Source organism: Megalobrama amblycephala, linkage group LG18 (genome assembly GCF_018812025.1).
Source record: "Megalobrama amblycephala isolate DHTTF-2021 linkage group LG18, ASM1881202v1, whole genome shotgun sequence".
Lineage (NCBI taxonomy): Eukaryota > Metazoa > Chordata > Actinopteri > Cypriniformes > Xenocyprididae > Megalobrama > Megalobrama amblycephala.
This window is the reverse complement of record NC_063061.1, coordinates 29020737-29164915: the sequence shown is the minus strand read 5'-3', so window position 1 is coordinate 29164915 and position 144179 is coordinate 29020737. Positions and strand designations below refer to the sequence as shown.

The window sequence follows — 144179 nt, the reverse complement described above, 5'->3', positions numbered from 1 at the left end:
CAAAAGCATCAAATAAACATTTGCTTTAGAATTCAATATTTTAAGCAATATTACATGAGCGAAAGTGCTGTAGTTATTCAAAACAAGCAATGGTAAATTTGACAACACTTTGCATTTTAGACATAACATCGCCAGTTTTTTTGCCTATATTGAAAACAGTTCCATGAATTTAGCAGAATTCGGTGTCATGCATCTCCAAGGAACACAGAATGAATCAGTTGAGGAAATGATTCAATGACTCATTCATAAAGACAGTTGCTGCATCTGAAATTGCATACTGTATACTAGGTACTACATTTGTGTCACTCTCGGATAACCAAAAATGGGCAAAGAGGAGGGATGTCGGTGGAGCTGATGTGCCTAGTTGCGTAAACAACGCCCGCCTAGCTCGACGTGATCAAGTTCGCTCAGGTTAAAGAACTAATGCTATATGCTACTGGTAGCATAGAGGTTGCTAGTCAGGGGCATTGGCGGTTGGGATGAAAGTTATCGTACAACAGTGTTCAAAAGGTCATAATAAATGTATTTTAGCTTAAAAAAAAGGTGACAGACATCACAATCATTGCACTGTCTATTCTTGAGTAATTACAGGCCTATTTCCTACACATATTTTTTAGGACGTCAACAGTTAAAACAAATACTTAGTTAGTAAATGTTACGCTATTTATGAAATGCAGACGTAACATTTTATGACAACATTTCAGACTGTTTTATACAGCCTACAGCTAATCACAGTCTGTTGGATTCTGGAGTTCAGTAAAGTTTGAAATAAAATTCAAAATAATAAATAAATTATTTTAAGTAAATTAATAAATACAATTATATTAGAATTTCACTCACTGGACATAATGGAACCCAGACTTCTTGGATGGTCTGTTAGTACAATTAACTGCACAGCAAGCCATATTGTTCGATAACTGTATGAAATAATCCCGAAAAAAGCACAAACATGGCAGAGATGCCAAGTTCTGCGGCTGGAATTAGCTGAGGTGACGTGACGGCTAACAGACTGCAGACAAATGGCTAATAGTGACAGCAGCGGCAATTCACCTGTCACTCAAGTGGCCACGCCCTTAATTATGCAGAACTTTAGGGCTTAATAGAATTGAAACGGATGACTTATAAAAAGAATTCACCCCCTCACAGTTGCCATGAAGGGCAAAATTAGCTATATAGACCAAAACCACTTTTTGTACCAGGCTGTAAACTTTTTTTTTTTTTTTTTTCTGCTGCAGAGTGGGGGCGTTTTAACATGGGGGGTCTATGGGATTGACTCCCTTATGGAGCCTGTCTCTAGTGGCCAGTCAATGAATTGCACTTTAAGTCACTTCCATGTTGGATTCAAGAGAGAGACCGGAAGGTTACTGCTTAGTACTACCCCATGTTGTCATTGTCATGTGACATATGGCAACAGTTGCATCATTCACTTCCATTCGGAAATCCAGTAAAGTGTCTGTCTATTCCACACTTCAGAATCTCACTGGAAGTAGGTCATCGGGTACTTTTCACCTACTGTTTTATGAATACTGTGAATTCAGACATACTATACTCGACTCACATAATGTTTTTTGCCTACTATATAGTATAAGTAGGTATATTTGCACACAGCGAGTCGCTTGTTAATTCCAGATTAAATCAGTGCTTTAAATGAATCATTTGAATGAATGAGTGAATCACTCACTCAGTCATAAAGATTTTCTTTTCTTTCTTTCATTTAATCTTATCTCATTTATGGCAAAAATGATCCAGGGCTGTCTCTGATGCCCTCTTCAAAAAAATACGTGGATAACATCCCTGAGCATGAGCGAGCGTGAGAGAGAATAGATATTATTTGATAAGGATGAACTAGTTGGTCAGAGGTTGATGACTAAGCACTTTTTATGAAAAAAGCAAAGTGCGTGTTGAAGACAGAGAAGCAGTGACAGAGACAAAATAAGCTTCAACATGGTAAAGGGTTGGAACTCAGCCCAGTCTACTTATTAATACTTACTCCTTGGGGTCGGAAGTGGATGGGAAGTCTGACATGGTGATGTCACCCAGTGAGAAATATGACCTACATGCACACAAACGCTTGTGCGCGCGCGATGCTCTCCCACATTACCAACCGTTGGATGGGATGTCATGTCACTTATCTTAAGCAGTGCAGAGATGTGTCAGGAGATGATAACACCGAGCCTGACTGAAAAACGCTGACTGCTTGGATTCATGAACGATCGTCAGGGACGAAACATCTCAAATCACAGCATGAATGCCTTTCAAGTTCTGTAAAAAAAAAAAAATGTTTGGGAAGTGAAAACCGAGCTTTGTGCCAAGTTCTTGATTAGCTGCATCAACACTTACAACTCTTCATTTGCGAATTGGAGCGCTTGACAAATTACACTGAAAGTATTGCGCTCACAGCCTCGACTAATTACATTTAATTATTTATTACTTCCCATTTTTAACTTTAGGTTCTTACTTAAATTTCTAACTTCAGAGTATTAATTTTCAATTTTCATAGTGAATGAACATGTACAAAGTGCACAGTTTTTTTTTAATGAAGTCTGGATTATAACGTGCACTCTCCTCCCCTCCGACGGGGTTTAGGGAGCGCGCGCAATCTCTTGGTAATGTTGATGAGAGCATTATAGGTAATGACTTCAACAATAGCAACAGTCATACTCATTTTCATTTTCGTGATTGCGTTCAGTCTAACGTAAAGCCCTCCTCTCCTCTGTTTGCACGACGATTCAACTGAGAGCTTCCCTTAAGGGAGCTGCTTCTGATCTCATCCATACTGCATCATTCTGTCAACATGGACGTCTTGTTGCTGCCATTCACGCTGCGACTACACACTTTCCTTATCCTCTAGCTCTAAAATATTCGTCTTTAAATGCATATGCGTTATTGTTTGAACCCACAACTGTTTGTCAGCCCCCATTTACGAAGAGGGAACATCTATTTTAAGCTCTGCGCCATAGACCAGCCACCCACACGCTGCTAGTGAAGGAGAGAGAGGGAGAAGAAGGAGATAAAAGAATCAGAGAGAGAGAGAGAGAGAGACTAGCACATGTTATCAGAGGAGCAGAAGCTCTGGGGGAGAGAAACAGAATGAGGAGGTTTGTGTATGTGTGTCAACAGTTCATCAAAAGCAACAATGCTGTTGGCACAGCAACAGTTTATTTAACACACATACACGCATATTACAGATAGATGATACATTAGATACGATATTTTCTCCAAACAGAAATCAAACAGGAAATGGAACTGTCCTGAGTTTCCAAACTCGTATGACTTTCTGTCTTCTGGGCAGCACAAAAGGAGACCATTTTCCATGCTCTTATCCATGCAATTACAATGAATGGGGACTGAAGCTTTCAAGCTTTAAAAAGGATGCAAAATCGCTGTGAAAGAAGCCATTTTGACTTAATATGAGTTTAGAAAAAATGTAAAATAAAAATAAGCTAATTTGTGACATTGAGTATGTGAACTTCTTTGTACAAAAGGTCAGATTTCCTTGCTTCCATAAAGCACGATGATTGGAGCACAAAAGAACAACATTTGAAGATTTTGTTTTTCATGCATTTATAGTGAACAATTGAAGCTAAAAAAAATACAAAATCTCCATAAAGTATCATCATAGGCAGTGCAACGTATTCAAAGTACTATGAAGTCATAGTGTGAGAAATAGATTAAAATTTATGCTATTTTTCACAGTCATTTGTTGAACTGAATCAATTTGATTCATGTATGAATCATTCTGACCAGCTTTGTGAACAGAATTACTGAGTCACCAAAAAGATCTGACTCAAAATAATGATGCACTCTCATGGACCTGCAAAGGAGAGCTAGGTTGAATTTGATTTTGTTTTTAATAATTATTTTGAGCTTTCTTATGACTTTTAAGTTGCTTTTGTGTCTTTTTTTAAAAGTGAAATCTCCATAATTGGGCCATTCTACAGAATAGGTTCAAAGTCAGAGTTGGAAACGTCTTGAAAAAAATGTGTATTTTCCAAAACTTATGTATGTATGCAAATGGTATAGTATCCAAGGTACACATTTCTAGTAATTGTTCAGTTAATTCTCATATTATATTTTCAGAAAGTTTTGGAATATTTTCCCTCTCCCCAAATTTGTCACTATCGAAACACAATAATAAATAATTTAATAAGAAGGGTTACATTGACCTATTAAGATTTTGTTTACGTCTTACTTGTAAATATATTTTTTGATATTTAAAAAAAAAATGTTTTTACAGGTAAATCGATAACAATTACAATTTTAACTATATTTAAAGTATAATTTATGAGATTTGTTCTATTTTGAATCCAGCCTTTCTTTGTAAAAGGTATAAAGTTTATCATACTGATTTCAAAGTTAAGGATTTATTAGTATGAATACATAAAAAAACACTATAATAACATCTTAGTTGATAATTCAATATACTTTATTTTTGGTAAAATATCCCATGTTTCGTTCGTGACACATTTTTGGTAGTGACAGTAATGTTTTGGTAGTGACCACATCACATTACAGAATTTTAACTCTCATACTAAAACACTATTAAAACATATTAAAATACTAATGATTTGCATGGCTATACTAAAACTTGGTTTATTTCCCCCAAATAAATGATTATGTGTTCCCTTTTGTCACTGCCAAAACAATGATGACATGTTTGTTTCGGTAGTGACACTTTTAGATATTTTTGAGCCTATCTCAAAGATGCTAATCAGCACATGGTTAGCTAGCACAGTTCTGAACAGTTGTATACAGAACCCCCCCCCCCCCCCTCTAAATTGTATCGAATAACACTCAAAAAAACAATGATGTCACACCCGAAACTTCACCACATTTCGGTAGTGGCAATTTTAGATTTTTTTGAGCCTAGCTCAAAGATGCTAATCAGCACATGGTTAGCTAGCACAGTTCTGAACAGTTGTACACACATAAAAACAAAATTTTATGGAATAACACCCAAAAAAGTTTGCTTAATTGCAGAAAAAAAAGGTGTTTGGTAGTGATGTTTCTAAAAGTTACACAGGTTTTCAGACTTTTGAACACATTTAACTCAAAATGATGGTACCTCTCTACTATGAGAGGCTATGGCTGAAACTCAAATGGCACACTTCTATGCACTTTCGGTCTTGTGGAATTACAATGGCTGCCGCGTACACGTGTCCGTTAAGTCCACAAGACCGTAGGGTCTCCCATTCATCATTTTAGGTTTCAGAAGGGTACTTCGCTAGCACCCCCTTTGCGTCCGCTATGCGCCCTCGATGCGCACTTCAGCTGAGCCCGCAAGACTGTAAGCCACGCAGAGGGCTTTACCCGGCAGTCAAAGCGGCATTACGTCACAAAATTGCGGACTCAGAGGAAGACCGTGAGGGTTTAGGCAAGCCTGCAACCTTTAGCCAAAAATGCGTAATGGCTAATGCTAACGCTTCAGCTCTGGCGGTACGCAGGGAAGGAGTTTTGAACGACGGGCACTGATGTCACTGCCATTACACAATAGGCTGAGAGGTGCCGCACGTGATTGAGTTAGTCGTTACGCTTTCTTCAACGCTAAGAGATACAGACCATCTCATCTCCATATAATATACAATCTCTGGTGTGAGGTGCCATTTGGGGATTCAGCCTATGAGAGTGGGGACACAGGGATATTTCCTGATCATAAATGTAGGGGTGTGGTTAAAATCAATCTCAGCCAATGGACCGAAAATATACACTGTTTCGGTAGTGACATGAAAATGCTGGACACATTTTTTTTTTTTTACATGATTTAAAGGTGCTAAAGAGGATCTTTTCGTCGACTGAGAAACCAAAGACTGTTAGTGAGTTTTTGAAATGAGCACATGCGTAAGAACAACCCCCCTCCTTCACAGCTCATTTTGAGGGAACGCCTCCCAAAACTCGTGCACGAGTGTTTGTTCACCACCGGCATTCGCTGTGTCGTGTTAGTGGATTCATTATGTCGGACTCACCGCAGGTAACTCATAATCTGCAGTTGTTACTCCTGTCTCCTGACAAAAACATTGCATGCGGCGCCTGTAGAGTGTGGAAAGTTACTGGAGCGCGCAGCCGCGCACGTCTTTCACAAAGAACCTAATGGCAGTGATTGACAAGCCAGAGGGCCAATCGTTTACGCGATGATCACGTAAACGATTGGCTGATGTTTTTAAGGCCCTACCTCGTGCACAGATGATGTATATTAATATTATTCCTTTCAATGCACCTAATAAATAGTCTTTTATCAGTTAGTAAAGACAGTTTCAAGTAATATTGCAAAAATGTATAAAACAAAATATCCTCTTTAGCACATTTAAGTTTCATGATTTAAAAATAAAATAAATATATATATTTTTAACTTTAACTTTTTTAAAGAATATTTTAAGAACAACAATGGATACAATTGCAAAAATTAATTCAATATCATTTTCACAAGTTGAAATTTAGGGGTTAGGGTTCAGGACAGCCACCTTCCAATTCAAAGTACCCAGTAAATGATGCTTTCATATATATTAAGCTTACTGATATTTTAAATACTATTGTGGTGTTCAATAGAGGATAGAAGGATCTTAGTAAACATCTTAATGTTTTTTTAAATGCGTTTTTTGTTTGTTTGTGGAACAGCAGTTTGCACCAATTCTGTAGAATGGCCCAATTATTTAAATTGTATGGGGAAAACTACTTACTAAGAGTGACAAAGGTTACATTTGTCAAAATGTCCTTTTGTTTTCCACATCAAGAGAGAAACTCATACAGGCTTGCAACAGCATGAGGGTGAGTAAATGAGGACAGATTTTATTTTTGGGTGAACTACCCCTTTAACAGTCCTCTTAAGCGCTATTTAAGGGGATTTCAGCACCAGAAGGTAGACTGTGACTGTGTGTATGAGTCTGTGCGCTTGTTCTTATCCTCACATCACACTATAACCACCAGGAAAATGACACATGCTGAACTCTGCAGTTGCGAAGAGGGCTTTTTTCCTCACTGTGCATTTCAGCACCATGGACAGCAGAGCACGCTCAGTACTGACCATGATTACAGCCCTTACTGAGACTCATTTTGTCCTCAAGTGCTTTCAGATTGCCTTCAACCACTGTCTGTCCATCTATCTGACTGCTCTCTCACTCTGTCCACTGCACAGCAGAAAAAGAAGGAAATATTATTTTCTTTCTCAACAAGTTTATGCATAAAAGTTTGATTGACTAGGTATACAAAGTGCTCAGCAGCAGGAAAGTTCTAGTATCAGGAGGTATTTGGGGCTCAGACATCTGTGGGTGCATATCGGGTCATCCTTTGAATTATTGGAATATGATACACTTTCTTTTTCATTTTTTATGAAGTAAATCTTTCAGTATTACAGGAGCAAAAAAGATTTGTCTAACCTTCTCAGCCTCAAACCCACCTGAAGGTCAAAATTTGTGCATTATTTTTATCACTGTGTGTATGGAAAATTGAAAATCTGGGTTGTTATATGCAGTTTACAGTATACGCAAATTTGATTTAGAAGATCCTTTTGGCCTTTTTTGACCAATACGCATTGGACAACGTTTTATAATATAATTGGTTTGTTAGGTTTTTGCAGTTCTATTTAAAAGTTAAGCTAGCTGTTACATCAATTTCTTCTTTGAGAAAAAAAAAAAAATAATAGTATGGATTTGCCAAACTTTTCAAGGCTTATGGCACCCTGCCTTAATAAAAGAGTTTAGCAAGAACTACAAATGGCCAGGCTTGTGTTTTACAGTTTGCCAAAAAATTCTTGAGTACAAGTGCAGATAGTAAAGGTGCAAAATTCCTAAATCTGTAAAATATTTAGTGCTTAAAACATACACACAGTTGACCAAAAATAAAAAAAATAAACATTTTTTTTTTTGTAGTTGTTTGCAAAACAGACCGCTTCCCCGTTATTTAAATGTGCTGCCAGCTTCGTCTTTTTTTTTTTTTCAGAATAAGCTATGTGCCATATTTTATGCCAACAGTCAAGAGTCTGTTTTGCGAGATTGGGTGTATAAAAAATGTAGCAGTATTGCAGCTCTGAATTATTTTATTAGTGGCCAAAAATGGCATAAGGTGTTACTGGGAAAGACAAGGTAATAATAATAATAAAAAAAAACATTCAGATGTGCTGCCCATCTTCTGCTGTCTGTCTCTGGATGGTGAGTGACTGAATGCAGCTCCATGATTGAATATGGAAAATTATTCAGTCCCATTGTTTTGATGTCTATTCATGTTATGCTGTCAATATTCTTTGCATGCTATGCATCATATGCACAGCATAGACTACTGAATACATCAGAGTATCAAATATTCATATCGGTGTTTGAATGTGTGTGAATGTGCATGCCACACGTTTTATATGTTTAGTTTGTGTTCTAACTTTGCATTTTCAGGGTTTGTGTGACCTAAGGTCCTGTGCATGTGAGCAATGTTGGGGAAGCTACTTGCCAACTAAGCTACCCTTGAATTAATACATGAATGAATGAATGAATGAATGAATGAATGTAGTTATTTGTTTGTTTGTTTGCTTGCTTGCTTGCATCTTGCTGTAATGGTCTGTATTGAATATACATGATGAAGGAATGGAACTCAGAATCATCTTTAATAGTCTTTAAACAGAACACTCACTTTAATTAAACAATACTGGACAAACTGAAGAAACAGGGATTTATAACTACTTAAATTCAAAGTCCCTTTAGACAAGTTGTTTCACTCTTCCTATTTCTTTGAATGGGGAGACATCAAATTCACATCAAATTTGCACATGGTTTGTCTTAAAGCATATTAAAAACACCACATAGACATATAAACAACATCAAAAATTTGGTTTTCACCACAGGGGGACTTTAATTATGCCAGTTTATTCCATGATATGTGGAATACATTCTTTCTCTGCTCATCAGACCTATTTCTCTAAACTAATCTCAGTTCTGTCAAAACAATTAACATAGACATCATATTTTAATTTTGACAAATACCATCACAAAATGTCCACCACGTTGTTTTCAGATAAATAAATATTGACATCAAAATTTGATTTATTTATCATTTAATATTTTCAATAAAGTATTATGATCTTTAAAATAAATAAAAAAGAAAAAACTACACTTACTGCAGTTCTGAATTTTTAAATGAGCTCTACATTCTGTTTACTACCTCAGCTTCTCCAATTGAAGAGCTGAACTCTAATACTTGACCTTAATCTAATTAATATTCATAAACCATTTCATGACATCAGCATGTCCCCAACCTCCACCTTTTAAAACTCTTTCTTGGCCACATGTTAATATAAATCAGTCTAAATCAGTCGAAGGCTGGGTTACAAAATTCCAACAGTGTTCTGCCACTCAGACCTTCATTTATCCTTCACGCATCCTCATTTCAGATGCATTTTCTTTCATTTTCCTTTCATTTTCCCTTGCGTTTTGCACACCTGTTCAGCAGAGGTGTGGCATGAAACTGAAGATTCACCCCGTCTCCTCAAGGCCACCTTTAACACGAGCCTCACCGTGAGGCGGAATCCTGTTTGTGGGCGGTCGGACCTGCGGAGATGGAATTCTCTATTGGAGATTGGTTTTGGAATTTGAATGGAAGTGTGGGACCCGCGGCTTGAATTGGCGAGATTGAAGTGAGATGGGTTTTAGAGGATGAGGTGGAGATGAGGTTGACCTTGACCTTTTTATCCCTCCCATCTCGACGGCACTTCCTTTTGTCCCGCCATCGCAAATGTACTTTTAACATTGAGCTTGAGAGTTAGTCTTTTTACATCTGTATCTCTTTTCATCCTCCGTCTCTCTCTCTCTGCTTTCTCTCTCTTTCTGACTCTGTATGAGTGCACATGTGTGTGTAGTCTTGGTAGACCTTACATTATGGGGACAAAATGTCTCCACAAAGATGGCAATATTCAAAATCCTTGTCCTTGTGGGGACATATTTTTGGTTCCCATGAGGCAAACAGCTTATAAATAAAACTGTATAAATAAAGGTAAAAATGCAGAATTCTTTTTTTGCAATGAGTAGGTGTTGGAGTAGGTTTAGGGCTAGTGGATAGAATATACAGTTTGTACAGTATAAAAATCATTATGTCTATGGAATGTCCCCATAAATCATGAAAACTCAACGTGTGTGTGTGTGTGTGTGTGTGTGTGTGTGTGTGTGTGTGTGTGTGTGTGTGTGTGTGTGTGTGTGTGTGTGTGTGTGTGTGTTAATGCATAAAGAGCCCTCTGTGCCCCTGGACTGACGTACATGAAGAAGTCGACCATTCAGAGTGAGTCAGATTTCCTGATTCATAGCCAAGACCATGTCGCCTTGAGACACTATTGCACATGAGAGAGTTTGTGGGGGTGTGCATGTATGATGTAATATAGTGCATGTGTTTTTTACAAAACCTTTCAAAAAAGGCAAAGGTCCTCACTAAACAGGCAATGACACTTTACTGCACACCATGGAAAAAGTCTCTCTCATAATGTTTTTACGTCATTTCACAGGTTCCTTGAACTCTCAGTTATCCTCATTCCATAAAGATGTGGTTCTCAGTTGGTTTTGCTTCACAGTCCCAGATAGTAATTGCTGACTGGATGACCCAGTAAGCTGTATATATAATTTTATTCCGTTATGTACATGTACAGTATTCTGTCAATGCATGTGTGCAACTATAATGAACTACTGTAACCAGCCAAAAATCAGCGTTATAAGACAAAATACGCTATCATTCAAAAGCTTGGGGTCAGCACGATTTTTAAAAAAGAAATTAACATTTTATTCAGCGAGAATGCATTATATTGATTAAAAGCAACAATAAAGCAGCACAACATTGATATTAAAGGTGGGGTATCCATTTTTTTCAGCTAAACTGTTTGGAAGTTAGTCGGGCTGATACCAACAACAAACATTAGCATTAGGAGGCGTATGACGGTCGAGGAGAGAAAACGAGCAAGAGGGAGATTTGAAAATAAGATAAAAACTGCAAAACGAGAGATGGGACACAATACAAAAGAGCTCAAAAGAATACCACTGGAATGAAGGTTTATGACTGGGCAAGTGCTTTAGGACCTGCATTTATATTAGAAAAGCTTTCCAGTGCTGGAGAGAGCTAAGCGGGAAGGCCTGAAAACAGATGTGGAGGCTGCTTTGATCCCGCTCATGCGAGTAACACTGGGTTTTGATTGTCTGGAGCTGCTGTGCTGTTGGCGACTAACAACAAACACTTGTTTGTATTTACTCTTGTGTACGGTACGTTGGTTTTTTGTGCTTCCTTGACGTTCGTTCATCATCTGCGCTTTATTTTTCGTGAAGCATTTTGTTGCGCATCAGCTGTGATAAACAGACATCCACTGGCATTGCATGTGTAACAGTGAGAGTTTTGCAGTTAAACTACTGCACACTGATGCTCGCTAGAGAATGCAGTGTTTAGTGTCATTGGTAGTGTATTCGCCTTGCATGACAGTAGCGATCGGGCCGGGGTTCAAGACCGACTCAGGGTGGCTAGGATTGGAGTGTGAGTTTTGGATGCGGAGCAATAAAGAGAGGGGTGGGTTTGTTTGGGTTGATTTCAAATATCAACAGTGTTCAATAACGAATTTGAGAAATCGCATACAGCATCTTTAATAAGAAATGTTTCTTGAGCACCAAATCAGCATATTAGAATTATTTCTGAAGGATCATGTGACACTAAAGACTGGAGTAATGATATTGAAATTCAGTTTATGCAAAAAAAAAAAAAAAAAATAGCAAGCAAGAAAGAAAGAAAGAAAGAAAATGGCTATATTTCACAATATTGCTGATTTTAATTTATTTTTGATCAAATAATGCAGCTTTAGTGAGCATAAAACACTATCAAAAACATTATAAATCTTACTGACCCCAAACTTTTGACTGATAATAGATGGATAAATCCCTAGTTCTGTCATGAAACTTTAGATGCTGCAGGCTGATGGTTCCTTAACGCAAACTGATGATATCTCAGCGTTAACTTCTGGCACAAGCTGATTGATTCATGTCGCATCTGCAGCCAATGAGCTTGCTGCTCACAACATTAAATGGCCAGTTAGCATTCACTAACAGTTTGCAGCGTGCTGTCAGAGTTCCTTGAAACCCTCCACCTTCCCCAGCTCCACCTGTATAAATTTGCTATGGGTAATTATATATACTGTATGCTATTTGTGCAGCAGCAGTATGTATTACATATGCACAGCAGTGTATCAGCATTTTTATTGGAAGTAGCAAGTTCTTGTAATCAACAGCAGCAGCATTGTAGCAGATCTATTCCACCGAGACCAAATACATATCTATTACCATGCTAAAAAAATCTTCAGAGAGTTGCCATGACAGAAATAAATGTAAGGAAATTTCTATTCACTCTTTGATATATGACAACATTACTGTCAGTTTTTAATTGCTGAACATTTAATTATCTTAGTCAAGAATCTAAGAATATCTAATGTTATATTTCATATTTAAGATTTATACAATTCAGCCATTTAAATCTAAATGACAGCGATGTTGTAATTTTTGCATATTAAATTGTGGTTGGTCTTTTCTTTCTTATATTTTTTTTACACAGTCAAGTCACCTTTATTTATAGCACTTTATACAGAAATAAAGCTTTATACACCTTTATGTACTTTATTCTGTTTCAAAGCAGGCCTAAACAGACAAATAATGATTCAGTGATGCAAACAGAGTTTAATTCTGCTATTCTGCTAGTGTTATTGTTCAGCTTATGTCTGTTCAGTGTTGATTCAGTTCCATTCAATAACAAAATCATTAAATATGAAATTAGTTCAATTCAGCTATAAAGCAGCTCTGTAGAAAACAGCGAAGTCATTGTCCAGCTCAGTTCAGTTCTCATCCAATAGCACACAGCACACATAAGAATGAAATTATCTACAAAACAACAGAGGTTCAAGGTGAATTCATTGAAGAAAACTGTGGGAGAAGAAAGAGAATAAGAAAGTAGGACAGATTTTAATACAGCACCGACTTGCGTACACTGTAATTTCACCTGAGGTGAAGTGGAACGCAAGTATTTGTTTTTCGCAAGACAGCAAAGAAAGCCACTACAAGCCGGTACAAACATTCTAAAGATTCCACGTTCTAAAAATAAATAAATAAAAAATCCACGGTTGATCGCCCAGAGAGCTCTTTCTGCTTTCTGCATGCATAAGGGGCCTACTCATCAAATTCTGGTGGAAGTGTTCAGTGAGATGGAGCCCAGTTCTGCCAAGGTACATCAGTATACTAGATCTGTCAGGAGGCTGCATGCAGCAGACTACTTGCATGACCTGCAGCTCACTCTATTGTCACATCCTGTATTGCCCTTCGGGTGAAGAACTCTGATTGGTCGAGGCCGGTATAGCTGGGCTGTCACATGCTCCTGTGTGGGGAGTGTGAATGGGCCTCGGGCTAGAAGAAGTGGTGCACGCAAACAGGTAGAACACAGACAACTCTGACCCGGGGGGAGGTCGCATATACACGCGTTCACACACACATACATATGCACAGTAACAGTACAGTGTAGAAAAAGACATGCAAGACAGAAAGTGAAACAGAGCATAGACTGTTTTTAAGGCATAGTTCAACCAAAAATAAAATTCTGTAATCATTTGCTTATCATGTATGGTGACAATTTATGTGGAAAAATAGAGTGATAAACTAAATGTGTTGGATACAATTTGAAATCAATTACAAGTGGTGTCTAACTTCAGTGGTGTCATAATGAGGTTTTTGTAGCTTATAGCAAGTGAAATTCATGCGTTTAACACCAAGGGAATGCATAAAATTATAAGTTGTCTACCAGAAATACAATGAAAGTCACTTGGAATAAAATCATAGGCTACATGCCAATGACATTTCACTTTGGACATAAATTTGGTCAGATCCTCGCACAAATCATAATGCATGTCTTTAGCCTACACTTTACCCTTCAAAAGTTTGAGGTTGGTAAGATTTTGAAATGATTTTGGAAAGTCTCTTATGCTCACCAAGGGTGCAGTTTGAATGTCAGAGTTATATGCCAAAATACGCTCTGTTAAAAAGTTTGGTGTCGGTACGATTTTTTTAAAAGAAATTTTAACATTTTATTCAGCGAGAATACATTACATTGATAAAAAGCAACAATAAAGACTTTTATTTTGTTACAAAAGATTTGTATTTCAAATAAAAGCTGTTCTTTTGAAAAATGTATCCCGTTTTTCACAAAAATAAAGCAGCACAGCTGTTTTCAATGTTGATATTAATGAAAAATGTTTCTTGAACAGCAAATCAGCATATTAGAATGATTTATGAAGGATCATGTGACACTGAAGACTGAAGTAATGATGCTGAAATTCAGTTTATTTAAAGGTCCCGTTTTTCGTGTTTTTTTGAAGCTTTGATTGTGTTTATAGTGTGCAATATAACATGTGTTCATGTTTCGCGTGTAAAAAAACATAGTATTTTTCACATAATTTACTTATCTGTATACCGCTGTTTCCACTGTCATAAAAACGGGCTGATGACTTCCTTGTTCTATGAAGTCCCTCCTTCAGAAATACGTAACGAGTTCTGATTGTGCCAGCGGTTCCTGTGTTGTGATTCGACAGCTCTGAGCGCACCGTGCCCGGAAAGGTCACGCCTCTTCCCATAACGTGGAGATGCACGCGCTCAGTGTTATTGTAAACATGTCTTTAATTTTACCCTATCAATTTGAGCCGGAATCAGACCCGGTGATTGGACTGCGGGATGAAAACAACAGCGTTTCGACGACATGGCGACAAACACACTCTACAAACGCAACTCTTGTGTATTCCTGTGGGCGGAGGTTAGTCTAAAAACTGTTTTAGTGACGTCATTAAAGAAGGAAGTAGAGGGATGTAGTCCAAACTGGCCGTTCGATGTAGGCGACTTCTGTTAAATAAAATATCTCGCTTGGCATTGAACTTTGAGCTTTAACATTTTACAGATTTTATTTATACTCTAACAACAACATTACACACTAACTAAAGTTTGAAACATGGGATCACGAAGAACGGGACCTTTAAAAAAAAAGGCTGATTTTACTGTATTTTTTGATCAAATAATGCAGCCTTAGTGAGCATAAAATACTATCAAAAAACGTCAAAAATCTTACTGACCCCAAACTTTTGACTGGTAGTAGATGGACAAATCCCTAGTTCTGTCATGAAACTCCTGATGCTGTAGGCTGATGGGTCCTTAATGCAAACTGATGATATCTCAGCGTTAACTACTGGCACAAGCTGATTGGTCCTCGCACAAATCATACTGCATGTCTTTAGCTTACATAATACCCTTCAAAAGTTTGAGGTTGGTAAGATTTTGTAATGATTTTGGAAAGTCTCTTATGCTCACCAAGGCTTTATACAGCAAAAACAGTAATATTGTAAAATATTTTGAACTGATTTCTGTGTGTGTGTATATATATATATATATATATATATATATAGTTTCGTCTGCTCACCAAGGCTACATTTATTTAATTAAAAATACAGTAAAAAACAGTAATATTGTGAAATATTATTACAATTTAAAATAACTGTTTTCTATTTGAATATATTTCACAAAGTAATTTATTCCTGTGATGGCAAAGCTGAATTTTCAGCATCATTACTCCAGTCTTCAGTGTCACATGATCCTTCAGAAATCATTCTAATATGCTGATCTGCTGCTCAAGAAACATTTAATGTGTACAATTGTACAAAATATTTGTGTACAATATTTTTTTTCAGGATTATTTGATGAATAGAAAGTTCAAAAGAACAGTGTTTATCTGAAATCTAATCTTTTGTAACATTATAAATGTCTTTACTGCCACTTTTGATTGATTTAATGCATCCTTGCTGAATAAAAGTATTCATTTCTTTAATTTCTTTTCAAAAAAATAAAAATAAAAATTCTTACTGACCCCAAACTTTTGAACGGTAGTGTATAATGCTACAGAAGCTTTGTATTTCAGATAAATGCTGTTCTTTTGAACTTTCTATTCATCAAGGAATCCTGAAAAAAAAAAGTACACAACTGTTTTCAACATTGAAAATAATCATAAATGTTTATTGAGCAGCAAATCAGCATATTAGAATGATTTCTGAAGGATCATGTGACACTGAAGACTGGAATAACGATGCTGAAAATTCAGCTTTGCATCACAGGAATAAATTACTTTGTCAAATATATTTAAATAGTACACAGTTATTTTAAATTGTAATAATATTTCACAATATTACTGTTTTTTACTGTATTTTTAATTAAATAAATGTAGCCTTGGTGAGCAGACGAAACTTCTTTTAAAAACATTAAAAATTTTAGTGGTTCCAATCTTTTGGACTGTACTGTATATACACAAACACACATATTAAAATGTCATTTATTAATGCATCCTTGCAGAATAAAAGTATTAATTTTTTCTTTTCTTTTTTTTCAAAAAACAAACAATCAAAAGAAAAAAGAAAAAAAAAACTACTGACCCCAAACTTTTGAATGGTGGCGTTTATGTATAATGCTTTTACTTCTATGACTTTTTTTTTTTTTTTTTACTTGACAGCCCCAGTCCTCACTCAGTTTTGATTTTACTGAAAAGTTTTCAGAATATTCTTTAAAAATTATATTAGTTTGACAATATTTAACAATATATAACATGACATTGAGTAAATGATTAAAACAATTTAAATTTTGGATGAACTCTCCCTTTAAATCCCACCATAATTATGAGACCATTTCCAGCCACCTTGATTGTGTAATAACCTCTCAATGCAAAGAGCACAAATGCGCACACAAAAACTGCAATTTCACATTTATAACGGCAACATAGAGTGCTGGATCACAATTACGACTCTCCGTTTCTTTATCACCATGGCCTTATTATCTCTCCCATTCTGCTAACATTTTATCAACCCTGAGGTTGCAAGAGAGAGAAAAAGATCTGGCCTTGGTTAGTAGGAAAGGCTTTTGTTTTCTTAATCACATATCTCTCTGCTCTCTCTCTCTCTTTCTCTCTCTCTTATCAGGATGACAAGTGCCATACCATCCTGTGAGATGTGCCAAGACAGAATGAGCATCTGTCAAAACACGTCGGTCCCAGCGGACGCTTCGCTGATGGACGCAGACATGCAGGAGAGAGAAAGATAGACAAAAAGGCAGACAAGGGATGGCTGAAAAGAGTGGTGGATGATTTGGATGGGTGGGGTCTCGTACTCACCTGCTGCGCCCACCAGCATCCTTGAACCCCGTTTCACCTCCATCGCTGCGAGGGGTGGACGCAAAGGTCCTCCACACTTTCTCTCTTTCTCTCTCCATTTTGATTGTGCATGCTTACAAGCATACTAATGAACTCAACAATAGAGAATAGAGCGAGAACAAGAAGAGAAATGGAAATGAAAGCTGTGGCTGAAAATACAATTAAGTAAAAACAACACATTTGGTTTCTCTTTGCAGTCCAATGCATCTACTCAAGAGTTGAGGCATTTGAATTGCAAAGGACTATTAAAAATTGCTTGTGCAAATGCAACAGTAGGGTGAATTAATTCAGTTCCACAGCATGTTTTGCCCCCTTCATGAATCCATTTCAACAGGTTCACTCGCTCTTATTTCCAGACAAACCAGTTTTAATTTGAAGTAATATTACTTATTTTTACTATATTTCCGATCAAATAAATGTCGCTTCGGTGCGCATAAGAGACTTTTCAAAACAAACTTTCAAAAACATTTCAAAATCTTACTGTTCACAACTTTTTACCAGTGGTGCATATATTTGCTGAAAACTGTTATGCTTTGGCAGTGATGAGTAAAGATGAGGATCGATTGCAACAGTTTTAATTACATAAACAAGATGATAGAAACAGTACAGGCAAATGCAACAGACAATAACCAAACAACTAATAAATACACAGGGATATACATAATTGATTGAACTAAATGAGAATTTGGAAACTAAAGAAAACAGGAAATAAACACAGGAAAACTAGAACAGGGACAGAAGAAGTCTCAGAAATAAAATCAACCAGACTAGACATGACAAAAACAAGATTCAATATATTATGCAGTTTTCCTTCTATATAGCGTAAATGTTTTGATGCAAAAAAAGACAAAATACTGATTAACATTGTATGATTTTTACATTCACGTTAAATTTACGGTTGCCAGAAATCGACAATAAAAAATACAGTAGCGACATTTTGAATTTTAGGAATTTAACTTAAATTTACAGTAAAATACTGTATTTCATTAACTGATATAATGCTAAATTACCATCCTATGGAAGAACTAATATCTGTTTTGTACCTTTGTAATACACTGGCAACCACCAAACACAATGGTAATGAGAATCACATGATGAATCAAGGTTTGTCATAAGTCTCTGACATCTTGAGTCTCGAGTCTGCATTTTTTTTACAGTCTACTATGGTCTGCACCATAGACTGCACATAATGAAATTGGAGCCTGAGTCTGAATTTGGGATTTTCCTTAGTTGTCAGACTGCAGCTGGAGTCAGTGCTTCAAGAACCACTATGCACAGATGTATGTAAGACATGGGTTTCAGTGTCAAGCCACTCTTGAACAACAGACAGTGTCAGAAGCGTCTCACCTGGGCTAAAGACAAAAAGGACTGGACTGCTGCTGAGTGATCCAAAGTTATGTTCTCTGATGAAAGTAAATTTTGCATTTCCTTTGGAAATCAGGGTCCCAGAGTCTGGAGGAAGAGAGGAGAGGCACACAATCCATGTTGCTTGAGGTCCAGTGTAAAGTTTCCACAGTCAGTGATGGTTTGGGGTGCGCTTCTGATTTGGTTGTGAAATTCGCCGATTTTGGGTGCGTAAGATCTGAGGGATTCTATGGTACAGTTAGTATTTTCACCCCATAATGGCGGCCGCGCTATAGGAGCGCCATCTAATGGCTGTTGCCCAAAAAGGTTAAGAGTTTTGCCTCTTGGGTTCTATAGAGTGCCTCAGGGATGACGTGTTTTTGTAAACCAACCCAGAAGTTAGCGGCGCACGGGTTCCCTCAGTTGAAAGCCTATGCATTTTTCCCATAGACTTTTGGAAAATCGCAGAAAATAAGCTCTGTGTTTAACAAAGGGTTATGACACTTACACGTTTTGTCTATCAAGATAGTCTTTACAAGTTAAAACAACATAAATACATTTTGAAGCCTAAATAAAGTCATCAGATATAAAAAGCTAACAGTAGGCTATAAACGGACTACAGCACACCATGGTCGCGGATCAACGTCGTCACCACAAAGCTTCCTCGAAGTGTATTTAAAAAACAACGTTATTTAAAAACATATTCGCTGATTATGATCTGTGCTGTGTATGAATACTTATCCACTTTTTCATTAGAAATGTTGTCCAAATGTCCTGTTTGTCATGATGACGTCTAAAGTCCCCGCCAAAGGAAGTAGTCCCTTTTAGCAATTTGTTAGCAACCGCCGATTTTAAGACACAGTAAAGGTTTAAAAAATCACAAGCGGGTTATAACTGGTGTGTTTTATGTCATAGATCAAAATGTGAAAATATTTAGAGGCTTTGTTAACCACAGACCTTATTTCAGGCAATTTAGCAAAAACCCATTCAAAAAACCCATTGACTTTACGGCGTTGGAACCGGAAGCCCTAAAATGCTAACTCACTTCCAGGTTTTGCCTACAAAAATGCGTCATCCCTGAGGCACTCTATACTCTTTGATTATAGGGAAATGAGAGGGTCTGTATCTCTTACCATTGGAGAAAGCGTAACAGCTAACTTAATCACATGCTCACCTCTCAGCCTATCGTGTCGCCGTTCAAAACTCCTCCATGCGTACTGCCAATGCGTACTGCCCATATTGCCAGTTAGTATTAGCCGTTATGCTTTTTTGGCTAAAGGTTGCAGGCTTGCCTTCCAGTGTTTTTTTTTTTTATTGTAAATTATACAAGTACTTGTTCTATTTAAATTCCAAAAACTGTAAATTTAATGGTATTTTACTGTAAAATTGCATTAAATGTATGGTTAGATCTATTACAGTTATTCCCCGTATATAGTACGGAAACTTTCTGTTAACGAATTAAAGGTTTTCACCGTAGCATTTTTACAGTCTTAAAATAACGATCATTTTTAGTGTTGTATAAAATCAATAGCCCAGATCATTTTCTTTTCTCTTTAAAACAGTCATGGACTACGTTATCCAACATGAACCTTCCAACAAGTTTGTGATCTCACTTTACTTCCTGCCTCTATCAATATGTGACAAAAAAAAACCTTTGTATTTTTTCCTCCAAAATTTTACCTCTTTGTATTTTTTCCTTTTTGCACTTTGAATGACACTTAAAGGGGCAGGTTGGCAACAACATCAGCAGTTTAGTAAAGGTAAAGCTGCATGCTAGGATTTTCACAGTGCTTCCGCTGCATGTGCTGACTCTGTTCCTGATGGCCACAGGCAAATCAGGGTAAATGCACAGTGGGAGATCTCCTAAAAAGACAAAGTTACATTACCAATGCAAACACAAAGTAAAGCACACCACGCTGGAAGCGTTAATTACACCCCCAGACACTCTGCAGCCTCGCTAACATTCACAGCATCACCCAGATTTATGAGAGAACATGTCGTTTATTTGTAAAATGACCCTTTCAATCATTCATCCATTCATTCATTTTTTGTTATTTACAGATTGAGGGATAAATGCGCCGCCATCTGGAAGCAACAGGCGTCCCCTGATGTCGTGCCCTTGACAAGATCATGGCAAGAAAGTCTATAATCTAAAGTTGAGCACGGCTTTTGCAACCCGCTGTTTACATTGGCGCTGATTGAGCCGATCGGAGCCGTCCCTGAGGCGGCGAGACTTATCATTCACTGCAGAGGACCCGAGAACTGACAGAAGTCGTTCCCTTTTTTTCCCCCCCAAGCAAATTACAGCCAGGTACACTAAATGTTCCCATCATCTCACACCTGCAATACAAAGACAAACAGGGGACTTTTTCTCTCTCTCTCTTGCTCTCTCTGCAGGTCTGCTAGATCCTGCTTCATTAGACGTGCAGCTGTTGAGTAGAAAGGCAGTAGAATGAGAGAGAGAACCCAGGAGAGGCTAGCAGACATGTGACAGATGAAGAGAGAGAGAGAGAGAAAGAGAGGGAGCGAGAGAAAAAGGGAGGGAGGAAAACTAACAATGGCCTGTCATTCTGAGCGGCTGCCAAGCGATGCCCATAATTGATTGCTCGTCCCATTTTCAAAAGCTTTCTAGACACGGACACACGCACACACACAGACTGTTTGAACATAGACTATGGTAATAGAGGATGAATCAGTGCAAATCACAGACTCACATACCGTGAATTTGTGAAATGGAATATTTAGGTTTATAAAGGACAGTTCTGACTCTACATTCTGATTGGATGAACCGTGTTTGAGGCCGTTATGATGCGGATAAATGCACACCTGTGACTCCATATTCTATATCAAAACACCAAGTTGCATAGTTCCTCAGCAATCGTAAACAGCCTACTGATGTGAATTGTTTAATTTAATGTTAAAATGAAAATTCGGTCGTTACAAACTTGTATGACTTTTTTTTTTTTCATTCTGTGGAACACAAAAAAAGCTGTTTTGAACAACAACAACAATGTAAGTCAATGGGTCCAAAACCAATTTTTTGGCCATTTTACACAAAACACACTAGTTGTTTTTTATATAAGGCATGTAGGAAGTGGCCCACACAGCAAAAGCTAAAACAATTTATATTTTTTTCAAAGATAAAATTATTTTAATTTTTTGCTTACGTAGCAGCCATGTCAGTCCAATCTTCATAACCAACATAAGAATATTTCACTGCTCTAAAAAGAAGGATTGGGAGTGCATGAGTTTAAAGGTAAATCATTGCCAGCGAGACGATTAACACTTTCAATGCCAGAAAGAAGCTAAAGACATATATAAAACAGTTCAAAACAAACACTTCTTTCATGAAGCTTCAAAGCTTTATGAATTTTTTGTTTCAAATCAGTGGTTCGGAGCGTGTATCAAACTGCCAAAGTGGTGAACCACTGAAATTTCGAAACACTTATGACGTAACGTAGCCTCGTTTACTGAAATGTTTTGTTCCGTGTTTTGAAAACCCTTTTGTTCCGAAGATGAACAAAATTTCAATGTCCAAAAATAAAAGAAAATAAAAAACATGCATGGATGATTTGTTCACGACAACATCAATAACATGCATTCAGGATACATGACAATGAAGTACTAAAAATGGAAAAGTTTTATTCATGTTTTCATTTTTGCATGTACAGACAGCAACATTGTCAAAACAATCCCCATTCACATGGATCTGCGAAAACGACTAAACGCTGTATTCTGCTGCCAGGCCACTAGTTGGCGATGTCACTTTGTAAAGAAACTCTGAACATGTAATATGCATGCGCATGACGTCACCATTTTTACAAATTCGCATTTTTGTTGTTTACATGGAGACAACCATAGTATTATTTTCAAAAACTTGCACTTTTAAACACGTTTTGAAAAAAATGCATTTTCAGGCCCCCAAAATTATTTATTCAATTTATTGTTAATAAATTGAAAATAAATGAAATAGGCTGAAGTTCCATTTCATGTTGCGATCATTAGAATTTATTGAACATTTAATCAAAATTTGTAATAAGTTTATTGAACACTGGTGTCTTTTTTGCTAATGCTACGCTAACAACAGGTCCATAAAATCCATAAAAAGTATGGATTTCTCAAACAGTACCTCAAACGCTCTCAGCCCCGTACGTCATAAACTGACAGCCGTGTTTAGTGAAAAGAGAAGACATGAAGATGTTTGGTTGTGAGGGGTCAGCAAGCAGCCCAGTGCCTGTTTGTTAGCGTATAGGCTAGTTTGTGCTCTGTTGGATGACTTAGCCTGCAGCTCTCTAAAGGGACGTCGAAATCTCCCAACCATATACCTGCTTTAATGCTGTCTGACATGCCTGGGCCTCAAAGAACGAGCCTGCAGCTCAGGTAAGTCTCTGTTAGCCATCCGTATGCACGCACACAAACACACACACACACCGGGGAGCGCATGCCAACATACACGCACACACGCTTGTTTCCTCCCTCTCTTTCTCGCTCCGTCTCTCTCCTCTGGCTTTCCCTGTAGCTCTCTGGCAGTTTTGCGTCAGTGCTGGAACCGCAGGGACGGTTGACATTTCAGTCTGGCTATGTTTCTAGTCCCTGTGATCAGAGCCATGCTGCCTCTACGAACTTAAAGGTCACAGTTGTTGTTTGTCAAAATTTCTAGAAAAAATAAAAAGGTAAATCATGAGCGTGTGTGCTGGCAAACAGTGCATCACATTCTCTTTACTGTTAGCTGATCTTAATGCACAATATGATTTGCTTCCAAAATAATTATACCCTAGTACATAAAAGCGGGCCAAACAGAGCTTCCCACATCGTAATGAGATTGAAACTGCAATGTTAAACACAGTTGTGTGAAAAAACATTGCCTTCAGCTTTTAATTTGAACATTTTCTCTCTATGAAATATTCTGTACACGTTGTTTAAAAGTATTTTACTGTGCCTAGGTTATGGTCTTTTAATCAGCTATGAAACTCTTTTAGTTACATAACAGTTTTATCGGTTCTCTCCTTTTCTTCTGGTGAAAAGTTTTAAAGTCTTTAAAAAAAACCTAAATAATAGATTATCTGTATTTCCAGGGATCATTAAGAATCTTATTACAGATGTAATGTTTTGCACTGCACAAATGAAGATATGGCAGCACATATGGCACATATGGCAGATATACTTGTAAAACTTGTTAATCGTTTACTGTGGTTCATCCAGAACTGTAGTTGATATACCTCAGATGATTTTATAGACAATTTTTTGATGTTCATCTGTTCTGAGTGTCACAAACTGAGTGTGGTTTATTCAAAGGGCCACTGATCCCCAGATGTTGCAATTTGCCACAAATATATGTATTGCAATTTGCTCCCAAATTTTCTAATGTTAATATAAGTTAAAGGGTTAGTCCACCCGAAAATGAAAATTCTGTCATTAATTACTCACCCTCATGTAGTTTCACACCCGTAAGACCTTCGTTCATCTTTGGAACACAAGTTAATTTATTTTTGATGAAATCCGAGAGGTATATGACTCTTCCGTACAGCACTTTCAAGGTCCAGAAAGGTAGTAAAGACATTGTTAAAACAGTCAACTTGACTGCAGTGGTTCAACCTTAATTTTATGAAGCGACGAGAATACTTTTTGTGTACAAAAACAAAACAAAAATAACAACTTTATTCAACAATCTCTTCTCTTCCCTGTCATTATCCTTATGTAGTTGTCTTTTTTAACAATGTCTTTAGTACCTTTCTGGACCTTGAAAGTGTTGCTTAAATTGCTGTCAATGGACAAGAATATACCTCTTGGATTTCATCAAAAATATCTTAATTTGTGTTCCGAAGATGAACGAACATCTTACAGGTGTGGAACGACATGAGGGTGAGTGATTAATGGCAGAATTTTCATTTTTGGGTGAACTAACCCTTTAAAGGCTAACCCTTTTTAGATTGAGGTCGCTTATTCAAAACAAAGGTATAGTTTGATGACGCCTTGATTTTGCGGAATCATGGGAGGTGTTGTTTTCATGTCTACAGCCGGTGGAAAAGAATCCGACAAACTCGGGCAGAAATCATATTCATGGATGAGCTAATGTATTAAAGATTTATTAACATTACTGTAGTACGAAGCAGGGTGTGGCTGAAAGCCACTGAAGTGGAACGAGGTCGTTTTAGCAATTGCTAAACAGAGACGAGCGTGAAACACGGCTCGAGAGCAGTGGAGCTTTTATTATGCCGCAGACGAGCTTCTTCCGGCCATGAGTATGTGGGGTAACGCAGCACTGTTTTATCATCTTAGATAGTGGCGGCTTGTCAGGGGAGGCAAGGGAGGCACAGCCTACCCAAAATTTTTATTAGAAAATGGAAGAAAGGATGATTGAATGTTAATAAAATTCCCAGTTATTCATTTCATTTCATGTCTCAGAGTGTGTATTTTTTGTTTGTAATTTTTCCGCTGTGTAACACCGTAACATGTTACTGAAATCGAAAGCACCGCTGTTCTTTCACGAACGTGCCGAATCTGCCGATGTCATTAGGGGATAGAGAAGGGGAGGGGGAGAATAATAGAAAATGGGAGGGGGAGGCACATGAGCCGAGCTCGTCTTGTGCCTCAGTTGGTAAAAATTTAGCCAATCACCATTGAGTGTTTTACATTCAGCACTTAGGAGAGTTGAGAAAATATACATAGCAGGGGAGGATAGCCTCACTTGGTATATCAGCCAATCACCGTAGAGACGTAATTGCATGTATAACATGATATAATGCCACGTTCCAGGCAACCCGTAACCCGTGTTTTTCCAACCTTCTACCCGTGAAAGTGCACTGGGACAACAGTCAAACCCGTGACTTCCCACCTGTGAACTCGTACTAGATCGATGTACTCCCAGTTACGAGTTCTGACGTCACATAGCCCGCGAAACAACAATGGCAGCCCCTACGGATGCGGTATGGTAAAATAAAAGGTATAACAGCTTCTCTTGTCTTATGCGCCGTTTTCCTCCTCTGTTTCCCTCAAATAAGCAAAGAGTAAGCACCTTTGGAGATAGAAATAATTGTTAATGAGCATAAGCCCCGTACGGTCCGCCATGTTGGTTTGTTTATACTTTTACGCAGTTTGGTGTGACTTTCCTGGAACGCTACAAAGTTGTGAGTCGTGATTTGAAGTCGTGACTTACGGGCTCAAAAACCTGCCTGGAACGCAGCATGAGTTTTGAACTGCTGCCGCTGCACTGATAATGTACCAAGTATCTTAATTTTGGAGAGTAATGATATTGAATATTTGATTGCCAACAAATTTACCAAGCTATCATTCAAACATTCTACAAATTAAAAAGACGCATAAGTTGCAAATATAGGCTACAGCAGCCAGCTTTACTAAATGGCCCAATGCGCTCTTCTAACACAGACATGTTTCCTTCAAGTGATAGGTGATTGAAAATATATTTGTGTTATCTTGCTGTATATGTCATTTTCTTTAAATTTTCTGCCTAAATGTGCAAAAAGCGGTTATGCTAATAATAATAATCGGCATGGGATCCCCAGACCACTAGAATTTAGTGTGCCTCCTCTATTTGAAAACCCACGAGCTGCCACTGATATTAGATACATTTGTGTGTCAAAAGTTGTTATAATGCTACTTTGTGTGTTCGCTTGGCGGCTACTATGAGCGGCTACTTGTTGCACGCTGCAGTAAGCTAGACTGATATTAGGCGTGGTAAAACATTTTACTCACTGTAAATCAAGAAAACGAGATTTAAACAATAAGACTTACTGTGTTCAGCTATAGAACAATGATTAGTTTTGAATGTATCCAAACAGTTGCTCTCCTGACTAATAAAACACATAATATATTAAAGCATTTTTGCCGTTTCCATGGTTTCTACAAAAATCTAGGGTAACGCGGGTATGATGTCATGGTTAAAATGGCTTATTTCTCTGGATTGAAACATTCTTGGAAACATTAGGATAAGTACACAAGTCAACAAAGTATATAACATTGTTCTAGTGGTTTTTGGGTATTTTAATCTAAAAATCTTACATATTGTGCCTTTAAAAGTCTTGGTAAGGACTTGATCTTGACACAATGATTTTTAAACTGTATATTCTATCCTCCCCTAACCCTACCCCTAAACACAACCCTTAAAGAAAACTTTCTGCATTTATACATTTTCAAGCTGTTTTTCTCAAGGAGACCAAAAGAAGTCCCCACAAGGTCAAACATTTCTGGTATTACTATCTTTTGTGTTTGGTCCCCATAACGTAGGGTATCACACACACACACACACACACACACACACACACACACACACACACACACACGCCTCTCTTCCTGTAACAGGCCTTATATATACAAAGGAAGCAAACTGACGGCAGAGTACTTTAGAGCATTGGGCTGAACCATACTAATGTATTGCTTTTGGGAACCATGTTCGAGATTCAGGCTGTCAAAAAGTGTTCCATGCAGCTCTCTTTCCCAAAGGACTGATTATGTATCAGTAACAGATTTCAAACCTGTGAGTCCTGGGTGTACGTAAGAGGGGTGGTATGTATTGGTGAAAGGTCCATGCTTGTATGCACAGATTATCCCATCCTGTTCAGGGCCACACCTAATGAATGGAAGTAGAGAAATCAAGGCGGATGATATACGACACGTCATATTTTTAGCAGAGGAGAAGGACAGAGTGAACCTCCAGGGAGTGCTTGATGATCTCGTCCTAAGACTGTGGCCCATTCGCTCGCATTTCCTTTTCTTTCACATCGTAGCTCCATGCATCTGCTCTCTGCAAGAATAATGAGTGAAGAGAGGAAAAGAATACCATGCTGGAAAGAGGACTGTGTGTGTGTTCCTCTGACAAACTGTTGTCCGTAAACAACCTCAAAGATAAACGTCTTCCATCTCATCTCCAAACACACACTTGCACACAAAGAATTTCCCTTCCTGCTTGTTTGAAGAGAGCACTGCTTTATCCCCAAGTCTTCCAGCGGGACCTACTGGGGTGAGTTGGAGGCAACAGAAGAGGCTTTGAAACCATTCCAGAAAAATCATCCCAGACCTGCAGCAGAGCTTAAGAGGACACACACATAAATGTCTCAAAGCTTTGTGGATGATGTGCAGTTTATATTCCTTTTTTGACCAGAAATCAATGTTTGAAGTGAGAGTTTGAAACTCGTCTGAATAATGCCACTGTAAATGTGCATAGTGGACTGATTAAATATGTTTAATTTTGCTCAAATATGTTAAAGGAAGTCGTGAACGTGCCTCAGAGGTTTTATGACTGACAATATCAAAAGAATATTGAACAAATAATGATGAATTATAAATGAAGTCACACTGCCTCCGACCTGTCCTACACCACTCGACCCAAGTCTCAGCCTCAGATAAAGGCAAAACAATGTCGTTATACAGTGACTTTACTTTTAATGTTGAAGGAAGCCATGTTATCAAAATAATCAAATGGCGCAAAGTCGTTAAAGGGTTAGATCACCCAAAAATCAAAATTCTGTCATTTATTACTTACCCTCATGCCGTTCCACACCCGTAAGAACTTCGTTAATCTTCAGAACACAAATTAAGATATTTTAGTTGAAATCCGATAGCTCCGTGAGGCTTCCATAGGGAGCAATGGACACTTCCTCTCTCAAGATCCTTAAAGGTACTAAAAACATATTTAAATCGGTTCATGTGAGTACAGTGGTTCAATATTAATATTATAAAGCGAGAGAATATTTTTGGAGCGCCAAAAAAACAAAATAACGACTTATTTAGTGATGGCCGATTTCAAAACACTGCTTCAAGAAGCATCGGAGCATAAATGTAGCTGAAATCACGTGACTTTGGCGCTCCGAACAGCAGATTCGACACGCTGATTCATAATGCTCCGATGCTTCCTGAAGCATTGTTTTGAAACGGAGCTATCAGATTTCAACTAAAATATCTTAATTTGTGTTCTGAAGATTAACGAAGGTCTTACGGGTGTGGAACGGCATGAGGGTAAGTAAGTAATCATTTTTGGGTGAACTAACCCTTTAATTTCCTCTGTGTAACCAATCATTGTCAGGGCTGACCATATAAGCCAATCAGCTTTCAGTATCACGGCGTCGTCAGACCTCAACCCCTCTTGTTGTTACAACGGAAAATTTTGAATTTAGCCAAAATTATCGAGGAAAAAAGTGAAACCGAACAACAGGGACATATATTATCCACAATGGATTATGAAGTTAATCTTCGAATAGGTGAGTAGATATTAGATAGAATGGAGCTTTCCATTCGTGTATAAATCCGTATTATGATCATCTGTATATGACGCGTTCCGTTGATTTGTGTCAATGTTTGAAGAGACATTAATAACATTATTCATCAGGACTAGGCCTATGTTGGAATCTCAGTAGGGATATTATATGTGTATGTTAGCGTAATTCAACAACAAAAAATTCCCTTGCGGGCCGCAGCTGTTGCTGTCAAGTTTTTTTTTATTTATTTTTTTTTATTGAATTTGAGTTTGAACTGAGCTAATCCAGTCTGTCAACGTCTGTCAAAAGTCTATTTCTGCATGACTAACAAGACCCCATATTAATATAAAATGATACATCAAATGTATTCTGCAAATGAGAGAAGCCCAACAAATAATGGTTAGGTCTGAGTCAAATGAAGAAAATTTCTTTCTCTTATGCTTTCCTCACTATACACCTTTTCCAATGCATACACATAGGCAAACACAAATGCTCAAATTGCTGTGCTAACCATTATTATTATGGCATAAAGAATGGCTGTCGTTTTTATGGGGGCCTGAGACTTACATTTGTTTGAACATTTATTAATGAATACGTTTTTGCAACATCATTCAATGAGTAATGCACCAACCACGGTCCCATATGGTACAGGAAAGTTAAATATTACATTTCACCCTCTGTGCAAAACATTCACAAATTCTAGAATGTACAGCCAAATTGCATTCCTTGTGTGGAGGAGAAATATTAAAGATTCATATTTGCATTTTTGGCTCAAAAGACTCAACTTTTGAACAAAAGTTTCACTCTCCCTGGGTATCTCTAATCTGTGTTACAATGCAGCCAGAAATCTCTGAGTTTACAATCTGTCCAGAAAAATAAAGAGCGATAAAGCCTGGGGCAGGCCATCCGTGTTTATAACTGCATGTATTTCCTCATTTTATTAGCAGAAATAATCAAATCCATATGACACAGAAATGCCCAGATAGGCCATTTGGGGTTTTTTTTTTTCTCTTTTTTTCCCCAATACATTTATATTCTTTATTTGGTCACCTAATTAAAATATTGACAAAAAAAAGTTTTCAGCTGTTCGTTCTGGTTCAGGTAAATTTTTCATTTGTAACTTTTTTGAATATATTGAAATTATTTAAAACATAACATTATGTAGAACATTTTATATTTTAATTTTAACAGCTCATTTTGTGAACACATGCACACATAACTCATATATTTGAGTCAGAACTTGTGACAGCTCGTGGTTACTTAATCTGTGTGTCTATGCATATACAAGTCACGCTCTTATCTCATTGGTTATTTTGAATCCAAATTTAGTTCATGCCGATACATGCATAAATCCAAGAACCTTACATTTTGCGACGAATATAAATCCTTTTTAATCCAATGCATTTAGGGGGATTGAGTGTGAATGTATTGTGCCTTGTTGGTGTTGGTGAATCAGCCAGGGTGAGGTGAGGTGTACCACTGCTCTGGGTTTATTGAGAGCTTGTTATCTATTGGCTTGGAGTGGTTTGTTTCCCAGCAGCATACTTTCACCGGGGTGTATGCTTCTGTTCATGTGCAGTATGATACCTGGCGACTGTGTGTGCGTGTGTACGTGTGTCTATATTTACTGTTCACCAGATGAGCTCTGATCAGGAGATGGACCATAGAATTGAGGTGGGAGGTTTGTGTGTGTGTGTGTGTGTGTGTGTGTGGCTTATTGGGAATTTGAAGTGTGATTGACAGGGGAGAAGTCTATTAGCTGAGATTGTTAACTCCAGGGCACAGTAGAGGCTGTTATCGGCTGCAGACAGCCGTGAAAGGGCCCGGCTGATTCACAGGAAAGCCATTGTGCATTTCAAAGGTGTTGTCTGAGTGATTCGGGTCTGGGCTGACACCACAGAGAGGCAGAGAGAGTGTGAAAACACAGGAGAGAATGTGCTGGAATCCACAATGATCAATGGACGTTTAGACATCCCCATACACCCCCTCTTCCCTCCCGCCCGCCGTCTCTCCAAGGAACTCGTGTGACAGTCGTGGATAGAAAGGCTAGGGTGAAAGGAGAGCTAAATGTTTAAAGTTAAACTGGAGTGATTGAGGCGGTTTGTCTGGCTGCCTGCTCGCATTGGTGTGTGGGCTGTGATTGGCATTACATTGGAGTCATCCTTCTCTAGGATGGCCGCTTGTGTCTGACTGCTGCTCGCGGCAGTTTGTCCATTAGGTGTAGAAAGAATGGAAGTGTACCGCACCTTAATGTAACTTGACTGTGGGATATATATTTGTTGTGAATTTGTGTGCATTAGGTGCATTGGTGGCAGACTTCAAAGTCTCCTCATTTCTTTGGTAATGATAGCATCATTCTTTTGAGCCTGAATCTAGTTTTCCAAAAATTGGTCTGAAAGATTTGTTCACAAATCAGACTGAATAAGTTTGAGTGCTTGTTAAAGGGATAGTTCACCCAAAAATGAAAATTCTATCATTTATTCACCGTCAAGTTGTTCCAAACCTGTATGAATTTCTTTCTTCTTTCTTTCTTCTGCAGTTTGGAAAGACTTGAGGGTAAAATGATGACAGAATTTTCATTTTTGTGTGAACTATTCCTTTAAGGCCTGTTCACACCTAGAATGATAACTATAACGATAACTAAAATGCTTCCCATAAGGTTTTGTGAGACTGCGGTAGGTGGAATATGGTCCCCCAAAATAATATTTTGTACATTTTAAAGTTAAATGCATCAATCTGGTGCACTTTGAGAGAAGAATTAAGAGCTCTAGCCCATAGAAACATAATTGAACAGAATTTAAAAAAAGCATTTTCCTGGAATTTTAAAGGACTCATTTGGGGATTATTTGCTTTAACACTGTAAAACTCATTTTTACATTCAGGAGCAATGCAATAGTGGCCTACCTATTTTCTTCTGATGCCATGTGGCTGTCCAGCTTCCATCTTTCACTGTCTCTGTCTTTTATATTTCACTATCTGTCTCCCATTCTCTGTCTTTAACTCTCTATCTGTGGAACTCTGGCAAGACAACCAATCCCGTGACATCACAGGTTGTAGTACTGCAAAATGAATGAATGAATGACGAATTAATATATAGCACTTTGGGGGCCGTTCACACAAAACGCGTTTTTCCATTCAGCTGCTCTTTTCTATTGTTTTTCAACGTAAACGTGTTAAACGGACGTCTTTAACTGTTGCGCGTGGGTCTCGCATCTTTTGCAGAGTCTCGTGTACGGCACAGCGCTCTAAAAACACTGCGCTCAAGCTAAAAGAAGTTTAACTTAACTTTTTTAAAATCTGAAACTCGCCTCTACGTGTGCGCACTTTGAGTGTGTGCAGATCTGCACCCAGACAACGGCACACGAGTACCAAATTGAGTTCTCTTTTGCCTCTTCTTTCACTAGAATGGTTTAAAATCATTTGAATGTGTAAATTGGCAAGACAAAACACGCAAATGATAATCTTTCACCCTACACTCTAAAAAATACTGGGTTAAATATGGACAAACCCAGGCATTGGGTTGTTTTCACCCAGCCATTTTTTTTCAACCAATTTTGGATTTATTTTTTTAGCCAGCAATATAGTAATATAGTAAAAGGCATGTTTTTACTCACCCCAAATAGGGGCAAATTTGTGGGGTATTTTAAGCTGAAACTTGACCAGACCAGAGACTTATATTACATCTTGTGAAAGAGGGCATAATAGGTGCCCTTTAACCCAAACTGCTGGGTTTGTCCATATTTAACCCAACTTGGGTTGTTTTTAGCCCAGTATTTTTTAGAGTGATGATGGTTAAATTTTGCAACTAAATCACAAATCACATTCGTGCCAAACCGTGAGGTCAACTATGATCCGTTTAATCCCTAATATTTATAAATATGCTACATTCATATTATAGAGTCAACACTGACAGGCACTCACACCTACTATCATTTAGGTTTTCATCTACTTTTTGCTGTCGAGGACAGAACTATCTGACAGTGTTACATTAAAATAATAAATGAGTGCTTTACACACTACTTGGTGTCAGATTTTGTCATATTTATTCTGTTTTATTTTTGTACTGTTGATTATTGTCTCATCCAAATGTTTCTGGCTCTCTTGCCTCCTCTGATAAATCAGCCCTGGATCATTCCTGAACTTCTTCTGACCCTGAGAAATGCAAACGCAGGGTTTTCTAGACGACAAAGAGGGAGAAAGGAAAATGTAGATAGATCTCCTGGACTGGTGATCAAGTGAGAAACAGCTGGGGGTTTTTGTCCTTAAGTTCTTACTTATGCTCATTGTTATGTTTCCTTTGCTACACTGTTTGAATCTACAGTGATATGGCAAAAGAAATAATAATTCATCCGAGTTGTGAGTTTGTAATCTAATTCGAATTTGATGGGATAAGAATCAAATCAGCAAATCATTGGTAAGAAAATATGTTTTCTCTTCATGTGTCTTCGAAGTCTGCACAGAAAACAAACAAAGATTCACAAACAAATTCCCTCTTATGAGCCAGATCTCTTGATGAATTGTTCAAAAAGACTCAGGGGAAAATGGTTTCCATCTCAGGGGCCATTTACACACTGTAAAAAAAATCCCAGTAAAATTTACGGTAAAAAACCGGCAGCTGTGGTTGCCAGAACTTTACCGTAAAAAATACAGTAGCAACGTAAAAAAAAATCTATTAAATTTACGGTAAAATAACGTATTTCATTAACTGATATAATGTTAATTTACCAACCTAATGAAGTACTAATATCTGTTTTGTACCTTTATAATACACTGACAGTCACCAAACACAGTGGTGATGAGAGTCACATGATTAATCAAAGTTCATCACAAGCAGCTTTTCCACAAGCTGAGGAGGACAATACTAATATATAGAAGGTGCACACAGTGTCATTCACACACACACTAAACACCATCATGGTAACATGCATGAAATTTAAAAAATGCAATAAACATTAATTTAACAACATTAGATGTAACATAAAACCCTAATGTACATAACTGATTAGAAAAAAATGAGAAAAACTAAGAAGAAACAGAGTTATTTCAACGAAAATATATCAAATGTGAAGTGTCACGCAGGGAATTGTGGGAAATGTCAATTTACGGTTTTCCACTGTAAATTTTACAATGAATTGTTATTTTTCACTTCCAAAAACTGTGAATTTAACGGTAATTTACCGTAAAATTACATTAAATGTACCGCTAGATCTATTACAGTTATTCACCGTATATAGTACGGACACTTTCTGTAAACCAATTGACAGTTTTTCACCGCAGCATTTTTACAGTATTTTACTGTTAAAATCACGGTCATTTTTTACGTTTGGGGGCCTGGAAATGCAAACTTTTGAAAACTGGTTTCAAAGTTTTTGAAAACGATACCGTCTAGACTACAGAAATGATAATTTGTGAAAACGGTGATGTGTATTGCAGTGATGTTACGTGATGTGTGTATTATATTTTCAGACCAGCACGCCCTTGGGCGCACAAATGGGCGCAAATGCATTTGCTATTTAAACAACGTGGCGCAGGACGTGAAAATGATAACTGCGCCGGGCTGAAACTAGCAAAAAACACTTGCGTCGCGCCTGGTGCCGCATCACGTCTGGTGCCGCATTGCGCCGGGTGTATGATAGGGCCCAAGGTTAGCTATCTGAACAAGCCACACCATGTTTCCTGAACACCATCACGTTCCTCTCTTTGCTATCCCGTTAGCAGCTGAAACATTTCTGCTGTCAACCTTAAGTTAGGGTGTAACTAGCTAATTAATCTTCATTATACTGACTCTAGGCTTGTCTGAATCTCGCGATAATTACTGTATCGGCTTGTCACGCGATATATGGACTTGACCTCAATAATTTTTGGTGACGTGATATTTGGCCTGTCATCCCTTATGGAAAGAAAATATATTTCCCTATATATGAATGATCAATATACTACATGATTTAACAGTATATTTGAAAATATACAGAAAAATATATTGCGTAAATATATCACAATATGTTGAATAATACATAAGGAATTGCCGCTTTTCATATATTGAAAAATATGTGATAATATGCTTACTAATATATCATAATTTATGTAATTTTACGTTCAGTAATATACTTCATAATATATAGATTTATATGTGAACAGATATGGTACTGCATGCATAATTTATTGCAGATATATTGACTCATGCAGTATAAACACATATATGGTAAAATAAATTATGTAACGCATTTCTTATATTTTATAATAATAATAATAATTTACATTTTAAATGTTTCATATTTTCAAGTTAGTTAACAAAAGCACACCGGCATGTATGAAGCAAAGCATGTCAGAAGCCAAGCATGCTGGGATCTAGAAGTCTGTTGTAATCACTGATTGTAACTCACTCCATGAATGTGTGTATATATGTGTGTACAATACATTCACATTTATATGGTAACATGTATGTGCAATATATGTACACAATAAAGGATAAAACTTTATGAATGTAATGCTATTTTGTCTTCATTTATAAATAGTTTATGTGTATCAATATATAGCCATACATGGTCAATGCATATATTGCAGAATATTGAAAAATATAAGCACTAGTTTCCCATGCATGGAAATGTATTATGTATTATATCACATTATATTTTGTAGTATGTTCCCATATATTTTTGTACCGTAAGGGATGTTTACATAAAAATGAGTGGGGCTCAGGCAGCTCCTCCACGCACAGAGCGGACACCATCAGGAGAAGAAAAGGCATTAGTTAAGGCGTTATAGTGTTTTCTTGACAACTACAGGAAGTCAAACTGGACCCGGTTTCAAAGTCGCAATCCACTGTTCCGGTCCAAATATAAATGTGACCGATCAGCATTAGGGCCATTCACAGAAAATGCGTTTTTGCACTCCACTGCGCTGTTTTCTATGGATAGCCATTCCTTAGTTTTTCCATTGTTTTTATGTAGCCTAAATGTGCTCTAGACAGACATGTTTGACCATCGTTGCACCTTTTGCAGTGTCTCGTACGCAAAGTAGTGTGTGTGCACATATGCGCAAAACAAATTTTTAAACATGCAAAGGTATGAATGAAAAACTGACATTGCAGATTTGTTGATTAATAGGGAGGATTCTAGTTGTGTCTTTGTTGTGTCATGTTTCATGCTTGTAGTCAAATTGTCACATCCTTTTGCATCACCTTTTTATAATTGGAGTGTTCTAGTTCGTTCTATTTTTTTGAGTGTGTTTTGTATATCTCTCATATTTCAAGTGTAGATGGCTTAATTTATTATAATGGAACCATTGTAGGTTGTTGTCACATTGTGTTGCTCACTCGCAGTGTACACCAATTGATCATAATGGGTATGTTCTAGTGCTTGCTTGCAGTGTAGACATGTCAAAGTTCAATCTAATTTCGTTGCATCATGTCTCATCGCTTGTAATGGGAACTAAAGTTCACTGAATATCTCTTGTTTTTGTTTGTTGTCATGTTCCTTGCTTGCTTGCACAGAATTCAGTCTAATTCAGTCCATATCATACCATTTATAATGGTTTGTGTTTGTCATGGCAAATTGCTTACTTGCAGTATAGAAGACTTTGTTGATTTATAATAAGAACATTTTTTAGTGTTGTCGTGTAATGTTGGTTGTAATGTGAGCATTCTACTTTGGCTGCAGATGTTGCATACACTCAAAAAAATAACTTGTTGGTCTAACTTAATTCAATTATGACACCTATTTCCACACAGTTGAACTGATTTATTTGAACTTAAGATAGGTTAATTGTACTGATGAGTAAAATTCATGCTAATTGAATGAGATCACACCAGTTTCATTTGACATATTCTGTGAATGTTTCCTGAACATAATTCATTCTTGTTGATCCAACCAGTGCTATTGCAATTCAGACTGGTGCCCTTGTGCAGTGTTGCTCAAGTTTTCTGCACTTTTAAGGAAATGGAAAGACCTGTTAGTGTTTAAGTGTTTAATGTTTAGTTATTTTGAACATTTAAAAGAGTTTGTAGCGTATATATATAAAAAATGTTTTTGTTACCATCATGGTGAAGATGTGCGCTTGTGCTTAGGTTGTGAATAGCTGTTGTACACAGACATACATGTTTCATGACCATTGAGAGGGATAAAGTTGATGACCATATGTAGACTTTTTCATATGCTAAGTAACATTTATAGCATGCAAGTAATGATCAGGTAAAGAACTTCTCATCACTGGCTTTAGCACAGTTAAAGCTTGTTGAGAACAACATAGATTTATTTCATGCAGCCACCCATAGCCTAACCACAAGGTCTACACTTCAGCATAATGGTAACCTCAAAAAAATCGACATAACAAACTCTTTTAAATGTCAAATATAACTGAACATCAAACTTTAAAAGGTATTTCCCTTTACTAAAAACACATTAAACAGCACTTAAGTTCAACATTTACTGTCCTGATCTTTTCCTACGCAAAGCATGCTGGGAACTAGAAATCCACTGCCCAGTTTCAATCAATGCAACATAAATTATTCATGTCATCCCAACACAAATGGTTTAGGTTAACCTAACATTTTGCAAATTTAATTTCATTTAACATAATACAATTGAGTGCAAATGCCAATTAAGTAAAAAACTAAAGATTTGTGTTGGTTCAGCTTATTTTATTTAAATAAACTGAACAAGCAGCTAGAATCATTTTTTTGAGTGTACTTGCAAAGCATATCTAGTACATTTGGTGTATTTTTGATCATACGGAGTGTCGCTTTAGAGCAAGAGAGAACATGCTTTACCATTTGAAATCTTTCCCTTTTTTTGTTCTCGTTTCAAAAAGCATTCAGCGACATGCACAGCGCTTCAAAAATCATTTCCGCGACACAGCAGAGGGATTGAGAGAGACATGCCACTATTTTTCCATGCTCTCCCTGCAGCACAGAGCATACTGTTCTCTAATCAGCTGCTCTCCCTGTGAGTTCGTCTCCACTGATGGCAGAATTGGCTCTCTGGAAGCGAACACTGCCTGCATTTTGTTGACTCTCAGCGGTGGAAAAAGCTTCATAAATTGAGATGCGTTCTCTCCCTCTCCCTCTCTTTGCCTCCTCCCCAAACACATAATCGCTGTAAACAAGCGCGCTGAGAGTGAGTGCATGTGTGATTTGGATGTTGTCATGGTTTATTTTCCCCGGTTAGAGACGCTGCCAGCATCATCGTCATCCTCCCTCGTTCTCTTCCTCTCCCCACACAACCGTCGTAGCAGCAATTTCTCCCGCTGTCACAGCGCAGAGGCGGCACCTCTCTCCCTCTCGCTGGCTGTCCGCCCGGTAATTTCTTTTCATGCAAGCTGCAAATGTTTCTGTTGCTCTGACAGTGGGTAGACAGTAGATTAAGAGAAAGGAATTGCAGAGTGTGGAGGATACAACAGCCCATCCACCTTCAACAGGAACAGACTGACTGCACGCACAAGCGCAGATAAGACATCGGGCTGACTGGAGCACCGGGCCACTGATCGCTGTGTGATTTCACCCTGCAAATGCGACGGATGCTATCCCACAATCATAAAGTGAACTGAAAAGCTGAATGCTTTTATTAGACTCTATAAACATTAGGCTTGAGTACATTAGGCTGAGTTTTTTACACAGCTGGTGTTATACATGTACTGCCCAACTCTCTCATACTCAACCAATATTGTCTTTCGTAAAAGGGTCCTTCACGCCATCTAAAGTGGCCCCAAAAGCTATTTTGACAACTATGGCAGTCTTAAAAATTTGTGAATGCCTTTGCATGAAATTATGAATTATCAAACAAAGTTGTGGTCGACCAATATATATATATTTTTTTTCTTGATGCTGTTGATGCAAATATCTTAACAGGGTGGCCTTTGGCAGATAAAAAGCTGCTCCATAATTAATCGTTAAAAGATGGCGATCTCGATTCAGACACCCATCCTAAATGACAATGATTCAGCTATGTCTATTAAACCTTTGACAAAATCACACCAGAAAATTCAAATCTGCACTTGAAGTTTCATTGAAAATTTCATTTCAAAAGGTATGTCCGCCTGTGGTCCTCAAGAAGAGAAGATGTGGTTTTCTGGATAAGGATGTGAAAAGTCAGTGGTTAAAATTACCACAGCAGTATAACCTGATGCACCGATATAAAAATGTTGTCCGATACCGATAACCGATAATTCTTTATATTCTTTATATTTTGAATAACCGATATATTGGCCGATATAAATCAAAGTTTTTTTTTAAATATTTTTTGAGAGTCTGATTACAAAAACAAAAGTTTCACAATTAAAAGCTATGTCCCAAGCACACAGTTGTAATGTTCTCATTATAATTTTATTTAGTTTGTATGACAGACTTGCGCTGCACATTGCACTTAACTGTATTTTCCTTTTTGAAGTGATTTCAACCATATTTTAAACAAGTAAGTATGATTAATAAATGATGTATATATTTTCTACCAGATGTTCAAAATATGTAGTTTTGTGTTTTATATTGTTTAGGTCTATGGCTAACATATTACTGTCTTACTGATATAGTTCTGCTAATCAGCTGTGGGCCCACTATTAACTAAAATTGTATCCATTAATTCAGATTGTCTGTTCTTATTACTTTGAGTAATGATAAAGAACAGAGCAAGTATTTTTTACAAACTTTAATGTTACATCAGTCATTCACATTGGTGCTCAGCTAATGTATGCGCTGTTATTGATACAGTTAATGATACAGTTTCCACATGTGCTCTGCAATAAATTAGAAATATACACATTGGTTTGTTGATGGACATACACTTGTTAATGCTGATGGTGAGGAATTACAGTTGCAACATCTCATAATGTACGTCAAACTGAGTAGCGTATCTCTGAGAAATGTCCTGCTCAAGTCATCCTTGTGATGGAGGTTCGTGTTGAATAACTAGTTCCAGTGTTATATCATCGGACTCGCACTCGCATTGATATGGTAAACTCAGCAGCATAGTTACTGTCTTTACTGACTCCGGGTCTGAAATTCAGTTATGGCATTTCGTTTCCAACACGCTCTGTAGCGGTAGACCAATCACAAATCAGCAGTAGACCTATCTGGCCAATCAGAGCAGAGTATGCTTTCAGAATGGAGGGATTTAGAATTCTCATTTGAGAATCGTTGAAAATGTGGTGATGTGCATTGTATATTATGAGAAAGTGAAAGCGTTTTTTGACCTTTGATGCATGTAAACCTGTTATAGGAGACCTCCAAAACAAATTAGGAGGAACCTTTAAAATAGCATAACATTGAATTGAATTTAATTGAATTGAATTGAATATACTTTATTGTCCCACTGCTGGGTAATTCATCTTGGACAACCATGACATAGCCAGTACAACATTAATACTCACATAAACAGTACAAACATAATAAATTATTAATAACCACAAGCCAGATAAAGCAACAATACCCTACCTGTTCATTCATTTAAGTAATTCCCTATTAAATAGTTTGACTGCAGCTGGCACTTTAAATGTGTGAATGTCTTTGCATGATATTATAAAATATCAAACCAAGTGGCAGATATTTTAAAGGAAGTATATGGACACTTTGTATGCAGAAGCCAATTGATTTTATATTTTGTTTCTATAATTCAGTTTAAAAGACATTTTAAGTGTGATGTGGCTAAAAGTGTCCCAATATACCTTTTTTGGGCCACTGTATGTTAAATATGAAAATGCTAGTTTTTGGTTGTGATGTTGTTACTTTCTATATTAATTAAACTTAATCTTATCAAAAGACATTTACATATACAGTAAGAAAGATAGATGGTTCATAGAGAGGGTGGAAAGGATATGTAAAACTAAATATAATTTTTAGTGCAATAAACTCTGACTAACCTAATAAGTGGTCCTTAGGGAGGGAATTATGTTATGACCCCTTTAAGATAGACACAGTAAATGTGTAATTCAAAACAGTTAATGATCATGAGTCAGATTCTTGAGTTTTCTCATTGTGTTCCTACTAAGTCGTTTCCAGCGCGCCCACTCCATCATAAAGATCTATGCGGATGTACAGCATCAGCCTCCGGCTCATGTCCCGTGGGTCATTTCATTCAGCAACCACAAATAAACTTAGCTCTCTTTCTGAATCTCCAATGAGGAATAAAAAGAGGATTCTGAGATATATTTAGTTTGATTATATAGCGAAGTGTGCCCGCAGTTTTTTTTTTTTTTTCTTCCTCTCTCTCTGAACAACTTTGGAAAGCTCAGCTCTGGTGTAATGCGTTCGCCATGTCCAATTCTCAAAAGGCAAAACGCTGTAATCTGAAGAATTTATAAGCGACAGTACAGCATTTGTGTGCTGGTATTTACACAGTCGTCTTCATAAAAACTCTGAAATATTCAATGACATTTCAAATCAAGCGTAGCCTTAAACATCCAATTTACTGTCACAATAACTCAGGGAGGTGCAAGGAAACGAATAGAGAGTGTAACTATGACAACATACGTATGTGTGGACGCATGGGGTGAGATTCAATATAGATGGCAGGATGCAAGGATTTGGCTGAAATGAACTTGTGGCGGGGAGGGAAATGAAAGTAGCGATGGGTGGAATGAGTAAACGTGTGGGTCCATTTCCTCACGCGGCAATGGGATGGATCCCTAGATTAAAGCTTTATGTGGGAAAGAGGGGATGTGGGCCATGGCCTGGCAGAGACGATAAGAGAAGGCCTACCCTCACATCTCGGCAGATGCATTATTGATCAAGACTACTGGTAGCTGAGGGGTTCTCCCATACGGGCTCGGCCCCTCTGGTTGTGGGGCTTTGCAGAAGGATGGAGACCTGCTGGAACTATCATAGGCTTTTGATGTTATTACCTGCACTCATCCGTTAAAGTGCACATGGAATTTGATCTGTGTCCAAGTTCTGAAGTTTTGTAAATGAAATTTGATGATGTTTTTAAAAAATGATTGTCATCCCAGAAGGAAATTTTGTTGTTCAGAGTTTCTTTCATAGTTCTTACTTGCACTACTAATTAAAAGTTGGGGTCAGTTAGAAGTAATTAATACATTTATTCAGCAAGGATGCATTAAATTGACCATAAGTGACGGTAAGGAAATTGATAATAGATTTCTAAAAGATTTCTGTTTAAAATAAATTCTGTTCTTTTGAACTTCCGGTAACATTGTCATTAATGAATAACTAGGAACAAAAGAGTAACGCATTATTAACACTCTAGTAACTACTATTAACTTAAAAGAAACTCTTATTAACAAATTATTAAGTAATAGTGCTTAATCAAATGTGGTAGTTCACTATTAGCTAATCAATAACTACTATTTTTTCATACCTCCCAGGGACTAAGAACTACTATATAAAGTTTCATAATTAACATGAATAATGCATAATGTATAATTAATTCTGGTCACACTTTAGGGTCCAATTCTTGGTCCAGTTCTCAGTTCATAACTATTAACTATGACTTTTACCTCAATAAACTCCTAATTATTGCTTATTAATAGCTAGTAAGGCTGTTATGTTTAGGAATAAGGTATGCAGAATATGGTCATGCAGAATAAGGCATTAGTATGTGCTTTATAAGTACTAATACACAGCCAATATCCTAGTAAAATGCATGTACTAGCACCTAGTTAATAGTGAGAATTGGACCTCAAACTAAAGTGTTACATTAATTCTAAAGTGAAGATCATGGTAACCCACTAGTAATGACTCAAGTATTACCAAATCCTTCAGAAGGAATTAGTAATTATTTGAATCAGTATTCTATAGTGGAAAAATGATAACTCTAGTATGACTTAAGTCATTGTAAGCTTTTGAGGTTTTTGTATGTTTTTGTGAGGTTTTGGATAGTAATGACTCAAGTATTACTACATCCTTCTAAAGGAACTAATTATTTGGAACAGTATTCTAAACTGAAAAGCATGATAGCTCCAATGACTGAAGTCAATGTAAGCTTTTGAGGTTTTTGTAAGGTTTTGCGTAGTAATTCCTTCCGATGGATTTTGTAACACTTGAGTCATTACTAGTAGGTTACCACGATCTTCACGTTAGAGTATTGATCCAAATAACTGGTAATTCCTTTAGAAGGATGTAGAAACACTTGAGTCATTACTATCCAAAACCTCACCAAAACCTCAAAAGCTTACAGTGATTTCAGTCATTCCTAGGGAATTATCATGCTTTTAACTTTAGAATACTGATCCAAGTAATTAGAAATTCCTTCTGAAGAAGTTGTTAATACTAGAGTCATTTCTAGTGGGTTACCATGGCCTTCACTTTAGAATTAATTATACATTATGAATTATTCACATCAATTATGAACCTGTATATAGTAGTTCTTAGTAGTCCTCTGGGAAGTAAGAAAAAAAATCCTAGTTACTGATAAGCTAATAGTGAACTACCACATTTGAGTAAGCACTATTACTTACTAATTCTTTAATCAGAGTTTCTTGTTAGTTAATAGTAAAATGTTAATGGTGCGTTACTCATTTGCTCCTTCCATTGTATGGCCAGCAGCAGCCATATCACCCTGTAGTCCAAGACTGGTTGCCCACTGAAGCCAAGCAGGGCTGAGCCTGGTTAGTACCTGGATGGGAGACCTCCTGGGAAAAACTAGGTTGCTGCTTGAAGAGGTGTTAGTGAGGCCAGCAGGGAGTGCTCACCCTGTGGTCTGTGTGGGTCCTAATGCCCCAGTATAGTGATGTGGACATTATACTGTCAAAAAGCACCATTCTTCGGATGAGACGTTAAACTGAGGTCCTGACTCTCTGTGGTCGTTAAAAATCCCAGGATGTCCTTCAAAAAGAGTAGGGGTGTACCCCGACATCCTGGCCAGATTTGCCCATTGGCCTCTGTCCATCATGGCCTCCTAATCATCCCCATATACTGATTGGCTTCATCACTCTGTCTCCTCTCCACCAATAAACTGGTGTGTGGTGGGCGTTCTGGCACAATATGGCTGCCGTCGCATCATCCAGGTGGATGCTGCACATTGGTGGTGGTTGAGGAGATTCCCTCAACTATATATGCAAAGCGCTTTGAGTACCCAGAAAAGCACTATATAAATGTAACTAATTATAATTATAATTATTATTATTCCAGTTTAGTTATTCATTAATGATGGAACAGTATTCTAAAGTGTTACCGAACTTTGTGTTACCGAACAGCATAATGGCTGATTCAGCTTTGTCATCACAAGAATAAATTACATTTTAAGTATATAAAAATCGAAAACATATTTTACAATATTACTGTTCTTACTGTATTTTTGAGCCTTGGTGAGCATTCTAACATTCTAACACAAAAAAAAAAAAAAATCTTACAGACTACAAACCTTTGAAAGGTAGTGTAAATCTTTGTCTTTGTGAACTCTGTCTCAGATGTTTCTGCTAAATACTTTAGTAGAAATAAAATGAGACATTTGTGAAAAAGAATTAAAAGTGTAGAGCTCTTGCACTCACACAGTTTGCACTCAACATTTGGTCTTCATTTTGTCCAGTTGCTGTTAAGGAGAAATTGAGATATCACATTTTTTCTTATTGGATGAAGTACAAGGTAAATCTAGATTTCAGATATGATTTTTCAATTCTGTTTAACCCTCTGGAGTCTGAGGCTGATTTGGGGCTTGGAGAAGTTTTGACATGCCCTGACATTTGTGCTTTTTTCAGTTGTTCATAAACATATAAATGACAAAAGTGTCATTACACTGTATTCAGCACAAACTAGGCTACAATAATATGTGAGGAACATGTATGTACATGTTTGTATTTTTGAAGGAATAATGTTTATGCGTGGTTATTGAAAAAACAAAAAACTTAAGTCACTGAAATAAGGCCAAAAAAAGTATATTAAATCTGTGTTCACAAGACTTCTGGGTATTGGAGGTTGTAGACTAGAGTTTTTGCTTCAGAATTATGTAAAACTCCTTCATATAAAACAATATATTGATTTAGTTTTTGTAAGACACTTTTTGTCAAGAAACACAGTATGCGTGGAGGCATGAATCTGCATGAATAATGGGCCATTTACACCTGAGAAGACAAAAGAATCACATAATAATGACCTGAAATGACTTGCATATTAATGAGGCCTTTCAGTCAGGTAGGCTGTGAAAAAAACCCTCTGTAATAATGTCTCAGCTCATCATAAACAGCAATACTGTGAAATATTATTACAATTTAAAATGATGGTATTCTATTATATTCTTTAAAATATAATGTATTTCTGTGATGCAAAGTGTCTGAACAATTATGTTACCTCTATGGCATTTCATATAGGCTTTTAGCTTAAAAGCATGCACATTTGGAGAAATATTGATGGATTCTTATATATTTATTTTCTATACTGAGAAGTAATATTTATTGTCATCACTATGAGTGCTGGATACTGTGTTTTCAATTCATACTTGCAGCCGGAGGGCGCTCTGTACACCTTTAGGCCACAAATTCATATAAAGAAGAAAAGGACATTTCAGGAATGGTGTTTTCAATTCATACTTGCAGCCGGAGGGCGCTCTCTGTACACCTTCAGGCCACAAATTCATATAAAGAAGAAAAGGAACTAGGATCTAACGGCATGTCTTCTAGAGATCGCTAACCATGGCTTTAACATCCAAATAAACACTTTTCAAGACAATAAATACACGATTGAGACGATGAATGCATGTATTGCCTCTGAATTTGCGTCTGAATAGCGCTGGCTCCGTGGGCGTGGCCGCATTAGCGGGTAATGAGCTGAATCTCGGACTTCTGACATGGCTCTCTTTTCATACAGATTACATAAACACAGAATGTTTGTTTTCGATTTGACTTGCACGATTTAAAACCTGACATTCCAATGTTTCTTTAGACATAAGTGTCATTTTTTTTGTCATTAGTATTCATAAGTTACAGTTCATTTTCTGAGAACTGTCAGATTGGACTTCGTTCAGAGGGAGAGGAGAGATCACGCATCATGTTAGTTTTCTTTATTTTACGAAAAGCACAACATTGTGTTTTTACTCTGAGTGTACACAAATAAAAGAAGACATTCTATAGTTTCAATTGATATATTACTTATGTCTCTATGACAAGAAATGACAGAGTATTTTAAGTCTGTTTTGCTGCAATGTGAAAAAAATCCTGCAAAACGCGCCGGCGCGTTTTCGGACCTCAGGGAGTTAAATAAATAAATAAATAAAAACTCTGTGCTCCAAGCAGAAGACAAAGAAAAAAAACAAAAAAAAAACAACAACTCCAAAATAGTTTAAAAGCTCCAGGTACTGTCGAGCAACCTTGGATTTTAACTAGTGTAGAAAGTTATGAGGAGCTCAAAACAATCTTTTAAAAGTTATCATTTCTGTCCCATAAAGTGTGTGCACGTAAAAAGAAAGTAAAAAGTTTTAAAGGAGATCTGTAACAGAGGTCTAATCAGACTCAAGGTGTCAGTTTCTCTGTCTTTTTACACTTCCTCCTTCTCTTTCTCTCCCTCTGTCTCCCTCTTTCTCTCTCTCACTTTCTGTCTGGGAGAGTGTGCTAAGATGCATTTTTCCTGTTCCGAGGCTCTTGGCTTTCCCTAGATTAATTGAACAGACCCAGCTGTGCTTTAATTAGTGTTAAAAGATCAATGATTTTCGATACAGAGATGTCTGCTCTTAACCCTTTCCTGCCTGCCATGTTTTTTTCATGTTTTTTTTAAATTTCCCATGATCCCTCTATCTTATCAGTTTGGTTCTCACTATCAGCAACCTATAATTCTGAGCATATTTAAATCTGTTGGCATGACTTTCGAATCCCATGGCCTGATGACATACAAACACATGCACGAATCACAAGATGTTGCTTTGCTTCTCGCCAGGACAATAAATGTTCTTTTGGCAACAAATCTAATGACAATTAAAAAGAGTTAATTATTTCTGCCACAATGATCAAGAGCATGTTAGGCATGAGGAAGAGGGAGCGTGTGCAAGGAGATTTCCTTTTAACCAGTGTAAAGCCTGAGGCATAGTTAACTCTCTGAAGGATTCTTTCAAAGCTCTACGATTAATATAAATATAGTAGGATGCTTACAACAATGAATGACACCCATCTATTCTAGGCCCTATCTATTTTCTAAATGCATGTTATTGATCTTATTGTGAATGATTATGCCTTTTGTATATGATTTTTTGATGTCGTAACGTTTAATCAAAATGTGATAACTCGATTTTCTGGTGAAAATGACAGACTTATCTATCTCTGGTGACGTATGGTGGACTTCTCCAATCATTTCGTCTGCTTGCATTCATTTTTGAGCACAACGGTTACATCTCGAAATCCAATTAACATCCAATAGATAGAACCAAGATCTGTAGCTTTTGTTTTGATCATGATATGGCAATTGTTCATGCAAAAATGAAAATGATCTTTATTTTCTCACCCTCATTCCAAATCCACAAGTTTCATTTTGTACACTATAAAAATGATTTCATAATTATATTGTGATTAAAACAGATAAAAGTATGTTTTGCAAGAAAATACTATTTCAGTCTTTCTACTTCAAAATTTCACATTTAATTCAGTTGTTTCCAAGTAAATCCTACACCTTTTTTTGTTTGTTTTTTTGTTCAGTGTAGAATAGATAAGGAGAGATTTAAGTAATTTACTGATAATCTTTCCCTCCAAGTTTAAATATTTAGATTCACTAATAAAATGGTCGCATTTATAGTTACATTTTGTTCTGTTTTTCACACAAGCTGTATGGTGTCAGAAGACTTGGAATATAGTAATATGGACTACTTTATGGTTCTTTAAATTATTCTTTTTTTGGACATTGACAGCACCTGATCACTGTATACTTTCATTATATGGAAAAACAGCATGAACATTATTCAGACTTTATCTTTTGAACAACTAGAGTTGTCAAAAGTACCGACTTCAGTACCAAGTCGGTACTGAAATTTTAAAAAATTTGACGATACCAGCATTTCCCCCTAGCATGTTGAGCGCATTCTTAAACATCTCTGATTGGCCATTGTATTCACGGACTCAACAGATATGTCTGTAATTGGCTACAATTATCAACGCTTCAAAAACATGTTGTAATTAGAAATCTTTGACGCTCTTCACCGAGTGCTTACACAGATACGTACACATGGGAGCGATTGAAAGCAGGCATCTGATAGAGGCCTGCTTTCAAACGCTCCCTGTGTATCTGTGTAAGCACTCAGCGAATTGTAATTGTGAATCATTGTAGCCAATCACAGACATATTTCTTGTGTGCATGAACACAATAAAGTGCCCCATGGATGACGCATTTTTGTATGCAAAACCCGGAAGCGAGTTAGCATTTTAGGACTTCCGGTTCCAATGCCGTAAAGTCAATGGGTTTTTTGAATGGCTTTTTGCGAAATCGCCTGAAATAAGGTCTGTGGTTAACAAAGCCTCTAAATACTTTCACGTTTTGATCTATGACATAAAACACACCAGTTATAACCCACTTGTGATTTTTTAAACTTTTACTGTGTCTTAAAATCGGCAGTTGCTAACAAGTTGCTAAAATTGACTACTTCCTTTGGCGGGGACTTTAGACGTCATCATTAAAAACGGGACATTTGGACAGCATTTCTCATGAAAAAGTGGATAAGTATTCATACACAGCACAGATCATAATCAGCGAGCATGTTTTTAAATAAAGTTGTTTTTTAAATACAGTTTGAGGAAGCTTGGTGGTGACGACGTTGATCCGCGACCATGGTGTGCTGTAGCCTTTTATATCTGACGACTTTATTTAGGCTTCAAAATCTATACATGTTGTGTTAACTTGTAAAGATTATCTTGATAGACAAAACGTGTAAGTGTCATAACCCTTCCGGGTTGGCCTACAAAAACGCGTCATCCCTGGGGCACTCTATGGCCAATCAGAAGTGTTTAAGAATCTGCTCAACAGCGCTCAAGATGCTAGAGGGAAATGCTGGTATCGTCACATTTTTAAAATTTCAGTACCGACTTGGTACCAAAGTCAGAATTTAATTAGCTCCTGTGTAAATTCCCGTCACACCCCCAAACCCATCCCCCCCCCACTATGTCTTCTGCTTGTTCACCTGACTTACACCAAGGCCTGTCCTGCTACAACATAATGCCATTCTATGTGTAAGTGAGTAAGTGTGTGTGAGAGACAGAAGGGAATGTGACCCACTGTATTTTGTGTGAGGGTCTGATGGATGTGTGGTGACACATTCACTTGAGTCCAGATCCATCATGGTAACTGGAGACGCTACAGACGCAGGGAAATTAAAAGTGGAGCACTGAGTGGCAGGGGCCAATGGCTGAGGCTAAATATGGACTCTGCCAAATAATTACTCTGGTGATTGGCCAAAACACCTTCAGATCATCTGCACCGAGAGTTTCTTAATGACTTGCATTGTTTGTGATTTCCAGAAAAGCTTAGGGATTATTCAGGTAGAATTCAGATCTTTTAACACCATTACAATTAACAGTTTAAGTTTGGAAGTAATGTGCTTTTGCGGAGCCATAAATTTTATGGTGAATGAGAATACGTGCCCTCATGAGATTTTAAACGCCATTATGACATATGTTACACAACAGAGGCTAGTTATTGATTGACCAGAACAGGCATAAGAAAGAGGGGTTAACAAACGTGCTTTTTGAAGTTGATTCAAAGTAATTCAGTGACTCAAGCATACCTTGGATAAAACTTTATCTGTTTTCACTCAATTCGCAACATTTGGTTCAGGTTACAGAGAGGCCACTTGCCATGTCAAAGGTTTATAAAGCTGATGGATCAGCAAAAAATATATATTAATCAAACATTGAATAAATAAAGTGATATAGGGGTCCAAACTAGTCTGTTGCAGCAGTTTTAGATTATTTACAGTATATATATTTGCTGACACAGCTGTCTCAGGTTCAATTCAACTTAAGTCTATGACTGCCAAAGCGCAATGTCACCAAAAATCATGTCATATTTCTGTATAAAAGGTGTGTGCGAATTGCGAATGCACTGTATGTGTATATTGGAATAAATATACTCTTGTTTTGAAGAAGAAAAGGAACATTACATTTTTTGCTTCTTTTGATTTAATAATTCATCCATAAAATAGTTCTATCCAAAGAATGCACAGAATAATAAATCAGCAAAGTGGTAGAGGGAAAAGCTGCCTGCATTATCGGTTCTTTAGATGTTCTTTAGTCCTCACTGTGGGTGTATGAGAACACGTCAAAGCAACAGGCATCAATCCCAGTATAATAGTTGAAACATGCTCTATGATATGCAAATACGTAAAATAATGCAAGCAAACTATGAAAGGAAAATTATTGCAGTGTATTATTAAGACCTTGTGGAGGGTCTTAGAGTGTTTCTTTGTGGTGTGGTCTAATTCATAATACTATATTTCATCATGTTTGTACATTGTTTTGAAGATATTCATGTAGATTAAAGCACATATCAAATGATATTTGACGTTGCTACAGTATGTAATATGTTTTACACAAGAACAAGTAACTCCAAGAATGACGTTGCTAATATATATAGTTGATTATATGTATGATTTATAGTGAGTCATAACCTTTTAGCAGCACTTCATATCCAGTCGTTTATACGAAGGAGGGGTGCTGAGATCTGTCAATACTTTCCACATGTTAAACAGAAACATTTTCATTGTCTCAGCTCTAATGTGCTTGAACCGAATTGCAAAACAGCTCAATAGCACAGAATTGGCTTTTTATGTAATGTTATGACCATAAATGATGGAGTCATAAACCCTGGGTGAATGCTTAAGTGTTTGAATTATTGTCATAATCATCATTACTTCGCTGTGTGTAATGTGTATTGCTAGAGATGGCAGAACAAAATTTGAATTTGTTATCAGTGAAGGAAGCTCTATTCTTGGAGCCGAGACCTTATTCATGAAGAGAGCGACGCTGCGTTTCTGATCCTGGATCAGAGCTCATCTCTCGCTTTCTCCTTTTTTTCTCTCTCTCTGTCGCTCTCTCTCCAATCTCCCCCATTTTGCTCTTCGCCCAACTCTACGGGAATCTTTCCTATCCAATTTTCTCCTTTCTGTCTCTTCTCTCTGAGTGCAGAGTTTAGATTTGGTGACAGAAAGCTTCATAAACTATTTCCTCCCCCTGCCGTCGAGCCATTTTGCCCCGGTAGTGTGTGAACGCCATTCCAATTTCCCGAATCCATACTTCACAGATATTTCTTCCTCCTTACTGCGCTTGTCTCGTAACCTTTCCTTCCCTCTCTCACTCTTTCTCCATTCTTGTTACAGTACCTGTCTGGAGATTGTTCTTGTCTCATTGCAGTGTAGTAACACTAGATAGTTATGTCCCCACCAAGGCTGGTAGTGTGTTGGCAATTTACTCCTGTGTACCAGGATCCTCCACTGCTGCATGTAGATGTCCTCTGATCATCTGATCTCAAACCTTGCTTGTTTATACTGTATATCCTGTCGTAAGGAAAATAATCTGCACTGAGAAAAAGGTCTAGTGAATAATATAGAAAAATAATTTAATTTTTTGGTTTACTTACTGTGTTCTAGCTACATTGAGGAACATGAATATTGCATCTGGATGCAGCTTTTCAATTTTGATTTTTTTACTGGCTCTGGGGCATGAATTAACTTGATTTTGTGGTCATGTTTAGTAATTTATTATCTTGTGATTTCAGGATGTGTTTATTCCTCTCAGTTAGTTGATTGTTACTCTTTTGCATTTTGTGTACCAACTGTTGAGGTCCCTGTGTGTCATTGTAAGGCATTACATTTTTTTTGTAGTGATGGACCAGTGTAGCAGACAACCAATTTTTTAGCTATTTTGAGATTATTTCTGTTGACTGATAACCGTTCACTTGTCATGATTATTAATAAAATCATATGGGCCAATCAATCAATTTTTTCTTTTATTTTATTTTTTGTCTTTTGTCTCTTGACAGAGTTTTCAACAATTAAAGACAACAACTCCGTGACATTAAAATTTCCCATAGATACCATATGAGTAGGCAACATGCTATATAGATTCTTTTTAAGATAATATGCCTTCTTAGGGCACGACCACCTTAGCGAAATTTCATTGAAATAGACAGAAAAAACATTGTCCATTGTCACTTGCACTGTAAAAAACAAAAAAACAAACAAACAAAAAATCATAAAAAATGGTCAAATGACTGGCAGAAACAAAAACCATCAAATTAAAGAAAAATATCTTAATTTAAACAAGGAAAAAAAGTAAAATAACATTATTTTTCACTAAAACTTTTAATGAAAGTTCCTGTAAAAATTGTTTTTGCGCTTTATTTGAATTACAATATTCTATTTTAATTTTACGGTTTTTGTTTGGCAGCCATAGCTGCCAGTCATTTACCATTTTTTATGAGTTTTTTTTTTTTTTTCTTTTTTTTTCTTCTTTCAAGTGTATATAGCAATGCATGAAGCACCACTTGTACAGAACTAATTTTTAAACCAAGCAGCTTTCTTTTGGGCAATGCTGCAAATTTGCTTGACCGACTTGAACACGAACAGAATCTGTGCGGGGAAGTTTTTTACCCTCGTGTCTAACTTGCAATCTTGAATGATGAATAATGAAGGCAGATTTTTTTATTTGCACATACATTTGCCAAACACTTGGCAAACTAAATCAGGTCATGCATTCCCTGGAAAATAGAAGCCAAGACACTGGTGTTGTTATCTCCAAGCTCTACTGTTCAGCTTGCAGAAATGTAACTTGGTGGCAACTTGACAGGGTGTTTTCACACCTGGCTTGTTTGGAGTGTTTGTTTCGGAACCTGGTGCGTTTTCTCCGTTAGTTTGGTTCGTTAAGACATACATGAACATGGCAATCAGGCTCAGATCCACACCAAAACTATCGCTCCGAGAGCACCTGAACAAGGTTGCCTTGTGAAAGCAAACTGAACCAAGAAGAAAATACAACATGAAGTTCCTGTTTTGGAACCAAGCAAACAATCTACAGGTCTGAAAACATTTACATATAGTAATAATTAAGCAAATGAATCTTCCAAATGTGTTGGAATGTTGGGGGGGGTTGGAAAAAGTTTTTTTTTTTTTTTTTTCCCAGTGTATGGATGCCCTGTGGACATCTGATCTCATAAACCTCACGTTTATACTGTATATCCTGTTGCAAAATAATAATCTGGTCTCCATCTCAATCATTGTGATTTTCCTCATGGGAAAAATCCAATGAGATGCAATAATAACAACTGTAGAAAGTATAGAGCCTGAGGCGACGGCTCTCTGTTTGGTAGTCACATTTGCTCTCGTTCCCTTGGTGGACGGGCCTGACTAAATCTCCCGTAACATTATGAGCCATGCATCATGGCAAGGTTGTGTTTATTAGATGCTGTGTATGACTGGATTGTTTCTGACCTCGACAGGAGACAAAAGGTGAGGGGAAAAACGGACAAGCTGCTATAAACGGGAATTAGAATAAGACAAAGGAGGCGCTGTCGCTGGTTCTTCTGGGGGTGAATAAAGATGAATGGCGTTTGTGAACCGTGAGTCCAGATTGCAGGATCTTCAGAGGCGTCTGCCTGTTGCAAATGTGTGTCCTGATGAGGGCAGCTGGTACTTGTTTTTGTTTGGGTATTATCATGTGTAGCAGGACCATGTGCATTCATTCTCCCCATAGTGAAAGGAGAGAAGAGAGGACAGCCTTGCCACAGTGCCATAAAGGTCAAGGCAGATTTTCTGTTAAAATACAGCAGACTTGTCTCAAATGAAGAGTGATGAACACATGCATATGTCTGTCTTCTAATTTTGGATTAGATTTTTAGGAATAGCTCTCTCAGAAAGAATACATTTTGACATTTCCTCCCCCTCATATTGTTCCAAACCTTTATGATAAAAGAAGTTGGGCAGCTCTTTAAGGCAAGACATCCAATTTTTAACTCCAATCGTTGTGGTCTGTCAGTCTTATAATGCGTCAAAAAAAAAAAAAAAAAAACGTGCACAGACAAATCCAAATTAAACCCTGCGGCTCGTGACGACACATCGATGTCCTAAGACACGAAACGATCGGTTTGTGCGAGAAGGTGAATAGGATAAAAAAATGTATTGCCATAGTTCCCTAGTTGATTGATTACATTAAGAATTACATTTTTTTATTGCAAGTTTTATGAATATGAATTTTAGTTTGAACAAATCTGAACATTTAAGTCAGATTCAAAATTCTTATTTCATTTTGTTGACATAGTCAAATGATTTTTTTTTTTCTGTCAACATCCAGAAAAAAAATCATGTTTTTAGGAATAAAATGTTATATAAAATCAGGCAAATACCAAATGAGCAAACACCTCTGTAAAAAAAACCTTCAGACTATAGATAAGAATAAAACTGTAAAAGTTTGAGTAAGTGCTACTGAAGTGGAGAATTCTGGCTCAGTGCATGAAAAAAATCTTATTTTGAGAAAACAGCCTTTAAAGATATGTATTTTAGATGAAATCTACAGACACTAATAGATAAGGTGCAATAAAATATATATAACATTTAAAAGTGTGTTCGGCATGTTTTCCAAAATCTCAAAATTGAAATGCTATAAACCTTGTCTCATACACAGTATTCTGAAGTCAAATGAAATTTGTGTGAAGAACAGACCAAATTTAAGCTGTTATTCATTGAAAACACCTCCACTGTTGTTTGGTGTGATTGAAATTATCCTGGTAGAATTGTGATGGAGGGGAATATTTTCAGCAAAAATTGATTTCAATTTCAGTCTGTTCCTCACAAAAAGCTGTCATATGACATCAGAAGACTGAATATAGTGTGTGAGTCTTATGAACTTATTTTATAATGCTTTTTTGAGCTTGACAGCATGTGTCCACTCTCACTTTCATTGAATGGAAAAGAGCTGCCTAACATCTCCTTTTGTGCTCCACGCAGAACCGTTTGGAGCATCATGAGGGTGAGTAAATGATGACAGAATTTTCATTCTGGATGAAATCTACTCCTTGAGTACAAAATTCGAAATTTTATAGTATTATACTGCAATTTAAGAGATTTCGAAGGTACTACTCTAGCTGAAACCTGAGGAATGAGGCCACGTTAAACACATCTACATTCAGAGCTATTTTTAAAAGCATACCGCAGAGGGAAAAAAAGTCACTTTTTTTTTACAGAATTTTATTCTGGTCTGGGCTCTTGTCTTTACCATCTCTGCATCAGAATGCATGTGTGTTAGCCAGAGGGCAGTAAATGAAGTTAATTCCTAATGACAGCTTGCAGGACCACAGACACAAACAATTTCTCTTTCTCTGTCTTTGGCCACATATAGATCAAACATCAGATTTACCCATTCTTACTGCATATGTTACATGGTTGCAAAAGAGGTAAAAGTACAGATTATTTATTTATATTAATTATAATAATATTAATATATTATTTTTTACTTTTATAATTAATTTGACACACAATTTTCTCGTTTCTTTTGGTCCGGACCATAAAAGAAAATGATACATTTAGTCCTGATTTACTTAGAGTTTGCGCTGTTGTTTTAAAGAATGAACCTAAGAAAAAAAAACAAAAAAAAAAAACAATTATATTCTGCAACGGAACTTACCAAACATCCAAAACAATGCTGTGTGCTAGGCTAAACACACTTGTTGTATTTGTACATACACTCTAAAAAATAATGTTGGCTCTACAAAAAAATAAAATAAAAAATTACGGAACAGTTTACATCAATTTTTTTATGACAATTTTGAGTGAATTTATGTTTAACCAACAAGCTACATTGAGATAGAGGAACTTAATTTGTAGCATAAATACATATTTTTAAGTAGATTACTCAAAAAAATAAGTCGCTTCAACTACCAGAGTTGTAGACCTGGAATAAATTAATCTTATCTATTTCACACTTTAAATCAACAGCTATCATAGCACATGCTAACTTATTTAACATGTATATTTAATGAACAAGTAAGATATTTCTTATCACTGGCATTAGCACACAGGGCCGTGCACAGACCTTTTGAGGGGCATGTGCTGAAACTGAAAAAGGGCACCCCCCCCCCCCCCCCCAATATATATATATATATATATATATATATATATATATATATATATATATGACAAAAATAATTACAACAGCAATCTTCTGTGAGCCATGTGTTTGAAGATGTTTGACTTCACTGTGATCCAGGGATGTCCCTCTCAACACATTATACACACATTACATTCTGCATGATAAAATATAAAGAAGCACAGTGACTTAACGATTCTGTAATGTTTTTTAGTTACTACAACATTACTGTAGTAAAACCATGTTTTACTATGTTACATGTGAAGACGAGTGGGGAGTATACAATACTAGATTAAAAAAATTATCTAGCGAGCAAATACATATTAACATCGTAAACATTAACCATACTGTGTGACCATATATAATATGATTAAATGTTAATGAATTAAGTGTATCAGCAGATAGCCATCATAAATCAAAGAAGAAATTCCTTAGAAATATATTTTACCTAGCTGACGAGGATCACTCAGTCGCTTTTTTGTCAAACTCAAATGCAGTTACGCCGGGTTTTTGACCAGCGAATATGTGCAAAATAAGAACGTTAAAACGATGGCATCACATTAGGCTACGTGCTACGTCATCATCAATAGGTTATGAACGCTCAGTTTTTGGCCAAAATCTCAATTTATAGATGTACTGTAATACTACTGTACTGTATGCACAGGCTATTTAAGGCTATTTGTAGGCTATTGGCTATGACTAACTTAGAAGGCAAATGCTAGCCCCCTCCCTCTCTCTCCGCCGCCGGTCTCAGGCCTCAAATGCATAAAATATGAAACTTTATAGACATACCAATGTTTCTTTCGTAAAGACAACGTTGTAGCCTACTTATTCAAACAACAAGATATTTATTTACCGTTGCAAGACGTTCAGCTGCTCTGCTGTGGAACTTCAGTTTGCTGTACTCAGGGGGCGGAGTTAAGAGGTTTGACTGACAGTTTGAGCGGATCCAAAAAGATTTTGTCACAAGCTCTTTTTAATACCTTTATTAGGCTAAATATATTTGCAAATCAGACAGACAGACGTAAAGGGTTACCAATACCATTGATTTATTCAAGAAAATAAATAAAATAAAACACCTCCCAAAAAAAAGGGCACTTCGGAGTGTAAGGACAAAAAGGGCATGTGCTCTGCACAGGTTGAGCCCTACCTGTGCACGTTCCTGTTAGCACAGTCATTGCTAATAGAGTCAATGTAGTGTTTACCTTCATGTATCTACTCTTCAGCACAACGGTAACCACAAAAACTTAAACATTACAGAAACTCTTTTAAATGTCAAACATAACAGCATTAAACACTAACATGTCTTTCCGTTCACTAAAAACAAATAAATTAACACTTAATTTCAACATTTATTATCCTTATCCAGTCCTATGCAAAGCATGCTGGGAACTAGAAACCCATTGCCTAATTTCCGAAGTTATCAAGACAATTTTAGTTACTACAACTTTTAGTTACTACAACTTAATAAAAAAAAAAGCCAATTAACACGAAAAATTTGAGTTTAAATTACAGACAATATTAAAGGTCCCGTTCTTCGTGATCCCATGTTTTAAACTTTAGTTAGTGTGTAATGTTGTTGTTAGAGTATAAATAAAATCTGTAAAATTTTAAAGCTCAAAGTTCAATGCCAAGCGAGATATTTTATTTAACAGAAGTCGCCTACATCGAACGGCCAGTTTGGACTACATCCCTCTACTTCCTTCTTTAATGACGTCACTAAAACAGTTTTTTGACTAACCTCCGCCCACAGGAATACACAAGAGTTGCGTTTGTAGAGTGTGTTTGTCGCCATGTCGTCGAAACGCTGTTATTTTCATCCCGCAGTCCAATCACCGGGTCTGATTCCGGCTCAAATTGATAGGGTAAAATTAAAGACATGTTTACAATAACACTGAGCGCATGCATCTCCACGTTATGGGAAGAGGCGTGACTTTTCCGGGCACGGTGCGCTCAGAGCTGTCGAATCACAACACAGGAACCGCTGGCACAATCAGAACTCGTTACGTATTTCTGAAGGAGGGACTGGGAAGTAGAACAAGGAAGTCATCAGCCCGTTTTTATGTCAGTGGAAACAGCGGTATACAGATAAGTAAATTATGTGAAAAATACTGTGTTTTTTTTACACGCGAAACATGAACACATGTTATATTGCACACTATAAACACAATCAAAGCTTCAAAAAACCACGAAAAACGGGACCTTTAAAGGGATAGTTCACCCAAAAATGAAAATTTGATGTTTATCTGCTTACCCCCAGGGCATCCAAGATGTAGGTGACTTTGTTTCTTCAGTAGAACACAAATGATGATTTTTAACTTAACTTAATTCAGTCTTATAATGCATGGCAATGGGAACTCCATCTATAAGAGTAAAAAAAAAACATGCACAGACAAATCCAAATTAAACCCTGCGACTCGTGATGACACATTGATGTCCTAAGACACAAAATGATTGGTTTGTGCAAGAAACCGAACAGTATTTATGCAATTTTTTTTACCTCTAATAAACCACTATGTCCAACTGCCTTGAGCATCCGGTGTGTGAGATCTGAAAACGCGCTCTGGTGCCGGAGGTGAACTCTCGCACGTATATGTCAATGAGTGCGAGAGATCACTTCCGGCGTCAGAGTGCATTCAGAATGAAGTCACCTACATCTTGGATGCCCTGGGGGTAAGCAGATAAACATAAAATTTTCATTTTTGGGTGAACTATCCCTTTAAGTTTATCAACATTATTATGTCAAAAGAACACAACAAAATAATGTTTGCAACTTAAATGCTTTATTTAAATAATAAATTACAAATTTTAACTTAAAACCATACATTTATTTAAGTTGTGATAACAGGTCTCCTGAATTATTTATTTATTTATTTTTTTGAACCACCTGAGAACTCGTGAAGAGCTTATAAAATGTGCAAAGGAGCCAAAACAGCTCAAGGAATTCCTCCATTACACACAAATGAAGATCTGCTGCAAGGAGACGGCATTTCCGATGCTCTGTACCAAACTCAAATAGGCAACACCGTGACTATCACGAGAAAAAACAGGTGTGCTTGAGCATTCTTTTCTTTTTTAGGGGTGCATTTTGTGTGACATCACATCCTGTTTTTTGGTTAGTTTAGATGTCTTTGGTCCATGTTGCATTCATATTTCAGTCAAACCGCACAGAGTTCGTCTGGCACTTGTTTGCTAAGTGTGAACACCCTGAGTAGTAATGAAGTACAGGTACAATTAATCTTCTTTATATGGTATCATATATTCTTATGGCAGCTCTCCATACACACGTAGTATTTTTAGGAATCTCCAGGCAACATTTAGACAATGTATTTGTGCTGTTTGCACCTTCACGGAGAGCTTGAGCTTCGCTTTTTAATACATGAAACTCTCAATGCAGCTAAAAGGGTGAAATTTTAGTCATCATAACAGTCGATATATTTGAAATAACACGGCCATGTTCAGTCATACGCACAATGATACAAGCGTCATTCGGTGATGCCATAAAACCTTATGAGCGGTAAAATTCAAAGTAACTGGTGTGTTAATCGCCCTAAATGAACATCGATAAAGCATATAGCTAATTGCCCTTAAAATGGCAGAGCAAGATCACAAATCCCAGTGTGCTTTTGTTTTTAGGCTGGCTAGCGCCCCTCATAATCACTGTATTAGAGCTCTGTTGAGAGATGTCTGTCTGCGCCAGGTTATAAGATAGAGTGGCCTTTCTGCACGCTTTTCCATCAGCAGTGCTGAGGCGAGAATGAGTATTTTCAGAGGCTAATTAACTGGGGGCCGTCTTCATCACATGGCCATTATAGTGAGAGGCAGGGCCTAGAGGGGCGCCCGTCTCTCTCTACGCACTTAGCCCTGCTACTGCTTTAATTGTGCAGAAAATGTAATTTGTGTCTCAGTTCAAGTTCCCTCAGAGAGCGCTGTTCACTGTGGGAGACTCCAGTCACATGAATAGCTCTGCCATTCAACCAACCATGGGTCAGGTGGTGGAAGTAGGCAGGTTTGGCGTGTGTGTGTGTGTGTGCGTGTGCAGTGTCCTTGTGTAAACCGGTGCAAGTTCACTGCATGTTGCCACGACAACTTGTCACTCATGATATCGCAGCAATAACATACCACATCGATTCAACCATCCAATCAATTCCCAAATCAGTCCTACATTTTTTTTCTTTCTCAAAGTTCTCAGAATAGATAATATTTTCGAGAATTGCCAGGAAACATTCAGACTATGTGTTTGTCCCGTTTGCTCTTGCTTTTTAATACATGAAGCTCCTCACCGTACATTGCCACACCGCCTCTAAAAATCACACCAAGTGAGATTCGCTGCTAGCCACACTAAAAAGCATAGCCATCATTAGTTGAATTGTTACTTCTTTCATAGTTAGTCATTACAGACACTGTGAGAAGATAATAGGCTGGATCCCATGTCATTTTTTTTTAATACACAGCACAATGGGTAACTGGATTTTTATAACAAATGCCATGTGTGCCGCAATCAGTCCCTCATTGGCAGGAAAATACGGTGGACAGAGGGGGAAAAAGGGCCGGGACAGGATGGAAGGGGAATTGCATTGTGTGGGACTGGTGTGAAACAATACGTGGCGTAGTTTTAAAAGAGATGCCATGATCTTAGCTGGTTATCATCTAATAGGCTGTGACAGCAAGGCATTATGGGAGTTCAGAGGAGAGCAGGGGTTTTGGCGCTCAGAGAAAGAGAGAAAATTGGGAGGGGGATTGGTTAAGGGGTAGAAAAAGAAAAAAGTGTAAAGAGAAAAAGAGGGAGGGTGAAGGACGAAAAGATGAAAGAAGCAGAGCGAGCGAGAGGAACGAGAGAGACCGTCGCTAGAGAAATCCTCTACACATGTCACTCTTTACATGGATCTACTATTCCTGTGGTGGAAAAGTGCTGATGGGTGGTGTTCCAGTGAGCTTTTCAGCTCAGAAAAAAGTGCTTACTGGCTCTCACTGGAATGAAGAAGGGCTTGAGGAACTCTTCCCTCGCTTCACGCTTTTGTCTGAAGACTTTGCAGCGGCTAGCATTTTCTATCTTCTCCTCCTATCTGCTCTCATTTTCTTATTTATTCCTTTCACTCTCCTGTCTCTCTGCTCACTTGCAATGGTGTGTCAGTAAAGATTGTTCTATTTTTTTCTTTTCTTTTTTTGTCCATCCTTTCGTTAAACCTTTAAATTTTTCTGGTCCATTTTATATTGGGCATATCATGGAAACATTATTTTCTTTTCTTCAAAAGAGTATGTGCTCTAACGTGCACAAAGCAATCCTCTCTCCTCAGTCTACCCATGCCTTTTGTTTAAACTAGGATGTACAAATGGCCAGGAGGACATTAACATATGACCGCCCACGTTTACATATCAACGCCTATTCAATATTCATTAATTTGGCCGGCAGTGATGGAAGATAATCATAACCCAGGTCATTTACATGTAGAAGTCTTAAAGGTATAGTAGCAAAACCTATTTAAAGGTCAGGCAAGAGCAGAAAGTGGTCATGCAAAAGTAGATTTAGGCTGTTTTTTGTGCAAGAATTCTTGACTAACATTACCCTTGAAGTACTACTCGAGTCATATGTTTCTGTATTAAAGGGTTAGTTCACCCAAAAATTAAAATTATGTCATTTATTACTCACCGTCATGTCGTTCTACACCCGTAAGACCTTCGTTCATCTTCAGAACACAAATTAAGATATTTTTGATTAAATCTGATGGCTCAGTGAGGCCTCCATTGCCAGCAAGTTAATTTACACTTTCAATGCCCAGAAAACTACTAAGTGTAAATTAACTTGCTGGCAATAGAGGCCTCACTGAGCCATCGGATTTAATCAAAAATATCTTAATTTGTGTTCCGGAGATGAACGAAGGTCTTACGGGTGTGGAACGAGGGTGATTTTTGGGTGAACTAAACCTTTCAGCATACAGTGGTACAGCCATAGTTATGCACAACCGTTCAAAACCATTTTTTTTTATTCAGCAAGGATAGATTAAATTGATCAAAAGTGACAGTAAAGACATTTATAATGTTACAAAAGATATCCATTTCAAATAAATGCTGTTCTTTTGAACGTTCATCAAAAAATCCTGGAAGAAAAAAATGGATCACAGAGTCCACAAAAAACATTAACTGTTTTCAACATTGATAATAACAATAAGACATGTTTCTTGAGGACCAAATGAGCATTTTAAAAATATTTCTGAAGGATCATGTGACACTAAAGACTAGAATAATGGCTGCTGAAAATTCAGCTTTGCCATTGCAGGAATAAATTACATTTTTTTATTGTAATAATATCTTGCAATACTACTGTTTTTACTGTATGTGTGTAGCCTTAGTCCCTAGTCTGCAAGAACTTGCTTTTTTGATTGAAGCTCTCAATTTTCACAAGTGCTTACTAGTTTATTGTGCAATATGCATCAGGCTGTCAGTGAAAGGACTGTAGGCGGTCCGTAGGTGTTCCGTCTGAGGCTGAGACTTTATCACTGATGTTGCAAGTTTATTTATAAAGACTGATCTGTTCTGTATTACAATTATGATGTGGCCTGCTACTTTTTTTGTACTTTCAAGTCCCTTTTTCAAGCAAACATCTTATTGGAATTCAAGGTTGGAAAAAACATGTGTTTCATGCCCACAATGTTCCTGAGATCGAAAATAATTTCCTTTCATTCATAGATTTTTGTATAAAACAGTGTTATCTTGCTTTCTTTCTCAGCCTCCTTTCCTCTCCTCTTTCTGCCTTTTTAGGTCTCATTCAGTCTCGACCCTGTTATAAGCCAAAGTCTCGATCTGGGTGTCCATTACTAATCGATTTAAAGTAGAGAGTGCAACGTGAAATAATAGCTCATCCATGAGGAGAAAGAACAAGGGAATTATCCCATCTCAAGGTTTGTCTTCCCATTCAGAAACCCCTATGGCTTTGTAATCAGTCTTTATAAACCACCTTAATCTTTTAATTCACTTGTATCACTCCACCGGCTGGCCTTCTTTTATTTCTGGCGGGCACTTTGTAGCCGTTAATCCTCTAAACTGCGGGAGATTTCCTCCCCGTTTCCGAACCACCACCCTGACACCTTACAAGACGGGACCCACATGAAAATTAAGCACAAAATTAATTGTGGTTTTAAATATCGGTGTGTCATTTAGAAGCAGACCTCTTAGAGCAGGGAACTTGGTTTGTTTTAGTGTTAGTGAATGTGGACAGCACCCTAAGAAAGGATTGCATGGTTCGAACTGTTCATTAATGATGCATGTTAAATGAGGGTTGAACATCACTTTGTATAATAATGGAGTCGATCAGTTGCTTCTTTGTGATTGCAATAAAAAAGGATTACAATAATTACATGGTTAAGGACACAAAGTGCGTAAACAGACACACAGCAGCCTTCTGTGAATGATTTGAAGTTGAGCTAAGACTCAGGATTCTAAAGCAGTAAATATCTTTTTTTTTAGATCCCATTTTCACCCTTTGCCACTAGCTTTCTTTTGCCTTTAAATAATAGAGAAAAGTTTGAACTTCTTCTGACGTCTGAAATAAATTGCATGTACAAGATCCAAATTACATTGTTTAACCTCAGAATTATTGGCCCTCACTTCTCTCCTGTGGCCCGCCGCTCAATGATGTATGGCTTCGGTTTACTCTCCGCAAATCCCAGGGTGCACTGCAGCCCCGGGGGTGGGCGGAGGGCGCGGCTGCTCAGATGGAGCGGCCTTTTATGTTTTATAAGCCCCCCTGCACTCCTCTTTAATTTAGAAATATGAGAGTATGTGTGGAAAAAGAGGATTATTAGCTACTACTAATCTCCATGTTTGCTCTTGTACCCTCCGTCCTCCAAATCTCCACTGGTGGGAGAACAGGGAGAGAGAAGGAAAAGAGAGGCAATAGTGAGGAATTAAGAAACAAACAAACAAACAAAAAGGGAGAAAGAAAAAGAGAGAAGGATGAGTGAACAGACAGACAGACCTGCATACAGACAGATAGATAGATCTGACCATATCTTCTCATAATTATCTATGAGTAGATATGGGTATGAAAAGATATACGCATACAGCCTTATTTTTATTGTAAATAAAGATATATAAAGGGATAGATACATTTTGTGTATATATGGATAGCTAGATATAGACTAACGTGTTGCAGAATTATAGATAGATGGCTAGATAGACGAAGGATGAATGGACGGACTGATAGACGGAATGATAGCCGGATCAATAGAATAGTCAGATGGATGCTTATTTTTATTGTAAATTAAGATATATATGATGGATAGTCCAATGGATAGATGGATGGATGGATGGATGGATGGATGGATGGATGGATGGATGGATGGATGGATGGTCCGATGGATGGATGGATGGATGGATGGATGATTGGGTGGATGGATAAATGGATGGATGGATGGATGGATGGATGGATGGATGGATGGATGGATGGATGGATGGATGGATGGATGGATGGATAGTCCAATGGATGGATGGATGGTCCAATGGATGGATGGATGGATGGATGGATGATTGGGTGGATGGATAAATGGATGGATGGATGGATGGATGGATGGATGGATAGATGGTCCAATGGATGGATGAGTGGGTGGATGGATGGATGAGTGGGTGGATGGATAAATGGATGGATAGTCCGATGGATGGATGGATGGATGGATGGTCCAATGGATGGATGGATGGATAGATGGATGCATGGATGGATGGATGGCCGGATGGATGGATAAATGGATGGATGGATGGATGGATGGATGGATGGATGGATAGTCCGATGGATGGATGGATGGATGGATAGTCCAATGGATGGATGGATGGATGGATGGATGGATGGTCCGATATATGGGTGGATGGATGGATAGATGGTCCGATGGATGGATGAGTGGGTGGATGGATGGATGGATGGATGGATGGATGGATGGATGGATGGATGGATGGATGAGTGGGTGGATGGATAAATGAACGGATAGTCCGATGGATGGATGGATAAATGGATGGATGGTCCGATGGATGGATGGATGGATGGATGGTCCGATATATGGATGGATGGATGGATGAATGTATGGATGGTCCGATATAGAGATGGATGGATGGATGGTCTGATATATGGATGGATGGATGAATGTATGGATGGTCCGATATAGAGATGGATGGATGGATGGATGGACCAATATATGGATGGAATTTCTGATAGATAGATAGATAGATAGATAGATAGATAGATAGATAGATAGATAGATAGATGGCCGGATGGATGGATAAATGGATGGATGGATGAGTGGGTGGATGGATAAATGGATGGATGGATGGATGGATGGATGGATAGTCCGATGGATGAGTGGGTGGATGGATAAATGGATGGATAGTCCGATGGATAGATGGATAGATGGATGGATGGATAGTCTGATGGTTAAATGGATGAATGGATAAATGGATGATCCGATATATGGGTGGGTGGATGGATGGATGGATGAATGAGTGGGTGGATGGATGGATGGATGAGTGGGTGGATGGTAAATTGATGGTAGTCCGATGGATGGATGGATGGATGGATGGATGGATAAATGAATGGATGGATAAATGGATGGATGGATGGATGGATGGATGGTCCGATATATGGATGAATGGATGGATGGTCCGATATATAGATGAATGGATGGATAAATGGATGAATGGATAGGTGCTCCGATATATGGATGTTCCGATATATAGATGGATGGATGGTTGGATGGATAGTCCGATATATGGATGGATGTTCTGATAGATAGATAGATAGATAGATAGATAGATAGATAGATAGATAGATAGATAGATAGATAGATAGATAGATAGACAGTTTTTGAGACAGATGGACAGAGAGAGAGACAGATAGATGAGCTCAGTTTGAGAGTGCTGGCGGGGGGAGATTCACTCTTTCATTGAGGCAGCTGTGCAGTCTGTATTTAAAGGGGAGGAGACGAGCTGACAGAAACACTGCCCTCTCTCCACTCACCCTTTTGTGAGGAGATTGCAGCGGCCGTCATAATCACACACGGACAAAAGACGAGAGCTGTGGTGACCGTGTGATGGAACACTCTCGGCCTGACAGGCTTTTCACCTTTTCATCCATCTATCAACACGCCACTGTCATTTGTTTCAGGTCCAAATCATAACAGTAATAACAGCACTGCAAGGCTTTTAGATATATATTTATATACATATTAGTCACACGCTCAGGGTTTTTTTTTTTTTTTTGCCATTTCTTGCAGAAACTTGTTAAAAAAGACACCCACACATGACAGAGACTAGCTTCGCACAAATCAATGGTGTGCGTAATGAACGCCGGCGATGAGCAAAAAATGGCCCCATTTAGAACACGACGCACCGGCGAACGTGCGCTTACCTGTGTCTGCGGATTCAGCACATCACCATGGCAATTACAGCCTCTGTTTCCTCTCCAAGGCTGGGTGACCAAAGAAAGAGGGCCGTTTATTAGCCCCAGCGGGTGGCCAACTTTGGAATGCACACTCTGTTTATTCCCGGTTTCTGTTCCCGCTGACAGCCCGCATCGCCAAACTCTTCCAGGGCAGGACCCAGCCTTAGCGCTTTTTATGCATTCAAATACCTAGAAAGAGCCATCTGGATGGGAAGATATTAATGACACACGCAGATCCCAGCATGCATCCCAGTTCTAATCAGGCGGCGCTTGCTCCGCAGCTCTGTTTTCCAGGGAATTGGGGAGCGTGCGGGTAAGTTTAGGGGGGCCGCCTGTACGCAAAGCACGATTGATGCTTTGTATGGCATGTGAATACAAATGAAGGATTTGTCAAACCGCAATATTTGGGTCCCCCTAGATTAGCATACGGCAGTTGGGTAATTATACTCACACTTGATTGAATGGAGTCAAAACAGGGGGACGAGTAAACTTCTGACAGCTTTTGATTTCAATGGAAATGGGGGCAACTAGATAGATGCATATCACACACGTACATTTTCAAACAAATGGCCTCCATTTTGTGTTTGCTATGACATGTGTCCCTTTTAGTAGATAGATTGATACTTAGATGGATGCATAGAAATGTGAAATGCTTTGTTCGTTTCAAGTGTAGACCTTCTGCCGAGTGAATGATTTTATCTAACAACAAAAAGACATTTACAGCTGATGGAATTACATTTACCTTTTATTGAGTCGTATGTTATTGTAATATTCAGAATGGTGGTACTTCAGGTTGTTTCTGGTTACACTTGTAAGCTGTCCTTCAGTGCCTGCTGTTTTAGTTAAGCCCAGAGGGGCATCATCTAAATAGACTGAATTAAATCACACACTGAGATTTGAGAAGCATGTAATTTGTATTTTTTAATAGGTTGACGCTGGACTTCTGCGTCTTCTGGTGAATAAGAACTCGAAGGTTAAGCAGGAATTTAAATAAGAACGTACAGTAATTTAGTTCTATTTGATTAACGTTGTATTCCCCTAAAAAGCCAATACATTTTTTTTTTCATCTTCTTATTTTAATTCATGTTTCTTTTGATTACTATTCCAACAGAATTAAACCCAGCATGATCTAAATCCCTAAGGAATTTAATATTTTATTATCAAACAGACGAGCACACACAAACTCTTTCACATCAGTGGATTTTATCATGTTTCCTTTGTTCAAATGGTTTCACTTTAATTTATTTCTGTAATCATCAGAGGCGCTTTCTTTTATTTTTCTTCATATTTTGTTTTTGGATTTCCAGTGTAGTATCATTCATTCTTTTCTTTCTTTTTTTTTCTTGTAAAAACAAATTTATTCCAAACATAAAAGGCGATTATTTAAAAAACCCAAAAACACTGCAGCTTTTAATCAAAAGAAAATTGCAATACGTTCTTCAATGTCAACACAAAATTAATTTGCAAGATTATTTCAAGTAATGAGGGGAAAGCCTGAAAGCATGTTCCTTCTGACTTACTGTCTCTCTCTCTGACCTGTAGAATGCTTTGGATGGAATTTCCTAGGACTTCTCCAACCATTGATTTATTTTTAATTTACCTCCAAAAGTTGGTGGGAAAATTTTATGTCAGTAGGACATTTTAAAGGGTTAGTTCACCCAAAAATTAAAATTCTGTCATTAATTACTCACCCTCATGTTGTTCCACACCACAAGACCTTCATTCATCTTCGGAACACAAATTAAGATATTTTTGATAAAAGCCGATGGCTCAGTGATAATTTACATTTTCAGATGCCTAGAAAGCTGCTAAAGACATATTGAAACAGTTCATGTGACTACAGTGGTTCAACCTTAGTGTTATGAAGCGACGAGAATACTTTTTTTGCGCCAAAAAACAAAAAAACGACTTTATTCAACAATATCTAGTGATGGGCGATTTCAAAACACTGCTTAATGAAGCTTTGCGAATTTTTTGTTTCAAATCAGTGATTCGGACCGTGTATCAAACTGCAAAAGTCACGTAATTTCATTAAACCAGGCTTCGTTACATCATGCGGGTTTCGAAATTTTAATGGTTCACCACTGGGGGGCGTGACTTTGGCAGTTTGATACACGCTCTGAAACCTCTGATTTCATGAAGCAGTGTTTTGAAATTGGCAGTCACTAGATATTGTTGAATAAAGTCGTTATTTTGTTTTTTTTGCACACAAAAAGTACTCTCATTGCTTCGTAACATTAAGGTTGAACCACCGTAGTCACATGAACTGTTTTAAATATGTAGCTTTCTGGACACTGAAAGTGTTAATTATCTTGCTGGCAATGGAGGCCTCACTGAGCCATCAGATTTTATTAAAAATATCTTAATTTGTGTTCCGAAGATGAGCGAAAGTCTTACGGGTGTGGAACAACACAAGGGTGAGTAATTAATGACAGAATTTTCATTTTTGGGTGAACTAACCCTTTAATGGTCGCTACGCCCCTGTATTGCTGTATTAGGATGTATTGCTAAATCTATCGGTACAATGTAATAGAAAAAGTAAAAGAGCCGCATTATGAAGCATTGAGTTTTTTAACAATGATTTGAGACCTGAATAGTGCCTAGGCATGAGCAGGAACTATTAGCCCAGGCTGACTCGAGCTGTACTCTATTGCATCAGCGATGCGTCTATGACAGACTGTTCTATTCCCCAGGATCCTCGGAGGCGGCTGGCTCTCTCATTCTGAACCCCGTCCGATGTTCTTTCTTTCTCTCTGTAGTTGGCAGGGCCATTTTGAGAAGCTACTGTGCATGGCGGCCTTTAGCAGAGAATGTAATTTCAGGCTCCAACGGGGGAATAAGAAAAAAAAGAGGGAGAGAAGAATGATAATACTGTGGAAGGTCAAATATTGATCATGCTATATAGAGCAGCTTTAGGCAGGCTCACCATGAGAACTTTCAACAGGCTTTCACTCTCTCTCTCTCCCACTCAGGGATCTGTCCTTCATCTCGGGGGAGAAAAAGAGAGTGAATGAGGGAGGAAAAAGTGTGATAGAGAAAGAAAGATATAGCAAGAGAACATTTGGGTCGAGTGAATGAATGCCGTGCGCCTCCTCTGCTGATTTGAGTGAGTGTAGGGAAAGAGAGTGCTCTTCAATTCCGCGCCTGTCCAATAGTGTTTACGCCAGGTGGGAATATCCAGACTGTGTCCTTGTAAGACAAGAGGCCCCAGCGGATTCAGATGAGGTGGTTCACTGCCGTTGCGTACATCGGCTCGCCGCATATTTCCCGGTGCTTTATCCTGGCCAGAGAGAGGCTTGAGAGCATAAGAAATGTCCCCGACAATCAGCAGAAACCCCCTCAACCTTGGGCTCTCTGGCGACCTGAGCCGTCGTCTCTGTGAGAGTAACTGAAAGAGACACACAGACAGGGGCTGTTAGCAAGTCTTATTTACGTACTTGGAAATCTCAGCCAGTGTTAAAATACTCCATTCCAGAAACATCTGGCCAACTGACACAGGCCTTTTGCAATTTCTTTCTTGAATGTTTTTTTTTGCCCACAGTTTTAGGAATTTTGTAGTTACCAAAACCCATTTGTTCCGAGTGGTGCTGTCTATTTGTTACTTTAGCATTTATAGCATCTACAGTATATGAACTGAAATACTGTATATGCATTGACACACTGGTGTCTTTTCAGCTATGGGCATTTTTGGTCCTTTAGATTTTTAGAAATGTATTAAATAGATAGTTCACCCAAAAATGAAAATTACCCCATGATTTACACACCCTCAAGCCATCCAAGGCGTATATGACTTTCTTCTTTCAGACGAACACAATCGGAGATATAAACACTTCTGCGTTTGTCATTACGTCATGCGTCGGGTCAGGAGATACTCTTCCGCCAATGCCTACAGCCGTCTGCTGGAAGCTAGTTATTATATTTTTAAAAATGGATTTTTTGTTTTTTTTTTGTTTTACAAAAACCCATCGCTTTGCTTTTTTGCCTTCGAAATTGGGCCACCCATTCACTGCCATTATAAAGCTTGGAAGAGCCAGGATATTTTTAAAAATATCTCCAATTGTGTTCGTCTGAAAGAATATACACCTCAGGGCTCAACGCTAAGGATTTTTCCTACTGGCCCGGTTGGGCCAGTGTTTCAATTTTTACTTGCCCCACCAAAATTTTCACTTGCCCCACAACAAAAAATTAAAAAAGTAACAGAAAAGAAAATGGTCCTATAAAATAAGCCAAGTTATTGTTATCGTTGTTTTTGATACATGTAACCTTAATAAATAAGGTTATGACACCAAAAGCTACTAGATTAACTCACTTAAATTTTAAATATTGTTAGATAAATAAACAGCAAGTAATAAAATAGTAATAAACAATCAAATTACGTGTACTAGCACAAATGAATACAACAGGACAAACATATAAATAAAATAAATGGTGCTTTTCAAGTTTTTTATGTAGGCTAGTTTTAAACAGGAGATTTTCAGGTACAGAAACTGTAATATCTATAATAACTATATAATTATAGATATATAATATAACTATAGATTAAACTTTATTAATCAGTCGAGAGCAGTTACAGATGCATAAATAATGTTTTAAAATGTTGAAAATATAAAAGGTTAAATACTGTTATTTGAAATTATTTTAAAAATGAAAAGACACTTTAAACCTGAAATTAAACCCGCCAGTAGGTGGCAGCTTGTCCCTGCTAATGAGCGAGTCATTGAGATTCAACCGGATTCAAACGATTCATTCAAATGGCTGATTCGTTCAGGAAGTGTTGCTCAGAGACGGAAAAAAATTCTGTGGACTTTGTTTGGAACTATTTTCGTTGGCGAAATAGAGTGAAACAGGCGATTTGGTGTCTAAAATGTAAGTCACTTAATATTAAGTTCTTGTTCATTAAACTTTACTCTGTATAAAATTAATATCACATTTGTAATTGTTGATATTTGGAGAAAAACGGCACTGTGTAATATTGGTTAACTATTAAATTATATAAATATAAAAGATATACTGGGGCTTTCTAAAGGCATTGTAATAGACAAAATCACACGCAGTGAAAGCGTACACTCTAAATATGCACAAGTCTAACCTAACTGTTAGTCAAGTTAAGTCAAGTCACCTTTATTTATATAGCGCTTTTTACAATTCAGATTGTGTCAAAGCAGCTTTACATTGATAACTGGTACATAATTTTGGCTGCACAGCAGCTCTTAAAGAATAGTGTCAATGCAGGCAGATCAGAAGCACTGTTGAATAAATGTCAAGAATACTGTTGAATATCAAATGTCAAGTGTCCCCAACTAAGCAAGCCAAAGGCGACAGCGGCAAGGAACCCAAACTCCAACAGGTGAAATCAGGGGGCAAACAAGTGGCAAATAGGTGTTAAAATGTAGAATTAAAAAAAAAGGCTACTAGACTACGTCACGTATTGCATGCGTGCATTCAATGGGTATGTTTTTGTTTGGTTTTGTAAATTGAGGGACAATTTCAGATCGTTAAATCAACAATTACGATATCATAGACATAGACGATATATATCGCACACCCTACAACATTGGCCCGATCGGACAAGTGACCGTTCCGTCTACTGTCCCGAGCGTCGTTCACACTGGCCCCGGGCCATCTGGCAGTTCTTATTGTCGAGCCCTGCACCTCATATACACCTTGGATGGCTTGAGGGTGAGTAAATCATGGGGTAATTTTCATTTTTACTTAACCCTATAAGTTTATATATATATATTTTTCCCTTGTCTTTCTAATTTCATAGTTAGCATTTTATTTATTCTAAATACACATAATTAAATAATAATGTTATCACTTTACAACTGTTTTTGTAAATATGTTTTGTTGACCAGTGATAATAATCTTGATTTATCAAGATTTCTTTCTTTATTTTCTTGATTTCATTGGTTTAGATTGCTCTTTTTATTTTTTGAGACATTTATTAGAGGAATACACTGCTCAGTAGTTACACAGATTTATGCCCATTTACAGTCTATTTACTTAAAGGATGGCTGGCACATGCTCATTATGCCCCCATATGAGATGACAGAAGTTTGAATGGCATTTATGTTAAGGTCACTCTATTTTGTTTACTCAACTGAGGCCTGTAAGAGCATTTGAGTCTGTTGATCTATTGTTCGCATTGGGAGAGTTAAGTAACTTAGCCTTTCTCCACAAGAATGCTCACAGTTGCCGCAAAGCAGATTTCCAGTCACTTAACATTCGGCTCACTGAGCAGCGAAGAGCAGTCATTTACTAAATGGTCAAAAGATGCTAAGAAGTAACCCTAGAAGACAGCAATTTAGCATAAATAGCTATATGGTTTGTTTTAAGTAAATTTGTTTATGGTGTTCACTCACTGAGACGTATGTGATGTGTAGAGCGTAAGAACGATTTAGCAAATATCCAAACAGTAGATAATTGCTGAAACTTAATAACTTCAGAGGAGGAATGTTCATAGGGAGTGAACGCAGTTGAGGGCAATAGTATTTAAAGAAACGTTCAGTAACATTTTATCTTATTATGATGGAATATGAAAGTTTATTTAATACTAGGGATGAACTTGTTAGTGAGCGCCTGTTTGGTGAATTTTGTGGGTTATGATGGGCCAGTGTTGGTCTTGAGCTGTTTTATTAAGTCCCCGTCCATCATTGCTAGTTTGTTTTCTTGCTACTCTATAAGAAAAAAAACCTTGCTGTGTCTGGTGGGATTATGATGAATCTGAACATTTCACTCCAAATTAATCTCTTACTTACCATGTAAATCAAAGGTCAAGAGATCCCTGTACTTTTTGTCTTCATCCTGTATATATTTAAACTCCAGTTCGGTCATTACCACAAACTAGACTCCAAGGACTGAGATCTATCACCTCTGATAGATTCAGAGCCGAGGCTGGAGGACACGGGGCCTGTAAAACACCACCGCAGTGATTCGCTTGTAAAATATGCCGTGATTTCATGAACTGAGGAGCATCAGCTATGCATGATATATGGTAGTGGCATAGCAGCTTAGTATAAGATCGTGGCTTTCATTTGAACATGACACCTGAAAGAAAAGTAAATGACTGAATGTATTAGAAAATCATTTTAGACCATATTATGCCATTTTAACCAAGCTTAAACACCAAAAGAACATGTGAAAAGGCAAATGTCATGGAGTGCTTAGAGTTTTTGCAACAAAATTGCTGGTTAGGATACTTAATAGAAATTCGAAAAATGGCTTCAAATTAGACTTAGTATGAAAATGGTTAAATGATTTATTTAAGTGGAATAGTAGAAAAAGAGTATTACCTTTCACGCAGTGTGTAATATTATATAGCTGAATAGATTCTGAACTGCCGAAACGAGTCTTCAGCAATTCCAGTCTCACTACCGGCTTCATATGTAACAAATTTACATAATGCCAGCCTATGGTCTTCTTTGGGTCTCCATGAACAACGACTACTTTGACTCACTCTCAAACGCTGTAGTTTTAGCTGAGGCCTGGAAGATTTTGGTTTGTGTTGTCGACATGTCAAGAAGATGTTTCGTTTTCAACATGCACTGTAAGTGGTAGACCAGTCACAAAGAACTGGGCCATCAGACCAATCAGAGCAGAGTAGTCTCTCAGAAAGGAGGGGTTTAGAGAGACTGAATCTTTGAACAAACTGTTTTCAGACTCTGAGAAATGAGGTGATGTGGAATGTATATTATGAGAATTTTTTTTTTTTTTTGACCTTTGATGCATGTAAATGTCTTTTTCTATTTAGCTTCATGTTATTTCAGTTTTAGTTTTAGCCATTTTAGTACTTCAATTTATTCTATTTTAGCTTCAACTTATTTTATTTCTAATTTTCAGTTTTTTCATATATGTTTTTTCAGCTTTTTTTTATTAACAAACATGAATAGTAATACTTTTATCAACAAGAACAACACTGGTTTGCAGCCCTTTTATGTATTTAAATTCATATTTCTACTATGAATCAACTGTTTGAATAAAAAGGCTTTGAACTATTTTCACATTAGAGTTTGCCTTGGACCCATTCCAGTCAAAACATTTCTGCTTCAAATAGTTAAGAAAATGCATGATAAAAAATGTTGATAAATGCAGAGATTTGAGTGACTGTACTAATTTCAGTCACACTTGTCCACAGTGGCTATGGGTGTTACTGTACAACACCCAAACACCGCAGTGCGGTGCAGTTAGCGGAAATAACGACAAATTGAAGTGTGCAAATAAAATGCTGTCTGCGAGCTCCCTCAGCGTGGGCTCTCGCCGACCAGTAAAGTGTAATTATGTACAACTCTTTAAGCAGTTCTCCTGGAAGATGGGTTTGCAAAAAAACAAGTCGCTGTATGAAGACAGAAAGCTTCTATTAGCGCACAAGTGTGTAAACGCACAATAGGCAAGTTTGAAAACTTAAATCTTACTTTTCCTGCCGACGGCGTAAACTGGAGGCTGACGAAAGTGTTTTATGCGGCATCGGCGGTTTATTCTGTCTGAATGAGTAATCGAACGTGCCCTGAGTGATTCAGTTTGTAACAGAATTCATTATTCATATGGTGAATAGCTCATTTACTGGTAATTTCTAATGGTTTTATTTGGATGTGACTTTTGAAATTCTACTAAATGTTCCACTGCCACTGCTTATTAGTGTAATGCATTTATGAGTCAGTCACTTTTGTTAACATTTGTGTGCTTTGAAAATGCGTGTGGCCATTCGAATGCTTATGCAAGTGGAGGGAAAAAGGTTCAGTAACGATTTGTTTACTAAAAGTCATTGTGGGCCATTCTCATCTTCTATACCCCCATCCCACCCAACATTCATTAGAGTGACTGGACTAATTAAAAGCACCACTTTTGAGTGTGTCTTTGTGTGTGTTTGTTCTTCGTTATCTTTGTGAGTTCCTCTGGCCGCAGCGGAGGGAGCTGGATAACCTTCTAACTGTGCTCGTTTAGAATCTGAGAGAAGCTTTACGTTTCCTCCTCCTGCGCGGTGTGGACAGGGAAAAGATATCGAACCTGTAGGGCAGTTTTTTTTATATATATTAGATGTCAAACTGCAGATAAAGATTCAAGCCACTGGCTAACCACTTTGACAGCTGCTATAGAGGATATTTTGTCTGTGAAATGCAGTCAGGAGCTCTTCAGGAGAAGGAGGGAGAGAGAGAAAGAAACATAGAAACTAGGGAAGCTTATGCATAGGCCCGAAACATTCTCTATGTAAATATGTGAACACAAATATGCAAATGATTCTAGCAACGCAATAAATTAATGTGTTGTTGAGTTGCGAAATGCGGCAGGCCGTGTACGGTGTGTATAAATACATTAACGGGAGAATTCTGTCTTTTTTTATTTTACGGTGTCATTTTCACCAAATTAAATTCTGTAATTGTTTGGTAGCATTTTGTGGTGGAAATTACTCTTTAAAATATTTTTGGAACAAAATAGCTAACTCCTTTGTGTTGCTAAGCCTAATTTTATAGCTACACAGTGAAAACTGTTTAATTTAGGGTAAAAAAATACACAGCTGTAGTTGCCAGAACATTTCATGTATTACAAATTGGCATATTGTGACCTTATATAACCTTTTTTTTTTTTTACCGTATATGGTGAGGTAACTAAGGTAACCAATTAACAGGTTTTTATTGTAACATTTTTATTGTAACAAGTTTTTATATATAAAATTACAATTTTTACAGGGTAGCAACTTTGAGCGCTGTCGTACACACCTCTGATTGGTCATTGTGTTTGTGCGCTCATCACATATGTCTGTGATTGGCTACAATGATCAACACTTTAGAAACATGTTGTAAATAGACATTAATGACGCTCTTCACCAAGCGCTTACACAGAAACACATGGGAGGATTTGAAAGCGGGCGTCTATCAGTGGATAGTAGGGATGTAACGATATCAAAATCTCACAATACAATAATATCTCAATATAAAGTCCACGATACAATATTTATTACGATATTTATAAAAAAAATAAAAAAAAAGATAAATAAAGACTTTGTCAGTTTGAAACAGGAACTGCCAGTGCAGTGTTTTTAGTTTTCATAATAAGGAAAAAATATTAAACAACCAATAAAAAATAGTAGTAAGGGAAAAAATGCAACTCTTTTTTGTGGTTATTATACTTGTAAAATGAGTTTAACAGACTGCTAATTTCAACAAATTCACTAACACTTCATAAATAAGGTTCATTAGTTAACAGTTAACTACATTAACTTATTGTAAAGTGTTACCACAAATTCAACACAAATTGGATTCATAAAGACGTCACTAGTTTCTGAAAGAATGATTCAGTGATACAGTTTTAACAGTAATTTGTTGCCACCTACTGGCGTAACAATGCAATTGATATATTAGTTAGCCTATTTGAAGCATTTTCAAACAGTGATTTATTCTGTTTTGATCAGTAACGTAGACATCAGCGTTTATCTGAATAATAAACTTTTGTATACTTCTGTGATAACTGGAATATTTGTAACAGAAATAATGATACTGTGTGTTTGAAAAGATTGTTTGTGAAGCTGTTTATATCTAGATCAATGGCAGCGCGAACGCAGATTTGAATGTCGTGATTTTATTTTTGTCAAAGGTTTAATATAGTCTACACGGGCGAATCGTTGTCATTTAGGAATTAGATCAATCAAATCGAGAACGCAATCTTTTAAAGACTAATCGTGCAGCTTTGTGCACCTCTCTCTTCTTGCATTGACTATACGAATAGCGGTCAGACGTCTCCATTAAAGGATACGCTCCTCGCACTTCATTCTGGATAAGAAAAGGTTCTCAGTTCCCAACCCTAGTGACCACTTCCCTCCATTCTGCTCCAATGGACTGAAACAAAATAACTACACTTTTTGCCCGGAAGACATATCGTTTCATACAGTCGTGTGACCACGATGATATCGAGACAATTTTGCTATCGCGATACCACGATATTGATAATACCATTACATCCCTATTGGATAGACAAATTCAAGCAATTCCGTGTGCTTTCAAATGCTCCCATGCATTGATCATTGTAGCCAATCACAGACAAATCTGTTGAGCGTCAAATCTGTCACAAAGGCAAATCAGAGGTGTTTGCAATTGACCCTTCGCCGAGGGTTTGATTGACAAGCGATCTAACCAATCAGAACGCTGCATCCGCAATTTTGTCCGACAAAGCAGCCAGTAGTTAGAAGATTAACCTCGGTGGAGTTAAACTTGAAAAATTGTGTATATTGACGTCTCTACGCGTTTGAAACAACATTCATTCTCATGTTCATTCATGTTTATTTGACGCTATAATAGTGTTGTCAAAAGTACCGACTTCGGTACCTATCGGTACTGAAATTTTATAAATGTGACGCTTTGAGCGCTGTTGAGCGGATTCGTAAACATCTTTGATTGGCCATTGTGTTGACGTGCTCATCGGATATGCCTGTGATTGGCTACAATGATCAATGCATGGGAGCATTTGAAAACACACGGAAGTGTTTGAATTTGAAAGCGATTGAAAGCAGGTGTCTAACAGTGGACTGATCCACGATAGACGCCTGCTTTCAAACGCTCCCGTGTGTATCTGTGTAAGCGCTTAGTGAAGAGATTAATTGATGACTATTTACAACGTTTTTACAGCGTTGATCATTGAAGCCTATCACAGACATATCCGATGAGCCGTGAAAACAACGGCCAATCAGAGATGTTTACGAATCCACTCAACAGCGCTCAAAGCGTCACATTTTTTAAATTTCAGTACCGACTAGGTACCGAAGACTTTTGACAACACTACGCTATAAATGGACTAGTAGGAAGAGATGATCTGTTAACGAGCCTCTTGAGCTGAGGCGCTACAGCAATCTGTCACGACCATGGTCACGACATATTAAAGAGCTACAAAACGGTTTTTATTGTTTGAATTTCTTAAAAAAACTACACAGTTTGAAAGCTGGGACTTCGTTTAATATCATAAGTAAACTACTCTGTCTTGTCTGTCGACATGTTGTCAGTGTCCTCTTCTCTCCACGATGTATTTTTCACTGCTTGTGGCGTGACAGCGCCACGGCTTGTCGGACAAAGCAACAGTAACTATGGGGGCGGGTCTTTGCGAAGGGTCAATTCCGCTCAACAGCGTTCAAAGCGGCATAATTTTTAAATTCCAGAACTGACTTGGTAATGCGGTTGGTACTTTTGACAATACTATTTTGTAATTGTTTGTAAAAGTTTGAAAAAAAACAAACAAACTATAAAATAAACTAAAATTCGAAAATTCGACTGATCAATATGAATATGAAATAAACACGTTTTAGGCCACCAGATATAAATACGTCTTAGATACACAATTTCAGCGGTTTTACCATGAATACAGACAAGTGACAGCACCCCCACCAAACATAATTAATTGTGTCTGATTAACTATAAAACATTGAAACCGCTTCAATAACGTAACAAACTCATTGCAACCCGTTTAACAGATGCATAATTTTACGGTAAGTTAGAACAGCCTGAACTGCAACTGGTGACAAACAATAACATGCATGCAGTTAAATAATTAACTAACTATGACCAATTATCTAGCCCTCTAAAAAAAAGCATTTCATCGTACGTGTAGCCTATTCATTAGAGCTGGGAAGTTGTCGAATGTGCCAATCAAGATGTGACTGTTCTTAATTAAAAATGTTGCTATAGTAGCCTAATATTAATGCTTAAAAGCCTATGCACTTGTCATTTGTGATTTATTTTTATTTTTTATAGTCTGTTGGGTCATTCTGTGTCAAATCAACCAAATTTCAGAAACTTCCCTTGCTCAAATTTTTGTTTTTGTCAATAGTTTTTCTTTAGAATGATAAATATAATAAATAGTAATGAAAGCCAAAAGAGAGGTATATTTACTGAGTAATCCACCTGAGATTTGGAGCCAATTTACAGGGGTGTAAAAATGACTTTAGAATTAGAATTTACCGGGGACCTCAGGTTGAGTTGACACAGAAAGACCCTATTCTGTTTCATCATTAAAATCTATTTTCACTTTCACCTTGACTGGGGGGGCAGGATAGTCCAACAACCTCCACCCCCACCCCGTGGCACCTACCATGTTGCTTTTGTGATATTCATTAATAACAAAATGTATTCAATTTTATGGTAGCACTTTTATTAGATGGTAGGTTGTGGCTTAACTCTGGCTTAACCTGGTAGCATTGTTTTGGATCATGCTTGCTGGTTTCCAGGTGGTCCTATAGCTTGCCATTAGCTTGAACTAGCTAGAAAGCAGCTAAGTTCCAAAACACAGCTACTGATTTAAACTGAATTTTCCAGCAGATCATACTGCCAGTTTTCTCTCCCAGGTCAACAGCTCTTGCTGAAGAATTTTGGCTAGCTACCTGAACAATAACATATCTGGTTTAATGGCACAGACATTTGAAGCTAAATCTGTCGATCCCTTCAGTACTGAGGTTTATCCCAGCCACAGCAATATGTTTAACGGACCTCGCTTGCGATGTGTTAGACAAACATTTACATACTTATGTAAAATATGTTTCTGGCCTTACCTCCTTATGACCCCAATCATTTAAAGAACTCAACTTTTTATATTAATAAATGTTCTACAGTCATTTGAAACATCCAACCAAGATTATCTGTCCTTTATGGGTTTTTGAAATGTGCAGTGCTGGAATTTTTACAGTGCTGACCATGGCTTAGCATAATCATAAAATATTTTATGAGTATGCTATTTTTTCATCTTTAATATTTAATATCGCAAGTCTTATAAAGGTAATATTTGTTGTAAAAATGTAACATTTTCAAATATATACTTTACAATGTATGTCATCAAATTTTGGCCCAGTCAGCGAAAAATAACATTTCTCTTTGAACCTGTTATTCCCAGCTGACTTGTTATGCGGCAACTGTCAGTAATATTATTTGTCCGTGACAGTTATTCAAGAGTTTGATTGATTATTTGAGGATTTGGGGCTATACTACAACTGCAGGGTCCAAAGAAAAACCCAATTTTAATGTAGAACGTAATGCAAAACTCATGTGTCTACACGATTTTTCTTCTGCATTGACGTTGCAAGTCTATCTTAATTTCTTTGTTCATCTGTGATGCTGCAACCTCCAGTTGCAAAAGTTAGCACAGCTTTGGTGTGGTCCATATAATGCAAATATTTATTCATAAATCTGCTCTCATATCCTATTCAATTTTTAGTCAGAAAATGTGTGTGCGCAGTCGAGTCGGTTCGTTGTTTGTGAGTACATGTGTGTGTGTGTGTGTGTGTGTGTGTGTGTGCGTGTCTGTAAAAAAAAAAAAAAAGACAGGAGAGATTTTTAGAGTGTGTGTGAACCCACAGAACGCCTAATTAAATTCCTATTCAAATCCAGCAGTATTTCATGACAGCTTGTGATAAAAACCCCATTGTGTGTAATGATATGCTTTGTGAATGTGTGTGAGGAGAGATGGAACAGAAAGCTTTGGGGGGAAGCGGGAGGAGGGAAGCTCAGAGCTTCCTACAGTCGAAAGAGAAAATGGTAATACAAACATGAAAGTAGCCCTTGAACTACTTTTTCACCTCTGTTACAGACCTAGAATTTCTGAATCAGCAACCGTCTTTTTCTCCAGGTGTCCATGATCCACTCACTGTATATTGATTAGAGAATATGAGCAGGGAGCTCATCTAATTTGCCCTGGAGTTTTATAGAGTATGCTATGCTATAACAGACCATTCAATGATTTATAATATAAAAGTCCCTTATCATTAAAACACCCTGTAAATTGACTTTAATAGCCAGTAAAAGCAGCATCTCCTTTATACTGTATTAGATATAATTATGGTTCCCTTCATTACTCTGTCACTCTCGGATTGGGTATGTTGAATTTTTGTGATATGAAATTAAGCGACATTGTAAGTAATATAATAATTGTAATGTTTTTTTTTTGTTTTATATATATATATATATATATATATATATATATATATATATATATATATATATATATATATTTTTTTTTTTTTTTTTTTTTTTTTTATTCGACCATAAGGTTTACAATAGGCCAATTAATTAAGTAGTTTAGCAGTCCTTTCTTGTCTCATGCCTAGTATGAGAGCATTTAGACATTTGTTTAACTGCACTAAATTGGCACTAAGCGGAATAATGATAAAAATAATGGTTGCTTTCAAACAGGTTTCCTGAAAATCAAGGACAAAATCTGTAACGAAAACTGTAATTAATAATCTAGGTTTCTAATTCTTTGAGAATAGGGAAGTCCATGCCACAACTATAACAAGAACAGCACAGAGGAATAATATCAGTAGAACTGCTTTCATAATGAGCTGATTAACGTTAAATTCATTGACAGCCAATCAAGCTTGAGCATTTATGACAATGACAAAACACCACCATGCGCTTATAATAAACAATGTTATTGTGTGCTGGTGTGGATGTTAAAGTTATCTTTATTGTTATTGTTCTTGGTGCGAATGGACCTAAACCCTAACACTCAAAATAATTAATTGGTTTGGTTAGGATAAACTTAAATTAAACAAATTAGTTCAGTCAAATTAACTTTTATGAGTATTTATCACTTTCTTTTCCTTTTAAGTTCACAGAACTGAAATATTTTAAGTAAACTGAACTGTTTCATTGTTTTGAGATTTATGAACTTATTTGTTTTAATTTAGACAAACTTAAGTTTAACTCCCTGAGGTCTGAAAACACGCCGGCGCGTTTTGCAGGTTTTTTTCACATTGCAGCAAAACAGACTTAAAATACTCCGTCATTTTTTGTCATAGAGACATAAGTAATATATCAATTGAAACTATAGAATATCTTCTTTTATTTGTATACACTCAGAGTAAAAACAAAATGTTGTGCTTTTTGCAAAATAAAGAAAATTAAAATGATGCATGATCTCTCGTCTCCCTCTGAACAAAGTCCAATCTGATAGTTCTCAGAAAATGAACTGTAACTTAGTGAATACTAATGACAAAAAAATTAGACTTATGTCAAAAGAAACGTTGAAATGTCAGGTTTTAAATCATGCCAGTCAAATCGAAAACAAAAATTCTGTGTTTATGTAATCTGTATGAAAAGAGACACATGTCAGAAGTCCGTGTTTCAGCTCATTATCCGCTAATGCGGCCACGCCCACGGACCCAGCGCTATTCAGACGCAAATTCAGAGGCAATGCATGCATTCATTGTCTCAATCGTGTATTTATTGTCCTGAAAAGTGTTTATCTGGATGGTAAAGCCATGGTTAACGACCTCTGGAAGACATGCCGTTAGTTCCTGATATGTCCTCTTCTTCTTTACAATAATTTGTGGGCTAAATGTGCACAGAGAGCGCCCTCCGGCTGCAAGTATGAATTAAAAACACCATTCCTGAAATGTCCTCTTCTTCTTTAGAATAATTTGTGGACTAAAAGTGTACAGAGCGCCCTCCAACTGCAAGAATGAATTGATAACACCAGCGCTCATAGTGATGACAATGAATATAGTATAAACTCTGTATAGAATAAAATCTGTATAGAAAATTGACATAAACATGTGAGAATCCATCAATATTTCTCCAAATGTGCATGCTTTTAAACTAAAAACCTATAGTCAGACTCTTTGCATCACAGAAATACATTATATTTTAAAGAATATAATAGAATACCATTCTTTTAAATTGAGCTGAGACATGATTACAGAGGTTTTTTTTCACAGCCTACCTGACTGAAAGGCCTCATTAATATGCAAGTAATTTCAGGTCATTATTATGTGATTCTTTTGTCTTCTCAGGTGTAAATCGCCCATTATTCATGAAGATTCACGCCTCCATGCATACTGTGTTTCTTGACAAAAAGTGTCTTACAAAAACTAAATCAATATATTGTTTTATATGAACAAGTAGGCATTATAATTTTTACATAATTTTGAATTAAAAACTCTAGCCTACAACCTCCAATACCCAGAAGTCTTGTAAACACAGATTTAACACTCTGAGGTCTAAAAACGCGCCGGCGCGTTTTGCAGGTTTTTTTTCACATTGCAGCAAAACAGACTTAAAATACTCTGTCATTTTTTGTCATAGAGCCATAAGCAATACATCAATTGAAACTATAGAATATCTCCTTTTATTTGTATACACTCAGAGTAAAAACAAAATGTTGTGCTTTTTGTAAAATAAAGAAAACTAACATGATGCGTGATCTCTCATCTCCCTCTGAACGAAGTCCAATCTGATAGTTCTCAGAAAATGAAGTGTAACTTAGTGAATACTAATCACAAAAAATTCATACTTATGTCTAACAAAACATTGAAATGTCAGGTTTTAAATCGTGCAAGTCAAATCGAAAACAAACATTCTGTGTTTATGTAATCTGTATGAAAAGAGAGCCATGTCAGAAGTCCGTGATTCAGCTCATTACCCACTAATGCGGCCACGCCCACGGAGCCAGCGCTATTCACAGGCAAATTCAGAGACAACACATGCATTCATCATCTCAATCGTGTATTTATTGCCTTGAAAATTGTTTATCTGGATGAAAAAGCCATGGTTAGCGATCTCTGGAAGACATTCAGTAAATTCCTGTTTGTTTTCTTCTATTGATAAGTTTTAAGTGAGTTTTTGTTTCTTTAGCGCCCTCCGGCTGTAGTATGAATTGGTAAACACCATTCATGGAATATCATCTTCTTCTTAGGTGAATTTGTGGACTAAAATGCACAGAGCGCCCTCCGGCTGCAGTATGAATTGCAAACACCAGCGCTCATAGAGATAACAATGAATATTAAATAAAAAATAACTCCTCTGTATAGAAAATTGACATAAACATATGAGAATCCTATATTTCTCCAAATGTGCATGCTTTTAAACTAAAAGCCTATATTCAGACTCTTTGCATCACAGAAATACATTATATTTTTAAAGTATAATATAAAACCATTATTTTATATTGTAATAAAATTTTTCTGTATGTTTCATATACCATGATGAGCTTGAGACATCACAGAAGTTTTTTTTCACAGCCTACCTGACTGAAATGCCTCATTAATATGCAAGTCTTTTCAGGTCATTACTATTCAATTCTTTTGTCTTCACAGGTGAGAATGAGCCATTATTCATGGAGATTCACGCCTCCTCGCATACCGTGTTTCTTGGCAAAAAGTGTCTTACAAAAACTAAATCAGTATATTGTTATAAATGAAAGAGTAGTCAGCATAATTTTTACATAATTTTGAAGCAAAAACTCTAGTCTACAACCTTCAATACCCAAAAGTCTTGTGAACACAGATTTAATATACTTTTATTGGCCTTATATCAGTGACTTAAGTTTTTTGTTTTTTCAGTAACCACGCATAAACGTTATTCCTTCAAAAACACAAACATGTACACACATGTTCCTCACATATTATGGTAGCCTAGTTTGTGCTGAATACAGTGTAATGACACTTGTGTCATTAATATGTTTATGAACAACTGAAAAAAGCACAAATGTCAGGGCATGTCAAAACTTCTCCAGGCCCCAAATCAGCCTCAGACTCCAGAGGGTTAATATATATTTTTGGCCTTATTTCAGTGACTTATTTTTTTTGTTTTTTCAATAACCACGCATAAACGTTATTCCTTCAAAAACACAAACATGTACATACATGTTCCTCACATATTATGGTAGCCTAGTTTGTGCTGAATACAGTGTAATGACACTTTTTCCTTTAATATGTTTATGAACAACTGAAAAAAGCACAAATGTCAGGGCATGTCAAAACTTCTCCAGGCCCCAAGTCAGCCTCAGACTCCAGAGGGTTAACTGAAACTGGACTGGGATTTCTATTTCCCAGCACGCTTTGCCTATGGCACTCAAAAGGGAGTGTAAATGCTAAAATTAAGTGTTACATAATGTTTTTTGTGCAAGATTAATGCTTAGTGGGAGATTTAGTAGTGATTAATGTATAACAGAAGAGTTTCTGTTAATGTTGGTTTTTAGAGATTTACCATCATGGTGACAAGTGGCGCATGCGGCTTTGTTTAAGAGAAAGTATGTTAAATGCTTTATATTGCTGCCCATTCAGCAACTGCTATACAATGCCATTGTTAACATATTAGCAAATTAGAAAGTTACACATTGAGGTTACATGAAAATTTTTAAGTTAAATGTATGATTTAGTGTACTCAAACATTTCAAGTTAAAAACTATTAAAATGTATGAGTATAAAATAAAAAGCTGCCAGTTCTGCTTAAACTGATTGCCTAATTTTTTTTTTAGTTTTGTCAACTTGGATTTACAGTGTGTATTCTACGGGTCAGTTGAAAACTCATTCATTAAATTAATTTAGTAAAAACTTCCAGATTCAAAAAAAAAAAAAAATTTACAGATTCGTTGCATTTATAAGTCCCTGTTTGGCATTTTTGAAGTATTAAATGTTTAGTAAAAATAGTCAAATATTGCTCTTTACTGATATGAAATGTTTTATTTGTGCATGTAAGTGAATATTATTCAATATTATTCTTTTTGCTTTATTTAAATCTAGATTTTATGGTTATATGACCTTCTGCATAACCATTTTGAATCAGTTTTCCTTCATTAGGCTATATAAATTGTATGGGTAACAATGGGTACAATAAGTTCTACAATAAATTCTACAGTATAGTTAATTCCAACACTTACTAATGCATTTTTTAAATCAAAAGTTGTATCTGTTAACATTAGTTAATGCACCGTGAACAAATAAAGTATTGTATTTTTATTAACATATATTAACAAAGATTAATTCTGTAAAAATATATAAATGGCTCATTGTTAGTTCATGTTAGCTAATGCATTAACCTAACTAATCCGAACAAATGAGACTTATTGTAAAGTTTTACGATTTTATGATCTAGCCTATATTTTTTTAACCATGCATAGTTTTGTTCATAGTTTTCAAGGATGTCTTGCAACGTCAATGTTTGCCAGGAGAATTTGGATAGAGGTTACAACAAACTATAGACTTTGACCATGATTAAATAGTTAGTTGCACTTTATTAATTGCATTTAGCATTGTTTCTTCTCTGCTGTCTGTAGCCCATCAATACACACCAGCAACTCTAGTTACCCTTCCTTCTCAAGCTCGCTTTAACTCGTTCTCTCTGTCTCTCCATCCCTTTCCTGTCTTTTTCGCTCGGACAGTCTCCTGTTTTCAGCTGGAGGCAGAGTTCTGTCTGTAAACCTCTGGAGACGCGCTCGCTCTATCTCTCTTACTCGTTTCTCTCGCTCTGTCTCTCTGACAACTGCTGCAGGGGTAAAGGCCCGTTGTGTTTCTTGGTGTTTGTTTTGGGAGGCTGCATGTTAAGTGACCTGTCCATCCAAAACACTCTCTCCATCTGATCTCTCTTTACATCTCAGTCAGACATTCAGCGGACAGCGGTATTCATTAATATAGTATCAACCTATACGGCAGACTCGCATAACCCCAAACCTAGCACACGTGCACGCACACACACGCTGACCAGCAGCAATAAAACAGCACACCTCCGGAAAGCAGTTTGTGTCACATTCTCTGTACACCCTAAGGGAGTTCATAGTATTACAGAGGAGAGATAGACACGTTTCCTACACTGTAAACAGCCAACTAGATGTGTGAAGAAAATGTGAATGGTGTTTGTGCAAAAGCTTGTTACCTTGAGGTGTGTTGCTAGGGTGTTCTAGTTGGTTGCTAGGGTGTTGCTGATGGTTTCTTGTGTGTTCTAGGTGGTTCACTGTAAAAAAAAAAAAAAAAAAAAAAAAAAAAAAAATTATATATATATATATATATATATATATACAGTACAGTCCAAAAGTTTGGAACCACTAAGATTTTTAATGTTTTTAAAAGAAGTTTCGCCTGCTCACCAAGGCTACATTTATTTAATTAAAAATACAGTAAAAAAACAGTAATATTGTGAAATCTTATTACAATTTAAAATAACTGTGTACTATTTAAATATATTTGACAAAGTAATTTATTCCTGTGATGCAAAGCTGAATTTTCAGCATCGTTACTCCAGTCTTCAGTGTCACATGATCCTTCAGAAATCATTCTAATATGCTGATCTGCTCAAGAAACATTTGTTATTATTTTCAATGTTGAAAACAGTTGTGTACTTTTTTTTTTCAGGATTCCTTGATGAATAGAAAGTTCAAAAGGACAGCATTTATCTGAAATACAAAGCTTCTGTAGCATTATACACTACCGTTCAAAAGTTTGGGGTCAGTAAGAATTTTTATTTTTATTTTTTTGAAAAGAAATTAAAGAAATGAATTCTTTATAGACATTTATAATGTTACAAAAGATTAGATTTCAGATAAACACTGTTCTTTTGAACTTTCTATTCATCAAATAATCCTGAAAAAAAATATTGTACACAAATATTTTGTACAATTGTACACATTAAATGTTTCTTGAGCAGCAGATCAGCATATTAGAATGATTTCTGAAGGATCATGTGACACTGAAGACTGGAGTAATGATGCTGAAAATTCAGCTTTGCCATCACAGGAATAAATTACTTTGTGAAATATATTCAAATACAAAACAGTTATTTTAAATTGTAATAATATTTCACAATATTACTGTTTTTTACTGTATTTTTAATTAAATAAATGTAGCCTTGGTGAGCAGACGAAACTTATTTTAAAAACATTAAAAATCTTAGTGGTTCCAAACTTTTGGACTGTACTGTATATATAAATATATATTCAGTATTTAATGTATGTTTGAATAAATCCATCATGTTTTATCACAGCCACCATTTAAATGTTTATATTTCAAAAAACGAGTAGAAACATAATTGTCATTATAAAGTTATTATTATAGCTATATTATTTTTATAAAAACTTACTTATGTGCAATTTTAATGTGAGGAGTCTATACAAATCAGTTAATTTTAAAACCTTAAATATTATAGTAATGTACCAACTAGGGTTCCCTATAGTTTACAGCATTAGTTGAGAGATTTGATTCATACAATGGCGCATGCCCCAGTTAATCGATATTGAATCGAATTGAATCGAAATCAAAATTTCATTGAATCGCAAGCGTGTGAATCGAATTGTTGGGAGGGTCACTCAAAAAAAAAAAAAAACATTAAACACATTAAAAATATTTTTTTTTATTACAAATCATTTTAAAAGTTAATTAAAATATTTAAAAAATATTATACGGTAACATTTTATTTTACAGTGCCGTAGTAACACATTACTACATGTACTTACTATAGTTATAGCAGTAAATTATGCATAATTACAAGTAACTAACCCCAAACCAATCCCTAACCCTAACTGTAACTCCATAGTAAGTACATGTAGTTAATTTATAGTACTCAGTACTTAGAGTAATTACAATGTAACTACGGCACTGAAAAATAAAGTGTAACCTATTATACAAATATTTTAATATAGTTTATAGGTACCATTTATGTCCGAAAGTAGAAACGGGGGTGAAGTGATGAAGTTTAATACTTAGTGTTAGGAGTTTCCTGAAACTCAAACCTTTAGTATGAGCAATAGCAGTAATGCTTCCCTTAGCATGCACCACTAATAAGGCATAGGGTGGTGAAGGGCCCTGTTGTGTCCCCTCCTGTGTGCTTGCGTTCCCCTAGCTAAATGATGTGGCCTGTGTGGCGATATAGTGAACCTTGACATGTGCTGTGGAACATTTATCCTCATTAGGGCTGGTCTTTAATGCAGCTGTGCTGTGTTACCATTGTATGACACTCCATCACGGTCTCTCCAGGCGCAATGACATCCCTGTTACACCAGCCACACATGAAACCACCAATTTAAGCCCTTTTTTTGTACAACGATTGAGTCATACTAACAATTTATTTCTATGAAGTGTAAGAATTGGTGTGCTTTCATGAAAAAAACGTATTACATCAAGAGTTTTAGTAACAAGACAAATAGGAGTGGTTCTCAGAGAGCTAGTGGCTTTGAGACTTTATTCACAAAAATGTAGGGGAGACCAGGGCCAGTTGACACACAGGAAGATTGTCAGAAGTCTGCTTACACGATTATATACTTTTTTTTCTTATCAGACACCTACAATTAAAAAATATATCAATTTTTGCTTTAGCTGTTATATACTGTACAAAAAACTGAATAAAACGACAACTAACAACAGGCGTACTTTTTCTCTCCTTTTTGGCCTTCCATCCACACTGAGGCAGCATTTTTGTCAATGAAAACAGAGCTTTTTGAAAACGCTCTCCCAAGTGGATAAATCGCTGACACATATTTAGTCATGTGTTACATATTGTACTCATACAATATATGGATAATAAGATAGATATCAATGTGCCTGCTGTTTACTTTCATAGTAAAGAGAAATGTTCTTTTTTTTACAGTCATCATATTGCATTCCTGCAAAGATGACAGAAAATTGACTTGCAGTTGCAGTCCTAAGGCAAATTTTGAGAGCAACCTGGATGCAACACTGCACGCTTGTATTACATTTTTATAAAAACGTAAAAACTTGCTTGAAAATGCCAGTGTGGACGAGGAGCATTTTGAAATAAAAAAGGCATTTTCAAATTTATCCGGAATAATGTAGACATGACCTTAGAGAAGGGTTAATTATGATGTTGTTGAAAGTTGTCACTTTTTTTATTGGCAGGTTGTCACATATATTTTTAAATAGTGTTGTCAGAAGTACAGACTTCGATACCAAGTTGGTACTGAAATTTAAAAAATGTGATGCTTTGAGCACCGTTAAGCGGATTTGTAAACACCTCTGATCGGCCATTGTGTTTACGCGCTCAACAAACATGTCTGTGATTGGCTACAATGATCAGCGCATGGGAGCATTTGACAGCACACGGAAGTGTTTGAATTTGAAAGCGGGAGCGGGAGTTTACAACATGTTTTTGAAACGTTGATCATTGTAGCCAATCACAGACATATCTGATGAGCGCGTGAACACATAGGCCAATCAAAGGTGTTTACGAATGTAAGCGTCAAAGCGTCACGTTTTTAAAATTTCAGTACTGACTTGGTATCGAAGTCGGTACTTTTGACAACACTAATCTTAAATGCTACAAATATACACAATAGTGTATTCAATCATTGTTTATTTAATTGTAAATATTTATTGGTCAGAACCAACCAATTGATATTTTTGTGTTACCTTCTATATTACATTTCAATTGTATCAGTACTTTTAAAGTTGGCATGAAATGGAAGTTGCGATTTGTCTTTTCTTCCATATTTTGACTTTCCAAGTGAAACGGTTTATCAGACAAGAAAAAATGTAGGGCTGGACTTTTTCATTGGGAATTGATTGGAACGTTGGATGGTTGTGGTTTGCTATTGGTCGAGCTCAGGTGCTCATGCTCATGTGTTGTCCCGCCCTCGTGCCGGTAAACACATCATCAGAGAAAAGCCGCTGTGAGACAGTTGGGAAGTTATTTTGATTAAAGATTACAATGGCACATGAATCTTATTTAAAAAATTATGTGCATGGATAAATCATTTATAATAAATATTGCAAGTAGCCTATAAGTTGTTTGAATAAGTTGCAGAATTTATTATAAATTATTATATAATTATAGCTGTATAATGTATAAATGTATATAGCTGTATAATATATATATATATATATTTGAAAGTTTTCTTAGTAAGGGAGATTTTCAGAGCCAAGTAGAGTTCAGGCCTGTGGGGGCAGGGATGGGTGAGCGTACCCAGGTGGAAGATGAACAAACAGCCTGTCAAGGTCAATCACATCCAGCCATGTGAAGACCTCCAGCTCTGACAGTCTCTGCCCCAGCAGGAGACTCTCACTAGCCCAGACCCAGGAAGGGAAGGTGCTGGGGGAGAAACAAGCTCTCCTGACAGTCCAAACATGCTAGAACAACAGATTTACTTGTATTTCCGTCTGGATGCCACAAATGAGTTGGGGTGTGTGTTTATCTCATGAGATGCAGAACGTGTTAGTGTAGTTTTAGGAGTTGATGTATGTTCTTTTCAATGACAAGAAACCTTTTATTAGTTTCTATCAATAATTTAGGTGGATCTGAACAAATTTTGTTATTTCTACAGCAATAATAATGGTCTTCATGATTGGACAGATTTTGAGAATTAATTTGTCCCATATGGCTTAGATACACATGCAGCTTAAAGGGATAGTTCACCCAAAACTGAAAATTGTCATCATGTACTCAATCGCAAGTTGTTCCAAACCTGTATGAATTTCTTTCTTCTGTTGAATAATATATTTTGAAGAATATGGGTAACCAAACAGTTGATGGACCCCATTGACTTTCATAGTATCGAAAATACTGTAGTCATCAACTGTTTGGATACCAACATTCTTTAAAATATTTTCTTGCGTTCAACAGAAGAACGAAATTCATACAGATTTTGAGGGTGAGTAAATGATGACAGAATTTTCCTTTTTGGGTGAACTATCCCTTTAAACCCACTATAGTTTGCCAAGTAAATCTTACCAATTCCAAAACACATTAATCTTAATAACTACTATTAATTTTATATCCATTCATTTATAATGATAATTGTTCATGAAGGCTGGAAATGAAAAGCGCCTTATATGCAGGTGTGCATAATTATTAGGTACGTGTTCTTTTACAGCTAAAAATGAGCCAAAAAAAGAGATTTAACTCAGGCTGAAAAGTCAAAAATTATTAAATGCCCATGAAAAGGATGCAATACTAATGCAATACTAGAAATTGCAGTTAAGGCATGACCATTGGACAGTGAAATGCTCATTGGATCAGCAAGGACAGACAAAAACAGGTGGAAAAGAAAAGACACATATTAACTGCAAAAGAATTAAGAATCAAGGTGCAGAATTAAGTGTTAAACCATCAGGAACCCTTTATGTTAACCATCAGGACCCCCCAATGAAAACCAGCATGAAAGCATACTTCTATCCAGGACGTGGTTTTAACAGGTAATTTTAGAAGGTTTCTAGGGACTTTATATTACATACATTTTATGGTTTATAACAGTACTTTATAACTTTGTTTATATTATTTCTTATGGAGTGCAGTGCTTTCACTTTTTATTTGCAAAGCCTTATTTGATCAAAAGGGTTTGTTTTTTTTTTTTTAAAAAGGAAGAAAAAGTCCTTATATCTTTCAAACATACCCAGGGGCGGATTAAGGTGATCAGGGGCCCCTAGGCTGCTCTTTGTGTGAGGCCCCCCCTTTATCATTATGCTTTACTGGAAAAATGTATTTAGTGCCATATATGGTCCACACGCAAATAAGGTTAACTGGCATACACACACACACATTGAGACCAATACTAGAGTTTTTCTTCTATATTCCTTCAACTGGTGGACCACCACAGTAAGAAAATTACCACCACCACATAGGTGAAATGGGAAACTGAAAATCATAATCATATATAATAAACCAATATTTCATACATGGCCTAATCAGCGCTCAAGCGCACGCATAAGCGCATGCTGATTCGTCATATCCGCAGTAGTGGACGTGATATGCAGGTTTCATACAGATAATCTGAGAACATGTATTTTCCATTTGAATTGGTTTGATTAAAACTAGACATTTCAAGCTTTCTATAGATATATTTCTCGTGTCTGTGAGGGAAGTCTGTGGTCTGTGGTTTTTGACATCAAATTGACGTCAGTTTTTTGACATCAAATTGACGTCAGTTTTTTTACATCAATTTGAAGTCCACACACTGATGTCCAATTGATGTCGAAAAAAAACCCATCAAATTTTTTGACATCAATTTTTTTACATCAATTTGATGTCCACATGCTGATGTCCAGTTGATGCCGAAAAATAATATCAAATTGACTTCAAAAAACAGGTCAAAAATGCAAATCAGACTGATATTTTTTCGACCACCAAAATAATGACACAAAAACAATGCAATGAAAGAAAAATACACAGTTCTGTCATGAAACTCTAAATGGGCAGACTAATAAGTCCTTAACTCAACTGCTTGTAATCACATCAGTATATCTATAGGACACAGATGATTGGTTCCTGCTGTATCAGTAGCCAATGAGCTTGCATGCTCAGTCTTCAAATACATGAGTAGCATTTGCCTTAGCAGTGCAGCACGCTTTCAGAAACCCTCCACCTTCCCCAGCTCCACCTGTATAGATCTGCTATGGGTAATTCATGTACACTATATTGTACAGCAGCAGTATTTTTTATATTTTATATATATATATATATATATATATATATATATAGATATCAAATTGACGTCCACACACTGATGTCCAATTGATGTCGAAAAAACCACATCAAAACAAATTTACGTCCACACACTAATGTCCAATTAATGTCGAAAAAACCACATCAAATTGACTTAAATTTTTGACGTCCACACACTGATGTCCAATTGATGTTGAAAAAAAATATCAAATTGATGTCGAAAAACAGGTAAAAAATGCAAATCAATCTGATATTCTTTCGACCACCAAAATAACGACACAAAAGCAATGCAATGAAAGAAAAATACAAAGTTCTGTCATGAAATTCTAAATGGTCAGGCTAATAGGTCCTTAACTAAACTGCTCGTAATCACATCATTATCTATAGGACACAGATGATTGGTTCCTGCTGTATTAGTAGCCAATGAGCTTGCATGCTCAGTCTTCAAATACATGAGTACATGTGCAGCACGCTTTCAGAAACCCTCCACCTTCCCCAGCTCCACCTGTATAGATCTGCTACGGGTAATTCATGTACGTTATATTGTACAGCAGCAGCATGTCTTACTTGCTCACAGCAGCGTGTCATGTATGTATTGGCAGTAGCAAATCCCGTACTTGCTCTGCAGCAGCAGCAGCAATAAAAGCAGCAGCAGCGTAGCAGATGTATTCCGCCAAGGCCAAACATATCAACATTGTCATACCCATTACCATGTCAAACACTCAGAGAGTTGTCATGACAGAACTTTTATTCAGCAAACTTCAAATTAATAATACAAATGTAAATAAAAACAAAACTGCACCTGTCCTGATTGAGAACAAAGATCAATGGCTGTCTGGCCCTTCTGGCATCCCATACCACCATATCTGTCGCATGCTGATCGGAGATAGTTCTTTATGTATTTAATGATGTCAGATTATGATGTCAGATTATGTAAAGACTATTTTGGCTAAAAGTGGGTTACTCATAGCCGGACTATATCGGGTTTATAGTTAACCGAGACGGTGAAATGATGGCTTTTGCTTGCTGCGAGGGAGCTGATTGAGACGCATCCTAGGACTAGGCTAACATTAGCAGACTTGTAAAGTTGTTACTACTTACATGTTTCAAGTGATAAGCCATATTTGAGGTCGATGAATGATAGGCGAATGTTTGGATTTCCTTCAGTTAATGATCTCTCCCTCACGAACTGCGTGACTTGTATCCAATGCCTTGAAGTATCAAGCCAATTTTCAGTGTATCTTGTTCACGTTGTTCTTTTAACCTTCTTTTAACCACTATCATAATTTCTTTTGGACATTTGCCTCAATGCCATCTAGCAATAGCAGTGACATAAATGAAAATTATTGACATGATTTGATCAGCAGCTGATTGGACAGATTTGACCCAAATGTCACATCTAACCAATCACCTGCTTATTTATTTTCCAATGAGGGTCTTTTTGTTCGCGCTGAAGTAAATTTAAAATAACAAAAAAAAATAGTCTGGCCAATCCGGGGCCCCTGCACACGTGGGGCCCAAGCGGCAACCTCCCCCTTTCTCTCGTGAAGCCAATACGGAAGTAACTTAAACTGCGATTCGTCGACTGGCCGCTAGGGACAGGCTCCAAAAGAGAGCAGAATCTCATAGAGTCCCATGTTAAATTGGCCAAGTTTATAGCAGAAAAAAACATGTTTACAAGTTGGTTCAAATTGTGGTTTTGGTCTATACTGCTATTTTTGCCCTTCATGACAACTCTGAGGGGGGTGAATTTTTTTATAACTTATCCGTTTAAATTATATTAAGCCTTAAAGTTCTGCATAATTAAGGGCGTGGTCACTTGAGTGACAGGTAGATTGCGCTGCTGTCTGTGAGCCGTCATGTTACCTCAGCTGCCGCTGAATTTGGCATCTCTGCCGTATTTGTGCTTTTTTTTCTCGATTATTTTATACAATTATAAAATATGGCTTGCTGCATAATATTCGAGACTGATGTGTGTCTGTGTAGATGTGCATGCATGCGGAAGAGAACACACGTTGTTGGATCGTGGCATTGGTTTTGGTTGTGAGATTTACTACAATGACAATGGCAAGAGGATATCAAAATCCGACAGCACTGCTTGGATATTATAACTAAAACTGCTGCACTATTTTGAAAAAAATATACTTTGGACACAGGCTCATTTGTTTGTTAGATACGATCGTATACAGTTTTACAACATAAAGGCTGTTCAGATTGCATCCTTTCTTGAAGAACGATGACAGAGAGCAGATCATTCAGAAGAAACGTGACATGTTTTTTTGTTTTGCAATGGACACTCATATTTTACCCAAGTGCCACAGATTGGATTCATCTCACGATCTCTATTTCATTATAAAGGTATGAAGTCCCATTTGATTTTCCATGTTGTTATTTGCACACCCAACACTACTGGTGTTGGAGGATCTATATCTTAAAAAACCCCGAAGATTGACAGTAAACCTTTAGAACGTTCTGATGATAAAACTTATCTTCATTAATATTTTAGATCGTATCTAAGATAGATAGATAGCTCCTTTGCTGCTAACATGGTCACGTCAAGCTAGGCGGCGTGGTTTCAGCAACCAGTCATATCAGCTCAAACCACCTCCCCGCCTCTTTGCCCATTTTCAGTTATCCGGGAGTGACGTGCGGTGACATGCAGCTAAGATGGCCGCGGCCTCATTTACGCGTCAAAACTGCTGTTCAGAAATCTATGGGTGACGTCACGGACGCTACATCCATATTTTTTACAGTCTATGGTGGGGCCCCTAGGCTGCAGCCTAGGCAAGCCTGTGCGTTAATCCACGCCTGAACATACCTAGGCTATTTGCTGCATGAATCAAGCTTCAGATCATTAAAGATATTGTATGTTTCATACTGGTATTGCTCAGTATATTAAATACCTATATGAAGGTTTTAACTTATCAAACATATCCAACATCCAAACAAGGATAATAATGCTTATCGGCCTAATTGAGTCTTCAGATGTCATTTTTCAAATGAAGGTCATATCTGGTTAGAGGAGTGGCTTAGAAGTTCCTTCTCTATGTTTAGCTCTCTCTATCTTCCTCTCTCTCTTCTCCCCCACTCTCTCTATCTAGAGGGAAATGTAATTACTTTTGGGATCAAGAAAATAGCAAAAAATGTGGCTGCACTGCGGGCTATCTGTGAGATTAGTCGTTTTACAGGAGATGTGTTCTGTAATTAGTTTGCTGCTCCGCGCTACAATATTGAATATCCTACTTTGAACGATTATATTTGATAGCAATAAGGATCCATAACATGCATAAAAATAATTGTCATTCAGGCAGTACAAAGAGTTTCAGGAGAATACTTCAGGAGAAAATAAATAAAAAATAAATAAAAATCACTTATTCAGTGAATACATCGTTGGGTATTAAATAATAATCATGCATATCAAGATCATTAATTAAATTTTTTCTTTTAAGATTGACAGCCATGTCCATGATCATCTGTGTAGAAAATTTCATAATATTGTATTCCTATGCAGGCTTTCTTATTGTACTCTATCATGCTCTCATTTGTCAGGTGGCATGTACAATATTAATAAAAAAATAGCAATATTAATAACAGCAATTATTATTATTATTATTATTATTGTTATTATAATACTTGTACAAACCAAAAATTATGATGATAATAATAATAATACAATTATTATTGTTGTTGTTGTTGTTGATGATCTCTTTTGCCAGGTATTAATAATTCATTATTTATTATAATAAATTATTATTATTATTATTATTATTTTATTTTATTTTATGTAAAGTCTAAAAACTAATAACTAATAATTATTATTATCATTATTATTATTATTATTATTATTATTATTATTATCAATATTTATATTATTATTAATATTATTGCTCTTTTTTCACAGGTGTTAATAATAATAATAATAATATTAATTATTATTATTATTATTAACATTATTATTATATATGTAAAGACTAAAAACTATTAACTAATAATTATTATAACTATTGTTATCAATATTGATATTATTATTATTATTATTGCTTTATATATTATTATTGCTTTTTTTCCAGGTGTTGTTGATAATAATAATAACAATAAGTATTATTATTAGTAGTAGTAGTAGTAGTAGTATTACTATTATTATCATATTTGTAAAGACTAAAATCTAATAACTAATAATTATTATCATTATTATTGTATTTATCAATATTGATATTGTTGTTATTGTTGATCTCTTTTGCCAGGTATTAATAATTTATTATTTATTATAATAAATTATTTATAAATTATAAATTATAATGATTTATTATAATATATTATTATTATTATTATTATTATATGTAAAGACTAATAACTAATAATTATTATCATTATTATTGTCATTATTTATATTATTATTAATATTATTATTGCTCTTTTTTTGCAGGTGTTAATAATAATAATAATTATTATTATTATTATTATTATTATTATTATTATTATTAACATTATTATTATATATGTAAAGGCTAAAAACTATTAACTAATAATTATTACCATTACTATTGTTATTGTTATCAATATTGATATTAATATTATTATTATTATTATTGTTGTTGCTCTTTTTTGCAGGTGTTGTTGATGATGATGATGATGATAATAATAATAATTATTATTATTATTATTATTATTATTATTGCTCTCTTTTGTCAGGTAATAATAATGATAATAATAATTAGTATTATTAATTTGTAAAGACTAAAAAAAACTTTTCATAATATCGCATGCCTATGCAGACTTTCTTCCTCTGCTCAGTAATGTTCTCCTTTGTCTGGTGACCTGTTATGATGACATGTTATGAAAAGAGATGGTCAAAATAACAGACTATGAGCGTGCGACTGAGTACATTTCACTCAGATGTGGCACAATAGACGCAATTATGAGACAAAAGTGTGACACATGGCTTTTATATAATTAGAATCTATTATCAAACGCACATGAATGGCCTTGGTTTCCTCACCCTCTTTACTGCTGTTCAACAATAGGTTCATCACAATTCTTAAGGGGGGAAAAACATAATATGCTGCTTATCAGATCTCACCTTATGCTGAGGTTCTTGGTTTGGTAACTGTGTCTGTAATTATCTCGATTCTGCTGAGTATTTTGTCAAGCCCAGAGAGAGATTCATATGGCTAGTAGATACATATGAGGAACTGTGTTGCTATTATGTTAGGGCCTCCATGAATGCTGTTTTGTTACGCTTCAGTCGGTTTCTTACCTCCGAACACATTATACGTATGGTCATTCACCAGAACATTTGTCTTGAAAATGCTTTGTCCAATTACCAATCAATTTTCCGAATGTTTCCCAGGGCTGAACATTTCATAACAGATTCCAGTCGAACCTGCGCCCAGAGGACATCTCGAGACCCGGTCCTCTCTCTACGGTATGCGTGTTTTTCTTTGAACAATAAACAACACAATTTTCAAACCAATTTTCCCCTCCTGAAACAATTCGTGTCTAATGGAGCAGGACAGGAAACAGTTCCTTCACTCCTCTTGAAATATTGAAAAAAAAAAAAAAAAAAAACATTAAAAAAAAAAATCAAAGAAAGTTGTCTCCGTGCTGGAGAATACAATGCGAGCTTGATAGAAAACAATAGAACAATCTCTTGACTGGAGACGCGACTCGGGCTGTGATTGTTTCTTCGCTGTGCCTGCTATTGTTTCCAGGAATGCCCCGCACGCGCTGTGACACAAACAAATTCAAATTCGCATGCTTAGTTTGCACGATTTACCGTTTTGACAGCCGATCATCGTGCAGTTTATTTGTACACAATCTCACACAGAGAATAGAACTAGCGTGTGCCTTTTCCGGCGAAACCCCAGAAAAAAAGCCTTTGTGTTCCTCACAGAGGTGTAGTGACAACAATAAAAGGGATCGAACAAAATGCCCTGTGATTGAAAACACTTCAAATCAAATAGCGTTTTATTTACATCTGCTCTGATTTTGTTTAGGTTCTTTCTGCTTGTTGTCTTCCCCTTTACAAGATCTAAGTGATCTTCACTGCAGGGGCTCCCTACTAGCGCTTTGCTATCACTTTAATGATGAGCCTACAACAGAAGCCACGGTTAGCAGCCACAGGCAGGAGAGTTACGGTAGTTTGTCGTAATGTATTGCGACCTGGGATGCAGGAGATAACTCTGGGACATGGAGATGATGTTCCTGTTTGTATCAGAGCACCAGGGCTTTGAATTATGGACCTCCCAAAACCACAAAACCCATCATGGAGGTGTGTTGCCCCATCTATCCTGCTGTTTCCCCCACCCTACAAGGTTACTCTAATAGATTCCGATTATACTCATGCTGAAATAGTTCGCTCCATTCTCATAACTCTAGACTCATTGCTTTGCAAGGATATGCACTATATTGACAATGACATTAGAGGTGTGAATGAAAGTTTTAAGAGTGAAAGTGCTTTTCTGGGGTCAGTATGTCCCTTTTTTAGGTTAGCTGTTTCAAACCATTTTTAAACTAGGGCGTCTGGAGGTGGGTGCAAAAGTTGAGAAAATATTTATGTATTAATTTATTTACATTTGCAAATGTGACTTTATAGTATCAAATTTTTATAGCTTAAACATTTATATAAATATATGCATATTATATGAATATATTATTCATTTATATATAGCTAAGTTTGTTTTAGAAAACCAAAACAGAAATCTAAAAGTATGAAATCCAATAGAGTAAAATAATGGTAATTAATGTCATGATTTCTGTCTTTTGAAAGCAGAATTTTTCATTTTATTTTTTTTGCTTTTTTATTTATTTTATTTATTTATTTTTATTCACCTTTATGTTTAAAAATGGTACTTCTCAATGGAAATATTATTTGGGATTTTTTGGCATCCATTTTTTTTTCTTTATTTTTTATTTTTTCATTTGTATGTTATATTAATAATATCATATCATATATTATTCATTAACTTTGTTTTAGAAAACCAAAACAGAAATCTTAAAGTATGCAATCCAATAGAATAAAATAATGGTAATTAATGTCATGATTTCTGTCTTTTGAAAGCAGAATTTTTCATTTTAATTTGTTTGATTTTTCATTTATTTTATTTATTTATTTATTTTTATTCACCTTTATGTTTAAAAATGGTACTTCTCAAAGGAAATATTATTTGGGAATTTTTGGCATCCATTTTTTTCTTTTTTTCTCTGTTTTTCATTTGTATATTATATTAATACTATCATATCATATATTATTCATTAACAAACCAAAACAGAAATCTTAAAGTATGAAATCCAATAGAGTAAAATAATGGTAATTAATGTCATGATTTCTGTCTATCGAAAGCAGAATTTTTCATTTTATTTTGTTTGCTTTTTTATTTATTTTATTTATTTATTTATTTATTTTTATTCACCTTTATGTTTAAAAATGGTACTTCTCAATGGAAATATTATTTGGGATTTTTTGGCATCCATTTTTTTTTCTTTCTTTTTTTTTTTTTCATTTGTATGTTATATTAATAATATCATATCATATATTATTCATTAACTTTGTTTTAGAAAACCAAAACAGAAATCTTAAAGTATGCAATCCAATAGAATAAAATAATGGTAATTAATGTCATGATTTCTGTCTTTTGAAAGCAGAATTTTTCATTTTAATTTGTTTGATTTTTCATTTATTTTATTTATTTATTTATTTTTATTCACCTTTATGTTTAAAAATGGTACTTCTCAATGGAAATATTATTTGGGAATTTTTGGCATCCATTTTTTTCTTTTTTTCTCTGTTTTTCATTTGTATATTATATTAAAGGTGCCCTAGATTCAAAAATTGAATTTACCTTGGCATAGTTAAATAACAAGAGTTCAGTACATGTAAATGACATACAGTGAGTCTCAAACTCCATTGTTTCCTCCTTCTTATATAAATCTCATTTGTTTAAACGACCTCCGAAGAACAGGCGAATCTCAACATAACACCGACTGTTACGTAACAGTCGGGGTGTACGCCCCAATATTTGCATAATGCCAGCCTATGTTCCCAACATTATGAAAGGCATTAGACAAGGGCAGCCAGTTAACGTCTGGAGCTGCACACAGCCAAATCATCAGACTAGGTAAGCAAGAACAACAGCGAAAAATGGCAGATGGAGCAATAATAACTGACATAATCCATGATAGCGTGATATTTTTACTGATATTTGTAAATTGTCTATCTAAATGTTTCGTTAGCATGTTGCTAATGTACTGTTAAATGTGGTTAAAGTTACCATCGTTTCTTACTGTATTCACAGAGACAAGAGCCGTCGCTATTTTCATTTTTTAAACACTTGCAGTCTGTATAATGCATAAACACAACTTCATTCTTTATAAATCTCTCCAACAGTGTAGCATTAGCCATTAGCCACGGAGGACAGCCTCAAATTCACTCAGAATAAAACGTTAACATCCAAATAAATACTTTACTCACATAATTCGAAGCATGCATACAGCATACATGACAAACATATTGTAAAGATCCATTTGAGGGTTATATTAGCTGTGTGAACTTTGTAAATGCGCTGTAATATAGTCGACAGCTGGTGTGGCAGGGAGCACGTGATTTAAGGGGGCGGCGCCGAGTGTAAATCAGTGCATTGTTAATGATGCCCCAAAATAGGCAGCTAAAAAAATTAATTTAAAAAAATCTATGGGGTATTTTGAGCTGAAACTTCACAGACACATTCAGGAGACACCTTAGACTTATATTACATCTTGTGAAAAAGCATTCTTGGGCACCTTTAATAATATCATATCATATATTATTCATTAACAAACCAAAACAGAAATCTTAAAGTATGCAATACAATAGAATAAAATAATGGTAATTAATGTCATGATTTCTGTCTTTTGAAAATTTTTCATTTGAATTTGTTTGATTTTTCATTCATTTTATTTATTTATTTATTTTTATTCACCTTTATGTTTAAAAATGGTACTTCTCAATGGAAACATTATTTGGGAATTTTTGGCATCCATTTTTTTCTTTTTTTCTCTGTTTTTCATTTGTATATTATATTAATAATATCATATCATATATTATTCATTAACAAACCAAAACAGAAATCTTAAAGTATGCAATACAATAGAATAAAATAATGGTAATTAATGTCATGATTTCTGTCTTTTGAAAGCAGATTTCTTTATTTTATTTTATTTTATTTTATCTGCCTTTATGTTTAAAAATGGTACCTTTTAATGGAAATACCTTATTTGGGAATTTTTGGCATCAATTTAAACTTTTTTTTGTTTTTAAAAAAAAAAAAGGTGATTTATATTCTAAAACAAATGGAAAAAAAATCTATTAGACTTGCATTGAGGAAGAAACCCAAGCCATATCTCCTGAATATTTTAGAAACTTGATGGTGGGATCTTTTGTCTTGGACTAGCAAGTAACCACCCAAAACACCCTAGTAACCACTTACCAATGTCTTAGCAAAGCAACAAGGTTTTGGTGTTATTCTAAATGGAGTCTATGTATTGATGTGAAAATTTTTCAATTGCTTAATACTTTTATTCTAACAGTCTCATTGTGTCTCTGTGAAATGTGTTTGTGTCACTACACTAGGGAGCCACAATTTCTTCTATACGTCTTCAGTTTGGAATGGATGGAGAGCACTTTAGCCCATGCTTTCATGTAGTGCTCTATAGTAAGAGGTAATTGCTTTGATACTGTTCCATGTGTGGGATTTCTTGTACATTTGAACGACACCGTGCGCATATCTCTGTGTCAATAGCTTGGTGCCTGAAAGTCTATTCATGTTGAAAATGAAGCCAGTGGAGAGGAAAGGAAAGAAAGAGAGAGAGAATTTCTGTCACAAATCTCATCTGTCTGACAGCTGTCATCACTCACTTTTTGCTAGAAAAAAAGACTGGTTTAATTCTGCGGATAGATGGAGAAAATGGTATTGAATAACCCCCTTGGTCAAATATTTTTTTTCAGGATTTCAGGCAGTGTGATAAATTAGGTGCCCCCTGGATCAATACCTGCTTCTTTCTTCATAGCTCAAGATGGGATTTGTCAAAATAGGAACTAAAGGAAAGTCTATTGAGTTCAGTGTCTAAGGTGTGACCGTAATTTCTAGAAAAGTAGAAGGCGATAGGGAGATATGCTTGTATTTGAGAGTGTTGTACATGCACATGAGGTTGTGTGGTGTTATGTGGTGTCCTTTTTGTGGTGTTAAGTGAAGTGTGTCATTTTTTTATTTTTTGGTTCTTAATTCCAGTCCCATATATATATATAAAATAATTAAAAAAGTAGCAGTAAATTATATTACGCATTGAAACCTGTACTGTGGCTGTCAATGGAATAAAATAGTGATGATTAAAGGGTTAGTTCACCCAAAATTAATTACTCATGTCATCCCAAACCCGTAAGACCTTCATTTGTCTTCAGAACACACATTAAGATATTTTTGATGAAATTCGAGGGTATCTGATCCACCTGGGAGCAGCGTCATTCGTTTGTCCCGTCATACTGCTATGCTATTTTCGTTGCAGAGCTTCCGTGTTTACGTCTGAACGTGGGCTCAGTATTGGCTGGGCCCTGCGTCAGCATCACACGCATGCGTTTTGCTGCTGACATGACCAGAGCCGACTAATACTGAGCCCGTGTTCAGACGTAAACACGGAAGCTCTGCAGTGAAAATAGCGTAGCAGTATGACAGGAGACAGATGAATTTGTTGAATAAAGTCGTTATTTTTGTTTTGTTTTTGCGCACAAAAAGTATTCTCGTCGCTTCATAATATTAAGGTTGAACCACTGTAGTCATGTTGACTATTTTAATTGTGTGGATCAGATACCCTTGGATTTCATCAAAAATATCTTAATTTGTGTCGAAGACAAACAAAGCTCTTACGGGTTTGGGACGACATGAGGATGAGTAATTAATGACAGAAATTTCATTTTTGGGTGAACTAACCCTTTAATGTCATGATTTCCAACAATCTTTTGAAAGCCGAATGAATTTTTTATTTTATTTTAAATATATTTCCATTGAGGGTCCCCAGACCCTAGTTTGAAAAGTACAAATAATGCACAAAAATGGATGGAAAAATCATAGCTTCTGTCATCAACTTTGATGCTCTCTGCTTTCCTTACTTTACCCTTTCAAAACATTTTCTTATCACTTATTTTCCCATTTTTTTCTTCTCAGGTCATGGTTCATGTTTACAAAAAAAGGAAGCCCATCTACCCCGTTCCTAGTATTTCATGAATTTACATTAGGTGTCTTTTTCCCCACAATTCCGTGCATGTTAATGGGAGAGTCTTAATTAAAATGTCAAGGTAGCGTGATGTCCCTTTACATTTCTTTGCCTCCCTCCACCATCTCGCTCGCTTTGAACCTCCCCAGAGGCCTATTAAGCGCTGGCCGGAGTGATTGAAGTTCAAAGGGGTGAGGCTGAAGATTGTGCCTCTCCTTCCACGCGTCCCAACATCCTCCCTGCCTGACCTTTAGCAGACAGCCGTCCTGGCTAATGCGCTTGCATATCTAATGAGAGGGTCAGAGATGCCCTGACAGTCTATGCGTGCAATAAGACGCAGCCTCCCACTGCCGGGCTGTCTTTAAATGTTAGATCTTCTCCGAGTCTATCCCTCTCTCGTTCTCTCCCTATCACTCCCTCTGTTCTTTTGTCTCTCTGTTCGAGAAAGGTTAGTAGGAAGGACAGGGCACTGCCTGCTTTTCATAAATGGGTAGTTTCTGTCAGCAAGCAGAAGGCAAATTCTAATGAGGCTTTCTCTTACACATGTAATATAGTTTTGGCCTCATAAATCACGAGCTGTTGGAGGCATCAATAATGTTTATGTGGCCATTAACAGTTGGGCTTGCACTGATTGTTTGACGTCCTTGCCAGGATGGTGAGATGGTCAAGGTGGATTGCTCTTTCAAAAGAGGGCAGTAATCTTTTCACAGAAGAGCTAGATGTGCTGCTATTTATGTTTGCTGTTTGGCAGTGTCCACCAAGTCCAGTTCAGATATGATTACTGAACACAAGCCACATTTAATATGAGAAGTACTTCTCAAATTAAAATCTTCTGTACTTCTCTTGCTAAACTATGTAGTTATATGCACATATCAATACATCATAATATTCTCTTGCATTGAATAGGGATTGGAGATTTCAAGCTCAGAAGGTGGGAAAAAGCTCTGTAAAAGGATCATAAAAGTGGTCAATATTGCTCATGCATTAAATTACAAGTCTTCTAAAGCTGATGCAATAGTTTCGGTTAGAAACATATAAAAAATGTAATCATTACTAAATGATTAAAGAGGCTGTATTATGCCCATTTTCAAAGTCTTGATTTTGGTTTTGAGGTCTACTAAAATAGGTTTTCATGCTTAAATGTTCAATAAATGTTTCCCAAAAGCATCATTAGCCAACTAATATCTAGAGATGTTCCGATACCCCTTTTCCACTCCCGATACTGATTCCGATACCTGAGCTCAGGGTATCGGCCGATACCGAGTACTGATCCGATACCTGGGTGCAGGGCTCTGAACCGGTTCAAGGAACGAAACCGGAAACAAACAAAATTTTGACCGGAACGTAACCAGAAACGGAAACTGAATCAAATTTAATCGTTTTGAACAGGAACGCTCATTTGAAATGGCCATTAACCGGTTAATAACGTTATTTTTTCGTTTTATTTAATATTTTGATTTGGGAGTCAACCAATCACGAATTCAAATAGTACAGCCTATGCAAATGTGACGCTGACGCATCCAACGAGAGTGAAATGACCGAGCTGAGCGCTCAGTTGTCAAGTCATCATAGGTTAGGTAAGTCACAATGGCAACGCCCTGGCATTAGTTTTTCCGATGATATGTCACAAACCGTCAAGTATTAGGCCTATATTTAAGTGAAAATTAAAGTCAAGTAGGCTAATAAGCAGCTTGTTGTGTGTTTTGAAACCAGCGAAAATTACAGGATATGTAGAACATAGGTTCACACAACGCCACATCACGCACATGCAGCGGTTCAGTGAACGGAGAAAACAGAATAAAACTATAGGCTAACATAACACATATACAATAAAAGGGAATATTTAGGCCTATAGGCTATGCGAAATATTTCACCATATAATTAGGTCTACAGATTAACAAAACGAAAGTGGTTCATTGTGGCGCACTCTAACGATCTAGGAAAGGAAACAGACATTCTGCTTGTTTTCGTTATTTAAATGTCTTTTGTAAACGTATGAATTATGTCTGGCTTTTAAATTACGACCATAAACCATAAATTACGGAGTACAGTTTAGGAAAAAACGTTCTAGTGGTCACGCCAGCGCCTCATGCGCGCACACACAAATTCATGCATTGCTTACTTGATATCGCAGCTGTTAAATATTAAAATAAAAATACAATCAACCAAACATATAAAACTTTAGCTGCTCAATTCAATTCTGTAATACAATCTGCTGTCCCGTGACCACCGCCTTACTGTGCTGTTATGTGAAGGATGTTGTCGATAATGCGAGTGAAGTACAAAGCTTAGGCTACATAATAAATAGCCTAATAGTTTAGCATTCGTCTCGAAAATGGAAACAGTGCCGAATGAGAAAGGTAGGCTTCAGACTCACTTTAAATTAATTCGTTTAGCATCTTATTTAGTTTTATTTCTAATAAATAACCTTGTTTTTCACTTCTTCGCTGCTCTAAACAGTGGTTGCTTATGGCTGTGTTTGCATTCTGAGCCGCGAAGAAGAATTGAGTTCCGATTTGCTGCGTTAAGCAAAGATAGCGGGCACAACTAGATATTGTTTAAGAAAATGGTATCGGATCGGTACATGAGTTTAAATACTCGCCGATACCGATGCTAGAATTTTTTCTGGTATCGGTGGTATTTCCGATACTAGTATCGGAATCGGAACAACCCTACTAATATCGCAAGTTCCGTCGTTACTACCTTAGTTCAACGATTTGGTGTTTCCCGAAACCATAGTTCAAACGAACATTCGCAAAGTGGACTTAATCGTTATCTTGAGCAAAATAAGCAAGCTGACATTAAGTACAATGTATAATTTTTATTTCAAATATATACAAATGTCATGGTACGTAAGAATTCGCCTATAATTGAATCTGGAAATAAAGCAAAATAACAGAGAAAAATAAGAATTAGTCCTCAGATGCCATGTCCTTAATTTATACCAAAAAATCTAGCATTAATTAGTTCTCAGATGGATTCATTTAAAGAAGTTATTACTCCTCCACCTGCGTGACATCATTCATAAAAGTGGCTGAAGGACAGGTTTGCGACAAATACGGTTTTGGGAAACAGTCGTGACTAGCTAGTTGATTTGTTTACGTCATTGTATGGGAAGCTCACCCCTGTTTAGTTGCCCTTTACGAAGCCCCTCCTTCCAAAAAGGACAGTGTGCTCTGATTGGTTGGCTGTGTGTTGTGATTGTTTAACTTTGAGCATGTTTCGGAAATGTCCTTATCAGGCCTACTACGAACCATTGTAACTAAACCAGGTCTCAACCCTTACATTTATCTATCCGTTATTTTATTTTCATTTTTGCCGTATGCCTTGGGTGGGAATTATTTAAATGAGGAATACTGTGGTGTGTACATTCTTGGAAGAAAACTCTACAAGACTACAATCTGTAGTTCTGAGAATAAGTCCCCTTGAAGTGACTTTGTACTAGGGCTGGGCGATATATCGCATGCGATTCTCACGCGCATTTCGTCAGTAAAGCCGGTTCCCTGATTACCGCTAAATCGCCATCACCTGCTTTCAAATGGAGCGCCTTTTAATAGACAAAGCCGTAGTTCACGGACAAGCCACGCAAAATCGCGTTCAGTATCGAAGATGAATCGACTTCGATAATGAACCCGATTTTGCGTGGCTTATCAGTGAATTACGGCTCTGTCTATTAAAAGGCGCTCCATTTTAAAGCAGGTGATGGCGATTTAGCTGTAATCAGGGAACCGGCTTTACTGACGAAATGCGCGTGAGAATCGCATGCGATATATCGCCCAGCCCTACTTTGTACTTTGTAACTTTTCCTTTCAACAAATAGCAATATTACACACTAAAAGTTGAAAATGTAAAAAAGCATAATAGATCCTCTTTAAATTCATGCTAACACTAACATTTTGTACTGTTTCTAACCCAAAATAGTATATTATTTTATAGTATGACCATAGAAGACTTGGAATATAGTGTACAAGTCGAATGGCCTGCTTTGTTTGTATATTAAATATTTATTCACATTGACATCAAAATCCTCTCTTTTGTCACCACCCCCGTCATAGAGCTTACACTAGACTTTTATTGTGTAATTTCCTGACGCCCACCTGTTTAGCGTTGATGCGTTCGCATTGTCCATTTTTTATGATTACTATACATCAAGTCAGGGAAATTGACAAGTCAGTTAATATTAGCATATTTCTGAGTACACATCCCTGCAGACTTGTGAGGTAATCCATGAATAATTCATCTTTTTTTTTTCTTTTCTTTTTTTAGAGCAGCATCAATGAGTCACATCTCAGTATCTGAGCCTTGAAGTGTGTGACAAACTTTAAGACCTTTTCCTGAAAGCTAATGCATTTCATGTTGTCGACGCTACAAGTCCCATTCGGTTCTTCCGAGCCAGGCAAGAGATCTCTCATCAGGGATGAAGCCTCCCCTGATAAATCACTCCTCGCTGCTCTTTGACCCCTCCGGCATACCTGCAGGCCTTCACTGAGACTGCCTGCTCGGGACCTGCAACTTTTCTTCTGACCCCCTCTCAGACAATTATCCCCGAGACTGCCATCCTGCTTCACCGTCGGCCCTGCTTAATGAAGTGTGCAACGGTGGCTAGGCCCGTAATCACTGCAGTATGCAAACGTTCACCTTCTACGGCTCATCACCGGAGATTACATTCACAAATCAATGAGGGGTGCCTCACACTAAAAATGCTACAATTCATTTGCGTGCCGCGGGTTATAGCTTATCTTCAGCCCTTTGTGTTGACAAGCATCTCCTGTGCGATGTTTCGGGGGATGGGAGATGGTTTCCGTTAGCTGTTTTAGAAGCGGCCGTGACCCCAGACGAGGTTAGCGTAAACCAGCCGTTGGCTCTAAATGCAGTTGTCCTTTTAAATCAAATTATTCTCAATACTCAAGCTGCTAAAATTCCAATCAAGAGCCAAATGTCGTCTCCATTTCATGCCTTAGATATTAAAAACCGAGACTCTGTAATCTTAGACCTGCAAGGAACCTAACTTGAGCTATAAGAGCGTGCACACACACAAGCGTGTGTGCGTGTACAGACAGAGCTGTGTTCAGCACTATCCCCTGCTTCACTGGTCCTATCTTATTAAAGGCTGTCGGTGCAGCTACTGAGGAGCTATCATAAGCTTTTCATTATTGACTGAGAAAATATGATAATTTGGAAATCAAATGCTGCCTTCCAAAGGCTCCACTGTCACTTTCAATTTTAGATTCTCTCCTCTACTTATATGAGCAATGTGATAGTGGCGACTTCATATGCTTCTCAAGTTTCCTTCTCCATTTTGTACATTTATTTATTTATTTGTGTGCGTGTTTTTTTTTTTTTTTTAATTAGAATGTTGTAATTGAGGTCTCTCACCTATTGCACCTTGGTAAAAAAAACTAAAATTTAATTAAAAGCTGTATCTCCTTTCATAGCGGAAATTGAATTATGTTTGAAGTGGGAGAGATTGCAAACTGACAACATGTTTTCTTTATTAACTCCCCTCCTCTCCGTTTCATTTCTTTCCTTGGAACACCTGACAAAATATCCATGCAATTTAGTTTTTTTTTTTTTTTAATCTTCCTTTTTTACACTTCGCTAATTTAACATAAATAATCTTATGAGTCAAGAGAAAGTCATTTTCCATTTCATACAGTAGGTGGAAATGAGACCGGTCCTGAATGCTATTAAAACGAAACTGATAGGCCTGAAATGTTTTAATGAATAAACGATAACAGTATTTTCAACTAAGGCAGGGATTCTTTTGCTGTGTCCCAATTTGCCTGTATATACTATGCCCTAAAAGTATGCACTCTTTTGAGAATGAAAAGTAGATACTTTTGAGTGTGTAGCAGAAAAATAGGCAAGCTTTGGGACATACTTCCACATCATAAAATTGCGCTCTGTCGCAAAGTTAGGTGCAATCTGTCACCGTAAACCGGCCTGTCAATCATCCTGTCACAGTTAACATACTCATAAAAACTCCAAATTTTATTGAATTAAATTTGCACTACTCAAACTATTCTAAAAAACGACCAAACATATCTGTTTTGCTATTGTGCAATTTGTATCTTTATAAAAGGCATCAGGTTAGATATCGAATATTATTAAATCAAGGCCCTCATGCTGTTTTGTAGTTATAAAATGAATCCTCCTCTAAAGCTAAATGGGTTGTGGGCAATATTATCCATTAGAGTGTACACGGATCCACATTTCTTAAAATAATAGAATAATAGACCATCTGTGGACTTTTGGCATAATCTTTTCAACATACTATGCTTTGGGACACACTTATTCTAATCTCACATACTATTTAAGCCCAAATAGTCTACGTCCGTGCAACGTCCGCATGACGTAATTTTCGTGCAGCTCAATTTTTGACAATGCGTGTACAGCAGCGCAGGTGTGAGTGACTTGAGTGCTTGAAAACAAAACACACTAGATAGTGCACACGTGCCGAATGCATCTTTCCGCGCTCACGGCCAAAGGAATATGCTTTGAAAGGCTCACACCCTCAACTGTGCGCGAGACGGAGTGGAACGCGGAAAATAAAGTATACCCGTATAAAGTATTTCCAATGTCATTTGCTTCCAGTTATTTTTAGCTGTACAAAACAGCTTGTTAAGCTGCTTGATATTGCAAACTGGTATTTCTTACCATATTATTTTAATGTATTGCCTTAATTATGAGCACGCTGGTTTGTAGCGTTTTTAGTTTTTACATTAAACAGTTTTACAGTTTACTGCACTTTGATATTCTTCTCGTTATTTCTCTATAGCGGCTAATAAATCAAAAGTCTTGCATATTCACAGATGACAATTTACTTCCACGTTGAAAAATAAGGAGGACAGAGTGATCTGTCTCGCCACATGAAAGAGCATCAAAACAGCATTTATTGTTTGAATTTTGTGATAAAATTGACAGAATTTGAAAGATGACACTTTGTTTCTTATCAGAAGTAACAAAACACTGAGCTTATTGCGATTATCGGTGGTTAATGGCGGTTAGGCTACAACGCTGTTTTCGTCACGTACAAATGAGTACCGAACTGTAAGATGCGTACCGGAAATTTGCGGGACGAATATGTGTACTCTTACACCCCTACTATTTAGGATGGATAGTATACACATTGGGATGCAGGGTCTTTCTATACATCTGTCACCCCATCCGAAGCATCATATATTACCTCTATAGCACCACTATTCACACTTATCCCTAGGATTCCCAGAAATCCCAACATAATCCTTACTGTGGCATATTCCGGGCCAGCCGGAAACATATCAGGCCCTGCTGAGTAATTCTTTCACCCCGCCATCCTCTTGGTGCTGGATTGTGCTGACTCTAGGAAGTGTGATAGCCTGTAAGCTTCCCTCTGTCGGGATAAGGAGCCAGGCCTTTTTCCCAGGGCAGCGCTGAGGTAAGAGGGGAAGAGCTTCTCCGGCTGGCCAACGGAGCCCAGGATAAGCTTGATCCGTGCTAATCCTTCACACACGCCGCTCCTCGCAGATAATGGTGGCACTCTCTCTAGTCCTTATCAATCCGCCGCTGCTGCGGGATTACCTGGTGTGTGCTTGGCCTGATGGGAGATTTCTTGCTTAAATCCCATGCGGTAGTTGCTATGGTGTGCGGGGGAGACGAGAAATGAAAACAGGCTAATTCATGAGATTATTTTTATTAGGGATGATAATCAGGCGACCCAAAACTAAAGGTCTAGAAGGATTAGACAAGAAATTGGAATTAATTTTCAGAACATAAAAGGGGTTCTGCCTTATTTGGGCCTTGTTTACCTCATATAATAATATATTTAGAACAACACCAAGTGCTTTTCGCGCTAATGGCATATGCTTTTGCCGTAACGAACCTGGTGATTTATCTTGGTTCGGCTAATATTCAAACCTAGACCTGCTATTAACATTCAACATTCGGGATGCACTTAAAGAGATGCTCTTCTAATGAGAAGCTTTTGGATTTGTGTGATCAGTAAACCTCCTTTGTACCTATTCCCTGATAACCCGACATAAATATTCATGAGCGCATAACTCTGTCTCTTTTCTTATAGGCTCGTTCGCTGATTGGCTGAATAACCTCACTACAAGGAAAGTGTAAGTGAGAAATCTGTCAGGTTAATGCTGTTTGGTGTCTCTTGTAATTTCAGACATATAACAATGACTTAATCAGCATTTATGGAGAGAAACCACATCTGTGCTAGATGGGACCTGTACATTGTTATGAAAAACAGATGCATTTATGGCCACAGGGAGTTTCTCTCTCTCTCTTTCTCTCTCTCTCGCGGCAAGATCTTAAGCAGAGAAAAGTGAAAGGTGGAGAATTGGTGGAGGCGAACGGAGGTGAGCTAATGGATCAAAATTACCCCCGTCTGAAAGTTTTGACGAACGCTGACGAAATTGCTTTTCTTCCCCTCTCTCCCCACCCCCCACCCCTTCTCAATAGGAGACGCAGACAGAGAAATCCATCTGTAACACAGGCATTGTCATCGCCTTGCAATTTACACCCATTCCTCTCAACAGTGGTTCTTGTGCTTGATGGCGTGATAAATTAATCTTTTTCTGTGCCACTGCGTCGATTCTTTTAAAAGAATACATTAAGGGGCGTTAGAGACTTTTTTTCTCCCGGAGTAAACATTTTTTCTTTCTTTCTCTCTCTCAGTCACCATGACAAATCATATTCTCTGGAGATGAAGAGAAAAGGCCATGGAAATAGGAAAAATGAGAGAAGGATGGAGGGGACGGGGAGGCAGAAAGCCATTTTGGAAAGCCGTCGTGCTAGCCGGATCAGTCTGAGCGCTGCTTTGACAGAGTGCTCCGTGGAAACCATCACACACACTGCCGATGATAGTTGTGGTTGTTGTTGAAGAATTAAGTATGACCTTCACTCTAATCGTGTTAGACATTGGAAGGAAAGCGTCTAATCATCAATCACTCAGCAGTCAGCAGAGTGGAAAGATCACCCAACTCAAACACAGCAGGGACAAACAACAGCATGCGGGGCTGTGACTATACCGGCCCACCTTCACCATTACCGCCAGGACTGTCCTTCGCTTATAATCTCCAAGCTAGTGCTGCTGTTTTAATGGCCTCTACTGTGTGTGGCAAGAACGTTTCTCAGCTGGTGGGTTGCAACCCATTATTTAATAATACATTTAAAAAAAAAATAATGAATATATTTTATTTCACTTTATTCATCATTTTTATTTTTAATTTATTTGATCATATTACTGTTTTTTTTTTCCAGTACTTTTTCAACATTGTATTTTTTTCTGTGTAGAAGCACCTCTGTAGTCCTCCATGGGGATTAAAAAAGTTAAAATCTCACAGGAACCATAAAATCATTCACATTTAAGATATCAAAATCAATATTGATTTTTCAAAGGGAGGAGGAAATGCCTGTGAATTCAATCAGACTCTTCTCTATGTTGAACGCATGACCATGACGTTTATAGTTTCATGCTTTGTCACAAAATCATTTTTTGTAGAAGCCAGTCAGATTAGGCAGACGCCAACCCTGTTTGCGCACCTTGGACTCCTACATGAACAAGGTAACCCTTACGAAAAAGAAGTATACTTCAAGTTCATTTTATCAAGTATACTTAAGTAATGTTCAAGTATATTTTTAAGTATACTTTATGTAGTAAGTATACTACTAGTATCAATGTACTAGTAGTAAACTTGTAAGTGTACTATTTTAATACCGCTTGGGACTAAATTGGCCCAATTGAAGTATACGTTTAAGTGTACTGTAAGTGTAACAGTAGTAAACTTTAAGTACACAACTAGTTCACAGCTACGTTTCTCTTTTGTACTGCATCTGTACTACAAGTAAACGGAAAAGTATACTAGTAGTTTACTATTTTAATACTAGTAGTACATTTTTAGTATATGAAAGTACACTTTGAAATATACTCTCAGTAAACTACTAGTTTAGTGCAAGTATACTTGTAAGTTTTCTTTAAGTGAACATATCACACTTACAGTTTACATTTTATATATTATTTTTGCACTTTAAGTATACTACTATGTTCCTATTTAGGTATTGTTTTTTATACTTGAAATACCTTTAACTACTTAAACTCTTTCCATTTTAAAAACATTTGATTCTAGCTTCATGAATCCTTTTTTTATCAACACTTAAATGTGGGTAAGTTTCATAAAATAAAAAAAAGGAAACATTTTAAACAAAAAAGCTGAGAAACTGCATTTTTGTCAAAGACTATGTCCGAATGTGATTCAGAACAATGATCAAACACAGGTGGGGTAGATTGAGTCCATAAACACCCCCAAAGCTTCATAGTCCTCATCCAGTAACGTTTGGAAGTTTTGATTTATATGCTGTTTAATGTTTGATGATCACTTTGTTTTATATTTGCGTAAGTAATCTTCTATCGCTTGTTTCAGCTTCTTCTTCTCCTGCAATTTGAGCTGGAGATTCTGTACTCTTTCAGAAGATGCGTAACAGTATAGCCTGAAAATTCAGCCAATGGCGAGAAAAGAGTAAAGTAGATTTGAAGTAAATTCCTATGTACACTACCAGTGGACTAGCCTACACAAAGTCAAGTCAAGTATACTAAGTGCAATTTTAAGTATATTTCTCAGAAATACATAAAGTATACTTCTGAGAAGTATATAAAAAGTTGACTGAAAGTATACTTTCTTATTTTTAGTTTAGAAGAAGTATACTAAAAGCACACTTGAATAAACTACTTTTTTGCAAGTATTTTTTAAAGCTATATTTTTAGTGCTTTTGCCTTTTATTTTGGCAGGACAGTTCAAGGAATGACAGGAAGAAATAGGACGGAGAGAAGAGAGGGGAACGAGATTAGGAAAGGACCATGAGATGGTACTCAAAGTCAGGTTGTGCTGCAATATACACTACCATTCAAAATCCTGGGGTCGGTAAGGTGTTTGAAAGTCTCTTAAAATTACAGTAAAATATTTTTTAAATATACTGACTATTTAAAATAACTTTTCTATGCTAATATATTTTAAAATGTAAATTATTCCTGTGACATTCCTTATTATTATCAATGTTGAAAACAGTTCAATATTTTTGTGGAAACCTTGATTTTTTTTTTTTTTTTTAACTACACTAAATTTTCAGGAGTGACACCGCATTTAAAGGCGTTTCGTGTGTTTGGTATCCGCTATTCTGACCGAAGAAATATTACAGCCACAAAAGACTTGTTATGTTCAGCAATTTTAACTAAAGCACAGTCGACGGAGGCGTCATGTTTTGCTTATGCTTGGAAAGTCTGCTTCACGGATCGTGCTCTTGCTGTGTTGCCATGTTCACTAATTATAAGCCTTTTTTAGGGCTTGTTGTTTAAGCTTGGCTTGGTAAGTTTACAGATTTATTAAAGTGAGCAGGTGTGGGTCACGATTTTTTGGTTTATTGTTTTTTTTTTTTGGTTTATTATTTCAGTTTATTGTGGGCTTGTTCTTGTTCACTGTTTTTCTAGCAAGATCTGGCAACACGTATACGTTCAGACTCATACCACTTTCCCTGTGATTTCCTGCACAGCACATAAAGAAGAGAGAAACATTTCTGATGCACATTAAAATATGTCATAAACAAACAGTTTTTCAGTTTGTTTCTGTGCACATTACATAGAATTTTGGTAAATGCGATTGTCACTACCTGCATTTTTCGGGGGTGAATTTGGTTGTAGAAAGCAGATGTCACTCTCTTATATTACTGAACTGTGAATAAAAGTATTAATTTTTTTGATCGGTACTGTATATGGCATAGTGCTGCATACAAGACAGTGAATTGTTTGTTGCTGAGAGCATGAAGCCATCACAGTTAAAGAGACATTTAGGACTCAAAATTGTCAATTTCCTTCCCAATCTTTGTAATGTTATTATTTTTTTTAAATATTGTTTTTACTTTTGTACAAACTCAATTCCAAAAAAGTTGGGACACTGTACAAATTGTGAATAAAAACAGAATGCAATGATGTGGAAGTTTCAAATTTCAATATTTTATTCAGAATACAACATAGATGACATATCAAATGTTTAAACTGAGAAAATGTATCATTTTAAGGGAAAAATAAGTTTCATGGCATCAACACATCTCAAAAAAGTTGGGACAAGGCCATGTTTACCACTGTGTGGCATCCCCTCTTCTTTTTATAACAGTCTGCAAACGTCTGGGGACTGAGGAGACAAGTTGCTCAAGTTTAGGAATAGGAATGTTGTCCAATTCTTGTCTAATACAGGCTTCTAGTTGCTCAACTGTCTTAGGTCTTCTTTGTCGCATCTTCCTCTTTATGATGCGCCCAGTCTTTTCTATGGGTGAAAGATCTGGACCGCAGGCTGGCCATTTCAGTACCCGGATCCTTCTTCTACGCAGCCGTGATGTTGTAATTGATGCAGTATGTGGTCTGGCATTGTCATGTTGGAAAATGCAAGGTCTTCCCTGAAAGAGACGACGTCTGGATGGGAGCATATGTTGTTCTAGAACTTGGATATACCTTTCAGCATTGATGGTGCCTTTCCAGATGTGTAAGCTGCCATTCCACACGCACTCATGCAACCCCATACCATCAGAGATGCAGGCTTCTGAACTGAGCGCTGATAACAACTTGGGTTGTCCTTGTCCTCTTTAGTCCGGATGACATGGCGTCCCAGTTTTCCAAAAAGAACTTCAAATTTTGATTCGTCTGACCACAGAACAGTTTTCCACTTTGCCACAGTCCATTTTAAATGAGCCTTGGCCCAGAGAAAACGCCTGCGCTTCTGGATCATGTTTAGATATGGCTTCTTTTTTTACCTATAGAGTTTTAGCCGGCAACGGCGAATGGCACGGTGGATTGTGTTCACCGACAATGTTTTCTGGAAGTATTCCTGAGCCCATGTTGTGATTTCCATTACAGTAGCATTCCTGTATGTGATGCAGTGCCATCCAAGGGCCCGAAAATCACGGGCATCCAGTATGGTTTTCTGGCCTTGACCCTTACACACAGAGATTGTTCCAGATTCTCTGAATCTTTGGATGATATTATGCACTGTAGATGATGATAACATCAAACTCTTTTCAATTTTTCTCTGAGAAACTCCTTTCTGGTATTGCTCCACTATTTTTCGCCGCAACATTGGGAGAATTGGTGATCTTCTGCCCATCTTGACTTCTGAGAGACACTGCCACTCTGAGAGGCTCTTTTTATACCCAATCATGTTGCCAATTGACCTAATAAGTTGCAAATTGGTCCTCCAGCTGTTCCTTATATGTACATTTAACTCTTCCGGCCTCTTATTGCTACCTGTCCCAACTTTTTTGGAATGAGCTCTCATGAAATCCAAAATGAGCCAATATTTGGCATGACATTTCAAAATGTCTCACTTTCAACATTTGATATGTTATCTATATTCTATTGTGAATAAAATATAAGTTTATGAGATTTGTAAAATATTGCATTCCTTTTTTATTCACAATTTGTACTGTGTCCCAACTTTTTTGGAATCGGGTTTGTATCATAAACAATTTTGGTACTGTTATACCAGACATCCAACATAAAGCCAAACTAGTTGAGAACTACTATGCTGTCTGGTGTGCAGTAAGAATTGGACTGAATATCCATCCTGATCCTTATTTTAAATCTCCCTAGAGGAAAAGAGAGAGAGAGAGAGAGAGAGAGAGAGAGAGAGAGAGAGAAGCAGGCAGGTGAAGCATGGGTCCGAATGCAGATGTGACGCAAGTTCAAAGGGCTTGTGCTCCCTGCGGACATCCCTCTGCCTCCGAGCAGCCATAGCGCATCACTTACCCAAGCCCACTGCAGTGCCCTACTCATAAAAGACTCACTTTTAAGGGGATGAGAGGCAAATAAATCTCCTTTACAGGGGTTATAAAAGTAAAATGCAGGATTAAGGCTGCCCTGTACAACCAGTGCACATACACAAACATATATATATATATATACATCGTTTCCCCCTTTTTCCAGAGCATAACCTACTGTAATTTCAAAGTGACCCCCGTGGGGTCCTCAGGACATGTTTTGAATGTCAACATATGGTGGACAGCTGGAATAAGGCCTTTAGGATACGCCACCATAAGATGAGGTCAGTTTACTATAAGTGACCATAAAGAACCAATGCATATTTGATCTGTTTGCCTGTATGTGTCTGCAGATATGCACAGATCTAATGAAAATGTTTTTTATACTTCTGCTTTAATTACGGCGTGCTCAGATCCAAGTTTCTTTCCCCTATATTTTCCTCACTCTCTTTCCCTATCTATCCCTCAGCTACCTATCTCTATTTAAATACAAATGGAGGGCTCTTAAAAAGAAATTGTCCTCAAAATGCCAGAGTCCCTTTTGTGTTTCACACTCAGGGAGCATGTCGCACCAGCCGCACACGTGTTGAAAGTGTGTGCCGAGAATTATTGGCGCCTGTGCCTCGTTTCCAAGGTTACAGGTTATTATTGGTTTGAGTGGGCTTCACGTGGCATGATGCAGCACGGGCTCTGAGAGGTGTTTATGGCAGGAGAAAATGATCCAGTTTTTAAAAGCAGTATTAGAAGGTTTGGCCCAGAACACATGTTGAGTTGTGAGCTCATGACCTGTACTATTTATTTTAGATAAACTGATTAATTTCCCTGTTGCTAAGTCGCAGTGATTTGCATTCTTTACAGGTGCCCTCTTTCTCGCTTGAACTCAGACTTCTTGTGTAGTTTTGTTGTGTTTCTTTGAGGAATTTAAGAGAATCTACCAGTACCAGTGCCCAGAGAGGTGAATTGATTTACTTGATGTGTGTTTGGAGGTTGTTTCAGATTTCTTTATATTACCCTTATGAAAAATAAGCATACTTCAAGTTCATTTTATTAAGTATACTTAAGTGAAGTTCAAGTTTATTTTTAAGTATCCTTTATGTAGTAAGTATACCAATATCAATGCACTAGGTGTAAACTTGTAAGTGCGCTGCTCAATACTACTTGAGACTAAATTGGCCCAATTTTTAGTGTATAAAAGTGAGCTTGGTCTCATTAGAAAAACGTACCTGTGGGAACGTTTTCGCGTAGTAATGCTAAAGTGTAATGCTCCATTATTTTTTAAAATAACGTACCACCAACACTACAGCTAAACCCAATAGCGTTAACAAAAGCAAATGTGACATTAAAAGCATCCGTAATCGTGCCGTTTTAGCCTCTCATCTTTGAGCTCTTTTACCGCGACTCGTTTTTCCCCGGATTCGTACCCAAGGCTTTCTCGGCCTAAGTCCAATTCCGTATCAGCTCAGCTACCGAATAAGCTTGTTATGTCAGAAAAGCAAAATATATGGAGCTGGTTAACCAATGCAAAGTCCAAAATATATTAGTTTACAAATCATGCACTTTGGTAAAAAGCGCTTTGAAGTCATAACATAATATTGTGCAAGGAGACATAAAAATAAGTCTTTATTAATCCATAATCTGACCCAGTAATCACAACTGTGTATGAAAATGATTAAAAGTGCTTGCTGTTTTACTGCCTCTAGTGTTCATTTCTGTTGGAAACTGCAGTGATATGTACGTATTTGTACTAAGTTTTTTGTTTGTACTGCATCTGTACTACAAGTGAACTTATAGGTATAATGATACTTTACTAGTCAAATACTTGTAGCACAATTTTAGTTTATGAAAGTACGCTTTGAAGTATACTCTCAGTAAACTACTAGTTTAGTAGTTTTATACTGCAAGTATACATGTAAGTTACTTTAAGTGAACATAAAATGGTAACACTTTATTTTACAGTATCGTAGTTACACGTTACTACATGTACTTACTATAGTAATAACAGTAAATTATCCATAATTACAAGTAACTAACCTTAAACCAAACCCTAATCCTAACTGTAACTCTATAGTAAGTACATGTAGTTAATCAATAGTACTTATTTGAGTAATTACAATGTAACTACGGCACTAAAATAAAGTGTAACCCATAAAATCATACTTATAGTATACTATTTATATATTATTTTTGCACTTTATATACTACCATGTTCCTAGGTATTATTTTTTTATAACACATTTTATTCTAGCTTCATGCATTATTTTTTTATCAACACTTGAATGTGAACAAGTTTCATAAAGCAAAATTGCATTTTTGTCAAATACTAAATCCTGATCGGATTCAGAACGATGATCAAAACGTAGATCGTAGATTCACACTCATTTCCTCTTCATGGGTTCAACGTTTCATTCAGTAACATTAGGCAGTCTTAAACTTAGGTTAAATTCTGTTTAATGTTTGATTATCGCGTTATTTCACATTTGCGTAAGCAATCTTCTGTCGTTTGTTTCTGCTTTTTCTTCGTCTGTGTTTTGATCCGGAGATTCTTTACTAGAAGATGCGTAATAGCGCCCCCTACCGTATAACAGTGACAACATGGATAGTCGGAAAATTCAGTCAATGGCGGGGAAAGAGTAAAGTACATTTGAAGTAAATTTCTATGTACACTTCCAGTGGACTAGCCTACACAGAATTGGTTCAGTTAAAGGCCTGTTCACACCAAGAACAATAACAATAAAGATGACAATAATGATATCTATATTAGTGTCCACAAAATATCGTTCTGTTTATTCTAAGCATGAGCTTTAAATGCTCAAGCTCTTTAAAGCTGGATGGATTCTGACTCTCAATGTTTTAATCGTTCATCAGCTAGAATATAATTGTCTCGTGTCTTTTTTTTTTCTGCTAAAGAATGTAAAGGAAAAACATCTAAAGCAGAGATGATAGTTAAATGAAACACCTGAGAATTCCATTAAGTCTCTTGAACTGTGAAAGAGCAGTAAACTTTTCCTCTGAGAAACGAGAGGATGTTTGAAATTTGAACAGCAAACAAACTGACATCCTCAAAAGGCAACAAGATTTGATGGCAAAGATGAGAGAAATGGATCTGTGAGATTTTGTGACCACAGAGCAGGACACCCGTTGAGAAGGACTGAAGTGTCTGTCTGTGTTTGGCTGGCTTCAGGGGGCAGGTGCGTGGCAGTCTCGAATCCTTTCGCTATGCTTTTCCTCCTGTACGTCTTTGTACAATGAGAAAGCGAGGAGGGGGGAGAAAGGACCTTGTGAAGACGAAGCCTCCTGCAAAGACGCAATTAACAGCATAGCCCTGTCAAATTCTCTCACTCTCTCTTTCTCCTCAGTCTCCTCTAACAAGGCCACAAAATGACTCACCTCTCATTGGGCGGGTGAGGTGCCCTGAGAAACAGCACAGAGCATCACACCAGAGTATTTCCACTCTCCAGCACCACCGAGATTCATTCCTCCTCGTATTCAAGACTCTTCTGTGAAAATGAATGCAGTCAGCCAAGGTCAGTAATACTGTAATCTTGTGCAACACTTGGAATATGGAATATAAGCCAGGCAGCTTTTATGCAGAGGAGAGGAAGTCGAAATCCCCTGTTGGAAGCTCGGATGGTGAAAACCACCCTCATTGCGTGTTATGTATGCATACTGTATGTGCGATGCAAACACATGAATTATGTATTGCATAAATGACAGCGATGACAGAACTCTAGTTCTGTTCAACAGCTGAACTGAAATAGCAGAGGACTTTTGTGGTCCGCAGAATTCTTTAGGAAGGTCTCACTTGCTTTATCAACCCCCCTCTTTGATGTTATTTTGTGATGCATATCATTATCCTGATAAAACTGTAAATTGTTTAACAACACAACACAGTGTGACAGTGGATTTGCATGCAGTTGCTAAACAGATCACTTAGAACAACTTTGACCTGAAAGGTTAAATTCATGCCGAACATTGAATTAACTATGGGTGTGTAGAAGTTTGTGTGTGCACAAAAAAATGTTTGGTTAAAAACAACCCAAGTTGGGTTGAAAATGGACAAACCCAGCAATTGGGTTGTTTTAACCCAGTGGTTGGGTTAAATGTTTGCCTAACCTGCTGGGTAGTTTTATTTAACCCAACTACTGATTAAAAATGACTATATGGCTGGCTTAAAATGAATCCAAAATAGGTGAGAAATTAAAAATCAGACACATAATTACTAGAGGCAACAATAATAATCAAAAGGTGAACATTTATTAATAAGTGTATTAATTTATTAATTATTAATTATTGTTTATTATTCATTATCTTATTAATAAATGCTCATTTATTAAACATATTAATAAATGTTCATTTCCAGCATATTTTGGGTTCATTTTAAGCAAGCAATACAGTAATTTTTATACAACAGTTGAGTTAAATAAAACTACCCAGCACGTTGGGCAAACATTTAACCCAACCGCTGGGTTAAAACAACCCAATTGCTGGCTTTGTCCATTTGCAACCCAACTTGGGTTGTTTTTAACCCAGCATTTTTTAGAGTGTGTGCACATCTCAGATCAGGGATCAAATTTCTAAATATCTGTATATTTATCTGAATATATGAAGGTTTGTAGTCTATATGTGTGTGTATATATCCATCGATCCATTCATCACTCTAAAAATTTGCTGGGTTAAAACCAACCCAAGTTTGTTTGAAAATGGACAAAATCAGCAATTGGGTTGTTTTAACCCAACAAATGGGTGCCAAAAGTTTTATTTAACTCAACTATTGTTCAAAAATTACTGTACTGCTTGGTTAAAATGAACCCAAAGTATGTTGTAAATTAACATTTATTAATCATTTTAATTAATAGTAATTAAACAATAAACATTTATTAAATTGCTTATTAATAAATGTTCACCTTTTGATTATTATTGTTGCCTCTAGTAATTATATGTCTGATTTTTAATTTCCAACCTATTTTGGGTTCATTTTAAGCCAGCCATATAGTAATTTTTTAACAATAGTTTGGTTAAATAAAACTGCCCAGCACACTGGGCAAACATTTAATCCAACCGCTGGGTTTGTCCATTTTCAACCCAACTTGGGTTGTTTTTAACCCAGCATTTCACGAGTCCGTCTGTCCGGTCGGTTCAGGTATATCCTACGTTATGGGGACAAAATGTCCCCACAAAGATGGCAATATCCAAAATCCTTGAGGGGACGTTTTTTGGTTCCCATGAGAAAAACGGTAACAGTTAAATGCTATAACAACTACCTTACTAACTAATGATGTTTTATTAGCAAAGTTTGGGAGGAGCAGGTTCAGATAATTAACCTAATTAACACGAGAGGAGCGCATTCAGTTAATCAACTCAATTAACGATAAGAGGTGTATATGTACAGCAGACTTACCCCCGTTGGTCCCACTTTATATTAAGTGGCCTTAACTACTATGTACTTACATCAAAAAATAAGTACAATGTACTTATTGGGTTCATATTGAATTGCAAAACATTTTTGCAGCTATTGAGGTGGGATACGGTTAAGGTTAGGGAAAGCTTTGGTGGTATGGGTAGGTTTAAGGGTAGGGGTAAGGGTTAAGGGATGGGTCAACAGTGTAATTATAAATGTAATTACAGAAATTAATTACAGATGTAATTACATGCAGGTGTTTTTAAAATATAAGTACAATGTAAAAAAGTGTATGTACACAATAAGTGCATTGTATTAAATTATTAATTTAAATGTAAGTACATAGTAGTTAAGGCCACTTATTATAAAGTGGGTCCCCTCCGTTTGTTGACAGTTTATCAGCATCCCTCCGCCACCCCATCTCCTCACTTCTAGTCCTAACAATTCTTACCACAACGGGGGGGAGTATCCCTCCCCTGGACAGCACGCCAAATACGCATAACCTTTGCTCTACTTAATTAATTGTAAGCGTGAACTCGTGAAATAAGCAGTAAATTAAGAGTTTATTGAGGCAAAAGTCATAGTTAATAGTGAATATGTGTTCCCCAAACCAAAGTGCTAGCAGAAAAAAACATATAAATGATGTTTTTATAAAAATGCAGAAAGCTTTCTGTGATGTGTAGGATTAGGGTTAGGGGATAGAATATACAGTTTGTACAGCATAAAAATCATCTCACACATAGATAAATCTCCTTTACATGAACCCCCATTGGGTTCCACTTTTTTGGAGCCAATTTATACAGTATATAATCTGTTATTAAGAACTACAACACCAAACTGATGATCCAGAGTAGGTTTGAAAATGGATTAGAAATGATCAGACTGCACAGGGATCACCACAGTCTCTCAAGCAGTTTCATAATTCAGAGATTCATCATCTGTTTTAGTGTTGCATCAATTCACCATCCCACATTACAAAGGTTTTGAATTGTGTTTTGTCTCAAATGGTATAGCACATTACCCATTACCTTGAATATGATATATGGTAATTTGACAGATACCAGCTTATAAGCAAATGCAAAGTTAATTTTAGAAATGTGCTAGAGCAGTTTTGTTGGACTGGATGATTAAAAAAAACATAAAGACAGTTTTGCATTATAGTACTCCTGCATATGTATACACACCATTTTTTTATCATCTCTCAGAGCAGTTATTAAAATATTTGATTCCATGTGACAGGTGAATTAGGATTCATCTTGTAAAATTACATTATATTATTTCCTCCTTTCACTGTTTCCCCTTTCAGTGTTTTTCTCTCGCAATGCCCGCCTCTCCGTCTCCGTCTATCTGACATCTTTAAAAAAAAAAACAGTGTCCGGAATATATCAGTCCACGCTCCGGGCCTGAAAACAAGAGACGGATATATTCTGGCCGCCATTTTTCGTTAAGCTGTAGACAGTGAAGATAAGTGAAGTGTGTGGATTTTTGTGTATGTATGCATGTGTGTCTGTGTTTGTATGCCGTCGCCGCTGCTCTTCCTCACTCGCTGCCAAAGGGAGGAGGGAGCGTGTGTAATTTGGCTGTGGGAAGAGCGGCAGAAAACAATTATGTGCACGAGGTGGCCGCGGAGATGAGGCAATCGCCGCACACTATAATGGAGAGGACGGTTGACACATGGGCTTTATCCCGCTCTGGTATTGTTTGAATGTGGGCAAAATGACTCCACTATATTGTCAGGACCTAAAATGAATTGCCAATTATATCCAATGGCATCCCATTGGAGAGTAGGTAACATTTAAAGTGATGGATAGAGACAGGGAGGATCTTTAGTGGATGCCTTTTTTATTCAGAAATGGCTCAAATTTCCTCACATTGTGAGTCTGGTGAGCAAGTTAAGTTGGGAATGTGAAATAAACAGTGAACAAACAACAGCTTTAAACAGATTTTCATTGAATCATATGGTTGCTGTCAGAGGTAAATCGATTTTGAAGTTCCGATTTTTATTTTTCTTAACCGTAAGTTGAAATCTGGCGCTCCCTGTTGTGTCTTCAAGATGTTGTAGAAGAAGACTTTTGTTTTTCTTCTTTGAGAAATCACTGTTCTCAAATGGCAGTTGTTTGCCTTGTTTTTGACATCTTTGTAGTGCAATTTGTGTGTTTTATTCACCAGGCAATGCAGCTATAAGCTCTACCATGCTCTTTATAACTTACAAGTATTCTCAGATGGCAGTTGTTGTCTTGTTGGGGGGAGATTTAACATCTTTGTGTTTGTAAGGCCATTTTTTTGTGTGTATTTCAAATCTTGCTTACTCGAGTCCAACTGTAAACTCTAACATATTATTTAGAACTTATGAGTGTGTGCTTGTCATCCAATGAACTCAGTTTCATTACAATATTTCTGCACATCAGTTTCATCCGTGATTTTTTTTTCTTTCTGTACGAAAGAATGCAGAAGCTGAGAGAGAGACTAATCCTCCCACCTCTGTTCACCCACAGTGCAGCTGTGTGAATGAAGCTCAGCTAATAAGCAGGATCAACCATGTTCCATTCCAACTTATTTAAGTGCATCTCCAAATGCCAAGATACTTTTTCACATGTTCCATTTTTCGCCATTCCTCGCTTTTTACCTGTTCTCACTCTCACTCTGTTCATTTTCTTTGAGTGAGCATGGTTAACTGCATGGCTGATTTATGTCAGATACACCCTGTCTGAACATAGAAATCAACCCTGTTACATCCATTTCTGCCATTACTTTCGCTTTAATTTAGACTGTTATGTCGACATATGAGATTCTCCTGAAATCCTAATATTATAAGGGAAAATCTTATGAAACATGCAGAGTATGGGTCAAATTTCAACCTAAAATGTAAAAAAAAAAAAAAACGTATACATTGTCATACATGTATACCATTCAAAAGTAAGATTTTTTTTCCTTTTTTTAAGAAAAAAATATTTAAGTTATTATAATCAGAAAGGATGCATTAATTTGATCTAAAGTAACATTTCTAACATTATAAAAGATTTTGATTTCTAATAAATGCTGTTCTTTTGACCTTTCTGTTTATCAAAGAATCCTGAAAAACAAAAATTTTCAACATTGAAAATAAAAAGGAATATTATTTCCAAATCACCATATTAGAATGATTTCTTAAGGAGCACAACAGTTTTCAACATTGATAATAATAAGCAATGCTTCTTAATCACTGGATCAGCATATTAGAATGATTTCTGAAGGATCATGTGACACTGAAGACTGGAGTAATGATGCTGAAAATGCTGCTTTGCCATCACAGGAATAAATTACATTTAAAAATATTGTAGCACGTAGTAGATGTGGGAAGAAGGAGGCGGGAACCGGTGAACATAACATTAATAATTCCAAAATAAACCAACAACAAAATGAAAGTAATGGCGGAAGTCCCTCATAGACGGCTGCCGCACACACAAACATAATAAAACACAACATAAAGTCCAGGCCTGGTCCTCTCTCGTCCTTCACTGTCATCACTCCTCGCTTTATGCTTCCGGAGCTCCTCCGTGAGATACGAGACCGGTGCAGCGCGCAGCTGACTCTCATTATCACTTGCACCACCAGCCTCGCGCCGCTCTCTCACGGCTCTCGCCTCGCCTTGCTTGTCACAAATATATAAAATAAAAAACAGTAAATTTACATTGAAATATTATTTCACAGTATTATTTTTTATGTATTTTTGATCAAATAAATGCAGACTTGGTGAGCATAAGAGACTTTTTTTCGAAAACTATCTTGAACAATAGTTCAAGTATGTATATAATTAAAAATATATATATATTTGTTTGCATTGTGATATTTTCATGAGTGAACCTGATTCATATTGTAGTGCAACACTTGATTTTATCCATCAGTATTTGTAAAAACATAATACATCATTTTATTTAGAGCATTTTATTGTAGACCAAGCTTGTGGGTTCAATTCCCAGAGAACTCACAGTACTGTAAAAGCATTTATCTTTAATGTACCGTAAGCTGTTTTAGATGAAAGTGTCTGCCAAATAAGTCCAAGGACATTTGTTGAGAAAGTAAATTAATATTAATATTGCTATTACATTAAAATCATAAAGCTTTATTTCTTTTACATATCACTCTATGTCTGCTTCATTTTTGATTTTCCGTCTGCATTTCTCACTGTGTTTGTGAGAACGCGCTGCAGATGCTCGAACAGCCCAGAGTCCCCCTCCTGACACGTGTGACTGACAGACAGGACAGACGCAGGGAGAATGATGCATTGTATGTCTAACTGCCCCACAACCTTCTGGAATCCCCGGCAAGAGCTGGGAGTCATTAACTTTTAAAGCAGGTAGACTGAGCGAGAGCAATGGAAAGAGAGGGGTCAGACAGACACAGGGGCCAGTGTCCATACTGCTGCTCTGTGGCATACCAATCCCTCCCAAAACCCCTTCAAATGGGGTCTGATGGACAAGAGCGAGAGGGCAGGGCGCAACCCGGCAATGGTGGGGTGTCGCTGCTGTCATCCGCCATGGCGCAGGTGGCACAGGTGGCATTGAGGATACGGGCAGGTATGTGCACAAGTGTGTGCATCAGAGGAGCAAGAGGGTTGATTGACAGGTCTCATCAGAGACAGCCTAATGACACCCCCAACCACCAATTAAGGCTCATCAAGGTCCCCAATTGAATGTCGCTGATAAATAATGTATGCCCTCAGTAATTCCACATAATCTTGATACTGGAGAGTCAAAGGTGTATGCATTATTAATGGGGCCAAATTGGACTTTAATAACTGCCTCAGTGAATCCTACACGGTGGAGGAATTCACTTATGTTAATATGGCTTTATTATTAATGGGGTGACGGTTTTCTAAAATGTTAACTGACTGAAGCACTCCAGAGGCAATTCCCGAGATTGACGAGTCCATCCAGGAGAACTGGAGCATTCTTATTTATTTACCGGCCTACCTGTGGTGCGTCGGCCCACACCATTAGATCAATAATTTGTTCATCAAATCATTAGCTTGTATCAGAGTGGCACAATTATGCGGGCGGCACGTTCGGAAGACAGGGCGTCGTTAATCGCATATTAGCTCGAGACGGACCGGCTTACTCTTAACAAACACAGATGAGATGATAAAGGTGGCACTATATTGTTTGTTTGGAGTGTTGCTGTTGCCTTAATTGGTTGACAGTGAGTTGGCTGATGGGATCCTGGAGAATATCACTAAATGATGAGCATTTAATCTGAAAAGATCTCCCAGGGATTAAAGTATCAGCACATCATGGTGTTTTGAGTGAAAAGACTAATATTTGCTGTAAACCTGCTTAGTTGTTAGACTGAGGAGCAATTTTCTTATCCGTTCCCACTGTTGAGGGCCTGATACAGGAGCACTTTGTAAACACAACTTATAGGAGAAGTTTCTGTGGGTTTAAACTTGTTCTTAGCTTCTGTAAGCTTGTTGAAACTTCAGATATCATGTCTGTGCATGCGTCCCAGAAAGGAAGGAAAGTGATTGAATTGTTTGTGCGTTTCTCGTGCATTTGCATACGTCCACGGCGCATCAGAGGCGCGGTTCTGCTTCGCTTCTCTGAGCTAATCTACCTGGCAGAGGCTCTGAGATGTTGCTGGCACGTACACGGATCACAGCCCACTTGCACAACATCACAAAGAAGCCAAATGAAAATATGTGTTTTCCATTTGTGTCTAGAAACCTCTGTGATGATTAAGAGATGCTTGTTTTTGAACTTATTCGGATTTTGGAGGTACAAAGTTCTAAATCAATTACGCAGCGTAAACACTGAGCCTCAGTATGAGTGCAAACGGATGCATACAAACAACAAGTTTCAAGGGGTAACTTTTTTGTTTTTCTGTTCGTGAAAAAATATATACAGTGTCTATAGAAAGTCATAATACCCTGTGAAAATCTTTACATTTTGTCACATTACACCCTGGAAAATAAAATAAATTAAGTCTAAATTTTTTAAGCTCTATGTACACATTATAACCCTCATCAACAAAGTGAAATTAACATGTTAAAACATTCTGGAGTATTATTAAAAATTAATTGGTGAAATACCTGGTTTGGTAAAATGATCGGCCCCTTAGGGGCTGTTTACACGACACCATTTTCAACCAAAAACGGAAAACTTTGTATGCGTTCATTTACAGTACATGACAACAGCGTTTTGGTGGCCTGAAAATGCAAACTTTTGAAAACGGGTTCCAAAGTGGAAGTTTTTGAAAATGTCTAAACTGAAAAAATGCGAATCTGTGAAAACAGTGACAGCATGCCCATGCGTATTACATGTTTAATCTATCCATCTTACTTTTCAACGAGGAATTTAGGTGTTTTCTGTTAATGTGCGAGACTTCCGATTTATTAGCCGCTATAGGGAAATAACAAGGACAATATCAAAGTGCAGTAAACTGTAAAAATAAGGTGAATAGGCATGTGCAAGATGAGCTCTGTAAAAATGCGTATGTGCGCCGGTGCGTAGTCGTTCTTTACAAAGTGACATCGACAACTACTTATCTGGCATGGGTAGTACAGCGTTTTTAGTCATTTGTATGGATCCGTGTGAACAGGGATAGTTTTGATAACGTCGTCATCTGTACAAAGACAAAACTTTTCAGTTTTTTAGTACATTGTTGTCGTGTAAACATACCCTTAGTGTATACTATTATAAACTTGCTCAGGTGCAACCAATCAACTTCCCGATCAAACACCAGGTTAATTGTCCCACCTGACATCAATTGTACTGGTTTTGATTACTTCAGAATAAAACCAGCTGTTTCTTGATGATTCCACGGTTAATAGTGCATGGTACTGCGAAGAATTCACCATGGTTGGGAAAGTGCTTTCAAAAGGCCCCTGGGATTTTTAGAAAGGAACAAGTTAGGACAAGACTACAAAAACATTTCGAAGGCTTTAGCTATCCCTCTGAGTACTGTTCAGAGCATCATTAAGAAGTGGAAAGCGTATGGCACCACCAACACAATTCCAAGATCAGGGCAACTGTCCAAACTGGATGACCAAGCCAGGAGGACACTCATCAGAGAACCTATCAAGAGGCCAAATGCAACTTTGAAGGACTTACAAGGCTTTCTCTTCAGCAGGGACTGGGTGATTGATCATGATTGAAGGGAAAATTGATGCTGCCAAGTACATCCAAATTCTTGAGGAAAACTTTCGTCCCTCAGCTACACAGCTGAAGATGGGCAAGTAATTCACTTTCCAACACAACAATGATCCTAAACATACCACCAGAAGAACAATGCAATGGCTAATGGATAGGAAGGTGAATGTCCTTGAGTGGCCAAGTCAGAGCCCTGAGTTAAATCCGATCCGGATGGACTTCGGAGAGCAGTCCATTGCCTCTCACCATGGATTTTGACTGAACTTGAGCGATTCGGCAAGAAGGAATGGGCAAATATTCAATACCCAATCTAGGTGTGCAAAGCTACTACAGACATATCCAAAAAGATTAATGGCTATAATTATAGCAAAAGGTAGCTTAACGAAGTATTAAATAGGGGGACTGATGACTTTTCCGACCCTGTTTTTTTTTTTTCTTCAAAACTGCTGCCTTTTTTATTTTTCTCTTTTTTTTTTTTTTTTTTTTTTTTTTTGGTTAGGCAAAATTTGTAAATAAAGCTGTAAAAGATTTTTTTTCTTTGGAAGGGGTTTTGATTTTAGGCTGTATGACAAAGTAACTATTTCAAAGGGGTATGATGATTTTCTATAGCACTGTATATTTACCTTCTTTCATTGGCTCTTTTGTGACATGGTACTTTCATGGTTTATTCAATCATTTTTCCTCCAAAATTGGTTTATGTTCCTTTTTAGCTGTTTCTACTGATTTAATTTCTCCTTATCTTGCAAAACTGCAGTTCTCTATATACCAGAAGTATGTTGTGACGTCCTGAAAAGCATCAAGTGTGTTGCTTTCTGCAACTATGCTTGGTGCCCAACCAATTGAGAAGCAATAAAATCTCCTGTATATCAGATACTGGTGTCAATACAGATGCAGCATGCAGGTTATACATTATTTTTATATTTTAAGAGATCATTAACACCAAGAACTGATTTCATCACTTCACGGTTACAGTTAAATTCAAATACATTTATCTTTTGTGATGTTTCCTGTTCAGTGTGTTGTAGAGGTGCTGCAGTGTGTTCAGCGGATTTCCAGGAGGCTGGCGTGATCTGCATGTGCATGTATCAGGTCAGTCTAATCTAGGTAACTGTGGTTGCCTGGGAAACAGTATTGTTTGTGGGCTTAATTAATGAGAAATATTAGATGGCAGACATTAGCGCAGCTGGAGTTGCTCTCTTTCTACCTTGTTAACCTCTTCTTGCACTCACTCTCACTCCATCACCTCCATCCCCCACTTCCTCTCTCTTCATTACATGTTCATCTGGCCGTGCGACTTGGCTTCGTGTGCGTGGCTGATACGGCAGATCGAACAGGACAGGTGTTTTCCGTTTCATCATGGCCTGTGTCTGAGGTTCGGGCAGTTAGAGGAACGGAAAAGCGAAAGGAGGGGGCAGATAGACGCGGGGCTGGCAGTTCATCGTCTGCATACGGCAGAAGCCTAACAGACTTCCTGACATCCCATCGATATATTGACAGCCGCTGTCACTTGGGCAGCTTTAGTGATGTGCAGAGCTCTGGCACATGAGGCTGATGGCTTGGCTTCGATTGGTTGTGTGTTTTTTCACGCTGTCTTAATACCAACAGCATTCTGGGCAGGTCATTTCGATGGCAGCACGGACACTCGCTTTGCCAACATTTGTGCCAGTGCTTGCTATTAGATTAAAATGGCCTTTTTCATCTCAGAATATCCTCCAGCACTTAATGTTTTTACTGGCCTGGTGTATCTCTTTTGTCTGTTTGTTTCCTGCGGTACATTTATTGTTTCTTGCGGTAGATTTAGCCATTGATCTCACCGTAAATCTTGCTCATCAAGCAAGTCTGAATTAAAGTTTAGATAGGTCTGAACATCCGGTTCCTTTGTTCTCCGTCTTTTTCCAACCAATACGTATTGCTCCACATAAATGACTTCTTAACCACCCCAGCTCTCTGTTTTGGCCAGCAATGAAAGTTGGAGCTGAAATGGGACTTTATCTTTTTCTTATCACAAAATGTTTTTCTTTTGTCAAATCATATTAAATAATTAATGTGTTTCAGAAAACATAATATTTTGAGTTTCTGTTGATTAAACCAATCGCCTTCATTGTATTAACAAAACATTTTTTTATTTCAATTAACTCAAAACTTTGAAGGGATAGTTCACCCAAAAATGAAAATTTGATGTTTATCTGCTTACCCCAAGGGCATCCAAGATGTAGGTGTCTTTGTTTCTTCAGTAGAACACAAATGATGATTTTTAACTCCAACCGTTGCAGTCTGTCAGTTGTATAATGCGTGTCAATGGGAACTCTATCTATAAGAGTCAAAAAACATGCACAGACAAATCCAAATTAAACCCTGCGGCTCGGGGCGACACATTGATGTACTAAGACATGAAACGATTGGTTTGTGCGAGAAACCGAACAGTATTTATATCATTTTTTTACCTCTAATACACCACTATGTCCAACTGCCGTGCGTATCCGGTGTGTGATGTCTGAATGCACTCGTAGACATATACACGCGAGAGATCACTTCCGGCATCAGAGCACGTTTTCAGACCTCACCAACTGGATGCGCATGGCAGTTAGACATAGTGGTGTATTAGAGGTAAAAAATTATATAAATTCTGTTCGGTTTCTCTGACAGACCACAACGGTTGGAGTTAAAAATCATCATTTGTGTTTTACTGAAGAAACAAAGTCACCTACATCTTGGATGCCCTGGGGGTAAGCAGATAAACATCAAATTTTCATTTTTGGGTGAACTATCCCTTTAAGGCAACCAGGTAACTTACTTTTTTAAGTTATATCAACAATTCTTTTTTACAGTGTAGTGATGCTGCCTTAGAATTTCGTCAAAAAATGTCATCTTGCACAAATAGTTCCTTTTTGAAAGAAATATCTGTCTAGATAGGTGGCTCACTGCAGTAGATTTTAGAGCAGAGCATCTCCTGCACAAAGTATATTGGTTTGTTCTCCATGTTTTTACATCCAGCGATGTCACGGTCTAGGGAAGCTTATCTCAAGAAGGGTGTCTGAGTGTAGAGTCAACTGCGGAGAGCAGATCCTAAATTTCCGTTGACATTTACAGAAGGTCTCCTTCCAATTAACCTTCAAGTGTCTCCTCACCTCCTCATGCTGATTACATTTTTCCCTAACAAACAGGCTAATTTGTTATTAGCAAGCTGTTGGAGAACTTGCGTTCATTTTCATCAATAGGAAATTATGATGGGGGAGTGATTGCTTGGATTTCTTTCTGTCAGTTGGCTTGCATTGTTCGATTTTCCTTCTATTCATCTGCTTACCAGTAGCACCACTAGGATCAGTTTATATGGACCGCTGCTGCTGCTGTACACACCACAATATACTTTCACTCAGACACACTCTCTCTTTCCTCAATTCTCCCATCAGTGATATAACTCTGGAGAGAGACAATTGTTTCCCACCTGCATTTCCACTCTGAAAACACTCTCACTCAAACATATACATAGAAACATGCAGATGTTTAGCGTGGCGTATGGAGAGATTGCTCCCGTGGGCAGGAAGGCACAGCAGGGGTGCGCGTTTGCAGGGTTCTGCCAGGCGAGAGTAAGTAAAACAGAGAGGGAAAGTAAAAAAGCAGGGGGAGGGGAATGTATACCCAGCCTGCCTTGTGCTGCCCTGATAACGCTCCCCTCCTTTCCTCGCCGCAGGCCTGTGGAGGAGGGCGCAGAGGCCCTTGCCTGCAGCCAACCCACCCAGGAATCTTATCTTTCCTGCAGACTGTGCTGCTGACTGAAACCCCATCAGACCCTGGGACTTGGTCACTCACCACACACATATACAGGTTTGCAGATGGTCACATGTGCTGCAGATGCATACCAAATTGCTTTGTTTGAGAGAAAAAAAAGAAAAGTCTACTACATTCAGAAAACCGACAGTACAAAAAAAAATCATATTCCAGTGTTGTGCGCAATTCAGAAATGAATTGAGAATACACTTTAAATTCCTTAGCAGTTTCAGGGTGCAGAATTGCAACTGTAATTAGAATTAAGATTAATTGAAATTCCAAAAAAGAAAAAAAAAAATCTTGTGTAAACAATACATTAAAATTCATATAACTTGATATTTGTAACTAGAAATGACAAGACAAACTTGTATTGCATTGAAAAGCCTTGTTTGAAAATTTCTATAAAAAAATAGAGAGATGAATGGACGGATGGACAGATTGATTGATTGATTGATTGATTGATTGATTGATTGATAAATGACAAGACAAACTTGTATTGCATTGAAAAGCCTTGTTTGAAAATTTCTATAAAAAAATAGAGAGATGAATGGACGGATGGACAGATTGATTGATTGATTGATTGATTGATTGATTGATTGATTGATAAATGACAAGACAAACTTGTATTGCATTGAAAAGCCTTGTTTGAAAATTTCTATAAAAAAATAGACAGATGGGTGGGTGGACGGACGAATGGACAGAGTGATTGATTGATTGATTGATTGATTGATTGATTGATTGATTGATTGATTGATTGATTGATTGATTGATTGATAAATGACAAGACAAACTTGTATTGCATTGAAAAGCCTTGTTTGAAAATTTCTATAAAAAAATAGACAGATGGGTGGGTGGACGGACGAATGGACAGACTGATTGATTGATTGATTGATTGATTGATTGATTGATTGATTGATTGATTGATTGATTGATTGATTCAGTCAATTCAGTAAATTCCTCTACCTGTCATTCCAAGTCAAATTCCAGTTGAACTTCCTGTAGGGTGTGGCCAATTCGATTCAAATGAATTAATGAATGAACTGAAAGATATAACCAATCCTTCAAATCCGAATTTTGCCCAACCCTTTCATATCCATGTTGACATCTTTGCATGTGCATGACAGCCGCGAGTTTATCAGTGGCACTTTTCTCTCGACAGTTCGGTGGGGCATCTGTCATGCTGTGAGCCAGGTGACTCCTGCCTGCTTCCCTACTCTCCCGAAATGCGTATTGACATCTCGCTTTCCTTCTAAACTGTGTCTTGACAAGACGTGAATCCGAGCCAAAGGGAACAGACTGCAGCTGTGTGAGTTTAGGAAACTGGGTTTTTGGGAGCCTAACCGTACAAAGCCTTTCCTTTTAATCATTCCTGTCTTGTTCTGATGATGATTTTGACAGATTACAAGAAAAAATCAGAACAGAAACAGCAGATTGTCAATGGTTAATTGCTTGTCGTGTTTGTTTGGGCCTGTTAGGCCTATTGCTGAAATCGCTTATTCTGCTTAACTGCTAAAGAGCTCCTGTAGCGAAGTTTGGCGCTAGTAATGCCAAGGTCATGCTGTATATTAACAGAGAACATATACACTATACTGATAAAATGTATAACTATAAAAGTGTCTGTAAAAAAAAAAAAAAACATGAATATAGATGTAAAAATAGAGATTCACACATTATAATGAGGCACTGTGAATGAGATAACTGAACAACATTGACTTTATCACTGTTTGGACTGGTATTAGCATCTGTCTAGGGTGATCCATTCATGATAGGTCATCAAAACTGATTGTTGTTTACACATGTTATTAACTTGCATCTTGAGTGCCTCTATTGACCACTTGTGATTGAATTTCATTAATTGAAGGGCCTCTGATTTCATGATAAATTGCTTGATATGTCAGTGTGATAACTGCATTTTTGTTTCAAGCATTGTGAAAATGTTCTTCTGCATTTGTGATCTGCTCTATCCTTTTGAGTCACTCTGACCCAGAAACATATTTGTGTTTTATGCGCTGAAGTAAAAAGGAAAGTCTTTGCTTTCTAATTGTTTTGTTTCTATGTGCTCCAAGACCATTGAAGGATAACTGCTTAAATACTGGCTTAGACTTCTTTTCTTTTTAGTGCATAAAACTTGAAATATTTTTCTGGGTCAAAGTGACCTAAATTGATGGATCAGGTCAAATATGTATGGGGAATTGTTGAAACCTTTTGTTTGGATAATAGTTTTAAAAGTCTAGTACATTGTGTTAGGTCGAAAGTGCTTCAGTTTTTGGGGATAAAAAAGTAGCTGGATTGGAGACACTTTGGACCTTGTATAGCACTGCCCACTTCCGATTTGATCAGAAGAGATGGATGCTAATTCCTAGCCTGTGTAATAAAATGAGTTACTGCCAATCACATTAGCTAAATTTACATGCACCTATACTACGGTTCAAAAGTTTGGGTAGTAGGATTTTTTGTAAGGTTTTTTAAGATAAGTTATACTGACCAAGGTGACATTTATTTGATCAAAAATACAGTAAAAACAATAATATTAAGGGGAAAAAACTGTTTTCTCCTCCTATATTTTAAAATGAATTTTATTTTTCTGAATGGAAAGCTGAATTTTCAGCATCATGACACATGATCTTTCAGAAATCATTCTAATATGCAGATTTGGTGCTCAAGAAACTTTTTATTATTATTATTAATATTTTAAATGGTTGTGCTTCTTTGTTTTTATGGAAATTGTGAAACATTTTGATGGAAACTGTCACTTTTGATCAGTTTAAAGGTGATAAAGAGGATCTGTGTTTACCACCGGCATTCACTGTATCGTGTTAGTGGATTCATTATGTCGGACTCACCGCAGGTAACTCATAATCTGCAGTTGTTACTCCTGTCTCCTGACAAAAACATTGCATGCGGCGCCTGTGGAGTGTGGAAAGTTACTGGAGCGTGCAGCCGCGCTCGTCTCTCAAAAGGAACGTCACGGCAGTGATTGACAAGCCAGAGGGCCAATCCGCGCACGTCTCTCACAAGGAATGTCACGGCAGTGATTGACAAGCCAGAGGGCCAATCGTTTACGCGATGATCGCGTAAATGATTGGCTGATGTTTTTAAGGCCCTACCTCGTGCACAGATGATGTATATTAATATTATTCCTTTCAGTGCACCTAATAAATAGTCTTTTATCAGTTAGTAAAGACAGTTTCAAGTAATATTGCAAAAATGTATAAAACAAAACATCCTCTTTAGCACCTTTAATGCATCCTAGCTGTATTCATTTCTTTTAAAAAAAAATCTTACCTCAAACTTTTGAATGGTAGTGTGGTTTACCGCTATTTTCGGTTCTATTTAATGTATTGTTTAAGATCTGATTTTTCCTCTTTCAGTCTATTCATTCAAATCAAGCTCACGACACATTAAAGAGCCACAAAACAGTATTAATTGTAATTAATAAGTTTCTTTAAAAATTACAAAATTTGAAATTTGAGACTTTGTTTCATATCAAAAGTAACATGCTCTGTCTTGTCTATCGACACATTGTCAGTGTCCCCTTTGCTCCGCGGTGTATTTTTTCACTATGTGAGAACGTGATGTGTGGAATGAGAGCGGTATATGGCTTGTCCTGTGGGCTTGTCGGAAGTAGCAACAGTAACTAAAGGAACCGGGTCTTTGCGAAAGGTCAATTGACCCCATTACTTGTTAAACTTGACTGGTTACTCCTACAAGTCTTTTTTAGGGGTCAAATGGGCTAGAAATACATCTGCATTTGTTCAGTTGTTTACACTATTTTGTAAAATGAGGTGGACTGTGTTTATGGATTGCAATGAATCACACTGGATGTGTGAAACACTGAAAAAGTGTTTGTCGCACTGAGCTTATGCGGTTTGTATCTCTCTGGAGATGATGCCATGCGAGTCTCTGTGTTTATGTGGCGGTCCTGCAGCATTAGAAACCCCCCCCTGAGCATTGAACAAATTACTGACGCATTAGAGTGAAGATCTCTTTGTGTGTATGTGCAATTTAAGGAGCTCTGGGAGCCTAGGGGCTCGTCCCCAAACTTCATCTCTAATTAATATTGCCCCTCGACAACAACTTACAAAACACGTTCAGGCTATGACCACTCTTGCAGTGGTTGTTATGAGTGAAAAATATCAAGTTCAACAACAGTCAGCGTGCTTCCAAGGCAGCCTGTGAGTTAAGACATCAAGGCGACACTAAAAGGGGTCAATGTTCTGGGATACTGGACACTTGACCTGCTTTTATATGGTAATTAGCTACATTCACGTACAACTCCCATATGGCACAGGAGGAGATCTGATAGAATAAGAGCATCTGAGTCACCACCGCAGGCATTTTCAGACACCTGTGTGTGTGCGAGTGAGCCTCTGGCCCCATGAGACTGTGCTCGTCAGGGGGCCGTAGTTGTCGATGCTATTTTGATGCGTTTGTATGAGTATATACCGTATATGTGTGAGTGTGATAGACATATGGAGGTCATTAGGAGAAGGAAGCACAACTGGAGATGGACCTCAGCAGCTGTGTCCACATTACATACATCTGTTTCAGGGAGAGAACTCAGTGTGATCTAAACGGAGTGTGTGTGTTTGTGTGTAAGAGCTCTTATGTAAGGATGAAGTGCAACTTTTCTCGCTTTCCATCAAGTTACCAAGGAAATAACCTACTGATGTATCACATGGCAGAGAATTTCTTAATGAGTTGCATTTTACTGGATTTCTGCTAATTAAGATGTTTGAGAAGCCAATTACAGTAAATATCATCTTCCTCTGCCTCCTTAATTACAGATAGAGGAGGTGGAAGGATATGAAAAAGAATAGCAGTCCTTTATAAAAGATTTGTCCTTTCATCTTAAGGGTTTGTTTGCAGACCTTATTTGCATACTCTAACAGTTGCCAAATGAAAAACAGAAATCTAAATGTGGACTTTAAATGATATTTAAACTCAATTATTACTAGAGCCGCAATTAGGCCTCACAAAATATGAAAATTAGTAAAATGACTGTTAGTAAAGGTTTTTTTATGCATTTATCTGCTTGAATTTGAATCTACTCCATCCATCCATCATAAACGTCACCGGATGATGTCGCTTCAGTTACGCTTTTTTCGTAAATTGAATACGGAAAACATAGGACTTTTTGAACTGCGAGAACCATTACACTTTCTTCGTAAGTTGAATACGGAAGGCGGTCTGGCGGAGGCTAGATATTTTACTTTATTACTTGTTAAATATCGAAATTTATGATGGAGTACGTTTATGATGGATGGATGCACTTTCTTCAGCTTCATACTCATTGGTCCCATTAACTGCCATTTATAAAGCTTGGATACGTCAGGATATTTATTAATATAACTTAGATTGTGTTCATCAGAAAGAAGAAAGTCTTATACGCCTATGGCTTGAGAGTGAGTAAAGCTTGGGGTGATTTTCATTTAAAAGTGAACTAATCCTTTAAAAGCTTATTTAGTTATAGTTCACCCAAAAATAAAAATTGTATTCACTCACCTTCAGTCACACCAATCCCATATGACTTTCATTGGTTTCTAAGCTGTTGTGACATGTTTTAAATATTTTAAAATGTTTGTGTGTGTGTCTTGTAGGAAGGAATTAGTCATACAGCTTTGGAGCAACATAAAGTTATGTAAGTTTTTTTCATTTCAGGTAAACTAACCATCTGATTTGTCACTAGTATTTGTCTGTCAATGTACATACAGTACTGTACTATAAGAATACAATCTCTAACAAAGAATCATTAACATGAATGCTTAACAAAGAGTGGCATAACCTTATTACCCATAATTCAGCAGACTACTAGATTGCACCGTTTTAGCTTATGTCTGCTGCTTAATTTGGAGGAAAGATACTAATGAGGGTGTTTTCAAGAAAACAGTGAGCAATCTCTACATCCTGTGAAAGTCATGAAATGATTAATTTGCCTTCCTCCCTCCCTCTCTGCCCCTCTCTCTTCATCTCTCTTGTTCTCTCATTCTGTATTCTACTGGCGCATTGCATTTATTGTATGATAATACTGAAGGTAGATTGTTGTGTTATCTTGTCTACAGTCCATATATAAATGTTAATGTCATCTGTGCATGACTCAGACACACACACACACATTCATGCAGAGCACATTTCGCATTTGTTGCAAAGGATGATGCAAGAGTGCTGTTAAATTCAGTCACTGAACATTTCCATGGATATAGTGAGTGCATTATAATCCGTTCCACTTTAGCTCAGCAACTTGTGTTCACCCATAAATGATAATAATTATTATTTACTTATCCTCATTTTATTTAAAAGATATATGACTTTCATTCTGCTGAACATAGGAGATGTCTGAACTGTCTGAACTGCCTCACTCGCTTTATTGAACAATATCTAATGATGTATGATTTCAAAACACTGCTTCATGAAGCTTTGAAGCTTTACGAATCTTTTGTTTCGAATCAGTGCTTCGGATTGTGTATCAAACTGCCAAAGGCACACCCCCCAGTGGTGAACCATTGAAATTTCGAAATGTTTCAGAACAGTTCTGACGTAACGAAGTCTCGTTTACTGAAATCAAGTGACATTGGCAGTTTGATACGTGCTACGAACCACTGATTCGAAACAAAAGATTTGTAAAGCTTCATGAAGCAGTGTTATGAAATCACCCATCACTAGATATTGTTGAATAAAGTCGCTATTTTTGGCGCACAAAAAGTATACTTGTCGCTTCATAACATTAAGGTTAAACCACTGTAGTCACATGAACTGTTGTCTTTTGTAGCTTTCTGGACATTGAAAGTGTTAATTGTCTTGCTGTCAATGCAGGGCTCACTAGATTTTATGAAAAATATCTTAATTTGTGTTACGAAGATGAACTAAGGTCTTATGGCTGTGGAACAACTTCAACAAAGGTGATTCAAATTTATTCAAATTTATTTTAGAAAACCTCAATAATACTTAAAAATATATTTAAATAAATTATATTTAAATTAAATAAATGTAAATTAATATTTAAATGAATTGTATTTATATATGCCCATTGATTAACCTTTTTGATAAAAAAAAAACCACATTTTAAACATCCACTATCCGCTTAGCATACATTGGAAAAAGTGAGCAGATCCTCTAACAGAAGTATACGTTAGCAGCGCGACTCTTTGAACTAGTTGCAGTGACTTAAGACGTCAGAGTGCAAACCAGTTTAAAGATATCTGGCAGATGCTCCTTAAGGAGATGTGATGAAAGAGCTCTTTCTGCTGTACTGTATGTGTGTATGTATGTGTGTGTGTGTGTGTGTGTGTGTGTGTGTGTGGCAAATGTGCAACTTTTTCTTTAAAATGAGTCTCTAGGTTATGGCACTCTGTGTGTGTGTGTTTGTGTGTGTGTGTATCAGGGGTGGGCAGCACTTCGCTGCCGTCTCCCGGGCGGCTGGCATTTGATGCAAGCTATCTCATCATTCCCCATTCTCATGCTAATGAAGCTAAAGATCATGGCTGTGACGGATGGACGGGTGGAGTGAGAGGAGGGGCTGTGGGAGCGTGCTGTTCGGTGTCACTTGCTATCCTGACACACATTAAAAAAAGAGCACCATAACTGAGAAACCCAACAAACTCAACTGAACTTAGTCAAACATTTAGGGTCAGTCCACTGACACAAATGGCTTAACTGTAGTTGGCTGATTGGTTGGTTAAAATGTCTCAGGTTTGGTTTAGTCATATGGTAAGATAAAAGAAGACGATTTTAGCTTCTCATCTTATTTTATGCTCCTCTTCATCATCTGAGCTCTGCCTCCATGGACAACTGGGTTATTTCATCTCATTTGTAACCTTTCAAAACTGTACTGTTTGCCATGAGTGGCATTGTGTAAACTAGTTTTAATGCTGTTCTTTTGAAATATCTATTCATCAAAGAATCCTGAACAAATGTATCAGTTTCCACAAAAATATTAAAGTGTTAGTTCATCCAAAAATGAAAAAGATCCCATAATTTACTCACCCTCAAGCCATCCTAGGTGTATCTGACTATCTTCTTTTAGACGAATACAATCGGAGATATATTTAAAAATATCCTGGCTCTTCTAAGCTTTATGATGGTATTGAATGGGGGGCCAGATTTTGAAGCCTAAAAAAAAATTTAAAAAAATAATCCATACTGATTCAGGGGGTTAATAAAGGCCTTTTGAAGTGGAGTGATGGGTTTTTGTAAGAAAAACATTCATATTTAAAACTTTTTCTCTTTTAAAATTCTCATTTTAGACTTCTAATTCATGACCGGTGTTTTATTTTGCTCTATCCTCTGCGCTTCCACGTTTGTCATTACATCATGCATCGGGTCAGAGGTCACTCTTCCACCGCAAATCGATGCGTACGGCCATCTCCCGGAAGCTAGTTATTGTAGTTATTATTTTATATTTTTCTTACAAAAACCCATTGCTTCGCTTAAGAATTAACTCCCTGGAGCCGTATGAATTATTTTATGATAGATAGATGCATTTTTTTGGCTTCGAAATCTCACCCCCCTTTCACTACCATTATAAAGCTTGGAGGAGCAAGGATATTTTTAAATATATCTCCGATTGTGTTCATCTGAAAGAAGATAGTGTTTTAACATCATATCTGCTTTTAACAATGATAATAATACAAAAAGATTCTTGAGCACCAAATCAGCATATTAGAATGAAGGATCATGTGACACTGAAGATTGGAGTAACGATGCAAAAAAAATGAATTATGCATTCAGAGGAATAAACTGCTTTTTAAAATATATTAAAAACAGTTTTAAAAAAAAGTTGTTTTAAATTGTTGTTGATATGCAGCCTTGGTGTGAGAATATGAGACTTCTTTCAAAAGCATGAAAACAATTTTACTGTTCAATAACTTTTGAACGGTGGTGTTTTTCCCTGGTATAATGGTAATAATTATTATAATGTTAAGATTTTATTTATAATCATAATTTGATATTAAATTGTTGACATTTTGTTTTGATTTAAAAAAAATATTTGATCCTAAAGTCCGATATTGAATCTCCAAGATGCTGGACAGTCATCAGCATCAGCAAGGCCAAACAACTCTGCATATCTTCACAAATTTACAGATCCTACTATGGCAAAGGCTTATGAATATTAATTAGCATATGTGTGTTTGGGCAGCCCAGAAAAATTATGTCAGCTTGACCTCCTAATTAATATTCATGAGATAAGCCATCATGTCATAAAAAGTCCATCATGCCCAGAATTTTAAAATGGCTATTTTGGCACCACTGCACATGTTAAAGGGATAGTTCACCCAAAAATGATGATGTTTATCTGCTTACCCCCAGGGCATCCAAGATGTAGGTGACTTTGTTTCTTCAGTAGAACACAAATGATGATTTTTAACTCCAACCGTTGCCATCTGTCAGCCGTATAATGCGTGTCAATGTGAACTTCGTCTATAAGAGTAAAAAAACACGCACAGACAAATCCAAATTAAACCCTGCGGCTCATGACGACACATTGATGTCCTAAGACACGAAACGATCGGTTTGTGCGAGATCCGGTTAGTGGGGTCAAAAAACGCAATCTGATGA

General features: G+C 37.0%; 1 long non-coding RNA gene across 3 annotated transcripts; it reads left to right on the top strand.

Annotated features, from left to right (window-relative positions):
• Positions 1-28669: 28669 nt before the first annotated feature.
• LOC125253356 lies at positions 28670-116438 on the top strand. Of its 3 annotated transcripts, none has more exons than XR_007181420.1 (5): positions 28670-28769; positions 112603-112645; positions 113211-113672; positions 114037-114099; positions 115321-116438. It is a non-coding gene; the product is annotated as an uncharacterized LOC125253356 (long non-coding RNA). The 3 variants fall into 3 exon arrangements; XR_007181419.1 differs by having other exon boundaries at positions 112603-112891; XR_007181418.1 differs by having other exon boundaries at positions 112603-112891; positions 112995-113672.
• The last annotated feature ends 27741 nt before the right edge of the window (positions 116439-144179 follow it).